A 144179-nucleotide genomic window follows, 5' to 3' on the forward strand; every position below is an offset into this window, starting at 1 on the left:
GGCTCCTGTACCTTCTTCCCAATGGCAGGAATGAAATAAGAGCATGGCCAGGGCAGTGTGGGTACCTAATGATGTTGGCTGCCTTTTTGAGGCAGCGACTCCAGTAGCGACATGTAGCGATGTTGGGGAGGTCAATACCCATGATTGACTGCTGTAATGGACAGTGTTCACCACTTTTTGCAGTCTTCTTTGATCCTGGGCGTTGGATTTGCTGAACCAGGCTGTGATGCAACCAGTCAATATGCTCTCTACACATGGAATAAAAACATGAAATAGAAATGGATCATGCTCAAAATACTCAACTGGACAGGCAGCATCTACGGAAAGAGAGTCAGGGTTATAGAGCATAAAAACTGACCCTTTGCCCTAACTTGCCCATGTCAATCAGAATACCCCATCTAACATAATCCCACCTGCCCGTGTTTGTCCCATATCCCTGTAAACTTTTCATATAACCAAAAATAGTTTCTACCATTGTGCGATAAAAGAGCTTAACTCCAATAGTGAACACTGGGAAGCAAGAAGTAACTTTGAGGAATACCGCTAAATTCTTTTAATCTCTTTTAAAAATGTATTTATATTCTACTATTAACTGTACATATGTGCATTGGTGTCGTATTGTATTTCTTTTAACGGAGGAGAAGCAAATGGAATTTCGTTGCTCAGTTTTGTGCAATGACAATAAACATATTCTATTCTATTCTATTCTATTCTATTCTATTCTATTCTATTCTATTCTATTCTATATCCATGTACCTGTCCTAATGTCTTTTAAAGACAATACTGTTTCAGCTTGAAAACCATTCCTCAGAATGGGGAAAGAAAGAAAAGGCTTGCCTTAATTTGCAAAGAAGGTGAAGCCAGATTTGTATGGGAACAAATTGTATCAATCATCGGATCAATTTGTTCAGACAGACAGGAAATTAACAAAAGCTCTGAGATTAGGGCACTTCTAAATTAAAAAAAAAGACATTATCTATCTATATAATTAAAAGTGTCATCTTGACCACTTCCTGTCGGTGCTGTATATTGTGTTTAGAAAAAATGCTTTAGATATATCGCTATGATTTTTGGCCATCTTACTCACAGTCCTCCTCCGCTGAGCAGGCCCTGAGGACAATAAAACCCCGGATGCCTAGACATGACTCAGTCACTCTGCAAGATCGCGAGGGGGAGGCCACGACTCTCATTCTAAGCTGTGAATCAACTGAACTGTGAGTTTGCAATGTACTTGCAATAACTGATTTGTTAGCCCTAAATGAAAATGAAATTAGTTGTTTGACCTGCCCTGTCCTTGAATCTGCAATGGCAATGGAAATGAAATGAAAATGCAATGAGCTGTTTAGCCTGCCCTGTGCTTGAAAGTGCAATGGCAATGGAAATGAAATGAAAATGCAATGAGCTGTTTGGCCTGCCCCGTGCTTGAAACTGCAATGGCAATGGAAATGAAATGAAAATGCATGAGCTGTTTGGCCTGTCCCGTGCTTGAAATTGAAAATGAAATGGAAAGGGCAAAGAGCTGTTTTGTCTGCCCTATGCTTGAAATTGAAATGGAAATTAATTGAAATGAGTTGTTTGGCCTGCCTGAAAATACTAATTTCGACCCACAAGGCAGAGAAACCAGGCCCTTTTGCCCATAATGCCCGTATTAGCCTAGGAGGGACATTTTGGTCAGGAAAAGTCCAGAAAAAGTGCCTTTCACTGAGATTTCACCGATTTTTATTTTAAAGAGCCCCTTCAGCCCATCAGGCCTGTACTAGCCCAGGAGCCCTTTCGGCCCACCAGTAAGTATTCCCCTGCAAGTATTAAACTTCACCCCAGTATTTTTCTCCCTCCCTCATTGGCTCCCTGTGAGATCCAGGCCAGGATAGACTTTCCTCCTTCATTGATATGATCTGCAGCAAAAGATGAAAATTGCCTAAAATTGATTATCTACCCTCTCCCCCTTCTCTCTCTCACGGTATCACACCTGCATTGAGCAGAATTTCTGGCAGTTTCTGAGCTGCCAGCCCACCAGGCCTGAGTGACTGAGCTACCAGCCCAGCAGGCCTGAGTGACTGAGCTGCCAGCCCACCAGGCCCGAGTGACTGAGCTGCCAGCCCAAGAATCCATTCGGCCCACAATGTCCATACTAGCCCTCTGGAAACCAGTCCCTTCAGCCCACAACACTCATACTAGTGCTCCAGAAAGCCCCTCCCCCAACTGGTCACCAATATTGGAATTGGTGGAGAGGTGGAATATTGCATCGGGGGACCAGCCCTCTCGTGTGAACATGGGATCCCATTTAGTCTAGTAAGTTACAAAATGCTCAGCTGGTAGGGTGTGCAAATGGAGTGAGAAAAACAGGGGTCAATTTGACTGATGGGCGACGACAGTAGAATTGGCCCGGCAGATATCTGACAGAGAAAATAAGTTATTTAAAGTTGTAGAATTCCATAGTGAGTCTAAATGCCTACAACTTGATCAGATGGATGGTGAGTTGCTGTTCCTCAGGTTTACTTTGGGTCTACTACAACAGTACAGGAGGCTGTGCCTCAAACATCAGAGAGGGGGTGGAATGGAAAATTAAAGTGGTAGGCAACTTGGAACACTGTGACATCCCAAACAGAATGCCGATGCTCCACAAAGCAGTCACCTAATATGCATTGGGTTTCGCCAATGCATTTGAAAAAGTGGTGAAACCCTCCCATGCCAACCATCGATCACCCTTTCACACCAGCTCAAGAATCACGAGTCAAGTCAAGAGTGTTTTATTGTCAAATGTCCCAGATAGAACAATCAAATTCTTACTTGCAGCAGCACAACAGAATATATAAACATAGTACACTGTAAACAATATAATAAATGAGAAAAAAGTTCAGTGTGTGTATATACACACACACACAACATATATACCTAAACATACATACTCATACACAAAAAAAACAAACAATAATAGTGCAATAATTAATAACAATAATAGTCTATGTAGTTCAGAGCTTAAAGGAGGTTGTAGTGTTTAATAGCCTAACGGCTGCAGGGATGAAACTGTTCCTGAACCTGGACATTTGAGTTTTCAGTCTCCTGTACCTTCTTCCCAATGGCAAGGGTGAGATGAGTGTGTGGCCAGGACGGTGTGGGTCTTTGACGATGTTGGCTGCCTTTTTGAGGCAGAGACTCCGGTAAATCCCTTTGATGGTGTGGAGGTCAGAACCTGTGATGGACTGGGCAGCGTTCACAACTTTTTCAGTTTTCTTCGCTCCTGGGCATTCAAGTTGCTGAACCAGTGTGGTGGGTCCCAGACAGATCTTCAGAAATATGCACACCCAGGAATTTGAAGCTTTTGACTCTCTCCACCATTGTCCTGTCGGTATAGACAGGTTTGTGGATCCTCATCCTTCCTCTTCCAAAGTCCACAATCAGTTCCTTGGTCTTACTGACATTGAGAACAAGGTTGTTGTGTTGTGATCCCACTTTCGCATCAACTTCCTACATTCTTGAGGAAATTTACAGAGGCCAATTAACCGACAATCTGCATGTTTTTTGGATGTAGCTAGAGCATCCAGAAGAAACCCATGCAGTCACATGCAAACACCACACAGACAGCACCAGTTCCAGATCGATCCTACGTCACTAGCGCTGTGAAGCAGCAGCTCTATCAGCTGCACCATGGTAACACTCTTTAAGGGAAGAGGTAAAAGGACAGGTTAGTTTAGTTTAGTTTATTATCATCACCTACGCTGAGGTACAATGAGAAGCTTTTGTTTGCGTGCTATCCAGTCAAAGAAAAGGTTTATATATGACATAGACACTATTAAAATTAAGCCGTCCACAGTTTACAGATAAAGGATACAACATTTAGTGCAAGTTAAAGTCAGATAAACATAGTTGAAAGGTCTCCAATGAGGTTGCTGTGAATTCAGGACCCCATTCTAGCTGATAAGAAGACTGTTCAGTTCTCTGATTGTAGCTGGGAAGAATCAGTCCTTGAATCTGAAGGTATGCATTTTAAAACTTCTGTACCTTTTGCCTGACGCGAGTGGGAAGAAGAGACTAGTGTGAAATGTGATTATGCTGGTGGCCTTGCCAAGGCAGAATGAAGTGTAGATTAAGTCAATGGAAGGGAGGCTGGTTTTTTGATGATCTGAGCTATGTCCACAATTTCTGCAGATGCATGGGAATGCACCTTACAATGGGGAATGATTGATGGGGAGTCATAAAGGTAAAAAGGTGACCACTGTCCTGGTGACCATCACCGGCTCTAACCTCCCCACCATTGAAGGGATCTATTGTAGTTGCTGCCTCAAAAAGGCAGCCAACATCATCAGAGACCCACACCATCCTGGCCATTGCCGTCGGGAAGAAGGTACAGGAGCCTGAGAACTGTAACGTACAGGATCAGGAACAGCTTCTTCCCTACAGCCATCAGGCTATTAAACACTACAACCTCATGAGCTATGAACTACAATAGACTATTTTTATTATTATTATTACACCATTATTGTTTGTTCTTTTTTCTGTGAATTGTTATATTATTTATTATGATTATATATTCTGTTGTGTTGCAGCAAGTAAGAATTTCATTGTTCTATCTGGGACATATGACAATAAAACACTATTGACTCTTGACTTGATAATGCTGAGAGGAGACAGAAGCTGTCCCGCTGAGTTACTCCAGCATTTTGTGTCTATCTTCAGTGCAAACCAGCATCTGCAGTTCCTTGTTACACACCGTGGAATAAATTGGGGTGCAAGATGAACAATTTTACTCTTGTTCACTCCAGGAGGAAAGGAGGTGGGAGAACAGACGCAGGAAATTAAATGAGACACAATCATGGACTCTATCAATAATGAGGAGGAAGAGGGGATGTTTCAGGAAGACAGGAAATAATTCAGAGGCAGCTGTATGGAAAGCCTCATTATCAGAGTAAATAAGGTGGTGACAAAGGAATTGAAATAATGGAATGAAGTCAAAGCAGGCTGCAGAGCCCGAGGAAGAACGGTTGAGATAGCTGTGGGCTCGTAACGGATGTTTGTGGCAGCATTTCTCCTGAGATGGAGACAGATATCCAGAAATGTAAGAAAGAGTCAGAGAAGGACCAAGTGAAGGGGAGTGATGGGGGAAATTGGCAGTGAAATCTCTGTATCAGCAGAAAAAGCAGCACCAATGTCCTTGTTGAGGTACAGGAAAAATAGTTGAGGGAGTAGTTCATAGGACTGGAATAAAGATTGTTCCACATATCAAACAAATGTATTTGAGCCTGTGTAAATGGCCATGGCTATGCCTTTTATCTGGAGACAGAGAATGGAATTTAGGAGGAAGTTGTTCAATGTCAGACCAAGTTCTTCCAAGTACAACTGAAGGCTTTGATCGAGGGTAACTGGTTGGGTCTCTTTCTAAGAGACCGAGACGCCGGAGGTGACACTGCTGACAAATGCCTTCTGGAGGTGCCGCGAAGAAGCCGAGGCCGATGTCTCACTGACCGGGCCTCATCGGCCGGCAGAGGGGCCTCACGGGCCGGAACATCGCGGGTCAGAGGAAGAGACTCGCGGGCTGGCGGTGGAGACTTGCGGGTCGATAAAGCCCACGGCCATCAGTGCCTGGGTCGACGGATCCCGCGGCTGGGGCCTCGGAGGCGTCCTGAGAGGATCCAGCAGCATTAGTGGAGAGGGCGGTGCGTCGGTCGATTATGGCACCTACCGACGGACGAGGACGGACCACCTGGAAGTGAGGACGCAGCTGCCGGGGGAAGGAACAAAGGAGGACCCAGTGTGGGGGACCACTGTGATGGGGAGGGGAGGGGGGGGGGGGGAGAACAAAGGGGGACCTGGCGCGGGGTGGGGGGAATTTGCAACTTTGTAAACACTCTTTATGGCGGACTATTTGCGTACCTTGGGAAGGCAAGCAAAGAATTTCACTGTGACTTGTCACATTTGCCAATAAAGTATTCAATTCAATTCAATAAGAAAGAAACAGATTTGATGACATAGATGTAAAGGGATTGTACATCCATAAATAGCACCAGGCTATTGGAAATCGTCAGAGTGGCAGAAAACATCTTAGTTAACATGGATATAAATGGGAAGGGCTGGAGTAGGGGAGAAAGGATCGAGATAATGTCAGAAGACATAGGTTTGTTGGAGCAAGAGCAGGTTGAAGCAATGGACCTACCCGGATAATTTGTGCGTATTGGGCAGGAGATAGAATAGTGCTCTGTGGGGAAATTGAGAATGGTAATTGTTCATGAGTGCGGTTTCCATCCTGAGAGAGGTTTGAGAATGTGTCTGGAAACTGATGTTTGGCCTCGACAAGACAGTGGTCAATTCACTGGATCATAACAGCACCATCCTGGTCTCATTTAGTCCCCTAAGGCATAGAGATGTTGACTTTGTCCCCACTATTTATTCTGTTTGAGAACGAGAACCACCACTGCTAAGTCTCCTATATTACAAATAATAGGGAATCTTCTTCTCAGCATTGAAGCAAATGTTGCTTTAAGACATCCACCAATACTATTTTGCTGCATTGAAGCCCCTACCAAATCTGCAACGAGTTATGGAGCACTTTAAATTGTCCAAATTCATGCAGATTCTTCCTTCTGATCAGACTTGGGGTTTCCTGTGCCAGGCTCATGCATTATATAGACTCTAAATGATGAACCAAATTAGCACAGCATGTGCCAACTCAGTTTTGCACACAGATTTATGTTAATACTGTTGACTCAGCAATTTAATTTGGCAAATATCATATACCGATCACAATCTGCAGACATTGCTATGCAGTTGGAATTCTGGGATTTGGATATAACATAGAGTGGGAGCATTGTGTACGAAATCAAACCTGAATTGCAGGAAGAACTTCCACCGTTTGCATCAAAGATCTGCTCTATGACCTGTGGTTTGCATCCTTCACCATTTGTATAAGAGACCACATCTGGTTTGGGTAGGAAAGGATGAGTTAATCAGGGAGTTGCAGAGGGAATGGTCTCTGCGGAAGGCGGAAAAGAGGTGTTAATGGGAAGATGTGACTAGTGGTGGGATCCCTTTGGAGGTGGCAATAATGGAGGATTATGTGTTGCATGCGACGGCTGATGCGGGGGAAAGGTAATGACTAGGCGGAGAGTGAGCAAGAGCTATACTCGTTTTCACCTGGAACACAATGGCCTGTTTCCTGTATCATCGTTACTTTTTTGCATCTCTTTCATTCATTTGTTCAATGTTCTCTATCTCTCAACTTCATTGTCTTCAATCTCTTGTTTCCCTTTCTCCTGACGCTCAGTCTGAAGAAGGGTCTCGGCCCAAAAGGTCACTTATTCATTTTCTCCAGAGATGCCTCCTGGCCTACTGAGTTACTCCAGCTTTTTTGTGTCTATCTTCGGTTTAAACCATCATCTGCAGTTCCTTCCTACACATGTACTTTGTGTTGTTAGCCTGTGATTTTTAAAGTCTGCTATCATAAAGATAGCTTTCCAGCTTCTCACATCATGTGTGAATTTTGATCACAAGAATTTGGGATATTGGTCCATATCAGAAATTGAAGGAAGCATAGAAAATAATTTTCCCACAATAATTTTAGTAGTTCAAAAAGTCCCAAACTATTTTGCCTAAAATAATGTGGCTTGATTGACTTGGTAGTTTTCTTAAAGTCAGCTTAAAATATGCCATACAACAGCTGAAACAAGTCCATCACTGTTAAAATTATTTTTGGAGTAAGAATGTATCAGCAGGTAATGTCAGGAACCACTTAAGCAAGTTGACATTGAGAATAGGAACACAAATGTCCAGTGTAAAACTGCACTCAAGTGGTGAACAAAAAAATTACATACCCATAATCTTGATGAAAGGAACACCACATTTTGTTTCTTGATTAAAGGAAATGACACATACAACAAAGTTTATTAAATATATGTGTGAGAAGGAACTGCAGATGCAGGTTTCAATCGAAGATGGACACAAAAAGCTGGAGCAACTCAGCGGGACAGGCAGCATCCCTGGAGAGAAGGAATGGGTGACGTTTCGGGTCGAGACCCTTCTTCAGACTAGTGAGGGATAAGGGGATCAAGAGACAGAGACGGTGATGTGAGGAGATACAGAAAAATAAATGAAACATATGCAAAAAAGTAACGATGACAAAGGAAACACCATTGCAAGCTGTTTGTATGGTGAAAATGAGAAGCTAGTGTGACTTGGGTGGGGGAGGGATAGGGAGAGAGGGAATGCAGAGACTACCTGAAGTGAGAGAAATCAATATTCATACCACTGGGCTGTGAGCTGCCCAAGCAAAATATGAGATGCTGTTCCTCCAATTTGTGTTTAGCCTCACTCTGACAATGGAGGAGACCGAGGGCAGAAAGGTCTGTGTGGGAATGGGAAGGAGAATTAAATTGGTGTCCAGCAACGGGGAGATCAGGTTGGTTCATGTGGGCTGAGCGAAGGTGTTCCACGAAATATGTCCAGCAAAAGAGCCTCCTGCCTGAGAGCACAAACTGAAAATATGACATTGTTGCTCCTCTTCCAATGTTTCACCTCTCCTGCTTTTCTTTAGGGTGTGGCGCCACCCGCTGGTTAGGCCTTGCTGGGAGAACCCTCGGCAGTCGGGGGCAGGTTCACGTGACTGGGTTTGGCGGGAAGGAGTCGTCACGGGGTCTAGGGGTGTACCCTGGTATTTATAATGAACCCTGGGTTAACCTTCCCCCATTAGCGTGTGCTGATCTCATTACTTATAATGACACGAAACATCACCTATTCCTTCGCTCCATGGATGCTGCCTCACCTGCTGAGTTTCTCTAGCATTTTGGTCTACCTTTGATTTTTCCAGCATCTGCAGATCTTTCTTAAAGAACTGTTATAATAAAGATCTCTTAGTTTCACCAAGCATGGCTTGCTTATTCGCCCGCTATAGGGGAATATTAATACACATGAATTCACTTGTGTTTCTATATTCGTTTATTAACAATTAATAACAGAACAGTTATTATGGACTGTTGGGAGTAATAATGTAACAGCAAAAAGGCCCAGAAATTAAATTATGGGGCCGTGCATTTGAGAATTATGCAGTTTGATTTCAATGTGTTATTCAATGTAAACTAATTCTGCATAAATTGGGCGTTTTTCAGAATTCAACCCACCACTTATCAGATGTTTGGCAAGATAAATATAGTCAAGTCAAGTCAAGTTTATTTGTCACATACACATACGAGATGTGCAGTGAAATTAAAGTGGCAATGCTCGCGGACTTTTGTGCAAAAAGACAAACAAACAAACAAACTATAAACATAATCATAACACACATATACCTTTACATAATAAATAATGGAAGGAAAAACATTCAGTAGAGTTAGTCCCTGGTGAGATAGGCGTTTACAGTCCGAATGGCCTCTGGGAAGAAACTCCTTCTCAACCTCTCTGTTCTCACCGCATGGCAACGGAGGCGTTTGCCTGACCGTAGCAGCTGGAACAGTCCGTTGCAGGGGTGGAAGGGGTCTCTCATGATATTGTTGGCTCTGGAGTTGCACTTCCTGATGTATAGTTCCTGCAGGGGGGCAAGTGAAGTTCCCATAGTGCGTTCGGCCGAACGCACTACTCTCTGCAGAGCCTTCTTGTCCTTGGCAGAGCAATTCCCAAACCAGATGGTAATGTTCCCGGACAAGATGCTTTCCACCGCCGCTGCGTAGAAGCACTGGAGGATCCTCGGAGACACTCTGAATTTCCTCAATTGCCTGAGGTGGTAAAGGCGCTGCTTTGCCTTACTCACAAGTGCTGAGGCGTGTGATGACCATGTCATATCCTCAGAGATGTGGACTCCCAGATATTTAAAACAGTTCACCCTATCCACAGGATCCCCATTTATCCTCAATGGAGTGTACGTCCTCGGACGATGTGCCCTCCTAAAGTCCATGATCAGCTCTTCGTTTTTTTAATGTCAAGAGGAGGCTGTGGTCCTGGCACTCAGAGTGTTAGATCAGGGCCACATCCCCGGTATGTGTCATCTATCTCATCGTTGTCTGAGATCAGGCCCACCACCACAGTGTCATCAGCAAACTTAATTATTGAGTTGGAGCTGAACCTAGCCACACAGTCATGTGTGTACAGGGAGTACAATAGGCGGTTGAGGACGCAACCCTGGGGCGATCCTGTGCTCAGGGTGAGGGACTTCGTGGATTCCCTCCCATCTTGACTACAGAGGACGGTGGCGGTGAGGAAGTCCAGGACCCAGGTACACATTGGGGTGTTCAGCCCCATTCCATTAGCTTCCCGAATGGTCGGTGGGGGCTATCGTGTTGAAGGCTGAAATGGCCTACTCCAGCACCCTCAGTCTATTGTCCCCTTGATCTTGATCAAGTGGGACCAGAGGGTGTGCAAGACCCGAGACCGCATGGTCCGTGGACCTGTTCGGACGGTAGCGAATGTGCAACGGTCCATGTTCCGAGGGAGGAAGGCGCAGATGTGTTTTTCTTCACCAGCCTCTCATGCATTTCAGGACTACCTACACAGCTCTGCCGGAGGGTAGTCTGCAGAGAGGCTGGGGAGTTTTTAGGTACCCGAACGCACAATGGGAGATTTTTTGACACTCCCCACGGACCTGTCCAGGGAGGGGTTGCAGGAGTGTGCACTGAACCAGCTGCGTAGCACATGAAGAGACCCCCACCACCCCAACAACGGACTTTTCCAGATGCTGCGGTCAGGCACCTCCACTGTCACGCAGCAAAAACAGAGAGACTGAGACGGAATTTCTTCCCACAGGCCATCAGGACTGTAAACACTGATCTCACCAGGGCACCCACCATGTCTCTCATACTGCCCATCTCATGCAAGCACACACATAGATACTTATAATGCATACACATACTTATTTATTTATATCCACTTCTACTGCAAATAGTGTTGCCCTTTTTATCGTAAATATTGTAAATATTGTTGTTTCTATTTTTAATTGTAAATACTGGTTTTGATGTTTTGCCCAATCCCGTAAGCATTGCCACGTTCATTTCACTGTATTTCCTGGATGTTTATGTGACAAATAAAGTTCTTGAATAGTGAATGGTAGGGCTCTGGGGAGTGTTGTAGAGCAGAGGGATCTTCTTCTTGCGTATGGCATGCACAGCCTAAACTTGTAGGACAACTTGTTCTATTTGATCTTATTTGATTGTGTATGCCAGGTTGATTGCATTCGTCGAAACAGGGCGGACCACGTGAAGGTTGCAATCTCCCACTCCAGCAGAGGGATCAAGGAGTATATGTGCTTGGTTCTTTGGTGGGATTACAGGTAGATAGGGTGGTCAAAATGGCTTTTGGCACATTGCCCTTCATCAGCCAGAGTATTGAGTATTGAAATTGGGAGGTCATGTTGCAGTTGTATAAGATGTTGGTGAGTCCGCATTTAGAGTATTGTGTTCAGTTCTGGCCACCATGTTATATGACCAGATGTTGCCAAGCTGGAAAGGGTACAGAGAAGATTTAGCTCTCTCTTGAAAGTATCCAGAGAACCTAACTCCACCGCCCTCTGAGGCCGAGAATTCCACAGACTTACAACTGTCTGTGTGAAAAAGTGTTTCCTCGTCTCCGTTCTAAATGACTTACCCCTTATTTTTAAACTGTGGCCCCTGGCTCTGGACTCCCCCAACATCGGGAGAGCTGGATACTTTCAAGAGAGAGCTAGATAGGGCTCTTAAAGATAGCAGAGTCAGGGGATATGGGGAGAAGGCAGGAACGGGGCATTGATTGGGGATGATCAGCCATTATCACACTGAATGGTGGTGCTGGCCCAAGGGCCGAATGGCCTACTCCTGCACCTATTGTCTATTGTATTTGAAACAACGAACTGCAGATGATGGTTAATAGACAAAAGGATACAAAGTGCTGGAGTAATTAATCAGTTTAGGATCTCTGGAGAACATGGATAGGTGACATTGTGACCCTTCCTCAGACTGGTTCAGTCTGCTGAGGTACTCCAGCACTTTGTGGATCTGTTTCACTTTAAACAACGGCCGTTTCCATGCCTGCTGGTGTGCTCCAGTGCGCCATACTTCACCGTTTCACACGGAATTTGTTGCCAGTTCACGTACTGTAAACCCTCACAGGGGCACCCACCATTCTCTCAGGCCGTTGCCACACGACAGCAAGCTCTCGGTCACCGTGGGACTCCCTCCCGTCATCTACGAACGTTCCAAGGTGGAGCATGTCGGTGACTCCGGGGGAGAAGGAGGAGACAAAGCCTCCGTCGACAGCAAAAACTTGCACCAGCTGGTGAGAGGAGAGGGAGCCCCACGGTGAATGAGCACGTTCTGTCGGTGGAGGCAGCTGAAGAAAGCGCGGTCCCACAGTGGCTACAGAGGGTGAACCACTTTGGTGGGACCGACAACCGTGGTCACTGTAGATCACATTGTCAGAGTATAGTATTGAAATTGATACTCATGTTGCAGTTGAGAAAGATAGGCCACTCCTGCGAAAGTCCAATGGATTGACGCCACCATGTAATACCAGATGTTGCATCGGAAAGGGTACAGAGAAGATTTAGGAATAAAGTACCATAGATCTCATTTATGCCCTCTCGGCCGAGAATCCACGTCAGTCCATGTGTGAAAAAGCAGTTCCTCGTCTCCGTCTCTTTACCCCTTCTATTTTAAACAATGGCCCCTGGCTTTGTTTATAAGCTAAACTTTCAAGAGAGAGCTTCTTTATTTTTAATTAAAAAGCGAAACTGGGGAGTATAAAATGAGCAACAATATGCGCAATGAAAGGTCTCTGGGACCATGTGAATTCTATGATCTTTGGTTGAATCAACACTGGTGGTGCTGGCCCAGGGCAATGGTGTTGTGGAAACAACGAACTGAACAAAAGGATATGTGCTGGAGTGGCAAGAGTTTAGAGGAGAACATAGATTTGACAGTGTGACCTCACTGGGAACTTTGCTGACATACTCAGCACTTTGTGCTGTTTCACTTTAAAACTAGACGTTGATGCCACTGGTGTGCTCCAGTGCGCCCTACTTCACCGTTTCACACGGCTGTTGTTGCAGCTCACGTAGTTCCCCCCCACAGGACACACTTTCTTCAGGCCGTTGCCGACGACAGCAAGCTCTCGGTCACCGTGGGACTCCCTCCCGTCATCTACGAACGTTCCAAGGTGGAGCATGTCGGTGACTCCGGGGGAGAAGGAGGAGACAAAGCCTCCGTCGACAGCAAAAACTTGCACCAGCTGGTGAGAGGAGAGGGAGCCCCACGGTGAATGAGCACGTTCTGTCGGTGGAGGCAGCTGAAGAAAGCGCTTTCCCCAGTGGCTACAATGTGAACCACACCGACAACCGTTTCACTGTAGATTGTACCAAAGATACTAGAGTGTAGATAGTTCTGTGAAATCCAATGGATTTTTTCTAATTTTTGTTTCGGAACGCAATAGAAACATAGAAATTTGGTGCAGGAGTAGGCCATTCGGCCCTTCGAGCCTGCACCGCCATTCAATATGATCATGGCTGATCATCCAACTCAGTATCCCGTACCTGCCTATAAATAAATCCCCTTAGCCACATCTAACTTATAGCCAATAACTGGCCTCATTATTAGACTCATTATCTCTGGATCAGAACATCACTTCCGATTTAGGAATAAGACCCCGATCTCATGATGTACAGTCTAAGCCATTCTCCATGATTTTTGCAATTATATTTGCCTTTATTTTTTTTGGCCTATAAGATATAAGGAAGCTAAGCCAATATAGTTGCCTGGTCGACCTGATCCATGTCATGTTTTACTGCAGACCACTGTTCACTCCAACCAGCGTTGGTCCGCGCACAGTCCGCGAGGCGGGCGGGTGGAGCTCGCGGGGCGGCGGTTGGTCTCTGGCGGGTCGGCGCGAGCCATTCTCATGATGCAATTATATTTGAGCTGCCGAGTGGAGACGAGCCGATCCGGAACATAAACCAATAGAGCCGAGGTGGAGACTGAGCCATGAGTTTTACTGAGACGACTGTTCCACCAACCAGCGTTGTGGAGACGAGCCGAGGCGAACGGGTGGATGGTGCTCGCCAGAGCCGAGTGGAGCCGAGCGAGCCGCGAACCGAACCGACTCCACCAGCTGCCGAGTGGAGACGAGCCGAGCCGAACCGAACCGACTCCACCAGAGCCGAGTGGAGACGAGCCGAACCGACTCCACCAGAGCCGAGTGGAGACGAGCCGAGCCGAACCGACTCCACCAGAGCCGAGTGGAGACGAGACGAGCCGAGCCGACGCCAGTCGAATGGAACAGATCCTTCTTTACCCGAGCCGAGCGCAGCAGATGTAGATAGACACAAATACGTTGGAGTACAGCAGAGCCGACTCCACCACCCGACGCAAAATGTGTAGGAAGGAACCGCAGATGCTGGCTTAAACCGAAGTAATTGTTATTTCACTCACTGTGCCTTAATTGGTACCATAAAGTGACCTTGAAGAAGCTGGCGTGGTGGACTCCATCCCCGCCCATGGCGGCTCGCCGGTGTCCCGGGGCGCTAGGCCCGAGTGCGGGAGAGCAGCCTCCGCCTCCGCCTCTGCCGCTGCCGCTGCCGCTGCCCGCCTCTGCTCACCCGGACCCCGCCGCCAGGGAACTATTCGAGGGCTGCCGCAGCGGCGACGTGGCCCGGGTGAAGAGGCTGGTGAAGGCGGACAATGTTAACGCCAGGGACACGGCCGGCCGCAAGTCCAGCCCGCTACATTTTGCTGCAGGTAAAGACAACAACAATCGCGGCCAATAATACATTGCAGAATGTAATATTGCAAGAAAGGGCAGGGTGGTTGGAAGGATTGCTTGGACCTGCTATACCACTATTCTCCCAACAGAATATCGTGATGATGTGTTCGGGTTCAGTAGCACAGTGCAAAGGATCGGTTTAAAGGCTTTGTTTGAAAGGGGTTGTCATTTAATGTGGTTGGTTGTTCGTCGAGATAATATGGTGAGCGAGTTCACTGGACCGATTTGCAGTCTTTACAATATTGCCTGTGTGATATTTCGGGTAGGCTGGAATTGGGTTGCCATCATTTTGTGGCTTGTGGGCTGAAAAGTCGGCAGATTCTCACGAGGAACTGTCAGGACTTACCTTTGTGATTCTGAGTGGAAATCCTACACGAGGGGTCCAACGTGAAATGTCAGAATTTTCACAAAGATCAGACCATTGGAATTAGTGTAAAGTTGTACATTAAAACAGGGAAATGTCTAGTTCACATACGCCAGGGACAGAAATATGCCTGACACAAATATCAATCTCATTTGAGTGGAGATGTATGTTTGTCAAGGTAATGACAGCTGTAAAGACATTATTTTTGTCTGAGTTAATTGTAATCGTTTTTATTGTTACTATTGTGTATTTCTTTTTTTATATTTGTTGCTTTTTGTGCAGTGTGAGACATTCACTGCAATCCCTCATTGGCAGTCTCTTTAAAAGGTTGGGGTGGAGCTTCATCTCCTGAGGCTTTTGCGTATAACATTCAGGGTATTGACATTCAGAAATATTTTAAAGACAATTACATTTGAAGTAAATTTTAACAACAAAGAAACCGACTGGCACACCACTCGTTTGCATTCACTATTATAAGGGGCTGTCTCACTGCGGCGACCTAATCTGCAAGTTCAGAAGAGTTTGCCCTCGACGTACTCGCAGCATGGTCGACACGAGGTCCTAGGAGGTCTTTGTAACTCTCCTTCATGCTTGAGAGCAGTCCCCGCATACTCGAGGCCTCAGCTAGATCGCGGCGTATTTTTCAACATGCTGAAAAATGCCCACAAGTTTAAAAAAAAAAGGTTGCCATGGAAAAAATCGATACTTGTTTGACTCGTAGATTTGGTCGTAGTAGGTCGGCATGTTATTCGAAGGTAGTCGTAGATAGTCTTCAACATAGCCGAAGGGAGATCGAAGGAGGTCGTCTTCACTCTACACTATTCGGTGTCCAATTTTCTCGAAGTTTGTCTTCAATATTGTCGAAGGAGGTCTTTTACATAGTTGAAGGACGTCTTCAATATGACAACACTCCTAAACTTGCCAATGAGGTCGCTGCAGTGGGACCGCCCCTATAGGATACCTTTGCCAGAAATGCTGAGCCTTGGTATGCCCACGAATACCTGGACCACCAGTCTGGGAAACGAGCTATCTTGTGCAGGAAGGAACTGCAGATGCTGGTTTAAATCGAAGATAGACACAAAAAGCTGGAGTAACTCAGCAGGTCAGACTGCATCTCTGGAGAAAAGAAAAGGTGACGTCTTGACCCTAAACGTCATCTATTCCTTCTCTCCAGAGATGCTGTCTGACCCACTGAGTTACTCCAGCTTTTTGTGTCTATCAACGAGCTACCTTATTGAGTCCCATTTAAAAACAATTCAAACTGCACAGTACAAGTGATTGTGTAGTGTGATGAGGACCAGAGGAAATGGGTGTAAGATGAAGGGGAAAACAGTTAATAGGAATCTGAGGGGTAACTTTTTCACACAAAGGGTGGTGGGTTTATTGAACAACTGCCAGAGAAGATAGCTGAGGTAGGGAATGTCCCAACATTTAAGAAACAATTATACAGGTACATATGTAGGACGGGTTTGGAGGGATATGGACCATACTAGGGCAGATAGGACTAGTGTAGCTGGGACATGTTGGCTAGTGTGGGCAGGTTGGGCCAAAGTGCCTGTTTCCACACTGTATCACTCTATGACTATGATGGCACGCAGCCATTGATTTTCCTATTTTTATTTGGTTCGGATTCTTTCATTTCAACATCAAACTGTTACTCTTAGGATTTCTTCCAGCATATTCCCTATCTTACCCCACTCTGGTTTTGGTAGACACTTAAGATTAATTATAGAAACCAGGAACTGCAGATGCAGTTTCCAAAAAATGACTCTGAAGAAGGGTTCTGGTCAGAAACGTCACCTAGCCATGTTCTCCAAGGATGCTGCCTGTTACTCCAACACTTTGTGACTCAATATTAATTCATTTAGTGTGCGGTGGTTTCGTTATAAATGTCATATTTTAGTTATGCCATTATGTATCAAGCCTGTACTGAAAATAAGCAGGGAAATGTTGATAAAATCACAGAGCAGAGTAAGTCTCAAGAAGTTCAGTCTGAAACAAAAAATAATATTTCTAGCTTCTGCCTTAATTCAAACTTGTTAATTAGTCCTAATTCTTCAAAATCTTCCTCTTCAGGTTGTTAGGTTAATTGGTTACTGTAAATTATGCCCAGTGTCAGTGGCTGGTGGAAGAATATTGAGTTGATAATGGGCATGTGTATTAACAGAGGAATAGGATTACACCAAGTATCGGCATATATTCTTGTACTTCCTCACAGCGTAGAAGCTGACCATAAGACACTGCCCAGTCCATTACTGGTTCTGACCTCCCCACCATCGAAGAGATCTATTGAAGTCGCTGCCTCAAAAAGACAGCCAACATCATCAAAGACCCACACCATCCTGGCCAGACACTCATTTCACCATTGGCAAGGTACAGGAGCCTGAAAACTGTAACGTTCAGGTTCAAGAACGGCTTCTTCCCTACAGCCATCAGGCTATTAAACATGACAACAAATAAGCTCTGAACTACAACAGACTATTATTATTGCACTATATTTGTTTATTTATTGAGTATGTGTGCATGTGTATATATACACACTGAACTTTTTTTTGTCTCCTGTTATGTATTATGTTCACATATTCTGTTGTGCTACAGCAAGCAAGAATTTCATTGTCCTATCTGGGACATATGATAATAAAACACTCTAGACTCTTGACTCTCGACCTGACATAGGAGCAGAATTAACCCATTTGGTCCATTGAGTCTGCTCCGCTCTTCAATCATGGCTGATCTATTTTTTTCTTCTTGACCCCACTTTCTTGCTTTCTCCCCGTAGCCTTTGACATCCTTGCTAACCAAGAACATATCAATCTCCACTTTAAAAATACCCTATGACGGCCTCCATCATCGTCAATGGCAACAAATATCATAGATTCACCACCCACTGGCTGAAGAAAAGGTACATCCATCCTTTCATTCTGTGGCTGTGTCCTTTGATCTTAGACTCTCCCATTACTGGAAACATCCTCTCCACATCCACTCTATCTAGGCCTTTCATTAATTTGTAAGTTGCAATGAGATCCTCCCATGTCTTTTTAAACTCTGGGGAATACAGGTCCAGAGCCATCAAATGCTGCACATATGTTAACCCGATCATTTCCGGGATCATTCTCGTAAACCTCGTCTGGACCCCCTCCACGTCCTTCTTCAGATATGGGGCCTAAAACTGCTCCCAATATTCCAAATGTGGTCTAAACAGCACCTTATAAAGTCTCGGCATTAAGTTCTTACTTTTACATTCCAGTCCTTTTGAGATAAATGCTTTTGTTAGCAACCTGCAAATGAATCTTTTGGGAGACCTGCGCCAGCACTTATTGTACTGCAGAATTCTGAATCATCTCGCCATTTAGAAAATCACCTTTGCCATTGTGCATGACTGCACACTTTACTATGCTGTATTCCCTTTGCAACTTCTTTACCCACACTCCAAACCCGTCCCTGCCCTTATACAGACTTAGTAAGTCAGACTTAGTATATCCCGCAGCTCCACTCTTGCTCCTCCTTTATTACCGCCCCCCCCCCCCCCCCAGCCCCCAGCCCTCCTCCGTCGCAACAGGAACAGAGCCCCTAGTCCTCACCTTTCACACTGACAAGACAAAGGAGTTATTGGTGCACTTTAGGAGGACGCAACAGCCCTGTCCCCTGTCTCCATCAAGGGTGTGGATGTGCAGTTTATAACTGAGTACAAGTACCTTTGAGTTTAACTGGACGGTAAACTGGACTGGTCCAGGAATGCTGAGGCCCTGTATAACAAGGGACAGAGCTGTCTGTACTTTCTGAGGCGGCTCCGCTCTTTCAACATCTGCAGTAAGATGCTGTAGATGTTCTATCAATCGGTGGTGGCCAGTGTAATCTTCTTCGCTGTCGTGTGCTGGGCAACAGGTCGAACGCCGCAGATGCCAATAGGATCAACAAGCTCATCAGGAAGGCTGGCTCTGTCCTGGGAGTGGAGTTGGATTCAATGGACGTGATCTTGGAGTCTCACAGTCTTAGAATAAAGGGGAGGTCATTTAAGACTGAGGTGAGAAAAAACGTTTTCACCCAGAGAGTTGTAAATTTATGGAATTCCCTGCCACAGTGGGCAGTGGAGGCCAAGTCACTGGATGGATTTAAGAGAGAGTTAGATAGAGCTCTAGGGGCTAGTGGAGTCAAAGGATATGGGGAGAAGGCAGACATGGGTTATTGATAGGGGACAATCAGCCATGATCACAGTAAATGGCGGTGCTGGCTCGAAGGGCCGAATGACCTCATCCTGTACCTATTTTCTATGTTTCTATGGAGGGGAGGGTGCCCCTCAAACTGCGGAGCATTTTGGACAATACAGCTCGCCCTTTCCATGACACTGGTCAACCTGAGGAGTGCCTTTAGCAAAAGACTGGTTCCTCCAAGATGCAGTGCAGAACGGCACAGGGGATAGTTTTTTTTCCTGTGGCTATCAACCTGTACTACAACTCCTCCCCCTACTATCATGGGGTAGACTGACTCCCATTCCCCATTTCTCCAATCTTTGCGCACCCCCAATCTTGGAATTTCCACTCGTCACTTTAATTTCATGTTTCATCTATCTTGTTGTGTTTTATGACTGTTGGCTTACCAATTTTCCTCCTGGGATAAATAAAGTTCTATTGTATCATTGCAGCCGTTGTATACAGCTTAATCCTCTGACATTTTCGCAACCTCCAATGAGATCGCACCACAAACTACATCTTCCCATCTCCACCCCTTTCTGTAGAGACCGTTCCTCCCGCAACTCCCTAGTTAACTCGTCCATTCCCACCCAAATCACCCCCTCCCCAGGTACTTTCTCTGGCAACCGCAAGAGATGTAACACCTGTCCCTATACCTCCTCCCTCAACTCCATCCTAGGACCCTGACTGTCTTTTCAGGTAATGCAGAGGTTCACATGCACCTCCTTGAACCTCATCTACAGTATCCACTGTTCCAGGTGTGGACTCCTATATATCGGCGTGACCAAGTGCAGGCTCGGCGATCGTTTTGTTGAACACCTCCGCTAAGTTCACACAAACCTACCTGATCTCCCGGTTGCTAAACACTTTAACTCCCCCCTCCCATTCCCATACTGACCTTTCAGTCCTGGGCCTCCTCCATGGTCAGAGTGAGGCCCACACAAATTGGAGGAACTGCATTCATATTTCACTTTGACAGCTTATACCTCAGTGGTATGAATACTGACCTCTAATTTTGTAATCCTTGCTTTCCCTCTCTCTCCATCCCTCCCCCTCCCTGTCTGACTGTCCCCATGATTAAATGTAATCTCTGTATGCTTCTCCTAGCTAACAATGGTCTATTCTACATTTTCCTTGATCTCCATCCCCTTTGATGTCTTGTTTTCACACTTTACACTTCTTTGACTCTGTGTCTCCCTCACCCCGACGCAGTCTGAAGCAGGGTCTTGACTTGAAACGTCATCCATTCATTCTATCCAGAGATGCTGCCTGTTCTGCTGTTACTCCAGCATTTTGTGTTTATCTTCCTGACTACCTGCTCCTACCTGCTCCTCACTTTTCTCCATATTCTCTGTGAACCTGGCAGCAAAGCCATCAGTTCCATCAGCTCATTGAGTCTACATGAATGAGCTGATGAAAAAGACCATTCAGTTCATTAAAAGTCTATATTAGCTCTTGCATTCCTCGCAGCCCCTTTTCCCCACAGCTGCAGTGAAGAATAGTTTACTGCATCCAATAAATAACTGGCAGGCAGCATTGATGTTTGCTATCGATCCTGGAGTTGTCAGACAGCAACACTAACTGTGATCCCACTAGGTTGAGTGCCTTGCATGTCAAAAGGAAATATGAAGAAAATAAGAATAACGATTGATCATCTGTTTGGCTGATCGGAGAACCAGCCTGGAAGTAGTTAGGTTATGCTTGAAAAGCCAGTTCTGCATTTTTTTTAAAATGGTATAAGACCTCAATGAGCCTTTAAGTTTAAAAAAAAGGCTAATATATAACCTTTTTGTAACAAACACAGCAAGTCGAGCCAGCCAAAAACGGGGGGTATGGGCGTAAGGGAGATTATGAAGCAACATTTTAATCTCTGGCCTTTAAGGTTCGGTTTATGATCAAGTGAATGTACTATTTGCTTATTACTGAAAAGTATCAGATGCACATTGAAATTGGTGTTTAAAAAAATTTGTTTACAAAGAATATGTTATAATCATTACATTCTGCACTGAAAAAGATTCACACTCTACAAAATGCACCATGATTTTAATACAAACATTTTAGTGAAGAAAGAGAGCATAATAGACCTAACAGAATTATTTGATTCTTTAAAAAAAAATGTAACTTGACTTGGTTATCCACGAATGAATAGTCAACCACTTTAAACAGTAAAAAGATAAATTTGCTTAACATCCAGGATTTCATTAAAATTACCAGACAGTGACAACCTCTATTAGAAGATAGACACAAAAAGCTGGAGTAACTCGGTGTAACTGGCAGCGTATATGGAGGGAAGGAATAGGGGAGGGGGGGGGGGGGGATATTTATGGTCGAGACCCTTCCTCTGTAGAAGATTAGCTATGGATGGCTGAGCTAAACCAGAGCAGTATTTCAACCCATCCCAAAATGTCCCCTGCGCTCTAGCCAGTCGTGTATGGAAGCGGTGTGGGAAAGAACTGCAGAGGCCGGTTTACACCGGAGGTAGATACAAAAAGCCGGAGTAACTCAGGCAGCATCTCTGGAGAAATGGAATAGGAATTGGAATAATTTATTATCACATGTGACGAGACACGGTGAAATTATTTGCTTGCATACACAATGTATACGAATAGCAGTCACCTACGGCACTGACAAAGTTACAAAGCACGCCACTCTTCCTATTTATTGTCCCCCACGTTTCGGGTCCAGACCCTTCTTCACACTACTGAAATGTCTGGGCCTATTTCCCCGCTGTGCTTCATATTCCCTGTTTAGTTTTTAGTTTTACAGATACAGAGCGGAAACGGGCCTTTCGGCCCACCGAATCCGCACCTACCGCACCGAACAGTGGAGCGATTAACCCTGGAAAGGGTGGGAGATTTTCTCTGAGTTGGACCCAGGAAACTGAAGCAGGCTCACGTAGACTTAATATTTTCTTGAGGTTATTAACGACAGATAAATGGATGGGAAGGGTTTGGAGGGCAATGGGCCACATGCAGGCAAATAGGACCACCCCAAGATGCCAACTTGGACGGCACGGCCAAGCTGGGCCGAAGGACCTGTTTCCGTGTTGTACAACACCATGACTGAGGCCCATCCAGTGGGATTGACATGCTTTGTATTTTTCCTTTCTAAAGATGCAGTGTATTTTGGTGACTATTGCACACTGCAGACCAGAAGCGCCTTCAATACCCAGATTCACACAAAATCTTTTTTTTGTCTCCCGTACTAAGTCCGTTTCCCCCCCCCCCCCCCCCCCACAGGAAATAGAAAAACAAATAGTAAGAGTTTTCCAAAGTAATAGAGAGGAAAGTAAATATTAGTTCCTGAAGGATGCAACTGGCTAATCAATGAGAATTGTGTAAATGGCAGAGACTGAACACATTTTGTTTTTTGCTTTAAATTGCTAAAAGTGCTTAAGTAAAAGTAGGAACACCAAATAGTCCTTATCGAGGAAAATTCCGGGGGAAATTAATTCGGTTAAAAGCTGTTGGGTTCCCTGGACTGGATAGTCTTTACCCAAATCAATTTATTCAAGTTCTGCGAAGAGAGACGTTGAAAGAGTGGGCAGAAACTTCTCATGGAATATAACGTTTCAAGAACTTTCACTAGGTTGGCTCCTGAAGTAAAGGTGTTATCCAGTGGCGAATGATTGGGAGGTTTGGGGGTTTATATTCATTCGAGTTTAAAAACAGAGATGAAACTAAACATCTTGAGTTCTGGCGATGCTCCTGCTTATGGCAAAATCCCAGAATTTGAGATTATTATTCAAATATGCTCATTTAAAATGGAGGTAGAGGAATTGAACATTTTGAATGTTTGGCATTCTCTACTGTGGAGAGATGCGGAGGCAAAGTCATTGAATATATTCAAGACTGTTGGATTATTGGGAACAGGCAGGAAACTGGTGCTGAGGGCTAAATCAGCAGGGATTCTGTTGCTGAAACCTTCCTCTTTTTCTTTCTTGCATTCTATGCCACATGTTTAATCCTTCTTACGTTCTTATGCTATACAACGCAGAATGTTCCATAACAGGGTACATATGCAGGAGGAGCCTTGATAAGGATGAGACCAATAAGATTGAATGCCTGTGCTGATTCATTCATTGCTACTTGGATACTGTATCTGGCCAAAATATCATTCAAGGCTTGGTGACTGGCAGTGCTACCAAACCACTCTTGATTGTTGTTTTCTTGTAGTCTCCACCCAACATCTATCAACCTGCATGAATTTGATTAACTCCACATGATATTAAGAAACGGTTACTATCCCTGATGTCAAACCAACATTTGACCAATCTGGGTGAAAATGCCAAATTATTTGGTGTTGTACCTCAGTCTAAGGGCGATAGATTTGGTGATAAATTATCCCAATTTGAGAATATCATTGCATATGTTTCATGGAGCAATGACTTGAGCTGCTTAATCACAAACCTTCATTTCATCTGAAGGTGAGAAATGGGGATGTATTGTAATAGTTCACTGATAACCACAATTTTTTTGTTGTGTCTTGCAACTGAAAATGAATCAATCCTTATTTGCATGCAGCCAGACTAAGACAATATTCTGGTTAATGTGGGAAATAACATTTGTGCTTAATATTCTTTTAAGTAGAAATGTAGTTAAATGTATATTACAAAATAAAATTAATCAAATGACTGAAGATTATACCATTGAATGGTTATTCGGGAGTAACCTGTGTTTTCTGCAAAACTTATGGTTCTACATCCTTCCCTTTAGGCTTTGGACGGAAGGATGTAGTTGAATTTTTGCTTCAGAATGGTGCTAATGTCCACGCAAGAGACGATGGAGGCCTTATTCCTCTTCATAATGCCTGTTCATTTGGTCATGCAGAAGTTGTCAATATGCTGCTGAGTCATGGTGCTGATTCTAATGCTCGTGATAACTGGGACTACACACCTCTCCATGAAGCTGCCATCAAGGGCAAAATTGACGTTTGCATAGGTAGGCTTTTCTGTAATTTAGTTAAATGCAAATAGCTGCATTGCTTTTCCTCATCTCAAAGTGTGTTCATTATCAGCAATACAGAACAGTTGTAATTATTTTTGACACTTTTTTTAACAATGCTATGATTTTGTAATTCACAATTACAGCATTTTTTAAAAACCTGTATTGCTAGAACCCAATATTAAACTCTATGTATTTGCTTAGCAGTCATCTCTAATTTCATGAAGTGATTTTAATGTCATCTCTTTAGTATTCATCACCGATAGGTTTTGTTTTTTGAATATGTATATATTTTAGCAATTTGTAAAAGTGTGCTTAAAAATATACTTTTTAAAATGATCTTAACTTGGAGATATCTATATATTAATCGTCAATGAATGATTTCAGAATACAGTAGATATTGATTTGAAGCAAGTAAATTTAAGTTCAATGCTGGAATGCAAATATTTGAACGTCCGTACGCTTGCAATGCATCTAACTTTTTGCAGGCTGACAAACAGGCACACCAGTTTTATGAAAAAAAAGTGAAACTACTTCACATTTGATGGTTGGTGGAGGGGGGCTAGTAGTGGCGATTTTTCAGTGTGTAATGAGCTTATTGCACTAGATGTTTCTACTTGCAGAATCAAAGTTAAGGATCGTAAATGTTGGTGGCCAATAACGACTTTGCCGTTATCAAACAGATAGAACAAGATATACAGAATAGTTAACGCGAATGGTCTAGATGTACTTGAGCTGAAGCAAAGATATCGCAGAAAGGAGAGGGGAATAATTGAATGTTTGGGTAACATGAGCAATGGTTTATGGCAACTTAACTGATGGAACTTTGGGGGATGGCCCTTCTAAATTTCAGACTACATCCTGTAATCCTAGACCAACAAAAATATTTACTCTTCACCCTATCTGTTTGGCTTGATATATTTCTGAAAACCTAGAGACATAGTCATACAGCCCGGATAGACCGGAGAGTCCGTGCTGACTATCAGCCATCCATTTGCATGAATCCAATATTAATCTAATTTACTCTTCCCATACTCTCCTACTCCGTGCAGATCTTCCTTCTTGACTACACACCAGGGGCAATTTACAGTGACCAATTAGCCTACCAGCCTGCATGACTTTGAGACTTGGGAGGAAATTGGATAAGGAAATCCAGGCAATCACAGAGAAAACTTCACAAGAACAGGATTGAATCTGCATCTCTTGCAGGGTGCTATAAATTGTACACTGCTACTCTTATTTTGTCCTTGCAATTTGACTCTTGGTCTTTAAGCATTATTTTGGTAACTATATTTCTTTCTTCCAAGGCTATATTTTCTAAAATATGGTCCTCGACACCAAGTTGTCTAACCATGGCCTTATTGTTGTAGCATCTATTAAATTGGACCCCAGTCTTTTGGATATTAAGACAATTTCACTGGCGATTTTGATTATTTTCTGTAACTGGTTGACATCTTAATGATGTGGATCCTGGCCTTGTTCTACATAGTGTGACCAAGAACTGGATGCAATATACCCCATAGCACTGGTGTAGGTGCCGCCAATTTGCACTACAGCTCAGTGCACCTAACCTGACGCGTGCATTAGAGTCATAGAGTGATACAGTGTGGAAACAGGCCCTTCGGCCCACACTGACCAACAATGTCCCAGCTACACCAGTCCCACTGGCCTGCGCTTGATCCATATCCCTCCAGACTTGTCCTATCCATGTACCTTTCTAACTGTTTCTTAATGATGGGATAGTCCCAGCCTCAATTCCCTCCACTGACAGCTTGTTCCATACACCCATCACCCTTTGTATGAAAACGTTACTACTTGAATTCCTGTTATATCTTTTCACCTTCACATTGAACCTTTGCCCACTGGTCCTCGATTCCCCTACTCTGGGCAAAATACTCTGTGCATCTACCGGATCTATTCCTCTCATGATTTTGTATAACTCTATAAGATCTCCCCTCATCCTCCTGTACTCCATGGAATAGAGACCAAGCCTACTCAACCACTCCCTATAGCTCACATCCTCTAGTCCTGGCAACATCCTCGTATATCTTTTCTGAACCCTTTCAAGCTTGACACTATTTTTCCTATAACATGGTGCCCACAACTGAACACAATATTCTAAATGTGGTCTCATCAACGTCTTATACAATTGCAACATGACCTCCCAACTTCTATACTCAATGCTCTGATTAATGAAGGCCAATATGCAAAAAGCCTTTTTGACCACCTTATCTACCTGTGACTCGTCCTTCGAGGAACCATGCACCTGTACTCCTAGATCCCTCTGCTCTACAACACTACGCAGTGGCCTATCATTTACTGTATAGGTCCTGCCCTTGTTCGACATCCCAAAATGCAACTGTATTAAACTGTATTACACTTCTCCGCCCACCTGGCCAATCGCTCCAGATCCTGCTAAAATCATTCACAACCATCTTCACACACACACACACACACACACTCTGTTTTACCTGTTATGTAATGACTTTTAATAAATAGAGCTTAAAAAGAGAAAATATGCTTTCTAATATTGTGTGATTTTAAACACACACTTAAGCAGTATTGAAGAGTTGTCAGTAAGGTATTTGATCACCGTGTCAAAATACTAGTGGTTTATTTTCTTTTTGATACACGCTGTAGGTGATATTTTCTGAGGTACTTTATGCAATTTTGTTTATTTCTTTAAATAAATATTTCTCAGAATTAAAATAGTTGAAAACGATTATCTTTTGAAATGTTAATGTTATGCGTAAATCAATTGCAGAGAGTGCGAATATATCGAGAGCATTTCTGACCCATATTATACCTGCTGTAATCGATATCGTGGACACTTTGGGTTCAATATTAGTGGATTGTACATTTTCCTGCGTTCCATATCAAATATAATGATTTAAAGGGCATAGTGACGAAGCAATACTGAAATTACCAAATCGGCAATCCAGAGACAGAAACTCAAATCTCACTACAGAAACTGTAGATTTTGTATCCAATTATTGAGAGGAGATGGGAGTGAGGGAGCATTGCTCCAAAAACCCAACTAATTTGTCTGACTGTTATTGGTGACTTGTAATATCCTACTACATCAAAGTAACAAAAGGATAAAACTGTATGGATAACTAGGTATTAATTTAGGTGCCATATTCAGACAGGGAAACACCCACTGAATTTGGTTCATCTCTGGGATTGATGCCTAAATGATGGTCTCACTTATTGAATTATACTAGCAAATTGCCAGACTCCATTCTGTTCTTTACAACTGGCAATATCTAGTCTACCAGAGGAGGTGACACAGAAGTATACAGTAGTGTACAGGTAAAAGGGTTTTCAATGTGACTGTATCCCATGTCAATGACATTTCCTCATTACCAGCTGAATCCTGAAGAAGCACCACAAAATACTAACACATGGGCTGTCTCTACATGGGGACTATCAATGTCCTTCACCAAGAATAGTTTGGTAGCACAGCGACTCACATGGGTTCTGTTAGGTTGATTAGTGGCAAGTAAAGAGTGAACTAATGTAAGGGATATTTGCTGATTATTGCTCGATGCAACAAATAAAATAAAGCAGGTCATGCCTGCGTGCACCAAGCACCTGCATATTTAATCCAAAAATTTAATTGTTCCATTCTCTGTACATATGACAATTAAACACTCTTGACCAAGACCTAGATAACATTCCGTCATGTGCTGATAAACAACAAGTGACATTAGTGCCACAAATTTACTGAATGACCTCCAAGTGTGAGTCCCAATTATCTTCCTGTCTAATGTTATGGCATTAATATACCAATGTTCTCTGACAATAGTGTTAGTAGTTGGACCATCCACATAAATACTTTGATAACTCAGAATTTTGGGGGCTTTTTGTTAGTACATTTAATACTTAAATGCTTTCTATCGTGGAGAAGGTGCATGTGAAGATTTGATACTGTATGTGTATTAACTTGGCACCATCCAGAGAAAAGCAGCCCAATTGCTTTTTTCCCTCCATCCTATGTGCATGGTGCGTGCCATCTACAAGGGACATTGCAGTTATTTGGACAGTACCTCCCTAACCCATTGCCTGTACCACCAAGAACAAGTGTATGCAAGATGGGTGTCTCCTGTTTCCCTTCCAAGTAACACACCATCCTGACATCTATATAATTAAAAGTCTAATCTTGACCACTCCCTGTTTTCGCTGTATATTGATTTTAGAAAAAAAAAGCTACCACTTACGGCTGTGATTTTTGGCCATCTTACTCAGAGTCCCCCTCCGCTCATCAGGGTCAGAGGATTTTTCACTGATGAAAAATAAAAGACTTATTAATGTTTAAAAAATGTTGAGATTCTCTCTCCTGTCAATCACGCCCCTTCCGGGGGGAGGGACTATAAAACCAGGAAATGTGGACATGGCTCAGTCTCTGCTAGATGGGGGAGGGTCATGACACCCAGACTGAGCTGTGAATCAACTGAACACACTGAATGTCTACTGAACTGTGAGTGGTTTTTATGGTGGTTTTACCCTGCTTGAAATGGTATGAAACTGCACTTGAATTTGGTGGCCTTGCACCTTGCTTGAAGTGATACCCTGCTTGAAGTGGTACTGCATTTGAATTTGGTGGCCTTGCACCCTGCTTGGAAAGGAATTTCAAGGAATAGCCGTGACTCATCTGCCAGCTCACCTGCTGTGAGTGAGTGAGCTGGCAGCACACCAGGCTTGAGTGACTGAGTTGCCAGCCCAAGAATCCATTTGGCCCACAATGTCCATACTAGCCCTCTGGAAACCAGTTCCTTTAGCCCACAACACCCATATTAGCGCACCATAAAGCCCCCCCACTGGCCACCAATATTGGAATTGGTGGAGAGGTGGAATATTGCGTTGGGGGACCAGCCCTCCCGTGTGAACATGAGACCCAACGGGTCCCACAGTCTAGCTGATTTATATTGCTGATCCTTCGTTGATGCTGAACTACTTTGATGTTTCGCGCCATGCTTCAAAGCAGGGAGGCTGTCGCAATAATTACATCTACACAATTGTATGAGCAAATAAAGCAGATTTGTTGAACAAGATTCCAATCAAGCTAGACGTAATATACAGCCTATCTTGAGAGAAATCGGCAGAGTTGTGAGCCAAATGAATCTCAACAGACATACAACTGAAATTTTGAGGCTTTGTCTTGTTACAATTGAGGAAGTAATGGGCCTGTCCCACTTAGGCGACTTTTTAGGCGACTACAGCATTCGCCACATCGTCGTCACAAGTTTGTGGGTGGTTGCCGGAGAGTCGCCTTCATGGTCGTGAGTAGTTTTCGCATTCTCGGAACTAGTCGCAGATTCATTCTGGTCGGTGCTAATTTTTCAACATGTTGAAAAGTTAGCGACGACCAGAATGAAGCCGCCATGGAGAGTAGCGAGAATTTGCGTGTCATAGGTGCAGTGGTAGTGGGGTGGCAGGAGGTCGTAGGTTCTCGTAGGTTGTCGCTCGTGCTGACTGGTGAATTCCATTGGCTCTTTGGGGGAAAAAAAACTTAAACAGTAGTTTTCAGAACCAAGGATAACCAACCGGTAATGTTAATGTCCGCTGAGCTTCACAGCCGTGTATCTCTGGTTTCTTAAAAGTTGTCTCCACTCCTCCCCACCCCTGACTCCCCGTTCTCCCCCCTCTCCCCTCCTCTTTTAAAGGAGTGACCCTTCCCGTAATCAGTGCTTTCACCGTCTTAATTACAACACCAACCTTCCTGTTCATCGTGGTGTGTGTCTGTATCACATTGCGTTTGCACTGTGTGAATTTCTCTCAGACAGAGCTCCCCCGCCATTCTCTCAGACTTGCCCTGTCTCCCGTCTGCATAACTGGCTGGTGAAGGAAGCGATGTGTGTGTGTGTGTGCGTGTGTGTTCCACTCTGACAGTCGCCAGTATTTCAGGAACCTGCTATGACTTGACAGTTGCCGGCAGTCGCCTGAAAAATTGCCTAAGTAGGACAGGCCCATTATGTCTTCACGTCAGTAGATTAATCTAAACTTCAAGAAATTAAACTTTTAACAGTAAAGTGTTAAGGTTCATTTCTTAAAACAGCCAACTCACAATAGGTTAGGTGCAACCAACACAAGCTTTACTTATGTTTAAGAAGGAACTGCAGATGCTGGAAAATTAAAAGTAGACAAAAATGCTGGAGAAACTCAGCGGGTGAGGCAGCATCTATGGAGTGAAGGAAATAGGCGACGTTTCAGGTTGAGACTCTTCTTCAGACTGATGTGGGGCTGGGGGGGGGGTGAGAGATGGGAAGAAAAAGGAAGAGGCGGAGACAGTGGGCTGTGGGAGAGCTCGGAAGGGGAGTGGAAAAGTGAAAACAGGGACTACCTAAAATTGGAGGTCAATGTTCATACCACTGTGGTGCAAACTACCCAAGTGAAATATGAGGTGCTGCTCCTCCAATTTACATTGGGCCTCACTCTGGCCATGGAAGAGGCCCAGGACAGAAAGGTCTGATTCGGAATGGGAGGGGGTGTTGAAGGGCCGAGCCACCGGGAGATCAGTTTGGTTATTGCGAACCAGAGTGAGGCCCACTGTAAATGAACATTGACTTCTCCAATTTTAGGTAGTCCCTGTTTTCCCTTCTCTCCCCCCCCCCCCCCCCTCCCCATCCCCCACATCAGTCTGAAGAAGGGTCTCGACCCGAAACATCGTCTATTTCCTTCGTTCCATAGATGCTGCCTCACCCGCTGAGTTTCTCCAGCATTTTTGTCTACCCAAGCTTTACTGATCATTAGCCGGCGAGAGTGCCAGAGAGATTTATGCCAGTTGGAAGAGTGGGCTGAAAGATGGCAGATGGAGTTTAATGCTGATAAGTGTGAGGTGCTACATCTTGGCAGGATAAATCAAAATAGGACGTACATGGTAAATGGTAGGGAAGTGAAGAATGCAGGTGAACAGAGGGATCTGGGAATAACTGTGCACAGTTCCCTGAAAGTGGAATCTCATGTAGATAGGGTGGTAAAGAAAGCTTTTGGTGTGCTGGCCTTTATAAATCAGAGCATTGAGTATAGAAGTTGGGATGTAATGTTAAAATTTTACAAGGCATTGATGAGGCCAATTCTGAAGTATGGTGTACAATTTTGGTCGCCAAATTATAGGTAGGATGTCAACAAAATAGAGAGAGTACATTTACTAGAATGTTGCCTGGGTTTCAGCAACTAAGTTACAGAGAAAGGTTGAACAACAAGTTAGGGCTTTATTCTTTGGAGCGCAGAAGGTTAAGGGGGGACTTGATAGAGGTCTTTAAAATGATGAGAGGGATAGACAGAGTTGACGTGGATAAGCTTTTCCCACTGAGTAGGGAAGATTCAAACAAGGGGACATGACTTGAGAATTAAGGGACAGAAGTTTAGGGGTAACATGAGGGGGAACATCTTTACTCAGAGAGTGGTGGCTGTGTGGAATGAGCTTCCAGTGAAGGTGGTGGAGGCAGGTTCGTTTTTATAATTTAAAAATAAATTGGATCGTTATATGGACGGGAAAGGAATGGAGGGTTATGGTCTGAGCGCAGGTATATGGGACTAGGGGAGAATACGTGTTCAGCACGGACTAGAAGGGTCGAGATGGCATGTTTCTGTGCTGTAATTGTTATATGGTTATATATGATACAAAGTCAAGTATACAACAGACTTGGCTTTCCTGATCTACCACTCTAATGAATGAAGACATACAACATATTTTATAGTGTTTTGGAAAATTGTTAGATGTTTATACAGAATACAGCAATGACGTTTAATAGAAATCAATCACATTCAAACTATGCTTGTCACTGATACAATACACTTGTCATCTTGTGGTTCTATCAATCACAAACTGTTGATCACATTCTAAACAACATCATTTACAGAAGCTACCACCTTCTCAGGAAATACATCCTGTCCCACCATTGTCAATGGTATTTTACTTGGGCATAACAGAAAGCAGCTTGAATGCAGGCCTCCAATTTCCTGATTCCCACATCTTTGTAACTTCAGCTTATTCAGAACCCAAAGAAAGTCAAATTACTCATTACTTAATAAAATATCTTGCATTATAATTTATAATATAACTAGGATTATCTCATTCCTATTATCATTTTAATGATAACACTACAGTCCTTGGTTGGTATACAGTGAAGGCTTCAGGCATTTCAGTACATAGATTAATACAACAATCAGCAGTGCAATAGATCCATAGTGAATTATCATTCCCCATATTCCGCCAAACATGTTAAATGGCCACAATTCTCCATCTTTATTGAAGTCGTGCTTCTCTTGCTCTACCTCCGTAATCTTCTTCATTTCTCTGGTGATATGTGCTGCTAAATCTGTAATGTTGGAGGATTCATCGAGAATGTAAGTGCAGCATTTGCGTCCTATAATAGCACAAGTCCCTCCTATTATCCTATAGGGCAAAGTGCAACCATTTCAGCCATCATGGATGAGGGCCTTTTGCTTGTAGGTAAAGGCGTCCACAGTTTCATTAACCAATTTCTCCAATCCAGAGGTCATATTAATCAATTCCCCTGATAGACTGGCTGTCCCATAAAGTGGAAAAGCATTCATCCAGAATCGCTCTGACTCCAATATACTTAGCACTCATCAGGATATACAATTCAGTTAGATGCTACACAGTTCACATGTGAGGGACAACAAAGGTCAAATAACAGCATCCCCTTCAGTTGTAGGTTGGCCTGATCAACCTTTCCCAGTTCTTCTCATCCCCAGGTGCATACCAGGTAACTATGGGTATGCCCAGAATCCACATACAAAATACGTCTCATTTATTGGACACAGTGGCCACTAGCACTAACCTTGGTGCAGGTGCTTCTTTTGTCACCATAACAGGTAGCATTAACTGCTCTGGGAGCAATCCACTAATTTAAGCTGTGGTATTTCCCAAACCCTGGTCACATTTACCTTCCATCCTGGCTTAAAAGAGGCCGTATATCATTCATCCTTCATATATGGGTCCTTGAGTTTGCCATTCTGAAGGAATTAATTGCTGTTTTATTGCTAAAACAATGTAAGGTCAGAATCTCTGTAAGGTTAAGGGGTATTGTTAGGGGTATTTCACATCCACCATTATATGGGATAAAGTGCTTTGCAAATTGCCATCTGCAATAAAAAATAGTTTGTTTTCTAAAATAAAAAGTGCTGCTCATAAGTTGTTTGGGGTTTGTGATACCCATTTCTCCAATTTTGATCTGCCTATTTACCTGGCACCATATTTTGGGATCTGTGATGTCCAGTAACGATGCAGTCAGTAGAAGGCAAGCCTAACAATGAAGAATTATCTCTAATCAGCAAACCAGGAAGTAAAACCCCACGTTATAATTCATTTTTGACTGTCTTACAGAAATCAAAATATAGATTGGGACATACACATGGGATTAACATAGAAAATAAGTGCAGGAGTAGGCCAATTGGCCCTTCGAGCTTGTACCGCCATTCATTGTGATCATGTTGATCATCCACAATCAGTAACCTGTGCCTGCCTTCTCCCCATATCCCTTGATTCTGCTAGCCCCAAGAGCTCTATCTAGCTCTCTTTTAAATTAATTCAGTGAATTGGCCTCTACTGCCTTCTGTGGCAGAGAATTCCACAAATTCACAACTCTCTGGGTGACATTTTTTTTCTTTCTCATCTCAATTTTAAATACCCTTCCCATTATTCTTAGACTGGGGCCTCTGGTTCTGGACTCCCCCAACATTGGGAAATTTTTTCCTGCATCCAGCTTGTCCAGTCCTTTTATAATTTTCTAATTTCCTGTAAGATTCCCTCTCATTCTTCTAAATTCCAGTGAATACAAGCCCATTCTTTCCAACCTTTCCTTATATTCCCGCCATCCCGGGGATTAACCTCGTGAACCTACGCTGCACTGCCTCAATAGCAAGGATGCCCTTCCTCAAATTAGGAGACCAAAACTGCACATAATACTCCAGATGTGGTCTCACCAGGGCCCTGTACAACTGCAGAAGGACCTCTTTACTCCGATACTAAAATCATCTTGTTATGAAGGCCAACATGCCATTAGTTTTCTTCACAGTTGCTGTACCTGCATGTTTACTTTCAGTGACTGGTGTACAAGAACACCCAGGTCTCGTTGCACTTCCCTTTTTCCTAATCTGACACCATTGAAATAATAATCTGCCTCCTTGTTCGTGCCGCCAAAATGGATAATCTCACATTTATCTACATTATACTGCATCCGCCATGCATCTGCCCACTCACTCAACCTGTCCAAGTCACCCTGCAACCTCCTAGCATCCTCTTTGCAGTTCACACTGCCACCCAGTTATGTGTTATCTGCAAATTTGCTAGTGTTACTTTTAATCCCATCATCTATTAATATATATTGTAAATAGTTGCAGCCCCAGCACCGAGCCTTGCGGCACTCCACTCGCCACTGCCTGCCATTCTGACAGGGACTCGTTTATTCCTACCCTGTTTCTTGTCTGCCAACCAATTCTCTATCCATGTCAATATAGATTAAGGTACAAGCTGAAATATAACCGGACACTTTCAAAAGCTAAAACTTGAATAGAAGCTTTAGCATAGAGTAGAAGAATAACTGTTCACATTAAGTTCAGTAATAATTATGATGGATATCATCAACATCTTGTCTCCATCTCATTCAGCAAGTGTTAGCTTTTTCAGCAGTCTTTGCATTAGGAATAGTGTAAACTAGACTAAGTGCGACCGTTGGGACCCAGGTTCACACGGGAGGGCTGGTCTCCCCACGCAATATTCCACCTCTCCACCAATTCCAATGTTGGGGGCCAGTGGAGGAGGGGGGGGGGGGGGGGGACTTTCTGGAGCACTAGCATGGATGTTGTGATTAAGCACAGTGAGTGCAGGGCGAACAATCCATTTCAACTGAAGTCGAGTCGGTCCATTTCAAGTCGAGTCGGTCCATTTCAAGTCGAGTCGGTCCATTTCAAGGCGAGTCGAGCAACACCAACGTCAAGCTTAGAATCACAGTTGTGGACTCTCCCTCGCGATCTTCCAGAGTGACTGACTCGCGTCCAGGCATCCGGGGTTTTATAGTCCTGCCCCCCTGGAAGGGGCGTTACCTTCATCATGGTGATTGACAGGTGAGAGGATCAACCAGCTGATCTCTGGATTTTTAAAATATTCATAACTTTTTTTTAAATTCGATCGGAAAAATCCTCAGGGCCCCCTCAGCGGAGAAGGACTGTGAGTAAGATAGCCAAAAATCATAGTGATAATGGGTAGCGTTTTTTCTAAAATCGACATACAGCGCAGATAGGAAGTGGTCAAAATGATACTTTTAGTTATATAGATACTCAGTATATTAATTGATTTCTTATTAATTGCTTCTGTGTAAACTATGCGTATGCTGCTGCCAGACGTTGCCATTAGTTTTGCATAGTAAGGGTGAATACTGCTGTTTTTGCATTAATTACAGCAGTAAATTCTGCGCGTAGGTAAATAATCGTCAATTTTAGCTGGTGTTGCTTGAAGCCAAAACCAATCCAATTCATTACCACTAATTTTCACAATTTTTATCAGTTATTTCAACTTGAAGGTTAAGTCAGATCCCAGTATTACTCTGAACAGGAGCCACATCCCCAAAACGTCACTGTCCATAGTATCTGGAGATGCTACCTGGTCCGCTGAATTACTCCAGCACATTGTCTCTTTTTCCCAACATTATACATAAGTAGTTCTAAACTATTATGCGTAGGGTTTCAGTTGAGAAGAAATTCTCCCTCTCTCCCCATGGTAATAAAAATATAATAATTTGAAGAGAATACAATTACTGGAAGTAGAATAAATATTTTGTGGTGGGTTGGGCTGTTCTGTTCAAGTCTTGATTTGTATTTAACTTGCTTCCAGCATTTCCAGGTCCATATAACCATATAACAATTACAGCACGGAAACAGGTCATCTCAGCCCATCTAGTCTGTGCCGAACACTTACACTCACCTAGTCCCATCTACCTGTACTCGGATTATAACCCTCCATTCCTTTCCCGTCCACTGTGGACTGTTTATTCCCAAACAGTCCACAGGTCTGTTTGGGAATAAATGGCATGCAAAATAATTCTAATTGTTTTGTTCAAAATGCTGTTAAATTCAATATTTAAAATAAAATGTTTGTATTTTTATATATTTGGGAGTGATGTATCTAGAGTATAGTTGTATTAATAAGGCTGGAAATGGGTTTTTTAAACACAAGGGTGTAATACACAATACCTGGATTTTAATGAGATGTTCATGTAACTGGGTTTCAGGACTTCAGGGAAGAAAGGTAAGCATGCGGTAAGTTACATTTCTTTACATCGTTTGGCTTAATGCTTTTCATAATTTTAATGTCTGGCTACATTGAAAAAACATGACCACTGCAAATCTGAACCTGAGGATTTGCTGATCTCAGGGGCTTCCCAGTGTATTTTTGGGTTGGGCTATTCTAGTCTACCAGATTCAGTGGTCCATTGAGGCCATTTGAGGGTTTAAATTCGACTCCAGACTGTCTGGGACAGTCATGCGAGTTCTCAATCCAAAGGCGATGGGACCAGGGAAATGGAGAACGTAGCCAACAACTCGGGTAGTCCAAAATAGGATTGGAGATGATCAATACAGTGGCACATCCAATGGAGCTGCTGTCTTACAGCTCTGGCAGCCCAGCTCCATTCTGATCTCTGGTGCTGTTAATGTGGAGTTTGCATGTGTTTCCATTGAGTGCTGTGGTCAATTCCCAGATGCTAACGATGTGAGTGGGTGGATCCTTTAAATAGGATGGGAACAATAGATTAAATCATTCCCCTCATAGCTTCCGCCTTTGTCCTCTGGTTCTTGATTCCCCTACCCTGGGTAAAAATAAACTGTACATCTACATTATCTATTCCCCTCATGATCTTATACACCTCCATAACGATCACCCCTCATCCTCCTGCACTCCGAGCCTGCCCAAACTCACCTATAGCTCTTGTCCTGGCAACATCCTTGTAAATCGTCTCTGCACTCTGATGGGCTGAATGGCATCCTGAATAATTTAAAAAAAAAGTAAGTTTCAGGAAGTATATGGAATCACTTGCTAGTTAAATTATGAAATTAGTTTTAAAGTGAATCCAAAACAAAGCTGCTAGCAGCTTTTAAAGGATCCTACAGGTATATCATCGCTAATAGATCAAAACGCTACCAATAACTTCTGAATGCCTGGAAGTGTACAATTAGTAAAAATAAAAACTCGACTATGACCAGTTTTGTGGATGGTCTATCAATTAGTGCAATATGTTTAGCCCAACCTGAAATTCTTTGAAAATGTAATTTGATCAGACAATTCCTCTAATTCTAAAGCTGATTCGTGCTTTTTGGTTATTAATGCCTTTCTTTTGTTTTTATTTTTTTCTCTCTGTTCTCCACTGGCACAGACCATCCTGCCTACCCATACCAATCATTGTCCCTCTCCTCTCTCCGATCTCCCTAGCTCTATCAATGCAGCCAACAGCTATTAGCATGAGTTGAAATTATGAATGTTTTTTTCAGTTTTGCACTTCATACTTGACACAGCTGTCGTCAATATTTCTCATGGAAGAAACCATCCATTTACATATAGCAACCAAAACAGATAATTTGATTCATCTTGTCTTTGACAGTATAACAATGTTACCCTTCACCCATATCTATTTCTTATTTTCTCATAAATTTATCTATCATAAGTACTTCTTTGTTATTCATAATAGCTTATGTTGATTTGATGGTGTAGTTTGAATTCATCGTTCAAATTTTTTTTTTTGCAGTTTGAAAGCATCTTTTTTTTAAATTGTAGAGATGCACCATGACTGTTAACTAGAAAAGGCATTATCAAACAAATCAACATTTTGTCATGACAGATTTGAATTATTTTCCCATTTTTTGATAACATAAAATTAGTAAAATCAAGCATGAGGCTAATGGATCCTTGTAATGGTTCACTCACATTTTTTAGATGAGCAATCTAGTTTTTGGCTCCAGTTCAACAGCAGTTTTGTTGAACTGGGATTCCATCTAAAATCACTTGTGAGATATTATTTTCAGAGTAATTATGGATAAGGAATAAATTATTCTTTCAACAACTATTCCATGATTTTAATATCTGGGTGGATTTTTCATTGCTGTTTTGAACCTGATGTAATCCTGTGGCAATATGAAATGAGTAAAACATTAGTTTATTTTGAGGAGCAGCTGTCTATTTATGTATTTCAGTTCTGACATATAATTTGATAATGCCCATCTCACAGTTGCCTTTAGCTGTGTGTGTTTGCAGGCATAAGAGATATGCACAGCTTTTTGCATGTTTTATTCCTCAGTGAATAGACCTTAACACCCATGGTTATACTGTGATGTATGTTGTCTCAATGCCAAACCTATACTGTTTGTGTACTGAATCCAGGAGGAGTGTGTCCATAAATTCCCAACCAAAACTGGAGATTATTAATTTGATGGTAAAAATTGTAAACTGATTGCCTGAAATAATCTTGAGTAAGCAGAAAAAGAGGGCGGTTAAAAGTTGAAACATTTTTCAGTTGAGGTTATCGATATACATTAGCTTCTAAGTTTGAATCAGTACCATCAGATGTATTGGAAAATAGTAATTAAGGTAAGGCTCTAAATTTTAAATTATATTTGCATCTATACTTGGTGTAATGCCGATGTATTAATTGGTGCTTTGGTGGATTTCAGCTTTGGACGTAGGAAATGTTTGTTTTATCATGACGGTAATATAAATGTATTGACAGTCTGATCTGAACTGGTTAAAATAAGTAGCTTTATCTGCTAATTAAAAATTCCTGGAGAAATGGTCAGAGCATTAGAAAAGAGTATTTTCCAAAAAATAGAGAAATGGAGTCAGACCTACAAATACAGATTTGAAATCTGAAGAGGCCAATATTATTTATTTTCACGTGTGATGCTTTGTACTAACATAGTACAGGTTTATTCCTGAGACACTGAGCACATCTGCAATACCATCACCAGGGTCAACATTGAAAACCACCTATCAAAATATTTCCTGCATGCCTTTGTTGTCGGGGGCATTTGCAATAAACTTTGAAATGCTGTATCAGCCCCTTTTTATTTTTAAAATGATGTAGCTTATTACTGTGCAATAAATTTTCTACTTAACATGTGTCCAATTTTCATGATTTTATTACAGTTTTACTCCAAAATGGTGCTAATCTTCATATCCGTAATACCGATGGAAGAACTGCATTAGATCTAGCAGACTCATCTGCTAAAACACTATTGACAGGTCAGTTAATTTTAGATCTATTTCATCGATTCGTTGCAGAATGTGAACCGAAGTGGGGGGAAAAGATGAAGTATTCCAGTATGCTAAGTGAAATTATGTGGTCATTCTTTTGGTAAGTTGCTCTTGCATGTCTTCTGGTGGGTATTTGAAGTCTAACTTTAGTAGGGTCCAGCCTGCATCATAGATATTGAAATAGAAAATAAAAGGGCAATATGCAGATCACATTTATTTTTGCAATGCTATTTGGAACGGTAAATGTGAAATGGACTGCTACCTGTTTCAGTTGATCTGGGATATGTAGAAACATGGAGAAATATTAGATATTGCAAGTTTTCATGATTTGAATTGGATCTTAAAACATTTACCGGGTTACACTAATTTTTACAGGTGAATACAAAAAAGATGAACTACTAGAGACTGCAAGGTATGGACATATTGCTTTCTATTTCTTAATTTTGAGAATAGGCCAGATTTTGGTTTGTTTTTCATTCCCTATGTTCTTGGAAAGGAAGTGTCAAATGTATATTCGACTATGATTAGATTGGATTTCGAGTATTTGCCCAATTCTGGACCATGCCACAAAGGTTTGGAATAATTGTAGGAAAGATGCAGTGCGACTGTGCTGCTCTTAAATTGAAAGTGATGCATTGATTGAGCGACTGGAAGCCTTCCAGAATAGTCATCTGTTTAAATGCAATTTGTATTCTACCTCACAAAGCATGACATCATACATGCAACCATAGATACACAAAATGTAATAACCTTAATATGTGAGAAGTTTCAAGTTTGCAGCAATTAACCAGTGAATTACATTACCTTCATGAACAACAAAAGTGCAATTGAATTGTATAGGTGAATTAGTGAAATTAGTCAGACATATGCATAACTGTAATTGTAAGATAGTATTTTTACTTTGGAATTAGCGCCTTTTAAGAGCACAACTTCAACTAGACTAAGTAAATACTGTAAATGTTACAGAATAGGATAATATATAAAAGAAAGCAAGGAGTGGACAGTTAAATTAATATTTCTTGTGATTGCAGGCCAGTGCATATTGTAATTGAATTATGTAATTTAAATAAGTTAGTGGATTATAGGGGGAAAGTTCTGTGGGGTATGTGGCATAGTAATTAGCTGTAATTATTATAAAACCTGTTCAATAAAATATGTTGGATGATATGTCCAATTTTGTGGTAAATCAATTATGCATTATCCTATGCTGGAGGGCATCCCGAAATCTTGTTTGCTGACCACCTAAATGAGGCAAATATGAAACAACTTGTGGGCATTGTTTCTAAAGAAATATTTTAGCAAAAGGTCTGTTTAGGCAAAATCCTCAGTGCTTCCAGCTTCTTCGTGCGTATGGCGTGAACAGCCTACAGTTGTAGGACAACTTGTTCTATTTGATTGTGCAAGCCAGGTTGATTGCATTCGTCGAAACAGGGACCACGTGAATCTCCCACCCCAGTGCTGCCATAAAATTATAGTTGATTATGCTTTTAGATGATGTTAAACATCTAGTCATGACACTATTTTAACATATTTTAAATGCTTTTTCTTCTGTATATTTTGGTCTTTCATCAATATTTCTACAATTAAAAGTAATGATTAGTAACTGTTTTAATAACTTTAACTTGTTCAATAAATTTTAATCTATGTCAGGTTCTCGTAAATCTAAAAGTATGAATCTGATATACCTTTTACAATATAAAAACATTATTTTGCTATGTATACATTTTAATTAGAGCAACACCTTGATTTCTGTTTGCATGAAAAACATTACTTTCCAATAGTGATGCTATGTTTTATTTTACCACAAGGTGTCATTGTAGCACCACAACATGGATGAACAAGGGAATGTTTTAAATTGCATATTTCTGTTAATTGTAAGGTCTTTGTTTTCACTAGAATAAAACAATGTACAGGATGCAGGAGTCCAAACAAGCTGACAAATTCTAGGCACTGAAATACAAATAATCGATATTTCAGGGCAGTTAAATGAAAGTAAACTAGTTATAATTTCCAAATCTATAATTATAAAACTTGTGGTTTTACTAAATTCCATTCACTTGCGCCGCATAGTGAATTGTGCAATTTTAAAATTTGTTTATAGGAATGGAAATGAAGAAAAGTTGATGTCCCTACTTACACCATTGAATGTAAACTGCCATGCTAGTGATGGCCGAAAGGTAAACATATTATTACTGTGAACCAAATGTACGTTAAGTTCTTGAATGTTTATTTCTTAATGAGCCTTTGATAGTGAAATGTTTTTGTGAAATTGATCACTATAGGTAAAGAGACTGTGTTAAGTGATAAGTTTTGGGACAGAAAGGTGTCTGTTAAGCAGTGCCCATCTTGTTTTAAATGGAAGACGGGAAATTATGCCAGCCCCTTTTTTTGGAAGGATATTAGTAGCTATAATGTAATTTGTACGGGTATGAGTCGATATAATGCCATTTGATTGCAGCAAAGTACATGTGTGAGAGGGAGACAAGTGAATCCAATGCAGAACCTTTTTAGAAGGAACATTAGGCATTTAAAGTTATGTAAGAAGAAAGTGCTGATGCTGGTTTAAACCGAAGATAAACACAAAAAGCTGGAGTAACTCAGCGGGACAGGCAGCATCTCTGGGGAGAAGGAATGGGTGTCCCTTCGGATCGATACCCTTCAGACTGGTTAGGGATAAGGGAAACGAGAGATACAGACGGTGATGTAGAGAGATAAAGAACAATGAATGAAAGATATGCAAAAAGGTAACAATAATAATAATAAATTTTATTTATGGGCGCCTTTCAAGAGTCTCAAGGACACCTTACAAATATTTAGCAAGTAGAGGAAAAACATGTCAGCGGAATGAAATAAATAGTAGAGACATGACTAGTACACAAATTAAAGACCGAATTCAATTCAATACACAATATGAGGCAATTCAAGCACAGATGAAAAGGGAGGGGGACGTGGGGCTAAGGATAGGCAGAGGTGAAGAGATGGGTCTTGAGGCGGGACTGGAAGATGGAATTGTGGATCAGTTGGGGGAGGGAGTTCCAGAGCCTGGGAGCTGCCCTGGAGAAGGCTCTGTCCCAAAACTGCGGAGGTTGGATTTGTGGATGGCGAGGAGACCGGCTGATGTGGATCTGAGGGACCGTGAGAGCCTGGGAGCTGCCCTGGAGAAGGCTCTGTCCCCAAAACTGCAGAGGTTGGACTTGTGGATGGAGAGGAGACCGGCTGATGTGGGTCTGAGGGACCGTGAGGGTTGGTAGGGGGAGAGGAGGTCAGTGAGATATGGGGGGGGGCGGATGGTGGAGGGCTTTGTAGGTGAGGACCAGGATATTGTCGGTGATCTGGTGTGAGATGGGAAGCCAGTGAAGTTGTTTGAGGACTGGAGTGATGTGATGCCAGGATTTGGTGTGGGTGATGAGTCGGGCGGCTGCGTTCTGGACCAGTTGGAGTCGGTTGATGTAAGATAAACATTTTGTAGCAAAGATCCTATAGCAAGCAAGATAGATCTAGAAGACCCTGGCTCGTATAGAGCCATCGCACTGTTAAATACTGATCAGAAAATATTAGCAAAGACCCTAGCGAGGAGATTGGGTAAATATGTTAGTAAATTAATAAATGCATATTAAACGGGGTTTATACCCAAGAGATATTCATTTAATAATTTGAGACGTTTGCTTAATATAATGCTTTCGCATAAAATTGAAGAAGAAGACTTATCAATTATTTCATTGGATGCAGAAAAAGCATTTGACCAAGTGAAATGGGATTACCTCTTCAAAGTATTGCAAAAATTTCAATTGGGAGAGAACTTTATCTCATGGGTAAAATTATTATATGACGACTGCTAGAATACTGACCAAGAATATATTATCTTCAAAATTTCAACTATCCAGTGGCAATAGACTGGGATGTGCACTATCGCCCCTGCTATTTGCCCTTGTGATAGAGCCCTTAGCAGAAAGTATAAGAACGCATCCGAATATTCATGGTTATAATACCAAACACTCAAACAATAAAATATCATTATATGCAGATGACATATTATTATACATTACAAAACCGCAAATTGATTATTTTTGGAACAATGGAAGGCAGCCCTGAACTAACTGTTTCAAAAGAATCTATTTAATTACGGGTTAATAACGGGGAAAAAATGTATACTTAAATTCTGGAAAAACGCCCCTATACCAACAATAAATATGTGGATTTCAAATATGTTCGAAACGTTACACCTGGAAGATATGAGACTCCTTCTTGCAGGCAAATCAGACCACTACCAAAAGACGTGGTCTGCATTTATCGACTTACTACAAGTATAAGGTGCAACAGTACTCTGAAAATAAATGGTTCAGGATCTGGTAAGGGGGGATGAAAAATACGGTTGGTGTATCCCTTTCTGCTCTGTCTTCTTAATAGAGCTTTTGTTTCTTTTTCTCTTTTTTCTTTACTACGGCCTATTTCTTAACCTTTTTCTCTAACTCTTCGCGTAATGGGTCTTTTTTCTTGATCACTTTTTCACACAATCACGACACTTTCTTTACTTTTTTTTCTCTTTTTAAAGCTTAAAAATGAAGTGGTACAAGAAGTGTAATGTTATATTTGGCTTATATTAATGTAATGTACTTTACTTCTAATAAATACATTTATTTTAAAAAAAAACGCAAATCAGCATACCAAACATATTAAATTTGATAGAGGAATTTGGTTATTTTTCAGGATATAGAATAAATTGGAATAAAAGCGAAATTATGACGATAAAACCCCAAGAGCCGACTCACCTTTTAAAATTCCCCATTAGAATTGCAACAGAAAAATTTAAATATCTGGGTATTCAAATTACCAGAAAATATAAATCGTTATTTAACACAAACTATATGCCTTTACTAACTAAATTAATTGATTGTTGATTAAATTTTGGAAAACACTTCCGATGTCTTTAATAGGCAGAATAAATGCTATAAAAATGATCTTTCTACCACAAATCTTGTATTTATTTCAATCAATACCAATATACTTACCTAAAAAAATCTTTTAAAAACTCGACTCTGATATCACAAATTTTATATGGGACTATAAATTACATAGAATTCAAAGAAGACACCTGTGCAAACCTAAAGAATTCAGTGGACTGACACTCCCCAATTTTTTGTACTATTATTTGGTAGTGAATATCAAAAATGTAATTCACTGGTTGGACAAGTCTGCCCAACAAGTAGACTGGATAACAATGGAGATGTTCTCCTTTTAACATAGGAGCGATCCTTCTCTCCCCGATAAAACGGAATAATACAATATACAAGAAAAATCCAATTATTCATAGTACAATACGAATTTGGAACCAAATAAAATTAACTGTCAAATTAAGAAATTTATCGCTTCTTTCACCAATAGTTAATAATCCGTCGTTTATCCATCTATTATTGATAAAAACCCATGGGGAAAGAATTGGAATTAAAACGATTGGAGACATGTATGAAATGGGAAATCTTTTGTCATTTCAACAATTACAATTAATTGGTGTTTAATACAACCTGAAAAGTAATCAATATTTTAAATACCTTCAAATCCGAGATTACTTGAAAAAACACACACAAGAATATCAAACCTTAACTTCAGATCTATTAGATGAAGGAATGAACAGAAAGACGGAAGCAATTAATTTAATATCATATGTGTATAACATCATCATTCTAAGTATAGAAATACCATCGACAGAGACAATTAGAAGGGATTGGGAACAAGAATTATCTATAAAAATTTCGAAAGACAAATGGGAAAAATACTTACCATATGTACATAACTTAATTCAATTAAAAAATGTACATAGATTATATTACTCTAAAACTAAACTGAATAAAATGTTTCCAAATGTTTCCCCTATCTGTGATAAATGCTTATCTCAAGATGCTACTATAGTACACTCTTTTGTCTCTTGCATAAAACTTCATAAATTTTGGAATGAAATCTTTGGAATTTTCACAAAATTATTTAAAATAAATTGAACCCCAATACAGAATTGATTATTTTCAGATCAACGGAAGATGGCTATAAGCTGACTTTGTTCCAAAAATGTCTCCTTAATTATGGCTTAATAACGGGAAAGAAATTTATACTTAAATTCTTGAAAAATGCACCCACACCACCGCTCAAAGTATGGATTTCAAATATGACTGAAATGTTACAGCTCGAGGATAAGAGATTCGTTCTATCAGGCAAATCAGACCAACTCTTAAAGATTTGGTCTCCCTTTATCGACTTATTACAAGCATATGGTGCAACACAACCTTAGAAATTAACTGTTTCAGAACCGGGTGAGGGGTGTGTAAAGACACGAAGCAGGTATATCCCTTTTAATTGTTCTCTATCCCTTTTTTAAATCTTGTTTCATCTCTCTATGTTTTCTCTCGGGCTTTATGGGCTCTTTTTTCAACCCCATAGTTCCTAGTCCACTTTTCCACGAACTATCAATATCACTACTTTATTCAATATCTCTTTCTCTCTTTTTCTTGCTACTGTTACTCTTTTTAATTTACTACTAAATTACAAACAAGAAGTTGTACATGAAATGTATTATGCTATTCATGTTTTATATTATTGTACATTGCTTCTAATAAAAATATTTATATTAAAAAAAAAAGATCTCTCGACGAAAAAGAGATAATACGGTCATGGGCAGATTCTTGGGTAAAGTTTTGGCCGCATTTCCGTAACCGGCTTCCGTCTCCGCACCAAAGATCCCATAGAGGAGCAAAGATACTAGTGCGGAGACGGAAGCCGGTTACGGAAACATCCTCGTAAAAATAAAAGTTCTTTGGTAAAAATCTTCTCATTTTCAGAATTATAATTTATTAACACAAATTGTTCCCCCGCAACGTTGATTACACTGCGGGTCGAGTTACTGAAATGAATGAAAAAAAGGTCTACGTTCTGCTCCGTTGCGTACTACACGTCAGCCCATTGCATTTAGAAGGAGTGGCCTATCTTGCTCTGCTATTGGATCTTTGGTTTGTATGGTGAAAACGAAAAGCTAGTGCAAATTGGGTGGGGGAGGGATAGAGAGAGAAGAAATGCCGGGGTTACCTGAAGTGAGAGAAAGCCCAAGCGTAATATGAGATGCTGTTCCACCAATTTGTGTTTGCAATGGAGGAGACTGAGGACAGAAAGGTCTGTGTAAAAATGGGAAGGAGAATTAATGTGTCCAGCAACCGGGCGATTATGTTGTTCAGGCGGGCTGAGCAAAGGTGTTCTGTGAAACGATTATCCAATCTGCGTTTGGTCTCGCCCATGTATAAGAGTCCACATCATGTTTCATACCTGACCAGCATTTCCCTATACTATTTATATCAGAATTGAAGTTATACTCAGCTTGAATGTGGAATATTTGCAAGAACTTAAGCTGCAGCATGCCACAAAATAATCTTTTGTGGATTGTTGCATGCAACAATATCCAAATCTGATTCTGCATGCACTGACAGATTTGCAGGTGTTGTTACTAAGATGCATTGCATATTTGTTGGATCACTGAATATGTCCAGTAGTCCAACTATGATGGATGTACAGATCTTCAGCCAGCAGTTCTGAATATGTATGCAGACAGCTTATTTATTCCTTCTGGTCATGAAATACAGAAGTGTGAGCTGGGCTGGAGGTTGGATACTGGGGAAGGTGAACACACGTGCTCCTGCAATACACCACTGAGTTCCTGATTTTAAGGGCCAGATGCAGTTTAAATCTGGTCCCTCAGCTTTTATGCAAGCTATGGCTGGCATGAGTAAGGTTCCCGACCAAATATCTCCAATACCATTCTCAAAAGGCATTAAAAAAAACAAAAAAAACTAGGGTCTTTGACTGGTGTGCTGTCCAAAAGCCATCAGAGAATTTGGGTATAGGGGCTCGGGATCTGCTGCCAGACATTTCCATTGCTTGTAACTTGCTCTGCCTGGAGATGATTCATCGCCGTAAAAGGTTAGTGTGAAAATGGGAAAAGTGCAGGAAACGGTCTGTTGGGAAAAGGCAACTCAACATAACTCAAAACTATATTTCTGCAATAATTAACAGAATGTGGATGCAGGCTGTTCCTGGGTTGCGAATGCCAGACTTAGACTCCTGTACAGATGAGCTCCAGGAATATTATGATATTCAAAAGTCTGTGTATGCATATGTTCATTCATTCGTTTATACTAATGCAGAACTAATTTCCTCTCTCCACTTGTCAATCCGTTGTTCATTCTTATCAGTCATTTGTGCTTTTGCTACCATTCATTACAATAATGAGATATGATTACCATCAGACGATTTTTGTGTATTTTTGGACTTGCGGACAAAGTCGACTGTAAAATTTGAACCAATTAATTACCCAGGAATAACCTTTTTGTGTATTTCATTGTTCCCTAAGATTTTAATGCAGTCTAAGAGGCTTGAATCAAATTATATTACACTTTGCACATGGCTGGGAAACCTGTAGGAATGTAGCTATTCAAGACTAAAGACTTTTTTCTTTCTCTCTCCAGTCCACACCACTGCATTTAGCAGCAGGATATAACCGTGTTAACATCGTACAGCTGTTACTTCAACATGGTGCAGATGTTCATGCTAAGGATAAAGGGTAATAATTTTGATGTACACGGTGCAGGCAGATGGGAAGGGGAGGATTGGGTATGATGGGAGAAACTATAGCAGCGAGAGATGTCTGTCAACATCATGCTAAACCCATTCGGTCACACCTGCACATTGCCTGCTTGTTGGCTTTGTAAATGTTCCCCTTGTGTGAATGGGTGATTGTTGGTCAGTGCAGACTCGGTTGGCTGACACACTGTATCTTTAAACTAAACTAATCCATATATAATCTAACCAGTGTTTTGTTTTAACTATAACACCTTGCGTGGGATCTGGTCTTCTAGCTAAAATGACAACATCTTGTTAGCCTTTTTTTTAATTTATTTTTTATTTTTTATTTATTCTGTTGATGAAATGTATGGGCATTGATCATTTTCATCACTACCCCCCTTCCTCGCACGCAAGTCTTTGGTTCATAATTTAAAAAAAAAACATATTTGTATTTCAAGTGGACATAATTTCACTTTTACCTGCATCACAATTTTCTGCTCAATGTATTAACCTCTACTTTATTGCTTCTGTCTGTAGCACTGTCGGGAAGCCTATTTTGAGCAAATTTTGACAAGCTAGGACACACTCCACCTATCATTTATAATCTTGATTTGTGGAAAATCCAGCCCAACCTTTTAGAATTTATGATAACCTTCAAATTTGACTATGCTAACATCCCCGTTCCCTAGCTCCTCTGTCTTGGCCTTTTTCCGTTTCAGGTCAATAAATTGTTTCTATTCCATAAGTGTTAACTTCCTTTCTAAGTTGTTTTATCACATACACCGTAAGCACCTCTTTAAATTTGTCCGGTGTAACCTATAACTTCCTATGCTGCACTCCCTCAATAGCAAGAATGTCCTTCCTCAAATTTGGAGACCAAACCTGCACACAATACTCCAGGTGTGGTCTCGCCAGGTACAACTGCAGAAGGACCTCTTTGCTCCTATACTCAACTCCTCATGTTATGAAGGCCAACATGCCATTAGCTTTCTTAACTGCCAGCTGTACCTGCATGCTTACCTTCAGTGACAGTGATGAAGAATGGCATCTAGATCTTGTTGTACATGAGGAGTTTCAGTATAGGAGCACCATTCAGATAATCTGCAGTTGTACTGGCCACCACAGTGGATAACCTCACAGGTTTGTCCACATTAAACTTGAGGAAGGACATTCACCTACTTGTCCAAGTCATAGGAAGCATTATCATTATCCTCCTCACAGTTAAAGAGGTTGCCACCCAGCTTTGTGATAAAACAACAAGAAAGGATGTTAACTTGTGGAATCCCTTCAGTTAATGTATACCTGAAATAGAAAAAGGCCAGACACCGAGCTAGGGACGGGGACTCCACATAGTCAAATTTCTAAAGGGGACCCCTTATTCTCTAAAGGTTGTTTCCTGTCTTTCCACAAATCAAGATTATCCATGTCAGTACCCTACCCCCAATACCATGTGCTCTAATTTTGCCCACTAATTCCCTATGTGGGCCTTATCAAAGGTTTTCTGAAAGTCCAGGTACACTACATCAACTGGCTCTCCCTTGCCCATTTTTCTAGTGACATCCTCAAAAAATTCCGGAAGATTAGTCAAGCATGATTTCCCCTTTGTAAATCCATGCTGACTCGGACAGATCATGTTACTGCTATCATGAAGGCATAGAAGGAAGTAATTTCAGTCCATTGGCTCTATGCTAGCTCACATAGCTTCTGTACAATTGTCCACCAGTGTATGTGAGGTTTTGAAGGAATCAGGAGGAGGTTGGTAGGCATGTAAAAAATGTTCCATTTCTGTAGAATAAGGAAAAGGTAAATGGGATTGCTCTCAGACCAGAAGTGCCACATTACCGAGAGGGAAGAGTTGCATTTTGTTTCATTCAGACAAAGAAGCCAAATTGCAAATAAATCCTGAGGTCTTGTACAGTACAACATGAGAACAGGACCTTTGGCCCACAATGTCTGCAAACATGATGCACATAATTCATATCCTTCCATTCTCTGCATATGCCTATCCAGACATCTCATAAATCCCATGCAATTGTACATTGCAGTTTAAACCTGGTTTTAATATTTCACATTCAAATGTAAAACATTTTTTTCCTTTATTTTTAGAGATTTAGTACCTCTTCACAATGCTTGTTCCTATGGTCATTATGAAGTTACAGAGCTTTTAATTAAGGTTAGTATTTAAAGTGAATATTTAATATTTGACACTCAGAATGTGAATACCATGTGGATATTTTTGTGATTTAGGAAAATATGACAGAATGAAACTTCCAAAGTTGCTGAAGCTGAGTTCAGTATCAGCTTGAAACTTAAACTCAATTTTAGTTTTTAACTATAAATCTTGACAGCTTCAGATTGAATGGTCTTCATTTTTTTTTTAAAGTGTATATTTTTATAGTGTAAATCATTAATCAAAGTACCAAATTTAAAAAGATGCAACACCTTATTCTGCTTTTCTTCTTCTATAATGATGAATATGCATCCAGCTGGGGGTTCAATTGCAGATCTTGCCTCCCCCACGACTTGCGTAAGGGTTGCGTTCCGTTAACCCTTATGTAAGACAGAATTTGCGCATGGGAATTGCCTTAACACTAGGTAGAAACAAACCAGCAGATGCTGGATAATACACAAAAGGACACAAAGTGCTGGAGTAACTCAACAGGTTAGGCAGCATCTCTTGAGAACGTGAATAGTTGACGTTTTGTTTCTGAATCCTTCTTTAGTCTGATTCAGTCTGCTACGTTACTCTAACACTTTGTGTAATTTCACCTACAACTATATGTCGATGCTGCAGGTGTGCACCAGCGAGCCCTTCTTCAGCAGCTAACCAGTTGACGTGGCTGTTGCGGCTCGCGTTGTAGCCCCGGTTGATAATGCTTTCTTCAGGCCGCCACCATCGACGGCACGTGGGGCTCCCTCCCTCTCACCAGCTGCGCTTCTTCCTGTCAGCCATTGCTTTGTCCACTTCACCACAACTCCTCTACCACCACTGCCGCATCGTCCTCTCATCATGAGATCTGGGACTGTTTTGAAATTGGAACAGTTCAATTGAAACCAGAACAATTGATGTATTCTTTAACCATTTATTACATTTAATTTGCCTTATTTTTGAATGTTATAACTTTGCAGCATGGTGCCTATGTGAATGCCATGGACCTCTGGCAGTTTACTCCTTTGCACGAAGCTGCCTCCAAGAACAGAGTAGAAGTATGTTCCCTGCTGCTGAGCTACGGTGCTGATCCAACGTTGCTGAACTGTCATTCTAAGAGTGCCATTGATTTAGCTCCTACACCCCAACTAAAAGAACGCTTAGCTTGTAAGTTATTTTTTTCATTTGTACTGAAATGCTCGGGAGTATTAGTCCTCTGCAAAAATGAGCATATTTTCTAATATATTTTATATGTTGCCTTCATGGTAAGATTGTCCAGTCCCTTTTCTCATCGACTGTATAATACCTAATTTCTGTATACACATTTGTTAGGTTTCTATAATGTTTACTTGATCCACTGGTTTCTCTTGAGCTGTTTGGTATTTTGCAACCATCGGAAACAAAGTAGAAAGTTTTAAATCTGATAAATCAAATGTGTATATGTATGTATATACGTATATGTATGTGTATGTATTTATGTATATGTGTGTATATATATGTGTGTATATATCTGTATATTTGTGTGTATATATGTGTGTATGTGTAAATAAAAGGAAAATTATATATATACACATGTGTATATATATAATTTTCCTTTTATTTATTCATTCTCATCTTTTCTTTTTTTAAATTTTAACCTTTCGAAATAAAAGATATAATTCATTCATTCATATATAAACATGCTATGATCTGATCAGTGTCCTGCTAGCATGTTACCAGTGTTAAAATAGCAGTGCATTTTATTGTGCTATTGATATTGAAATAACTGGCCTTTAATTTATTCTTTCTATCTGAATAGCAAGAATACAGTTTTGAAACATGGGATTTCAGGAATATTATGTGATTTAATCTTAATATTTGTACATATCAATTTGTGTTCACACTTCTAGATGAGTTCAAAGGGCATTCATTGCTGCAGGCTGCAAAAGAAGCAGATGTTGCCTGTGTGAAAAAACATCTTTCCTTGGAGAACGTGAATTTCAAGCAACTCCAAACTCATGAAACTGCACTGGTGAGAATTGAAATCTGTATACTGGTTCTCTGGTTTCCTCTGCCCTAATTTATTTATTTCAGTTAAAATGAAATCATAACGTATTTTGGATTCAACCAATATTATACAATATTATATAAAAATATACAGAATACAAAAATATACAAAAACATTATTGTGACTAAGGAGGAACTCAAATTAACTCAGTAGCTCTGCTGGTGAGGGATGGAATTCAGTACCTTGCGAAGGAAGACATAGGGACTGATGAGGTAGAGTCACTGTGGATTGAGTTGAGGAATTGTAAAGGCAAGAAGACACTAATTGGTGTTATCTACAGACCCCCAAATAGTAGCCCGGATGTTGTGTGTAAGTTGCAGCAGGAGTTAAAACTGGCATGTAACAAAGGTAATGCCACTGTGATGATGGGGGATTTCAATATGCAGGTAGACAGGGAAAATCAGGTTGGTTCAGGACCCCAAGAAAGAAGGTTTGTAGAGTGCCTCCGTGATGGATTCTTAGAGCAGCTTGTAGGAGCCAACCAGAGAAAAGGCAATTCTGGATTAAGTGTTGTCTAATGAACCAGATTTGATAAGAGAACTCGAGGTAAAGGAACCGCTTGGAGGTAGTGATCATAATATGATTAGTTTTAGTCTGCAATTTGAGGAGGAGAAGGTTAAAGCAGAAGTGTCAGTGATGCAGTTGAACAAAGGGGAATATGAAGGCATGAGAGAGGAGCTGGCCAAGGTAGACTGGAAAGTGATCCTAGCAGGAATGACGGTGGAACAACAATGGCAGGAATTTCTGGGCATAATCCGGGAGACGTAGGATCATTTCATTCCAAAAAGGAAGAAAGATTCTAAGGGGAGTAGGAGGCAACCGTGGCTGACAAGAGAAGTTAGGGATAGAATAAAACTAAAAGAAAAGATGTATAACACAGCAAAGAGTAGCCGGAAGCCAGAGGATTGGGAAACTTTCATAGGACAACGGAAGGAAACAAAACAGGCAATACGGGCTGAAAAGATGAAGTACGAAGGGAAGCTGGCCAGGAATATAAAGAAGGACAGTAAAAGCTTCTTTAGATATGTTACGGGAAAAAGAGTAGCACCAAAGTCAAATGTGGGTCCCTTGAAGGCAGACACGGGTGAAATTATTATGGGTAGCGAGGAATTGGCAGAAGATTTGAACAGGTACTTTGGATCTGTGATCACTAAGGAAGACACAAGCAATCTCCCAGATGTACTGGAGGACAGAAGATCTAAGGGGGCAGAGGAACTGAAATAAATTTTCATTAGGCGAGAAATAGTATTGGGTAGGCTAATGGGACTGAAGGATGATAAATCCCCTGGGCATGATGGTCTGCATCCCAGGGTCCTCAGGGAGGTGGCTCTAGAAATAGTGGACGCATTATTGATCATTTTTCAATGTTCAATAGATTCAGGATCAGTTCCTGTGGATTGGAGGATAGCTAATGTTATCCTACTTTTCAAGAAAGGAGCGAGAGAGAAAATGGGGAATTACAGACCAGTTAGCCTGACTTCAGTGGTGGGAAAGATGCTGGAGTCAATTATTAAAGAGTAATAATGGGGCATTTGGATAGCAGGAATAGGATTAGTCCAAGTCAACATGGATTTATGAAAGGGAAATCATGCTTAACTAATCTTCTGGAATTCTTTGAGGATGTGACAAGTAAAATGGATGAAGGGGAGCCAGTGGATGTAGTGTATCTATACTTTCAGAAAGCCTTAGACAAGGTCTCGCACGGGAGACTGGTGACTAAAATTAGAGCACATGGTATTGGGGATAGGGTGTTGACATGGATAGAAAATTGGTTGGCAGACAGGAAGCAAAGAGTAGGAGTGAATGGGTCCTTTTCAGAATGGCAGGCAGTGGCGAGTGGAGTGCCGCAAGGATCGGTGCTGGGGCCGCAACTGTTTACCATATATATTAATGATTTGGAAGCGGGAATAAGGAGCAACACTAGCAAGTTTGCAGATGACACAAAGCTGGGTGGCAGTGTGAACTGTGAAGAGGATGTTAGGAGGTTGCACGGTGACCTGGACAGGTTGAGTGAGTGGGCAGGTGCGTGGCAGATGCAGTATAATAAAGATAAATGTGACGTTATCCACTTTGGCGGCAAAAACAAAGGGGCAGATTATTATCTCAATGGGGTTAGGTTAGGCAAGGGGAAGATTCAGCAAGACCTGGGTGTCCTTGTACACCGGTCACTGAAAGTTGGCGTGCAGGTACAGCATGCAGAGAAGAAAGCTAATGGAATGTTGGCCTTCATAACAAGAGGACAGTATAGGAGTAAAGAGGTTCTTCTGCAGTTGTATAGGGTTCTGTTAAGACCGCATCTGGAGTATTGTGTCCCGTTTTGGTCTCCTAATTTGAGGATGGACATCCTTGTGATTGAGGCAGTGCAGCATAGGTTCACGAAATTGATCCCTGGGATGGCGGGACCGTCATATGAGGAAAGATTGAAAAGACTAGGCTTGTATTCACTGGAGTTTAGAAGGATGGGGGGATATCTGATAGAAACATATAAAATTATAAATGCAGGAAAAATTATAAATGCAGGAAAAATGTTCCCAATGTTGGGCGAGTCCAGAACCAGGGGCCACAGTCTTAGAATAAAGGGGAGGCCAAACCTTTTCACCCAGTTGTGAATTTGTGGAATTCCCTGCCACAGAGGGCAATGGAGGCCAAATCACTAGATGGATATAAGAGAGAGTTAGATAGAGCTCTAGGGGCTAGTGGAATCAAGGGATATGGGGAGAAGGCAGGCATGGGTTATTGATTGGGGACGATCAGCCATTATCACAATGAATGGCGGTTCTTGCTCGAAGGGCCGAATGGCCGCCTCCTGCACCTATTTTCTATGTTTCTAAATATATTAAGCTATTCAGGATATTTAAAAAGCATAAAAATCTTAACCTTTAGTCTTTAGGGCTATTGAGCAAATGTGACCGTAATCATAGCTGGTTAGCAAAGCCATGCATGCTAAGAGGGAAATATTTTTATTGAAGTAAGCCAAGATGCTCATAATTTTGTTCAAAAATTAAACCTTTGTTGAAGCCACTTTTAATTCAATTAATGATTTAATTAAATTATGGGGGGGGGGGGATGGAACCCCTTGCTTTCAAACTGATGTAAAATTATATAATGCCACCTTTTAATCATAACCTTGTGACCCATTAAAAAAATTAAGACATTACTTCTGCACTATCCTAGCTTGATTTTTATGCTATTTGAAACTAAAAGTTTTATTAAACGTTATTTATCTTGGTTGAATTATTATTTAGAAATGGAGTTTAACAGTTTTTTAATTTTTATTTGGTTTGACATCCGCAGTTATTGTAGGAAAGTTGTTTGTAATAATTTTGTGGATACCAACGTGCTTCATGTGTACTCTAAAAATCGAATAAATCTACAAATGTAGCTTTCTTCATTTGTCCATATCTTGACTAGGTGGTTTGAATATACAAATATTCTATGTAATGGAATCTTTTAACCTTATAGCATTTTGCTGCTGCATCTCCATATCCAAAACGAAAACAGGTGGCTGAGCTACTATTAAGAAAAGGAGCTAATGTTGATGAAAAGACAAAAGAGTAAGATGATTTGGAAAGTTTTACGTTGACATTTTTACATGTTGTAAGATTTGTATGTATGTATTTACATGTTCTTCAACGTATCTCTAAACTATTATTTTAGCCTCATGACACCCCTCCATGTGGCATCAGAAAAGGCCCATAATGATATAATTGAAATACTCATCAAAAATGATGCAAAGGTATGTACCTTTTCTATACCATAAGTTTTGTGTATAATATAATTATGATTTATCATATGACTTTTGTAATGTTTATGTCATTCACATGATGCATAAGCAGGTTGGGGTTCTGAAATTTGTACCACTTGGTCTAAGCAGACTTTGTTGAAAGTGAGTTCTGTGAATCATCGTATAACATTCGACGGAGCCCGTGGCTGGGGCCTGGGTCGGGCACCACTGAGGCATCTTGGGAGGACCCGTCAGTGATAGTGGAGAGGTCGGTGCGGCGGTCGATGATGGTGCCGACCGACGGACGAGGACGGACCACCAGGAAGTGTGGACGCAGCTGCCGAGGGATGGAACAAAGGAGGACCCGGCGTGGGGGGACCGCCGTGAGGGAGGGGGAAGAGCAACGGCGATCCAGCGTGAGGGAGGGGGAGGGAAGGTTGCAGAACAAAGGGGGACGCCGTGGATACTTTGAAAAGCGCCCTTTATGTGGGGACTATTTGCACACCTTGGGAATGCAAGCAAAGAATTTCACTGTTACTTGTCACATGTGACAATAAAGTATTCATGCATTCATTATGATTAATAGGTGAATGCCCTGGACAGTCTTGGTCAGACACCTTTACACAGGGCTGCTCGCTGTGGCCATCATCACACATGTCGCTTTTTGCTGGCTTCTGGATCTGATTCATTAATAATATCTCTTCACGGTTTCACTGCATCACAGATGGGTAATGAAAGTGTGCAGCAGATTTTACAAGGTAGAAACATTTAGTTCATGGGTTCTGTTCTGTGTTCCAATCTTTCAATGCCATTGCCTGTCTGTTTTGTCAAATATCCTGATAGTTGGTTCCCTGCCTTCAGAAAAAGGGACTCCCTTATCTGTAGTTGTTCGTGGCAATCTGATTAATGTCAGCAGTATTATCTTTTTTTTAATGTATTAGGGATGGGTGGTGGGAGCAATGTAGACAAGATCAGTGGCAAGACCAAAAACTTCATCTGTCCAAATACTTCTTCTATACCTATTTCCCACCAATCACAATTTCCTCTCTTAACACAGAAAAACGTGCTCATGCTTCAGTCATTCAGCCCCATTATCTTGAAGAGACTTTATGATCCTCCTGATTTGCGACTTCCCTCTGCCTTCCCCTCTGAAAATGACCAAATCCTTATCCAGAGTTCCTGCACTTTCGAATGTTCAGAGCTCCCTTTATCAACCTCACAGGCTAAACCCGACATTATTTTTATGTCATCTGTAACTTTCCGCTTTGTTCACTCAGATGTGAACAGCTAACTCGCTACCCATCATCATTCCCTTTCCCCAGCCCAGCATCATCACTGCTACCAATTATTATTTTTATCTGCCTCCACATGTTTCATAATACAGATTGTTCAATAGTACAGAGTTGAAGCAAAGCCAATGGGCAGTGTTTTGAACAGAGCCTGTGCTTATTTTTAGAAATGTTTTATACCATTTTGTCCTTTCTTCCCAAATAGGTGCCATGGTTGGAAATTGTGCTTCTGATAGACAGCTATTGGAAGCATCCAAAAGTGGAGACTTGGATGTTGTCAAGGTAATTTTTGTTTTGCCCCCAGTAATTCAGCCCTTTTTGTTGTTGCTAGCACAATAAACGTTTTGAACCTGTGAAACCTAGCTATTAGGTCACATATGAATCTCATTTTGATGCTTTAAATGTTATTAAAATCAACGAGGAGGAAAAAACTCCCAGGTCATGGTCGTACAGCATGGAAATAGTCCCTTCAGCCCAAATTGCCCATGCTGATCAAGATTCCCCATCTACAGTGATCCCCATCTGCCTGCATTTGGCCCATATCCCTCTGAACCTTTCCTATCCATGTTCCTGTCCCAATGTCATTGAAATGTTGGTATAGTATCTGCCTCTTCTTCCTCTTCTTTCAACTCATTTCATGTATCCATTTCCTGTGTGGAAAAAGATTCCCCATTGGTTCCTACTAAATCGTTCCCCTTATACCTTCTTCTTCTTGCGTATGGCGTGCACAGCCTAAAGTTGCAGGATAACTTGTTCTATTTGATCTTACTTGATTGTGCACGCCAGGTTGATTGCATTCGTCGAAACAGGGCGGACCACGTGAAGGTTGGAATCTCCCACCCCCCCCCTTATACCTAAAACCTATGATCTCTGATTCTTGATTCGGGGTAGATGCACACATTATTTTACTCTATTCCCCTCATAATCTTGTAGACCTCTTAGATCATCCTACATCCTCCTGCGCTCCAAGGAATATAGTCCTAACCTGCCCAACCTCTGCCTGTAACTCGGGCCATAAAGTCCTGATAACATTCTCATAAAACATCTGAAGGAGGGATCTCACCCCGAAACGTCACCTATTCCTTTTCTCCAGAGATGTTGTCTGACCCGCTGAGTTACCCCAGCTTTTTGTGTCAACCTTTGGTTTAAACCAGCATCTGCAGTTCCTTCCTACACATCTCGCTGCATTCTTTCCAGTTTAACAACTTCTTGTCTGTAGCAGGATGACCAAAACTGAACACAATATCCTAAAAGTGGCATCGCCAATGTATTGTACAATTGTGAAATAACATCCTAACTTCCATAGTTAAGGGGTGAAGATGTTATGTTTAGGATAATGTAGTCTGTTGTTAAAAAAGATGTTGAGGTTATTGTCCATACGTATCGGGGTTCAATCTAAATCTTTCAATGTCATCCCCAGAGCAAAGAGTGGGAAGATGCATGGCAGATGCAGTATAATGTGGATAAATGGGACTTTGGTGGCAAGAACAGGAAGGCAGATTATTATCTGAATTAGATTAGGAGAAGGGGAGGTGCAACGGGACCTGGGTGTGCTTGCGCGTCAGTCACTGAAAGTAAGCATGCAGGTCCAGCAGACAGTGAAGAAAGCTAATCTTCACATGAAGTAAGACTGGATAGACTCGGCTTGCACTTGCTCGAATTTAGAAGATTGAGGGAGGGGTTGGGCAGGCAGATGCATGAGGATTGTTCCCGATGTTGGGGAAGTCCAGAACAAGGGGTCATAGTTTAAGGATAAAGGGGAATTAGTTTAGGACTGAGATGAGAAAAACATTTTTTACACGGAGAATGGTGAATCTCTGGAATTCTCTGCCACAGAATGTAGTTGAGGCCAGTTCATTGGCTATATTTAAGAGGGAGTTAGATGTGGCCCTTGTGGCTAAAGGGTTCGGGGGTATGGAGAGAAAGCAGGTACAGGATACTGAGTTGGATGATCAGCCATGATCATGTTGATCATATTGAATGGTCGAATGGACTACTCCTGCACCTATTTTCTATGTTTCTTATGGCATGTTGGCCTTCATAGCGAAAGGATTTGAGTTTAGGAGCAAGGAGGTCCTGCTGCAGTTGTACAGGGCCCTGTTGAGACTGCACCTGAAATATTGTGTGCAATTGTGGTCTCCTAATACGAGGAAGAACATCATTACTATTGAGGGAGTGCAGCATAGGTTCACCAGGTTAATTTCCGGGATGGTGGGACTCGCATATGATGAAACAATGGTCGACTGGGCTTGTATACTCTGGAATTTAGAAGGATGAGAAGGGATCTTATAGAAACATATAAAATCCCTAAAGGATTGGGCAGGCTACATGCAGGAAAATTGTTCCTGATGTTAGGGGAGTCCAGAACCAGGGGTCACAGTTTAAGAATAAGGGGTAGGCCATTTAGGATTGAGATGAGGAAAAACTTCTTCACCCAGAGAGTTGTGAATCTGTGGAATTCTCTGCCACAGAAAGCAGTGGAGGCCAATTCACTGGATGTTTTCAAGAGAGAGTTAGATTTAACAGAATCAAGGGATATGGGGAGAAAGCAGGAACGGGGTACTGATTTTAGATGATCAGCCATGATCATATTGAATGTTGGCTCGAAGGGCCGAATGGCTTACCTCTGCACCTATTTATCTATGTCTACGTTTCTATGAAAGTAGTCAAGTTGTTTGATAAATAGTTTAAACTTCATTGAGGTAATGTGGCAGATCGGGAATGTTGATTATCTAATCAAAAATGTTTCAAAAACAAAGATTTTTTTTTCCCCAAATGACGCAGCTGAAGTGTCAAAAAGTCATAAAGCATGGAGGAAAAAAAGACCATTGAAGCAAATAATATTATATCAAATCAACTTGATTCATTTTCAGACGAGATTGAACAACAGTTTAGAAAGACTGTAGGGTGGGATTGAGATGTGTAAGCATAGCACAAGGTTCTTGGGATCAAATGCCCCTGGAAGTGTTCTTCCAATTGGTGTCGCAACTACATTTCCAGCTTCTAGGCTTTGTAGAGTGTTGGTTGCGGATTCTTGCCCTTTGCAAGTCCTTGGGGAATCAAAACTGTTTGCATGAATAAAGATACTTTTCATTTCAGAAAATATGCACTCATCAGAATGTAAACTGCAGAGATGTAGAAGGCCGCCAGTCTACCCCACTCCACTTTGCAGCTGGTTACAACCGTGTATCTATCGTGGAATATTTGTTAGAAAATGGTGCTGACGTTCATGCCAAAGACAAAGGGTAATATTTAATTTCTGTGGCTCTCCATTTTATTGGAAATGGTTTCCTAAACAATCGACAATAAATGCATAATTTAATTAGTTTGTCATAAAAGTTGACAGAAAATTTATCAGTTGAAATGTGAAATTGTGATTGTAATTGCTCGAGGGACCAGCTTTAATATTTTTGTAATACCAAATCGTTTCTCCTTATATGTAAGAAGGAACTGCAGATCCTGGTTTAAACTGAAGATAGAAACAAAAAGCTGGAGTAGGACAGGCAGCATCTCTGGAAAGAAGGAATGGGTGACGTTTCAGGTCGAGACCCTTCTTCATACTGGTCCAGTCTGAATAAGGATTTCGACCCGAAACATCATCCATTCCTTCTCTCCAGCGATGCTGCCTGTCCAATTTCTCCTCACACTTCTCTTAGTTAATCTAGCAGGATGTTTTGTTTAACTTCAAAAGGAGTGATCGATCATTTTCAATTTCTGATACAAAGATTACATGTATCGGGGGGGACACTCGGCCAGCTGTATTGTGAATTCACAATGTTCACAATTACCTTTTTGTTAAACTTTACTTGTTTGAAATTGCTCAATGTATTTGGACGTTTTGATGAGAATTATATTAATTCCTTAAAATTCTAGACCTCTGTTTCTCATTTCACTATTTTGTCCTTTTTATCTCTTTCAGAGGTTTGGTTCCATTGCACAATGCATGCTCGTATGGACATTATGAAGTGGCAGAGCTGCTGATTAAACATGGTGCAGTGGTTAACGTAGCTGATTTGTGGAAGTTTACTCCTTTACATGAAGCTGCTGCCAAGGGAAAATATGAAATTTGTAAACTTCTGTTAATAGTAAGTTAGTCTATTCAAATGGCTTGAATTTCCCTGTAGAAATATTACTTGAGACTTTATTAAATCTGGCAAGTTTTGTCATTTGAATAGTTAAATGTGGAAATCAGGACATATCTGTCTGAAATCTTCTTGGAACTGGGCTATGACGATATCTTGCTGAAATGTGGGATTTAGATTAGTGGCTGGCTGTTCTCAACTAAAAATACATTTACATTGAAGAGACATTCCTTTGGGTTTTATTTAGTATTGGAGATTTTAGGTTGGTTTCTTTGTATTTTATCTTGCTTTTCACAGATTTGTATACAATTGAGTTACAAGTTGTGTCTAAGTAATAACTCTTTAGTTGGTCACAAAATGATATTCAGCTGGTTGTCCAATTTGCACATTCCCCTTTCAGGTTACTGTATTGTTTCAGATTTGAAAATTCCAATTCTCAGAGCAAAACTCGTAAGGCTGGATCTTGCAAAGGTTGACAGCAGTTCTTGGCCAAATTGCAGGCATTTGGTCATCCATCAGTATTAGACAGATGCAGACTTCTGCAGGAGTGTGGAAATCTCTATATCCAGCAGTGATTTCCTGACTGCACTCTGACATTGGATTGCATGCCAGTCCACTCATTTGAAAGAAAAATAAATAGCTATAAGAGAGCAGGATCAGCATGTGGTAACCTTCAGTTTTTGAACAGATACTGTAATGTTCCTGTGGGGTTTTGTTTTTAACATGTTGAACAGTAATTTGATTTGATTATTTTTCCTGGGGCATGGTTTTGCCAGCTGTCAATTTATACTTGGGCCTTTTTGTAGCAGGGCTTGTTCTTCCCCATCATATGACATTCAGTCCGATCATTTAGCATCAGGGCCACACCCGACAACAAGTTGACATCTGAGAACAGCAAAAGTTAAGCTCGTGATTGAGTGAAAGGGAAGATGAGTGTTGACATTTTGTTGCTGTCAGCATAACACCAAAGGCATGTTTGTTTGTGGTTCTGTACATAAACTTGAAATTCAACTGCATTGTTCAAAAACAAAACTCAAGTAATTTTTAGTTGTACAGCACAGAAAGTAGTCCTTTTGCTTCCACATCTATGCTGATTGACACTAACTCCATTTGCCTGCAGTAGGTCTGTATTGTTCCAGGACTTACCCATTTATTTACCTATATAAATGTCTCATAAATATAGTGATTCCTCAGGCAGTGGGACCAGACTTTTAACATCTCATTCAAAATATAGTAACCCTAAAGTGCCTGTCCCACTGCGGGGACCTAATTTGCGAGTTTAGAAGAGTTTGCGCTCGACTCAAACTCGTAGCATGGTTTACACGTGGTCTTAGGAGGTCACTGTAACTCTCCTTCATGCTCGAGGGAAGTTCCCACATACTTGCAGCCTCAGTTTGGTCAAGGAAAACTTTTCAGCATGCTGAAAAATTTTCCGCGAGTAAAAATTGGTCGGCATGGTACTTTTGAACTCGTAGTGCAGTGGAGTGGTGTCGCTATGTCGTTATAGGCAGTCGAGGTAGCCATAGGCATCTCCTTTGCTGACCGGGCATTTTAATTGGCTCATTGGATTTTTCAGAACCAAGGAAAACTGATCGGTAATGTTAAATGCCTGCTAAGCTTTAATAAAATTTGGCTGGCTTCTTAAAAATGTCTTCACTTATTTTCCCCCTCCCCCTTTTCTCCACCTTTTCTCCCCCGCGCTCTCTAAAGGACTTACCGTACGTACACTGTGCCAGTCGCCTTTTCCCTTCCTGTTCATCGCGGGTGTGAATTTCAGGCAGCGCTCGCGGCTTCCCTGGCCCCCCACCTTTGCGATGTGTTTGTGCGTGTGTGCGGTCAGTCGATCCAGCTCACGGTTTCATCACTGACGGTCGATCCAGCTCGAGGTTTTTCAGGCGAGTGCCCTCGAGCTTGAAGGTCGAAGACAGTTGTTGAAAAGTCGCGTTAGTGGGACAGGCCCTTAACCCTTTTTTGGGGATTTCATTGTAGTAGTGTGGTGAGAAAATCAATGAGGAAACAAAAAAGCAAATTAAAATAGTGTGATTTGTGTGAGTCATAGAGTGATACAGTGTGGAAACAGGCCCAACTTGCCCACACTGACCAACATGTCCCAGCTACATTAGTCCCACCTGCCCATGATTGGTCCATATTCCTTCAAACCAATCCTATCCATGTACCTGTCTAACTGTTTCTTAAACGTCCCTGCCTCAATTACCTCATCTGGCAGCTTATTCCATACACCCACCATCCTTTGTGTGAAAAAGTTACCCCTCAGGTATAATCTATTCCCATTCACCTTAAATCTATGTTCTCTGTTCCTCGATTCACCTACTTTGGGCAAGAGTCTCTGTGCATCTACCCGATCTATTCCTCGCATGATTTTATACACCTCTATAAGATCACCCCTCATCCCCCTGCACTCCAAGGAGTCCTAGCCTACCCAACCTCTCCCTACAGCTCAGACCATCTAGTCCTGGGGTCCAACTGATAGTTGTATATTTATGCAAATGAAGTGAATAATATTGGCAAATGTATTCATTATTTATTCAAACTAAATTCTAGCATGGCGCTGATCCAACCAAGAAGAACCGGGATGGAAATACAGCATTAGATCTAATAAAGGATGGAGACATTGACATACAAGACCTCCTGAGTGGCGATGCTGCCTTACTTGATGCTGCAAAGAAGGGGTGCATGGCCAGGGTGAAGAAATTATGCATAATAGAGAATGTTAACTGCAGAGATACCCAGGGAAGACATTCAACACCCTTGCATTTAGCAGGTCTGATTTTGTTAAATCTATATTTTATTTTATGCATATAGTATGCATATAGTATATTGCATGTATTTTTAACCGTCTTGAACTCGGAATATGCAAAATATCTGGGTATTTAAATTTGAAGAACAATGCACATTAGACTTTTTTCCTTTAAAGTTACTTTTAAGCTTCTCATTGTCACCATATTGATCCTGTTAGATTTTTTAATACCAGAATACAGGATGCTAGGTAATCTATTTTAGACGACCTGACAAAAGTTTTGAAAATTAAGCCATCAGTTTTTGATATTGTTAGTCAATAATTTCTACTAAGATCACCTTCTGGCAATAGTCTGTACTTTGGCCATTTAAAGAGAAATCAAGAACAAACCAGGATGGAGTCTCAAATCGAATTAAGTGTAATATAAATCATTGATAAATCCAGTGAGAAATGTATTGGGAAAAAAACCCAGATTCATGAGGCAGGGAATATGTAGCTCAATGCACTCGGGAGTGATTAAGTCCATAACAAAGGTACACCTCTACAATAGGCAATAAATGCAGGAGTAGGCTATTTGGCCCTTCGAGCCAGCACCGCCATTCATGTGATCATGGCTGATCATCCCCAATCAATAACCCGTGCCTGCCTTCTCCCCATATCCCTTGATTCCACTAGCCCCTAGAGCTCTATCTAACTCTCTTAAATCCATCCAGTGATTTGGCCTCCACTGACCTCTGTGGCAGGGAATTCCATAAATTCACAATTCTCTGGGTGAAAACGTTTTTTCTCATCTCAGTCTTAAATGGCCTCCCCTTTATACTAAGACTGTGGCCCCTGGTTCTGGACTCGCCCAACATAGGGAACATTTTTCCTGCATCTAGCTTGTCCAGTCCTTTTATATTTTTATATGTTTCTATAAGATCCCCTCTCATCCTTCTAAACTCCAGTGAATACAAGCCTAGTCTTTTCAATCTTTCCTCATATGACAGTCCCGTCATCCCAGGGATCAATCTTGTGAACCTTCGCTGCACTGCCTCAATCACAAGGATGTCCTTCCTCAAATTAGGAGACCAAAACTGTACACAATACTGCAGATGTGGTCTTACCAGAACCCTATACAACTGCAGAAGAACCTCTTTACTCCTATGCTGAAATCTTCTTGTGATGAAGGCCAACATTCCATTAGCTTTCTTCACTGCGTGCTGTGCCTGCACGGCAACTTTCAGTGACTGGTGCACAAGGACACCCAGGTACTGCTGTATCTCCCCCTTACCTTACCTAACCTCTGATGGCTTTGCAGAAGTTGTAAACCATTTGATAACTTGGGATAATTTGACTTGAAGACCGAAGGCTTGGACTTCACCTGGGAAAGGATGCATATTTTCCGGTTGGGGAACACTTGTATTGTCTTGGCATGCACTCTACACATTAACAATGGCAGTCTGCAATGGCAGTGGCATACTCAATTAGATCAGCTGCAGTGTCCTTGAATATGGTGCAGTTCACCGACTCAAAGCAGTCACGAAAGATCTCATCTATTTCCTCAGACCAGCACTGTACAACTTTCTGATAAGCAAGAAATTAGAAGCACAGCCAGATAGTCACATTTTCCAAAATGCGGCCAGAGGATGGAGTGGTAAGCATCTTTTGATGGTTGTGTAACAATGGTCAAGGGAGCTTGGGCCTCCGGTCGAATAGTAAACGTGTTTAATGTATTGTAGTACACTCTTGAGGTTGGCTGGGTTAAAGTTCCTGACTATTGGGAACAAGGCCTTGGCTTCATTTCAAGGCTCTTGTAGCAGTGTTGTACAGTTATCCATTTACGAGCAATTTTAAGTGCCTAACCCAAGCATAGGAATCTGTTAACTTTAACATATCAAGAGGAAACTGATTATCCATTTAAGCGAATATTGTTCAGCCTCGATGCTCGACTCATGATGGCAACTCCTGAAGCTGTTAATAATCAAGGTTGAAATATGGCCAAAGTTCAAAACCCCACAATTTTCTCTAACTTATTTACCATTGTAATCACATCTTGAGGTTCTGGCAACAGTTGAATATTCAACTTTACATCTTAATCTTCCAAATTTAAATTGTTTTTAATCATTCCCAGGCATCTACTTATCGGTTATGAAATGGAATCAAAGCAGAATTTTAACCATGGCCAATTTACAGAATACATAATAGCAGTGAGAAACATGCTGCATATTTTTCCATCCATTGGAGTAAATAATTTAAAACTGCACAAGTCTAGTCTACAAGTGTTGAGGTTCCCATGTTCAGTGGATTGTCTACACATAGATTGGAGATTTATACATTGTACAAATTGAAGTGATAATTTTCTATTTAATAATTGTACAAAGCAGTTAACCATTGACGTTGCAAGATTTTATCTTTTACTTCAATGCCATGTTTGTACTGTGAGCTTCAGAATGTGTCTGTGCCCTAGTAATATTACCTATTCTATTTGTTTCCAAATATATTTACCGTTAGTTGACAACCATATCTTCAGCAGCTAAGATCCTAAGTGCTTGTAATCCCTCTAAATCTTTCTGTCTCCTTCTTCAAGTTTCTCCTTGGACTCCACTTTATGATCAAGCTTTAGTCACTGACTCCAATATTCCCTGATGTTTAATAATTCCTTAAAATATCTTCAGATATTGTGCTCCGTTCAGAGTGCTGAGTAAATAGGATTGCCATTGTAGTTGGAATATACAACAGTGGTATATTCAAATGAGCCAAGCACAAACTGCTGGGGGAACTGAGCAGGTCAGGCAGCATCTGTGGAAGGAATGGACAGATGATGTTTTAATCAGGCCCCCAGTTCAGACTGAAGTATCCTGACCCTAAAATCTCATCTGTCCATTCCCTCCACATATACTGCCTGACGGACTGAGATCCTGCAGAAGGGTTCCAACCCAAAACGTCACCTATCCATGTTTTCCAGGGATGTTGCCTAACCCGCTGAACTATTCCTGCACTTTGTCCTTCCCTGCAGCAGGATTGCTCAAGATTCCAGTATCTGCAGCTTCTTGTGTCTCTAGATTCTAATGAACTAGCCTAGACCAGAGGGCTCTTACTGCCATTTGTCATTTTTGACCTCGAAAAATTAAAGTTTAAGACTATTTTCTGGAATGGGCCAATGGTAAATTCTGAAATGAATGTATGGTATGTTATTTTAACACATCCCCCCCCCCCCCCCCCCACTCGACCCTGAAGATCCAAGTTTTGTGCATAATCCTATATTCAGTTTAAAAATTGATTGTACCAATCAACACTGAGGAATATTTGAAAAAATGTCTATAATTTTGTTTGAAGCTGTTCAACTTGCTATTTCAAATACCAGTATTCGGCAGTGTGGTGACTTTATCTTTTGGTTATAACTTGTGATTATGTTTTAACAGCTGGTTATAACAATTTAGAAGTTGCAGAATATCTGCTGCAGCATGGTGCAGATGTGAATGCTCAGGATAAAGGTGGATTGATACCTTTACATAATGCTGCTTCATATGGGGTAAGATGGAATATAGTGCTGTATAAATCCATTTGCGCTTTTGATAACAGGAAATGTTTCTGTCAATTGCTTCTGAAGGAGCTAAATATATCTACTGTTGTAGATGTAATGTTACTTCAAGATAGATGGTCAGAATCTCCCTCCCTTTCTGATTTTTATCTATATTATTTTGATTAAGCTTCTCTAAACATGGTTAAGAATTGTGATTTGTTAATCTCTGGATTCTAATATATACCCTGACACAAGATCATCATGTATTTACCTGTCCCTGATTTATTTATTGGGACTACCTTATTTTCTAGGATGGTTTATGGGCAAGAAACCTAACTAAAACAAACTCATTACTATGTTTGCAGGTGACAGTAAAATTGGTAGAGTGGTGATAACTAAGATTGTTGTCTTAGTATATGTCTATGGATCAACTGGAAAGTTAGTGGTGACAGGTGGAATTTTATCCCAAGTGTGAGGTAATGCAGTTTGGAAAGAAATTTCTGGTAGGCAGGGATATGTTGACAGATTCCAGATATCAACTGTCTGACAATGGACCAAAATTCAAGTTTTAAACAGTTGCCTAGCCAGAGCTTTATGGGGAAATTGGTGTTTCCCATTGGACTCTGTATGGAATCCACTAGAGCAGTCAGGGAAAATGATGTCATGGTCCACTTAAGCACCAATTATTAACTTTGGCAAAACATAATTGTGTCCATTGGAAATGGTGGTGGCTGGCAGATGAGCTGCTCCAATAATTCTTAAAGAGATATTCAATTGAACAAACCTATCATTGAAATCGCATGGGGCTAAAGGCGAGCTTAGATCGCGTGGCACGCCCAAGGAGAGGTCGCCGACTGGATAGAAAATTGGCTTCATGCAAGGAAGCAGAGGATGGAAGGGTTGTTTTGCGAAGTGGATGTCTGTGCCTCGGGATTCACTGTAGGCCCCATCACTGTTTGTGATCAATATTAATGATTTGGACGTACAAGAAATGATTACTAGGTTTGCAGATGACACTAAAGTAGGTGGTATTATAGATTGCAAAGATGGTTGTTAAAGATTAGAGCAGGATCTTGTTCGGTTGGGCAGGTGGACTGAGGATCCATTTGCCTGCCAGTGATAATATCGTCCAAATGCAGTACTTGTTACAGCTCAGTAATTTATGCGTGTATTTTTGTTCCAGCATGTGGATGTTGCAGCATTATTGATAAGATATAATGCATGTGTAAATGCAACAGACAAATGGGCTTTCACTCCCCTTCATGAAGCAGCCCAGAAAGGGAGGACACAATTATGCACCCTATTGCTTGCTCATGGAGCTGACCCCACTATGAGAAACCAGGAAGGACAAACTCCATTAGATCTCATCACTGTAGGTATTCTACTGAAATAAAATGATCCAATCTGATCCATTTTAGAATTGTGACATTTATTAAGTTTAAAATTGACATTAATTTTTTTTAATTAATTTGCATTATAACTTTTTGCACTTTAAATCAGATTACGTACGTACATTCTTGCATTTTAATGGAAGACTGAAACTTTGTGAATGTGTTAATACAAGAATGGATTGCAAGATTTATTTTACCCAACCTTAATTATGTAACATGTTTCTGGGGAAGAGACAAAAAATTTATTATACAAAACTTTATCAATAGTTTACTAGTATTAAACTGATTTATAGTACAGGTTGAAGACCAATTTTGTGGCATCCTCTGTTCCAAAGCCTTTTTGGATTATCTGTTTTTTTGGACCACCAGACGTCAAGTGATAATGATATGACAATACACCACTAGCCCATTAATGACACCCCTCCTGTTTTTCTAAAGCACTATAGAGTGCCAGAAACGTAAATACAACAAATATAAAATGTATTTCAGAGGGAACTGCAGATGCTGGAGAATCGAAGGTTACACAAAAAAGCTGGAGAAACTCAGCGGGTGCAGCAGCATCTATGGAGCGAAGGAAATAGGGCAACGTTTCGGGCCAAAACCCTTCTTCAGACTGATCGGGGGTGGGGGTGGGTGGGGACAAGAAAGGGAAAAGGAGGAGTAGTACCCGAAGGCTGGGGGATGGGAGGAGACAGCAGGGGGGCTGAGGAAGGGGAGGAGACAGCAAGGAAATGGTGAGCTGTAATAACAGCCGTGTCACCGGTGAAGCAGGGTTCGCTGGTGCAGACCAGCAGCATCAACGCTTAGTTTTAAAGTGAAACAACACAAAGTGCTGGAGTAACTCAGCTGACTAAATCGGTCTGAGGAAGGGTCCCAATGTCACCTATCCATGTTCTCCAGAGATGCTGACCTGCTGAATTACTCTAGCACTTTGTGTCCTTTCAGTGGGTGAAGAAGGGCTTGCTGGTGCCTTGTGAGTCGGGAGAGGGGTTCGAAGCAGGTGTTCTAAATGGCTGGGGAGACAGGAGAGGGACATGACCAGAGAGAGCTCTTGCCACTCGCAAAGCCATTTGTGGCTGCTCACGGAATTTCCATTAAACTGGTAATTTTGTCCAGATTATAGGGGTGGGTGGATCATCAGTTGCTGGAAAATCAGTGTTCAACCTGTAGTTATTGTTTTCTCTTGAGCAAATATTTTAAAAGCAGTTGCTGGTGTAACCTTTAAACAAGAAATAAACTTCAATTTTTAAAAAAAGGATATCTTAATTTGTTGTAACAAAATATTGATAGAAATATGGTCAATTCCTGAAGGATATATTTTCTGGATGTCAAAATAGTTATCTTCTGTGCTTATGTTTACAATAGTGACTGTCAGGTCAATAAGGTGTACTGTGTCTTTTAATAAAATTAAAACCTGAAATTTTCATTTTGGGAAAGTTTGTATTTTAATTGAATAATGTTCTGAGGAAATATTTTTTTTTTTAAATACAAATAACAATCTTCTTATACAGGCAGACGATGTCCGAGCTTTGCTGATGGCTGCAATGCCTCCTTCTGTATTGCCATCTTGCTACAAGCCCCATGCTATTATCAATGCTTCACAAGCAGCAGGACAAACAGCCGCGTCTCTGCCTTCTATTCCATCAAATACAGGAAATCCATCTGCTGCATGTAATCTAGACAATCTATCAAGTGGCTTCTGTGAGCTGGCTTCCAGTGGTAGCATGTGTGGTGCAGAAGAAATCAGTAACTTAGAGAAAAAAGAAAGTAAGGGATTTTTTATTGTTATAGAGCTGTGTTAATAATGAATAAATCCTTGTGACACCCTGGTTATTTTTCCGAGGAACAGGTGCATAAGTAACGGTAAAAGCTTCTTTAAACTGACAGTTGTGTGCAGGCAATATCCCTAGCTTGTCTTATCTAAAACATAAATACATTTTTTAATTTCCTCTAACCCTATCCAGATTTTAAAACAATTGTTTAGCAATCTATGATTTTAAAACACTTTTGAGCAGTTTGCTTGCAGTATAGATTATTTATTAACGAGTTTTGTAAAATAAATTACCATATCTGGCCTGAAAATATTTTTGGAACTGGTTGAAATGCAAAATGATAGGCATCTTTTGAAAGGAAAATCACAAATTTAAACAATACGGAACCTCCGTTATTCAGTTAAAACAAAATAAATGTATTCAATTTTTCCATCAAAATGGTTCTCTCCTGGATCTAGAAATTTAACTCTTAAACTACACATCTTTATATTTGAGTAAAGATCGTGTCAATTGAAAATGAGCAAATACTTTGTAATGGAGATGTAAGAAATGATATGCTTTAAATACAAATTGACTGTCCAAAGATGACAACACATATAATGTCTTTGAAGATATTAATTCAATAGTTTACTCATTATTGGATTTTTTTTTTCCATTAAAGTTCCTGGAATACACATGACTATTAATCAGTTTTTGAGGAATTTGGGCCTGGAACATCTGTGTGATATTTTTGAAAAAGAACAGGTATGTTTACAGATTTGTGTATGTTCTCAGTAATTGCTTCATTGTTTGTCGTTGAAGACCTAGTAATCGTCTTTATCTGAATCTAATGCCAAACTGGCATTTTTTTGTGTCTTCCTTGAGAATATAGGTATGTTAAATAAGTGCGGGAGGATTACGGGTGTGCAGATCAACCATAAAGTTTAAGAAGTATAGGGCTGTGACCAGTGGAGGTCTGCAGGGATCTGTGCAGGGGCCTCTGCTGTTTGTGATACGTATACATATACTTGTAGATGAGTAAATTTGCTGACTGAACCAAAATTGGAAGGGGCTGCAGATAGTGAGGAATGCTGTAAGAAAATACAGCGAGATATAGACAAGTTGCAGAAATTAGCAGAGAAATGGCAGTTGGCGTTTAATCCAAATAAGGATTAGGTGATGCATTTTCATAAGTTGAATTTAAGGAGCGAGTATACAGTTAATAGCTAGACCATCAATAGCATTGATGTTCGGAGTGATCTCTCAGTCCAAGTTCATAACTTGCTGAAGGTAGCAGCACATAGTTTAGTTTAGCTTTGTTTATAGTCACGTGTACTGAGGTACAGTGAAAAGCTTCTTGTTGCGTGCTGTCCAGTCAGCGGAAGGACTATACATGATTACAATCAAGCCACCCGTAGTCATTTATAGTTTGCATGGTGTCTCACTCTGGCATTGGAGGAGGCTGAGGGCAGGTAGGTCGGCATGGGAAGCGGAGATACATTGTTAGCAACTGGGAGCTCCAGTTTGTTTGGCAAACAGAGCGCAAGTTTAGTCTACACTTGCTTTCACCCATATAGAGTAGCTCATATCGGGAGAACCTATTACATTTTGATGATCTTCTAACCAGGAAAAATGAAATCTTCAACTTATTTGCAGTGTTAGGTTTGCAAATTCCAATCAGTTTGATAATCTTCATTGCATTTAGTTGATTTAGGATTATACTACTTTAATAGCTTTGCCTTTTAATACTGTTTGTGGATAACTGATTTCAAAATCTTCTCCAGATCACACTGGATGTATTGGTTGAAATGGGTCATAAAGAACTAAAAGAAATTGGAATAAATGCTTACGGACATCGACATAAAATCATCAAAGGTGTTGAACGTCTTTTAGCCGTACAGCAAGGTGAAGCATTTGCTTGTATTCAATCTATTAGTACTTGGTCATTAATAATGTCCAAAGAAGTCACTTAGTTAATACTTTAGTACTTCAGAATGACAATTGTTTGTAGAACTAAAGTTGCATTGCATTGTGCTGCATTTTTGCAACAAATGCTAAATAAGATAATGGGAAATCAGAAACTTGCTCTAAACCTTTACAAGGTCTGTTATTTTTCTTTGTCCATGACTGATTTATTACATAGAAACAGAAAATAGATGCGGGAGCCGGCCATTCGACCCTTCGAGCCAGCACCACCATTCAATATGATCATGGCTGATCATCCAAAATCTAGTACCCCATTCTGGCTTTTTCCCCATATCCTTTGATTCCCTTAGCCCTAAGAGCTAAATCTAACTCTCTTGAAAACATCCAGTGAATTGGACTCCACTGCCTTCTGTGGCAGAGAATTCTACAGATTCAAACTTCTCTAGGTGAAAAAGTTTTTCCTCATCTCAGCCTAAATGGCCACCTCATATTCATAGACTGACCCCTGGTTCTGGACTCCCCAACATCGGGAACATTTTTTCTACATCTCTCCTGTCCAATCCTCTAAGAATTTTATGTTTCTATAAGATCCCCTCAGCCTTCTAAATTCCAGCGAATACAATTTAGAAGGATATGTCTAGGAAGGAACTGCAGGTGCTGGTTTAAACCGAAGATAGTCACAAAAAGCTGGAGTAACTTAGCGGGACAGGCAGCATCGCTGGAAAGAAGGAATGGGTGACGTTCAAGTCTGAAGAAGGGTCTTGGCTTTATTGTGGAATCAAACCTTAATGGCATTTGATTCCTGCTTCAGTTCTTCGTAAATGTTCTTCTACACAGTCTGACACTTTGAAACCAGTTTGGGCGAGCCCCTGTTAAATATTATGCAGACCCAGCTCTCCTTCAGGCCCCACATATCATTCCTCTCCACTTTCTTCCCACTTCACCAGTTTTTGACCCTTGCCCAAATCTCAAGCCGTCTGATCCCCCTGCCACAGTACCATTCATGTCTTAATCTGATCTCTTCCCACAAACCCACTCAGTAAGCTGCTGACATAATTCATCACCGTCATCACCTTCGCAATGCCCCGCAGTGGAGTAACTGGTTCTCATCCTGATACCTCAACCTCACAGCCACACTCTGTCTTGTGCTATTTCCACTGGAGCACCCAAAAGAAGGGTTTCCTTGTGCATCAGCCCTTATTAGCTGGTGATTTCTCCAGTGGCAATTTTGGATATCTTTCAATTTCTAAGCAGTGCCCTTGTCCTTTGTTTAGGCTTTGCAGGCTTGCCTTTTGCTATAATCATGTTTAATTATGATGCACTGCTAATGTGCAAATAAACTGAAATGATTCAATACTTTGGACTAAGTGTGATAACTGCAACAAAGTACAAAAAAATAAGATAGTTTGAGTTGAGTAATACTAAGTTAAGAATGGACTGTAATGCTAAAAGAAATACGATTTGGAGACAGTACATAAAGCGATAAAAGTAATTGATTCATTTTCTTTAAAATGTAGGCATCAACCCATATCTAACTTTAAACAATTCCAACAGTGGTACAATTCTGATTGATTTGTTACCGGTGGATAAGGAGTTCCAATCTGTGGAGGAAGAGGTGCCAATTTTACTTTATGTGGTACTTAAAATATGCAGTATACTTAATCTGCAATGCCTTTCTCTGGTAATTTAATAATTTATGAACATGTTATAGATGCAAAGTACCGTGAGAGAACATCGGGATGGCGGCCATTCCGGAGGAGTCTTCAATAAATACAATTTCTTGAAGGTCTGCTTTATCAATTTTGATTTTCTCTCAGTATTATGTGTTATTTATTGAAAGAAGTAACTCAACAAAAAATGATTTCAGATTCAAAGGGTGTGCAATAAAAGACTTTGGGAGAGATATACACATCGAAGAAAAGAAGTATCTGAAGAAAATCACAGCCATTCAAATGAAAGAATGTTGTTTCATGGTAAGTAAGTTGGTACTGGAAGCCTGTATTGTTTTTGTTTACTGAGCAGTTCTTCCTCCTTGTAGTTTACTTCCGGAACACATCTACTTCTTACTAGTCCTTCTCCTCTATCTGAAAATCAACAGATATATTCTTAAATATGTGTCTTTGTACAATACAGCACCCAAAAATGTGACAAATGGGGTTATATTTCAAATTCCTTCAATAAAGTTGACAAACCCTTCAAGACTAACATAGTATCAGCAACAAATTTAAGAAAAGATAGCATATTGATGGCAAGTTTCTGAAAATGGCATCAGAATACACAAATACATTTTGTGTAACAGTTGTCGCGTGGTGTCCATCAGTGACCTGGTTGGCCCAGTCAGTGCATGTATTTCTTATTCCTTTCTATGTTTATGAATATCGCAAGGAACAATAAAATTGCAAATACCGTTTCCACTTCATCCACATGATCATGTAGTAGAATACTGCATCCTTCTGAGTGTGACACCACAATGCGTGTTACACATCATACACACAAACGTACGTTGCAGCGGACACTGAAAGATTTGGTGTCCCAGAAAACAAACGTTACATTATTAACGATCCTGTTTAGTTCGCATTTTCACCAATGCAATCTAAACGGGATATTACCTTGTGGATTTGAGCTATATCGATGGCCGATGATTCATCAGATGATTTGATTTGAGCTGATTATTTTTGTATGTAAAATGTCTCCGTAACGGTCGTTGCGGAGCTACCCGAAGTTGACACGAAGGAATGAGGTTAGCAACTTGGGTCCATATGACAGGTAAATAAGAGACAGTGTGTTGCCAACTTGAAAATTGCCTCAGTTTCTTAGTTTTGATGACTGATTTATGTAAAAAATGTTTTTTTATTAATTTTAATAAGTCGGACAATATATCGTATACGGTCGTTGCGTTTTTGACACCACAATGTTTTTGATATATTAAATTGGAAAATAAGTAAAAATAATTAACTTGCCCAAAGATCACTACTACCATTGGATACTTCGTTGGGTGTTCGAAAAGCTTTAGAGGTTTGGAGACTCTGTGATTTAACTTATGGAGGTACCGCCCCCGATAACAGTCGTTGTGACAATGGACACCAAGCACAATGACCGTTACGGGATCTTTACTGTACTGTACTAACTTTATGTTACTGTATTTTTCTCCTGGTATTGATGAAGATATTTCCCTAGATCATTATCAAAATGTATATGTATGAGGGGCCATATGAAGTTTATAAATTAAATATTCATGACTAAATATGGCAGAGTTTTTAATGTCACACTTTTGGTGGGAAAACGAAGAAAATTTGTCTTTTAGGAAAAAGGTTTTTGACTTTCGGTCTTGAAGTTATCTAATTTATATCTGCTATTTATAAGGTTTCTCATGATAGGTAGATTTTTGTTACGAACAGTGCATTGGTGTAAAAAAGTGAATATTTAATCTTGTTCGTCAAAACTCGCCAGTATTGTAAAAAAGACACTTATGGAAATATTTGAGACTCCGGATTTTATCTCCGCGGTGTTGGCCTTGACTTTTGCAAGGAAATATTGGCAGATCCCAACATAGTTGTTGACATCTGTCCACTTAATGGTTTCTGTGCAAACCTTGGTGTTCCACAGTTGTGTCTACTTGGTTTTTCAACTGTGCCCCAATGTTAGAGGTTTGCATGGGAGCTTAAAATTGTGGCGAGTCTCCACTAATTTAGGGAATCCTTTCCACCAGGGTTGCCTCTGATGGAGGGACGGATTCTCTAATCATGCTAAGTAAGAGCAACAGGGTATATGTTGTAGATGGTTATGCATGCAACCATATATGTAACTACCTCATTAGCATATTGACCCTCCCACATTCTATAGTATAACTGTAGTCTCTGCATGTTCCCTCCCTGTTAGGTTCCAGTACGTGTGTAGACCAGATGTGGTTAGTACTGGAACGTGTGTTATTAGTGTTTAAATAAAGATCTAGCTAAAGGACTATGGACAACGTCTAGCTTCCTTTACATGGTGTCAGCCAGTGTAAATCTGCGCCTCTGTTTATCGGGTTTTTTTTATTCATTTGTCTTGTAAGTGTGTGCAAGGATGGCTTCGTCGTGTCGCAAGCCTTCCCCGTTAGTTTTCGATGCTGACATAGCGGAGCGATGGGAGACGTTTGTTATGGACTACAACCATTATGTGAACATCGCTCACCACAATGACTCTCCTGCTCTCAGAGCATCTTTGCTGCTGAATCTCGCTGGTCCGGATGCCATGAGGAGGGCTCGGCACTTTGACTACCGTCCAGCAGTCCTGGACGCAGCTGGCCAGGTTGTCGAGCAAGCGGAGTCTCCTGACGACCCAATCTGTCTCCTGAGAAAATTCACTGAAATCTGTGACCTGCCTTCAAATCGTATCTTGGAAAGAACACGTTTGTTCTCCCGCAGGCAGCAGCCTGGGGAGCCGGTGGAATGTTTCATTGCAGACCTCCGCCACCTGTCGCAGCGATGTCGTTTTGGTGAGTTACGTGACGAGCTCACGCGGGACATTCTAGTTAATGGAATGCTTGATCAAAAGCTGCGAACTGATTTAATGCGGAAACCTGATCTCACTCTAAATGAAGCTGTGCATGCCTGCAGGCTAGCTGAGGTCGTTGCTCCGGCCAGTGGAGAGAGAGGTTCTGGGAACAGCACCGTCGCTGTGGCTACTGTGTTCGTGCCACGAAGGGCACCCAGTAATTCCAGACCTCAGTTTCGCCCCCAGTTTGTCCCCCGCCCCCAGGGTGCCAGAAAGTGCTCTAATTGTGGATATGGTCACTTGCCACAGGCTGTTTGTCCTGCGATCGGAAAAGCCTGTAACTTTTGCAGAAAGCTTAACCATTTCTCGTCCATGTGCCGTTCCCGTGGGAACGTGGCTCAGCCACCTCGCCAGGTGCTGAATAATCTCCAAAGGATCGACAATGTCCTTGATTCTCAGTCTGAGGAGGATTCCGCCCTCGAGTCTGACTCCAGCATTTCGATGGGGGATGCTAGTGTTTACGCTCTGCTGCACAACCAAACTCGCCTCCCCGATCCATCGGTGCTAGTCACTGTCAATAACAAGACCTTCACAGCGAAATTGGACACTGGTGCAAAAGTTTCTGTTATCTCAACAAAGCTCTTCAACAAGATAAGGAATAATGAGCAACTGTCTGCTGATCGATCGGTACTGCGAGCTTATGGTGGGGAGGAGCTGACTCCTGTGGGGAGGGTAACTTTCCACTGCAAGCTGCAAAAGACATCTCGTGATTTATCGTTTTTTGTTTTGGACTGTGATTGTGTGCCTCTGCTAAGTAATCAGGCATGCCAGGATCTGGGCCTGGTTGCGTTTGACAGTACTGTTCATGAGGTGAGGGTGCAGTTAGACCCCGTGTCTGAATACCCTGATCTTTTCGATGACAAGCTGGGGAAGCTGCCTCTCGTATACAAAATTGCCATTGACTCATCTGTCACCCCAGTGTGCCGTCCGTCTCATAGGGTTTCATTTGCAATGAAGGACAAGGTTAAAGCTATGCTCGACAAGATGGTGAACCTGGGGGTCCTGGAAGCTGTTAGCGAGCCCACCAGCTGGGTGTCCACCATGGTCGCAACCATGAAGAAGGGCAAGAATGAGATTAGAGTCTGCATCAACCCGAAGGATCTGAATACTGCCATCAAGAGACCACACTACCCTATGCGGACTGTTGAGGATGTAGCTGCCCAGGTGGGCCAGGCCACCGTGTTTTCTGTTCTTGATGCCAGAAGCTCCTTCTGGCAGATTCCTCTGCACAGCAAGTCGTCCGACCTCACCACTTTCGCCACGCCTTTTGGGAGGTACAAGTTCCTCAGAATGCCTTTCGGGATTAGCTCCGCCAGCGAAGTCTTCCAGCGCTCCATGGAGCAGTTGTTTGCCGGGCTCCCATGTGCCATCATTGTAGATGACATCCTTGTGTACGGCCGGGATGTCGAGGAGCATGACCGTAATCTCCGCCGGGTACTCGACCGTGCTCGTCAGATAAACCTCAAGCTGAATCCCTCCAAGTGCCGGTTCCGTCTGTCTGAGGTCTCCTACGTCGGACACATTTTCACCTCTCGGGGTCTGAAGCCCGACCCTGCCAAGACCACTGCTATTTCAGAGTTTCCTGCACCGGTTGATGTTGCAGGTCTGCAAAGGTTTCTCGGGATGGTGAATTATTTGGGCAAGTTCGTCCCGCGCCTCAGTGAACTAAGTGCGCCGCTGCGCCTTCTGACCAAGAAGGACGTTGCCTGGTCATGGAGCCCACAACACCAACTGTCTTTTGACGCTTTAAAAAAGCAGCTGATTGACACTCCTGTACTGCGATTCTTTGACCTCAAGTTGCCAATTGTCGTGACCTGTGATGCTTCCCGTTTTGGCCTCGGTGCTGCCTGCATGCAGCTCTGCGAAGGTGATTCTCTGCTGCCTGTCTCGTTTGCTTCTCGCACAATGACCGACACGGAGCAGAGGTATGCTCAAATCGAGAAGGAGCTCCTGGCTGTGGTGTTTGCCTGTTCGAAGTTTAGAGATTTTCTTTACGGTGTGCGGTTCACAGTTGAAACGGACCACCAGCCGTTGGTTACTATACTTAATAAGCCCATTCATGCTGCCCCGGCCCGATTGCAGCGGATGATGTTACAGCTGCAACGTTTTGAATTCGACATAGTGTACAAGAAGGGCACGGAAATGCATGTTGCTGATGCCCTGTCGCGGGCGCCTTTGTCCTCCTGTGTACAGCATCCATATGAACAGTCTGATCTGCATGTCCTCAACGTTAATTTTGTCCCGTCCAAGCAGTTACAGACACTGATTGAGCACACCGCTGCTGACTCTGATTTGCAGCAGCTGTCGGCTGTTATTCTGCGTGGTTGGCCCTGCAAGCCACACTCCCTGCCTGCTGCCGTGAGGCCGTTCTTCCTTGTTCGGGACGAGCTTGTACTTTGTGATGGAATCATTATTAAGGGCCACAAAGTGGTTATTCCTGCCTCGTTGTATGATGCCTACTATACTGCTGCCCACTCCGGGCACCCGGGTGCCGACGCCACCGTTGCCCATGCCCAGGGGCAATACTATTGGCCTGCTATGGCCAAGTACATCAAGGCTCGGGTTGCTGCGTGTGCTGCTTGCAACTCCATGGCCCCTCACCATCAACGACAACCCCTGCTACAACAGCCGGCACCTGAAATGCCCTGGTCTTCGCTGGCCGCCGATATTTTTGAGTGGCGTGGGAAGAACTATCTGGTACTTGTCGACTCATATTCATCGTGGTTTGATGTGGACCTTCTTCCCACCATTACCTCGGAGATGGTCATCAGTAAGCTGCGCCGCCACTTTGCCACGTTTGGATCTCCAGTGAAGCTACAAACTGACAACGGCCGGCAGTTCACTAGTGCTGAGTTTGCTGCCTTTGCGACCAAGTGGAACTTTGCCCATTACACAAGCAGCCCGGAATTCCCTCAGAGCAACGGGCTGGCAGAACGTGCTGTGCGCAGTGCTAAGACTTTGTTGGAACAGTCTCGCTTGTCTAATTGTGATTTCTACCAAGGACTTTTGAATTTACGTAATATTTCTCGCGATGGAGTTTTAGGTTCTCCTGCACAACGGCTCATGTCTCGCGTCCTCCGTCCTCCTATGCCCATTTCCCAACAATCCCTGACTCCTGTGGTTCGTTCCCCTGAGGCGGTCCACCGCCGCATCTCTCATCGCCATGAGATCCAGCGTCGGTCTCATGACAAGTCTTGTCGTCCTCTACCTCCCCTCTCCGCGGGCCAGGTGGTTCGCATGCAGACTTCTACTGGTTTTTCTAAACTTGCAACTGTTGTAGGGCTGGCTGACTCCCCTCGCTCCTATTTGGTGGATTACGAGGGCACTGTCTATCGTCGCAGTCGCCAGCATTTGCGTGCTGTCCGTGAGCCTCCTCCACCGGTCTCTTTCCCGTCATCGTCCACTCCCATACCTGTTCCTCCTCCTCGGGCTATCCCATGTGCCCCTGCTGTCATTCCAGCGCCTACCCTACCTCCTCCTGTGAAACCTGATATCGGCTCTCCTGTTCTTTCCCCAAGGTCCTCTCCTGTCGGTTCATCTCTTCTGTCCTCCCCTCCTCGTTCGGTTTTGGCCTCGCCGGTCTCTAGTCCCCGGCCTGCATTGCTGCCTATTCCGTCCCCCCGATCTTCGCTGCCTTTGCCTTTGGGAGAGGGGAGTGAGGGTGGTGTACGGACCCGCTCGGGCAGAGTTGTGCGGGCCCCTGATCGGTATGGTGATTATGCTTAGTTTAAGATGTTCTCTGACTATTATTGTTATTATGTGCAGGTCTGTATAATTGCCTGCTGCTGCTATTTATCTTACGGGAAGGGATGTAGATGGTTATGCATGCAACCATATATGTAACTACCTCATTAGCATATTGACCCTCCCACATTCTATAGTATAACTGTAGTCTCTGCATGTTCCCTCCCTGTTAGGTTCCAGTACGTGTGTAGACCAGATGTGGTTAGTACTGGAACGTGTGTTATTAGTGTTTAAATAAAGATCTAGCTAAAGGACTATGGACAACGTTTCATAGTACTCGGAATCACGGGGAGATGCAGCATGGAATAGGCCCTTCAGCTGACTATCCACGCCATACATAAACTACTGATTTACATTAATTATCTATTAATTCCTTGTATTGCATTTAAATTTGTTTTTAGTTCTATTTAGTTCTTTTAGCTCATAGTAGATATATTTAAGAAATATTTTGACAGTTGGTTAAGACAGAGGTGTGAATTATCTATCTGCTGTTTGTTTTTGTTTTTTTGCCCCAAACTTGTCGACGGGGCTAACTCTGGCCTTCCCACAGGATGGAATTTACTCCGACATTTGTTATGGATAATTTGTTCTCTTCCAACATTGCAAATCTCACTTTACCAATTGGTGCATGTGACAATAAATGTAAACTTGAAACTTGAAATTGCCTTTGAACTTATTGTTAACACACGTTATTGACAATGAATATATATTTGTATTTTTTTGTATTTAAATGATAATTGTTTCGATGGTTTCATTGGGCGTTGGAAGGCACCCATGAAGAGCTGATGCAGAATATAATATATGGAATTTATTTTCATTTCCATGATATTTAAAGTGTATTTTTTCCTCTCCAGGTTCTCCCTTTGTAAATGCCATTATTCACAAGGGTTTTGATGAAAGGCATGCTTACATTGGAGGGATGTTTGGAGCTGGTATTTATTTTGCTGAAAATTCATCCAAAAGTAACCAGTATGTGTATGGAATTGGTGGTGGCACAGGTTGTCCAACACATAAAGATAGGTCCTGTTACATTTGTCATAGGTAAGTTCTATTATATGTATGTTTCTTCATAACGGAAATGTTCTTATTGTGTTTAAATAGGCTTTCAATTAGTAATCTGACCTTTCATAGCTTTCATGCATAAATGTTTGAACAAGACATGATTTGTAACCAATACTTACAAATAAATGGTGTAAAATAAATGCCGCCAAGTCAGTTATACAAAATAGATGGTGCTATATCAGTAACACCCAAGGTGATCATGCCTATTAGGGTAGTGATTGCATTTGGACAAGGGTATGTTGTGCAGTCATCTGCTTGTGGAGGGATTAGAAATAACTTGGCTGTTGATACTTTTGCAAAATAATTTTTCTAATGTCATGCTTTCCGAAATGCAGCTTTTGAAATATTGTGCCTATCGCTTAAGCACTGAGAATCGTGAAGTGTGGTCTATGACTTAACTGGCCTCAGTATCAAAAATATTAACACTTTTAATTGGTTTAAGAGTCGTGAAGTTATAGGGTATTTTCTCTATTTCTGGCTGCTTTCTACTGGCAATGTTAATTTTCACTATTTCTCTTCAACAGGCAAATGGTGTTCTGTCGTGTTACGTTGGGAAAATCATTTTTGCAGTTCAGTGCAATAAAAATGGCTCATGCACCACCTGGTCACCATTCTGTCACTGGTCGCCCTAGTGTAAATGGATTAGCATTGGCAGAATATGTTATTTATAGAGGTGAACAGGTATATTAAAGAAATATTCCTTCACTGCAATTTTGCAACTGGTACACAAATACTTTTTACAGTGTTCATTCAATAAATGTTTTATTTGAGAATAGGATTTAAAGAAGGGAAACACAGCTGATTCAAACATTCACCTACCACTAAGAAATGAAAATTAATCCTAATGTCACAACAAATACAACAATATCCCATTATCGTAACTATGTTTGACGGGAATCAGCCTATTGTGTAACATCCTGTACTGAATATGAATTCCACCAGCTTGACTGTGTGGTCATTAAATAATCTGAATCTGAATTTGGCACAGATCCCAAGTATGATACCACATTTTTTTTGTTTGCTTTTTGAACTTTGAGATTTTGTTAAATGTGCATCTGTAAATGAGGCCAAAACTACTATACAGTTGACACCAAGGGAAAGTGGCTTCTGAAACTTCAGTAAAATTAGGATAGATTCCTCCAAACTGATGCATATTCCCTCCTTGCCATAACAATTTTGCAAACTAATGTCTGAAGAAGGGTCTTGACCCAAAACATCACCCATTCCTTCTATCCAGAGACGCTGCCTGTCCCACTGAGTTACTCCAGCATTTTGTGTCTATCTTCAATGTAAACCAGCATCTGCAGTTCCTTCCTAGACAGTTTTTAACATGTTTTATTTGAATTACAAATTGATAACTTGCTTTACTGCACTTTGCAGAATGGTTTTATTTGAATTCTGGATCCTTTTGTTAATGTATCTATTAAATTTTGTAGAGTTTATTTAATGAGAGTTTCAAAACATTGAGAAAAATACTTTTAATAATAGTTAAAACTATGGGACACCTTAAACTTTTTTTCTCTTTCTTACCAGGCTTACCCAGAATATTTGATAACCTACCAAATTATGAAGCCAGAAAACTCAACTGATTGATGGACAAATGGGGTTTGGTACATGTACAGTAAGCCACAAAATACGTCCAATGCACTCCAACTTGTGTATTTGTTTTCTATGTGTAAATGTTACATTTTTAAAACCAAAAAAACACATTTTAATTGTGAAATCCGTGGCTTTGATACTGTACAAAATAACTTTATGGATTTACCTACCCATATTTTAGCACTTTAATAGAGCCATCCCAAAATAATTTGTCTTTGTTCTTGGAGAAGTTGTGTAGTTATTTGAACAAAATTGTATTGATGCATTTGATTGGTTTTGTACTTCAAAGTGATCCATCCTGATATTCCTTGAAGTCTATAAAAAAATTACATATCAATCATCATAATCTTCATCACATTTAATGTTGCCATGCGTTTTCATTGTAAAAACAATTGTAAATAAGAATGTTTTTTGTATTGCTTTGATATCTTATTTACACTGCTTGCATCACATGCATGTGCTGTTCTCGCAATGCAAGGAAGGACAGCCTACCTTTACAACCTGGTCTACTGAAGATCTCACCATGCCAGGAAGCATCAGAATTAAAAGTCCAAAAACTATGCAAGGTTTGGTATAAGCAGTATATCATTGTTGGCTGCACTTATTCAAAATGGCTTGCTGAAGTAAAGTCCCATGGTGGATTAATGTGTATGTATCGTATATTTTTATGTTTGCATAGCATGTAAAATAATCCCGTAGTCTTTGTGGTGCTTTTGCAAGGATTTGTAACTTGCAATGCATTTTAAGTAATATTTCTAAGACTTTTATAGAATTATTGTATTGCAAGTGAAACCTACTCATTTAAAATTTCCATCTAATAAAGACTAAAATACATTACATTTCATTTCAATTATATGGTTTTAGGTTTCCTGCACAACGGCTCATGTCTCGGTCCTCCTATGCCCCATTTCCCAACATTACTCCTGTGGTTCGTTCCCCTAAGGCGGTCCACCGCCGCATCTCTCATCGCCATGAGACCCAGCGTCGGTCTCATGACAAGTCTTGTCGTCCTCTACCTCCCCTCTCCGCGGTGCCAGGTGGTTCGCGTGCAGACTTCTACTGGTTTTTCTAAACTTGCAACTGTTGTAGGGCTGGCTGACTCCCCTCGCTCCTATTTGGTGGATTACGAGGGCACTGTATATCGTCTCAGTCGCCAGCATTTGCGTGCTGTCCGTGAGCCTCCTCCACCAGTCTCTTTCCCGTCCACATCCTCTCCTTTACCTGTTCCTCCTCCTCGGGCTATCCCATGTGCCCCTGCTGTCATTCCCGCGCCTACCCTACCTCCTCCTGTGAAACCTTATATCGGCTCTCCTGTTCTTTCCCCAAGGTCCTCTCCTGTCGGTTCATCTCTTCTGTCCTCCCCTCCTCGTTCGGTTTTGGCCTCGCCGGTCTCTAGTCCCCGGCCTGCATTGCTGCCTATTCCGTCCCCCCGATCTTCGCTGCCTTTGCCTTTGGGAGAGGGGAGTGAGGGTGGTGTACGGACCCGCTCGGGCAGAGTTGTGCGGGCCCCTGATCGGTATGGTGATTATGCTTAGTTTAAGATGTTCTCTGACTATTATTGTTATTATGTGCAGGTCTGTATAATTGCCTGCTGCTGCTATTTATCTTACGGGAAGGGATGTAGATGGTTATGCATGCAACCATATATGTAACTACCTCATTAGCATATTGACCCTCCCACATTCTATAGTATAACTGTAGTCTCTGCATGTTCCCTCCCTGTTAGGTTCCAGTACGTGTGTAGACCAGATGTGGTTAGTACTGGAACGTGTGTTATTAGTGTTTAAATAAAGATCTAGCTAAAGGACTATGGACAACGTCTAGCTTCCTTTACATATGTGACTGCACTTTTGTGGTTCATAGTACTCGGAATCACGGGGAGATGCAGCATGGAATAGGCCCTTCAGCTGACTATCCACGCCATACATAAACTACTGATTTACATTAATTATCTATTAATTCCTTGTATTGCATTTAAATTTGTTTTTAGTTCTATTTAGTTCTTTTAGCTCATAGTAGATATATTTAAGAAATATTTTGACAGTTGGTTAAGACAGAGGTGTGAATTATCTATCTGCTGTTTGTTTTTGTTTTTTTGCCCCAAACTTGTCGACGGGGCTAACTCTGGCCTTCCCACAGGATGGAATTTACTCCGACATTTGTTATGGATAATTTGTTCTCTTCCAACATTGCAAATCTCACTTTACCAATTGGTGCATGTGACAATAAATGTAAACTTGAAACTTGAAATTGCCTTTGAACTTATTGTTAACACACAAGTTATTGACAATTAATATATATTTGTATTTTTTTGTATTTAAATGATAATTGTTTCGATGGTTTCATTGGGCGTTGGAAGGCACCCATGAAGAGCTGATGCAGAATATAATATATGGAATTTATTTTCATTTCCATGATATTTAAAGTGTATTTTTTCCTCTCCAGGTTCTCCCTTTGTAAATGCCATTATTCACAAGGGTTTTGATGAAAGGCATGCTTACATTGGAGGGATGTTTGGAGCTGGTATTTATTTTGCTGAAAATTCATCCAAAAGTAACCAGTATGTGTATGGAATTGGTGGTGGCACAGGTTGTCCAACACATAAAGATAGGTCCTGTTACATTTGTCATAGGTAAGTTCTATTACATGTATGTTTCTTCATAACGAAATGTTCTTATTGTGTTTAAATAGGCTTTCAATTAGTAATCTGACCTTTCATAGCTTTCATGCATAAATGTTTGAACAAGACATGATTTGTAACCAATACTTACAAATAAATGGTGTAAAATAAATGCCGCCAAGTCAGTTATACAAAATAGATGGTGCTATATCAGTAACACCCAAGGTGGTCATGCCTATTAGGGTAGAGATTGCATTTGGACAAGGGTATGTTGTGCAGTCATCTGCTTGTGGAGGGATTAGAAATAACTTGGCTGTTGATACTTTTGCAAAATAATTTTTCTAATGTCATGCTTTCCGAAATGCAGCTTTTGAAATATTGTGCCTATCGCTTAAGCACTGAGAATCGTGAAGTGTGGTCTATGACTTAACTGACCTCGGTATCAAAAATATTAACACTTTTAATTGGTTTAGGAGTCGTGAAGCTATAGGGTATTTTCTCTATTTCTGGCTGCTTTCTACTGGCAATTTAAATTTTCACTATTTCTCTTCAACAGGCAAATGGTGTTCTGTCGTGTTACGTTGGGCAAATCATTTTTGCAGTTCAGTGCAATAAAAATGGCTCATGCACCACCTGGTCACCATTCTGTCACTGGTCGCCCTAGTGTAAATGGATTAGCATTGGCAGAATATGTTATTTATAGAGGTGAACAGGTATATTAAAGAAATATTCCTTCACTGCAATTTTGCAACTGGTACACAAATACTTTTTACAGTGTTCATTCAATAAATGTTTTATTTGAGAATAGGATTTAAAGAAGGGAAGCACAGCTGATTCAAACATTCACCTACCACTAAGAAATGAAAATTATTCCTAATGTCACAACAAATACAACAATATCCCATTATCGTAACTATGTTTGACGGGAATCAGCCTATTGTGTAACATCCTGTACTGAATATGAATTCCACCAGCTTGACTGTGTGGTCATTAAATAATCTGAATCTGAATTTGGCACAGATCCCAAGTATGATACCACATTTTTTTTGTTTGCTTTTTGAACTTTGAGATTTTGTTAAATGTGCATCTGTAAATGAAGCCAAAACTACTATACAGTTGACACCAAGGGAAAGTGGCTTCTGAAACTTCAGTAAAATTAGGATAGATTCCTCCAAACTGATGCATATTCCCTCCTTGCCATAACAATTTTGCAAACTAATGTCTGAAGAAGGGTCTTGACCCAAAACATCACCCATTCCTTCTATCCAGAGATGCTGCCTGTCCCACTGAGTTACTCCAGCATTTTGTGTCTATCTTCAATGTAAACCAGCATCTGCAGTTCCTTCCTAGACAGTTTTTAACATGTTTTATTTGAATTACAAATTGATAACTTCCTTTACTGCACTTTGCAGAATGGTTTTATTTGAATTCTGGATCCTTTTGTTTATGTATCTATTAAATTTTGTAGAGTTTATTTAATGAGAGTTTCAAAACATTGAGAAAAATACTTTTAATAATAGTTAAAACTATGGGACACCTTAAACTTTTTTTCTCTTTCTTACCAGGCTTACCCAGAATATTTGATAACCTACCAAATTATGAAGCCAGAAAACTCAACTGATTGATGGACAAATGGGGTTTGGTACATGTACAGTAAGCCACAAAATACGTCCAATGCACTCCAACTTGTGTATTTGTTTTCTATGTGTAAATGTTACATTTTTAAAACCAAAAAAACACATTTTAATTGTGAAATCCGTGGCTTTGATACTGTACAAAATAACTTTATGGATTTACCTACCCATATTTTAGCACTTTAATAGAGCCATCCCAAAATAATTTGTCTTTGTTCTTGGAGAAGTTGTGTAGTTATTTGAACAAAATTGTATTGATGCATTTGATTGGTTTTGTACTTCAAAGTGATCCATCCTGATATTCCTTGAAGTCTATAAAAAAATTACATATCAATCATCATAATCTTCATCACATTTAATGTCGCCATGCGTTTTCATTGTAAAAACAATTGTAAATAAGAATGTTTTTTGTATTGCTTTGATATCTTATTTACACTGCTTGCATCACATGCATGTGCTGTTCTCGCAATGCAAGGAAGGACAGCCTACCTTTACAACCTGGTCTACTGAAGATCTCACCATGCCAGGAAGCATCAGAATTAAAAGTCCAAAAACTATGCAAGGTTTGGTATAAGCAGTATATCATTGTTGGCTGCACTTATTCAAAATGGCTTGCTGAAGTAAAGTCCCATGGTGGATTAATGTGTATGTATCGTATATTTTTATGTTTGCATAGCATGTAAAATAATCCTGTAGTCTTTGTGGTGCTTTTACAAGGATTTGTAACTTGCAATGCATTTTAAGTAATATTTCTAAGACTTTTATAGAATTATTGTATTGCAAGTGAAACCTACTCATAAAAAATTTCCATCTAATAAAGACTAAAATACATTACATTTCATTTCAATTATATGGTTCTATTATTGCAGCTATACAATGGCTCTTTACTATTATTGCAGTTATACAATGGCGAGACATACAAAAATTCTTTGGTCTGCAGTCTTCTATGTCGTGCTAAGCACTAAATCCAAATACTTCTTTAAATGTCAGGAATATTTGCTTCCACAATCTCACGCAGTGTCTGCCAGATTTTTCCTTGATTTTTTTTTAAGTCTGAGATTCTCCCCCTAATGGGCCTGTCCCACTTATGTAACTTTTTCGGCGACTGCCAGCACCCGTCATAGGTCGTTGCAGGTCGCCGAAAATGTTCAACATGGTGAAAATCGAGCGGCGACCAGAAAGACTGTTTGGGCGACTGAGGAGACTACTCACGATCATACAGGCGACACCCCGGCCCAAAGAGCAGTACCTTGTTCTGGTCGTCGCTGGATTTTCAACATGTTGAAATTTTTCGGCGACCTGCAACAACCTATGACGGGTGCCGGCAGTCGCCGAAAAAGTCAGGTAATTGGGACAGGCCCATTACTTACCTTAAAGCAATGCTTTCTGTTCTTGGACCTCTGTCCTGGGGAAAGGTTTTTCACAATCCATTCTTATTTTTAATGTTGCAAGAATCTGAAAGCCATAGAGCACTGGATCTCAAGGACTTTAAATTTCCATGTTTTTCCCTTTATCCCTTTCTGTACTAAGGCCTCCTTGAATATATTTGTCTGATGTTCAAATCAGTTTTCCTGTATTTCTATTGTTGCCACAAACTTATATCCTCAGAATAAAAATGCCTTTTAATATTACTGACCCCAACACGAGCTATATTTTACCATATCCAATGATCATTGGTTGTTGTGAATGTACTACTGGCTTTGTCTGACATGAACCCCTGACTCTCTTTAGTTTGGAGATGGAACATTGAAACTGGCTCTTTGGCCCACCAAGTCTTTGGTCCACACTGACCATCGATCACCTGTTCACCGTAGTTCTACTTATCCCACACTTCCATTCCCCACACACCAGAGGCCAATTAACCTACAAACCCACATATCATTAATATGTGGGAGGAAACCGGAGCTCCTGAAGGAAACCACCACAGTCGCAGAGAGTACATGCAAACTCCGTAAGGACAGCACCCAGTCATGATCAAACTGTCACTGTCACTGCAAGGCAGCAACTCTACAAGCTGTGCCACTGTGCTGCCCTTTAACAAAGAACTTGTTTCCACCATGTCACCTTGAGCATGGTGTCAAACTGTCACGGTTCTCAAACAAAAAGGACCATATCTTGGTTAGAAGTTGCTGATTATATTATGAAAGATAATTATTGTGTCATGATGATTTAGAGTGCAGGAGGCTATTCGGCTCATTGTACCTGAGTCAGGCAAAGAGCTCACCAGTATTTCAGCCCAAACTCTTAATCTTGCGTGTCCTAGTATTTCAAGCACAGTATACCCTCATTTTAACAGACTTCTCTATAATGGATTTTGGTTATAGCGGATGGTCCAACCAATGACTGCCTGCGCCGCTAGCAGTGCTGTCTGCCCACGCTACGTCTTAGCCCCTCACCACACTGGCCTGCTGCTGACACCAAAGTCTCCCCAGGTGTCACCTGCCACCTCTATCCCGCCTGAGCCTCCATTTTGTCCGTTCCCATGCTGCCACTGCCGCAACACCCCCCTGCGCCTGTTGCCGCCACTTCCACCCCTTACCTGCATTGGGCCGCAACCAATGTCACCGATCCTCACCTCTCCCCCGGCTGCCAGCAAGACAGGGCCATCAGCTGACCTGCATGCCAGGCCCAGTTCCACAATAACAGTCTGAAGAAGGGCCCCGAACCGCAGTTTCGCCTCTCCATGTTCTCCTGAGATGCAGCCTGACCATCGGCAATAATGGACACCATTCCCACCCCCCCCACACGGTCAATTATAATGCTTGCTTACTGTACATATCTTAAGTACTTTGTGATTAATGTTTTTTGCCTCCATTATCATTTTGGGCAATGAGTTACAGGATTCCATCATCATCTAGGTGAGGGGAGAAAGAAACTAATAAAATATCCCAAGAGTTGTCAACGTCAAGGTCCTGAGCGTGCATATCTCTGAATATCTGCTTGGATCCAGCACATTAATGCCGTCTGTTTTTCAATGCCTCTACGTTCTTAGTCAAATGAGACTTGGTATGTAAACATACTCTTGAACCTCTGCACATGTACAGTGGAAAGCAATTTGACTGGTTACATCTCTGCCTGGTTCAGCATCTCAAATGTCCAGGAATGAAGGAGATGACAAAAAGTGGTGAATACTGGTCATCCCAGCATCGAAGGGACCTATAGTATCAACCAGCATCTGCAGCTCTTTGTTTCCGTATATGGTATAATGTTGGAGCACGTGACACTGACAAATAGCAACCCCAGTAGCCATAAGCCAACACATGACTTCATCCTAATGCTCATAGTACCATGCTTTGAAAGGTGAGCAACACTACAAAAGTGAACATTTTCAAAGAACATACATTTAAGTGTGTGAAATGTTTATAACTCTGTGAGACAGATTACTCTTTGAGGCAGATTACTATCTAAATGGTGTCAAGTTGGGAAAAGTGGAAGTACAACGGGATCTGGGGGTCCTTGTACATCAGTCTATGAAAGTAAGCATGCAGGTATAGCAGGCAGTGAAGAAAGCGAATGGCATGTTGACCTTTATAACATGAGGAATCGAATAGGTAAGTAAGTTTATTGGCCAAGTATTCACATACAAGGAATTTGCCTTGGTGCTCCACCCAACAAGTAACAAGATGACATACAATGACAAATACGAATGACTCGGAAAACACTAAACAATAATAATAAAACATTAATGATAAAACACCATTGATCAAGCATGTGAACCAACAAAATACCAGATCAAAAGGAGGCTACAGATTTTTGGCTGTTGAGTAGAGCAACTAATCGTGGATAAAAACTGTTTATGTGGCTGTGGCAGCTTTGACAGTCCGATGTCGCCTTCCAGAGGGAAGTGATTAAAAGAGTTTGTGGCCAGGGTGAGAGGGGTCAGAGATGATCTTGCCCGCTCGCTTCCTGGCCCTTGCAGTGTACAGTTCATCAATGGGGGGAAGATTGCAGCCAATAACCTCTGCTGATCGGACGATTCGCTGCAGCCTCCAGGTGTGGTGCTTGGTGGCTGAGCCAATCCAGACCATGATGGAGAAGGTGAGAACAGACTCTACGATGGCCGTGTAGAATTGGACCATCATTGCCTGTGGCAGATTGTGCTTCCTCAGCTGCCGCAGGAAGTACATCCTCTGTTGCGCCTTTTTGACTGTGGAGTCGATTGTCGCCCCCCACATAATGTCCTTGGAGATGATGGTTCCCAGAAACTTAAAAGACTCCACAGATGTGACTGTGATGTGATTATAGGAGCAAAGAGGTCCTTCTGCAGTTGTACAGAACCCTAGTGAGACCACACCTGGAATATTGTGTGCCGTTTTGGTCCCCTAATTTGAGGAAGGACATTCTTGCTATTGGGGGAGTGCAGCGTGTGTTTACAAGGTTAATTCCCGGGATGGCGGGACTGTCATATGCTGGGAGAATGGAGCAGCTGGGCTTGTACATTCTGAAGTTTAGAAGGATGAGAGGATATCTCATTGAAACATATACGTTTGTTAAGGGTTTGGACACGCAACATGTTTCCGATGTTGGGGGAGTCCAGAACTAGGGGCCACAGTTTAAGAATAAGGAGTGAGCCATTTAGAACGGAGACGATGAAGCACTTTTTCTCACAGAGAGTGGTGAGTCTGTGGAATTCTCTGCCTAAGAGGGCAGTGGAGGCAGGTTATATGGATGCTTTCAAGAGAGAGCTAGATAGTGCTCTTAAAAATAGCGGAGTCAGGGGATATGGGGAGAAGGCATGAATGGGGTACTGATTGGGGATGATCAGCCATGATCACATTGAATGGCGATGCTGGCTCGAAGGGCCTCCTGCACTTATTGTCTATTGTCTATTGAGACCTCGGTGCAGGAATGTTTTGTACCTGTCATAGATTTGGCCCTAAGCACATCTCTGACAAATCCAAGTTTCTACTTTGATAGTTGCACCTACCTTAGAAGAACAAGCACTTTCACCTAACCTCCGAAATAGAATCTTCCTTCTAGTCTCTTGGTCATCCCCGATCCTCTATCCTCCCCAGATTGTGCTGTACAAGAGTCCAGCTCATTCTGAGAAAACACGTTCTGGTGTTGGAATGAAGAGATGGTTCAAGCATCATTGCCATCCACTGGCCTTCAGTTGGGTTGACTTGATTGTCCAACAACTATTTTTCAATATGTAGGAAAGAACTGCAGATGCAGGTTTAAACCAAACACATATAAAAGGTTGGAGTAACTCAGTGAGTCACTGGAGAAAAGGAATAGGTAACGTTTCAGGTCAAGACCCTTCTTCAGACAGTGGGTCAGGGGAAACATAGAAATTAGGTGCAGGAGTAGGCTATTCAGCCCTTCGAGCCTGCACCGCCATTCAATATGATCATGGCTGATCATCCAACTCAGTATCCCGTACCTGCCTTCTCTCCATACCCTCTGATCTCTTTAGCCACAAGGGCCACATCTAACTCCCTCTTAAATATAGCCAATGAACTGGCCTCAACTACCCTCTGTGGCAGAGAGTTCCAGAGATTCGCCACTCTCTGTGTGAAAAAGGTTTTCTCATCTCGGTTTTAAAGGATTTCCCCCTTATCCTTAAGCTGTGACCCCTTGTCCTGGACTTCCCCAACATCAGGAACAATCTTCCTGCATCTAGCCTGTCCAACCCCTTAAGAATTTTGTAAGTTTCTATAAGATCCACTCTCAATCTCCTAAATTCTAGAGAGTATAAACCAAGTCTATCCAGTCTTTCTTCATAAGACAGTCCTGACATCCCAGGAATCAGTCTGGTGAACCTTATCCGCACACCCTCTATGGCAATAATGTCCTTCCTCAGATTTGGAGACCAAAACTGTTCGCAATACTCCAGGTGTGGTCTCACTAAGACCCTGTACAACTGCAGTAGAACCTCCCTGCTCCTATACTCAAATCCTTTTGCTATGAAAGCTAACATACCATTCGTTTTCTTCACTGCCTGCTGCACCTGCATGCCTACTTTCAATGACTGGTGTACCATGACACCCAGGTCTCGCTGCATCTCCCCTTTTCCTAATCGGCCACCATTTAGATAATAGTCTGCTTTCCTGTTTTTGCCACCAAAATGGATAACCTCACATTTATCCACATTATACTGTATCTGCCAAACATTTGCCCACTCACCCAGCCTATCCAAGTCACCTTGCAGTCTCCTAGCATCCTCCTCACAGCTAATACTGCCCCCCCAGCTTAGTGTCATCCGCAAACTTGGAGATATTTCCTTCAATTCCCTCATCCAGGTCATTAATATAAATTGTAAATAGCTGGGGTCCCAGCACTGAGCCTTGTGGTACCCCACTAGTCACTGCCCGCCATTGTGAAAAGGACCCGTTTACTCCTACTCTTTGCTTCCTGTCTGACAGCCAGTTCTCTATCCACATCAATACTGAACCCCCAATGCCGTATGCTTTAAGTTTGTATACTAATCTCTTATGTGGGACCTTATCGAAAGCCTTCTGGAAGTCCAGATACACCACATCCACTGGTTCTCCCCAATCCACGCTGCTAGTAACATCCTTGAAAAATTCTATAAGATTCGTCAGACATGATTTACCTTTCGTAAATCCATGCTGACTTATTCCAATGATTTCACCACTTTCCAAATGTGCTGCTATCCCATCTTTAATAACTGACTCTAGCAGTTTCCCCACTACCGATGTTAGACTAACTGGTCTGTAATTCCCCGTTTACTCTCTCCCTCCCTTCGTAAAAAGTGGGGTTACATTTGCTACTCGCCAATCCTCAGGAACTACTCCAGAATCTAAAGAGATTTGAAAGATTATTACTAATGCATCCACTATTTCTGGAGCTACTTCCTTAAGTACTCTCGGATGCAGCCTATCTGGCCCTGGGGATTTATCGGCCTTTAATCCATTCAATTTACCCAACACCACTTCCCGACTAACCTGGATTTCACTCAATTCCCCTGCTATTTCCGGCAGATTATTTATGTCTTCCTTAGTGAAGAAGGAACCAGAGTAGTTATTCAATTGGTCCGCCATATCCTTGTTCCCCATGATCAACTCGCCTGTTTCTGACTGCAAGGGACCTACATTTGTTTTAACTAATCTCTTTTCACATATCTATAAAAACTTTTGCAGTCAGTTTTTATGTTCTCTGCCAGTTTTCTTTCATAATCTATTTTTCCTTTCCTAATTAAGCCCTTCGTCCTCCTCTGCTGGTCTCTGAATTTCTCCCAGTCCTCTGGTATGCTGCTTTTTCTGGCTAATTTGTACGCATCATCCTTCGCTTTGATACTATCCCTGATTTCCCTTGTTATCCATGGATGCACTACCATCCCTGATTTATTCTTTTGCCAAACTGGGATGAACAATTTTTGTAGTTCATCCATGCAGTCTTTAAATGTCTTCCATTGCATATCCACCGTCAACCCTTTTAGAATTAATTGCCAGTCAATCTTAGCCAATTCACGTCTCATACCCTCAAAGTTACCTTTCTTTAAGTTCAGAACCATTGTTTCTGAATTAACAATGTCACTCTCCATCCTAATGAAGAACTCAACCATACTATGGTCACTCTTGCCCAAGGGGGCACGTACAACAAGACTGCTAACTAACCCTTCCTCATTACTCAATACCCAGTCTAAAATATCCTGCTCTCTCGTTGGTTCCTCTACATGTTGATTTAGATAACTATCCCCGCATACATTCGAAGAAATCCTTTTCCTCAGCACCCTGCCAATTTGATTCACCCAATCTATATGTAGATTGAAATCACCCATTATAACTGTTTTGCCTTTGTCGCACACATTTCTAATTTCCTGTTTGATACCATCTCCAACTTCACTACTACTGTTAGGTGGCCTGTACACAACACCCACCAGCGTTTTCTGCCCCTTAGTGTTTTGTAGCTCTACCCATACCGATTCCACATCCTCCAAACTAATGTCCTTCCTTTCCATTGCGTTAATCTCCTCTCTAACCAGCAACGCTACCCCACCTCCTTTTCCTTTCTCTCTATCCCTCCTGAATATTGAATATCCCTGGATGTTCAACTCCCAGCCTTGGTCACCTTGGAGCCAAGTCTCCGTAATCCCAACTATATCATAATCATTAATGGCTATCTGCACGTTCAACTCATCCACCTTATTACGAATACTCCTTGCATTGAGACACAAAGCTTTCAGGCTTGTTTTTACAACACTCTTACCCCATATACAATTTTGTTGAAAAGTGGCCCTTTTTGATTTTTGCCCTGGTTTTGTCTGCCTACCACTTTTACTTTTCACCTTGCTACCAATTGCTTCTACCCTCATTTTACACCCCCCCTTCCTCTCTGCTCTTGTCCCCACCCCCCTGCCACATTAGTTTAAATCCTCTCCGACAGCACTAGCAAACACTCCCCCAAGGACATTGGGTCCATTCCAGCCCAGGTGCAGACTGTCCTGTTTGTACTGGTCCCACCTCCCCCAGAACTGGTTCCAATGCCCTAAAAATTTGAATGGTGCACTCCCACTTGCACCATTTTTCAAGCCACGTATTCATCTGCAACATCCTCCTATTTCTACTCTGACTGGCCCGTGGTACTGGTAGTAATCCAGAGATTATTACCTTTGAGGTCCTACTTTTAAGTTTATCTCCTAACTCCCTAAATTCATCTTGTAGGACCTCACCCCTTTTTTTACCTATATTGTTGGTGCCAATATGCACCACGACAAATGGCTGTTCACCCTCCCCCTCCAGAATGTTCTGCAGCCGTTCAGTGACATCCCTGACCCTTGCACCAGGGAGGCAACATACCATCCTGGAGTCTCGTTTGCGGCCGCAGAAATGCCTATCTATTCCCCTGACAATTGAATCCCCTATTACTATTGCCCTTCCACTCTTTTTCCCCCCCTCATGTGCCGCAGAGCCACCCATGGTGCCATGAACTTGGCTGCTGCTGCATTCCCCTGATGAGTCATCTCCCTCAACAGTAGCCAAAATGGTATACCTGTTTAGGAGGGAGATGACCGCAGGGGGCACAAAAGATATAGACGAGAGATATAGAGTTACCAATTCAGGGGTCAAGGATGTGACTAACCCTGGGGTGTTTGCTGTCGTTTGGGGCTGGGGCTTCCGATTCGTCTCTGTCAGTTCGGCTGCCACAGTCTCCAGTTCAGGCCCTGACTTCATCTTTGTTCCATCCGCTACGTCTTTTTCGGTGTTGCGGGGGGTGTGAATAACCCTGCGGGGGGGGGAGGGGGGGAGGGACGGCGGAGTTTGAATAACCCGGGAGGGATTGTGAAGAACCCGGCGGGGAGGGGTCGGATGCGTGACGTCACTCGGAGCGCGTGGAAGATTATGTGTGTGAGGTGGTTCCAAGCCGAGCCAATGGAACGTCAGCAGTGAAAACTGGTTGTTTTAAATTCTTTTGATGTTTTTAAACTTTTTCAGTAATGTAGAGAAATAAAGCATAAAATGTTCAGTGAAGGTAATCTCTGCCTAGAGGGAAAAAATGTGAATCAGAATATGTAAAACTGTTATCGTTCCCGCGTAGTGTTATTGCGAATATGTAAAGACACACACAAATTCACGTACAAGATGAGAGTTTTAGAGTTATACTGGACTAAGTGGGACCTGTTGGGTCCCATTCTCACACAGGAGGCCTGGTCCCCCAACGCAATATTCCACCTCTCCATCAATTCCAATATTTCACCACTCCGCATAGCCCCCAACTGCGCAGATGCAGCTGACGGATTAATGTTGTGATGCCCCTGATACCCCCTCCACCTCTTGCCCACCTCCACTCCGCCCATTGCCCCCCCCCCCCCCCAACATCCACTCTTAACGGCCCTCCAGCGGCACAGCCATTCCCTCCCATTGGGTTCCCATTGTTAGCAATGTTACAAAATTTTGAGATTTAAAAAATCAAGTCTGCAATTTATCCCATCAGATAAAGCATAACAATAAGTTTAATTTGACACCAAATTCACTTTCATATCTCAAGTATTAAAAAAGTTATGACCATTTTCATACTCGGAAATTAGCATCTTGTTCCCTATTGATTTTCAATGGACATTACAAAAAAGCTGTGATCTTGGATAGTCAAACGCCCATTTCTTAAGGAAAGATTAACATTTTTAAATAGCCTAAGTGTCCAAAGATTATTCACAAATAATTCACAATATAACATGATTTTTATATCTAATTTACATTAATTTATAGGCCAAATGGAAGGAATTTAGTGTTCAATTGCTGTAAATAAATGCCCATTTAAATCGGCTTTCTAGTGGGTTCATGTGGAACGCGCTGGTTTAGAACGTTGACATAGCGCTGGATTAGTGCCCTCAAATGCCGAGAAAAATACTGCGGGATATAAAAAGCCCAAAATGAGCTACTCGCTATAGATAACTTGATATATAGGGTTATATATATGCCCCATTTAATGTAAAAATAAGGTACATACCTTTAATTGTTTGCTTTATAAAACCCTGGGGCTGCGAGAGGTTGCGGAATCAGACAGTAATTTTAAAACTATTAGAACTATATTATCGAGGCCTATAAAACTAATAATACCTTTTGCGACCGGGTCTTGCAGCGATTTTTCATTAATGATTTACTAGGCTGAACATGTGCGATTAGTACAGCCTAGTAAAAATCGCGTTTTAAACCCGCCCCCTCCAAACAGCGCCAAAATCGCCGACATGGCTGAGGGCAGATTCCTAATGACGATTCAGGTAGGTTTTGTAACATACCTACATTGTGATGTAGAACACACAGTTATTATTGTGCAGGTGCAGCCGACAGGCAGGGCAAGCGGAAAAGGGATTTATTAAAGTTTAATATGTGAATAACTTAAAATATAACAACAATTTAAATGTCAAAGAGGAGATTTATTCAGTCCATTCTTTCTTGTTGCGTCTCTTGTTGAGTTCTGCAGCCAGGGGAGGGGGTTGGCTTCAGGCGGGGGCTGTCGGGGCCGGTGGGGGAGTGGGGAGTGTCCTGCAGTCGGAGAGGGGGACGGCTTCAGGCTGGTGGCAGTTTACAACTAGTATGGGTGTTGTGGGCCGAGTGGATTCTGGGGCTAGTCCTACAGCTGGGGACGGGGAGGCATCAAGTGTGGGCCAGAGGGAGCATTCTGTAGTCGGGGGAGTGGGACGGCTTCAGGCAGGGGCTGGTGGGGGAGGGGGGGGAGCACTGCTGCTCTCACTCCTGACTTCCGCAGGATCTTGTGTTTTCAGCAAACGGGCAGGCTCCGCGCTCTGGGCCTTCTCCACGCACCAGGCGGCTTCTAGACTCACAGTTCACTGACTCACGGCTTCTAGACTCACAGTTCACTGACTCACGGCTTCTGGACTCACAGTTCACTCACTCACAGCTTCTGGACTCACAGTTCACTCACTCACGGCTTCTGGACTCACAGTTCACTCACTCACGGCTTCTGGACTCACAGTTCACTCACTCACGGCTTCTGGACTCACAGTTCACTCACTCACGGCTTCTGGACTCACAGTTCACTCACTCACAGCTTCTGGACTCACAGTTCACTCACTCACGGCTTCTGGACTCACAGTTCACTCACTCACGGCTTCTGGACTCACAGTTCACTCACTCACGGCTTCTAGACTCACAGTTCACTCACTCACGGCTTCTAGACTCACAGTTCACTGACTCACGGCATTCGGACTCACAGTTCACTCACTCACGGCTTCTGGAGTCACAGTTCACTCACACGGCTCCTGGACTCGACTCTCACTCCGGGTTTCCAGGCTGTCTGACTCATGGCCAACTTCTGGACTCATGCCCCGTCTCCGGGGCTTTATTCTCCTCGCCCCGGTGAGTGACAGCGGGTGCTGGAAGGGGCATTACCTTCATGGTGACTGACAGGCGAGAAGACCAATCTGCTGATCTCACTATTTTTAAACCTTCATAACTTTTCGTTGTCTCTGTACTGTACACTGCACAATGACAATAACGTTTGAATCTGAATCTGAATCTTTTGTAATATTCCACCGATCGGAACAAAACTTGGTGCGCTTGCAGCAGAGGAGAACGGTGAGTAGGTGGATAAAAAATTCCTAGTGATATAGGGTACCGTTTTTGTGCAAATTTAAAAGCAATGCAAATCAGAAGAGGACAAGATGAGAGATTTAGTGATAGTATAGATGATATGATAGATATCTTCTACTTCCAAAAAATAATCAATGGATTTTTTGTCAAAAACTTAAAAAATATTATTAATTGTATTTTGTAAAAATGAAATTGAATTATTTACAATATGTGAGTAGACACCTTAGACCCACATCTTTTGAATTATAAATCAAACACTAGTTAAGTGACTGCCTGAAACTAGATCTTAAGGGTTTTAAACTTAATTTTTCACTTTGATTCTGGTAGTCTCTGGATTTTACCAGTTTACCAAGGATTACAAGTGCCATGGAGTTTACCTGGACAGTAAACTGGACTGGTCCAGGAACGCTGAGGCCCTGTACAAGAAGGGACAGAGCCGTCTGTATTTTCTGAGGAGGCTCCGTTCTATCAACATCTGCAATAAGATGCTGCAGATGTTCTACCAATCGGTGGTGGCCAGTGCCATCTTCTTCACTGCCGTGTCCTGGGGCAACAGGCCAAAGGCTGCGGACACCAACAGAATCAATCTCATCAGGAAGGCAAACTCTGTCCTGGGGGTGGAGTTGGGTTCCATGGAGGTGGTCTTGGAGGGGAGGATGCTCCTCAAACCGCGGAGTTTCCGGGACAATACAGCTCACCCCCTCAATGTCACACTGGTCAACCTGAGCCTTTAGCAACAGACTGGTTCCACCAAGATGCAGCACAGAACGTCACAGGAGATCCTTTTTCCCTGTGGCTATCAAACTGTATACACACCTCCTCCTTCTGTCGTCTCCTCCCAGTCCCCCACCACCCCGCCCCCCCCCAATCTTTGCACATCGCCAATCCTGAACGTTTCACTCGTTACTTTAATTTCATGTTTCATGTATCTTATTGTGTTTTATGACTGTTGGCAGACCAATTTCATTATATGAATGGGATAAATAAAATTATATCATATTGCATTGTATTCCGTTACATCTAAACCAATAATAAAATCTGTCAGAAATATTAAAATTCCTGTTTAACAAGGAACTGCAGATGCTGGAAAACGAAGGTAGACAAAAATGCTGGAGAAACTAAACAGGTGAGGCAGCATCTATGGAGTGAATGAAATAGGCAACGTTTCGGGTCTGAAGAAGGGTTTCATAGAAAACATAGAAAATAGGTGCTGGAGGAAGCCATTCGGCCCTTCAAGCCACACAGCAACCCGAATAGACCCGAAACGTTGCCTATTTCCTTCGCTCCGTAGGTGCTGCCTCACCCGCTGAGTTTCTGCAACATTTTTGTCTATATTAGAATTCCTGTTACTTCTACTTTTTCACAGTTAACCAAATGGGACCAGCAAACAATCAATAACCATAAAACTGAGCTGTTGATTGGGAAGGGGGTGGGGATCAGGAAGAGAAATTGGAAAGGTTTTTTGAAAAGGAAAATTGGTTATGATGTGCAACTTTGAAATTAAATCTATAGTTTTTTATAATTGACCTACTTTAAAAAGTTTAACCAGATTAATATAAATTACAATGATACAATGATACAATTTATTTGTTGTCATTTGAACCTCATTGAGGTTCAAACGAAATTTGGTTTCTGCAGTCATACACACAAGAAAAAGACCCAAGACACAACACAATTTACACAAACATCCATCACAGTGAATCTCTTCCTCACTGTGATGGAAGGCAAAGTCTTATCTCCCCCCTGCACTCCTCATTCTCCTCCCGATGTCAGAGTCAAAGCCCCTGGCGGGCGATGGTAAGTGTCCCGCGACCCTTAAAGCCGCGCCAGGCGATGCAAGGTCTTGGTGTTGGAGCCGCCGGCGGGCGCTAGCAAGTCCTGTGGCCATTTAAAGCCGCGCTGGGCGATGTAAGGCCCTGCTCCATGTCATCCTCAACCCCGCAACTCGGGCGGGAGAAGTGGCCGTTGCGGAAACCCCGAAAAGCAGTCTCCCAGCAGGGACCCATGGGCTCCCGGTGTTACTGTCCACCAGACCTGCGGTTGGAGCCTCCGAATCTCCGGGGTCGTCGGGTCGCAGCAGCGAGCCACCACCGCTCCTTCCGCTCCAAACTCGTCCAGCTCCACGATGGTAAGTAGGTCCACAGCTCCGCGACTGGAGCCCCAGGTTGTTCCGCTTGGAGGCCGCTCCACGGTGCTAGGCCCCAACGACAACGGAGACCCGACAGAGAAAAGGTCGGGTTCTCCGTGCAGGGGAAAGATTTTAAAAGCTTCCCCCGCCCCCACACACATACCCAGAATAAAAAAAAAACATTTTAAACTACATTCAAACGAGACAAAAAAATAAAAAACGACAGACGGGCTGCAGAGGCCGCTGCGACGTGAGTCGCGCCGCACACCCAACGGTTAATCCTGTCAAATTAAATCCTGAACTGCCAAGATTAATTAGAAGAAATTAATAATTTGAATTGGGATTTGGTCAGACCTCTGTTGATTCAACAGATAATGAATTGAGAGATGAAGGGATGTTTACATATAGATAACAAGAATAGTGAAAGCACTATAATATCCCCAGTGAGGAATACTGAAGCACCGCTCTGCCATCCTGCAATGAAAGGCAGAAATAAAATCCAAATGGGTTTAGTGGGGGAAATGCAAAGCACCCGTGGGAAGCTTTCGATATGAAAATGTTCAAAGCTGCTGCTAAATATACAGGAGGCTGGAGTCACATCTGCACTTCACCAACTTGACGAAATTAATATTTACTAAGTCGGTTCACACACATTGTAAACTATTTGTTTACATCCATTCTGCCAATATCGTTTCCTGGCTACCGAGCCAGGATAATACCCTGCCTTTCAATGTTATGGGGTGTAGTCTGAAGCAGGCGCAGAAACGGAATATCTAGTCAGGGGAGCAATTGAGGGAGAATGCAATAGTTGAGAGCAAGACCTGTCAAAAACCTGGAGGTATGATTTAATAAATGACAATTATGTTGCATTTCATTTAGATTTATATATACAGTCCGCAGGTTCAGAATTGAGCATAACATTAAAATTGAACGTGGATATTCATGGATAGTATGCATATGCATACTAATGAGACCCCATACGGCACGCCAAAGGAGATGATGACGGAGCGAGGCCAAACGCAAATTGGAGGAACAGCACGTCATATTTTGCTTGGGAAGTTTACAACCCAGCAGCATGAATATTGATTTCTCTAACTACAAGTAACTCTCTCTCCATCCTTGCCCCGCCAAATTAGTTGTACTAGGCTCAGTCATCTTGTTGAGTCTCATTGTCTGTAACTCGTTTTCATCTAGCCCACAGCTAACAATGACCTGTTTCCTTTATCATCGTTACGTTTTTGCCTATCTTTCATGTATTTGTTCTATATCTCTCTGTATCTCTGGTTTCCCTTTCCCCTGACTCTCAGTCTAAAGAAGCGTCTCGACCCAAAACGCCACCTATTCCCTCTCTCCAGAGAAGCTGTCTGACCCACTGTGCTTTACTCCAGCATTTTGTGTCTATCTTCAGAGATGAATACCGGTTGGGTGGATGAGGAAACAGGCAGGGTAATTGGCGCTACTTTGGCACATGTTAAGGATGGAACCAAACAAATCACATTCTCCTTTTGATCATATTGCATCACAGATTAATATTGACGATGGAGAGTATCATTAAAATGGCGAGTGGTCAGACTATCTGCCGTGCAAGGAGCAAGATCACCCTACAGACACGTGTGATCTGCAATAAATCTTTTCCAACAAGAACCCCCTCATTTCACACTTCCCCAACGTTCATTCTTTAACTGTCTTGATTTATGTGTTGCCCGGATGCATTACTGGAGGTAATTACATGGAGGAGAGCGTGTAAAGAACGTTCAACCCTTCACTGGGTCAACATCTAGAAAGACTGATCAAGTTATGCTTTGTGTAGATATGCTCAGCCTCAAAAAAAGTAAGAAAGTGCCATTTTTCTTTATTACTGATTTTGTGAACTGTTTAATAATAATAATAATAATAATAAGTTTATTTATATAGCACATTTATAGTCAATTGTCATTGACCCCAAAGTGCTTTACATAATTTAAAAATCAGTTCCATACAAAGCATAAAGATGGGTTAACAAAATAATAAAATGCATAAACAGGACACAACATGTAACATAAACATCCACCACAGCATTCATCACTGTGGTGGAAGGCACAAAACATTTGGCCGTCCTCCTCCATTTCCCCCCCCCCCCTGTGGACAAGACCAGAGTCCAGAGTCCAGTCCAGGATCGGTCTTTCCTCACCGGAGACCGCGGCTTCAAGATTGTGTAGGCCGCAGGCCGGCGGTTGAGGTTTAAAGGCCCCGCCGCAGCCAGAAGCACCATAGACTGCAGGGCCGGCGGTCGAAGCTCCCCTCCAGGGGTGATGGTAAGTCCATGCCGGGCCCGTGGTAGAAGTTATCCGCGGGCCGGCAATGGCGGCTTCTTCTTCCCCCGGGTCCCCCACGAGGGATCCCGGGCTGTAGACGCCGCAGCAGCTGGAACTCTGCAGACCGCGGTTTCAGGCTGCGACTTCAGGTTGCCGGCTGCCCCGGGCCAGTGAAACGGAGCACTCCCCTCCAGCGAGCCCCAGCGAGGGCTCACCCGCTCCACGCCGAGTCCACCCTGCGCCCGCCGCTGAAGCCCCGGGGCACGTCTCCGGGAAAGACCTCGCCGATCCTTGATGGTAGGCCACGGGGGAGGCGACCTGGAAAAAGTCGCCTCTCCATGGAGGAGGCGACCGAAGCGGTTTCCCCCTTACACCACCCACACCACACCCCACACAATACACAAAAAACCCACTAAATACATACTTTAAAACATACTAAAAATAAAAAATAAAATTGAAAGGCTGACGCGCTGCTGCCATGGCTGCCGCCAGAACAGCGCCCCCTTACCCTTAAGTTCATAAGTTCATAGTTCATAAGTGATTGGAGCAGAATTAGGCCATTCGGCCCATCAAGTCTACTCCGCCATTCAATCATAGCTAATCTATCTTTCTCTCTTAACCCCATTCTCCTGGCTTCTATGACACCGGTATTATTCTATGCACTGCTGAACATCTTGCCTCATTGTTCATTACAGTGGGGCTCTAATTCCTCCCTTTACCCACTCATCATGGGCCAAACTTCATCAGCTCTGTTCCCAGATTATGCATTACTTCTGCTTTATGGCGGTGCTGGCTCGAAGGGCCGAATGGCCTACTCCTGAACCTATTGTATATTGTCTACTTCTGGAGCTCCTAAAGTTTGAACTCCTGAATTCTGCCTCCTGGGCAACACCATAACATCATATCTGCTACTGAAATCTCCATGTGTAAGAAGGAGCAGCAGATGCTGATTTACATCGAAGAATAGACACAAAAAGCTGGAGTAACTCAACGGGACAGGCAGCATCTCTGGAGAGAAGGAATGGTTGACATTTCAGGTGGAGACCCTTCTTCAGTCCAAGAGTCAGGGGAGAGGGAGGCTAGAGATATGGAAGGGTAAGGTGTGAAAATGACAGATCAAAGCAGACAAAGCAGCAAGGAAATGTTGAATGGTTCATCGTTAGCTGAGGGCAAGGTGACAATGAGACATACAATCAGTAAAATTAATAAGGGCAGTGAAACTAGTTGGAGAACTAGGGTGGGGGAGGGACGGAGAGAGAGGTAAAGCACGGGTTACTTGAAGTTCGATAAATCAATATATGTACCACTGGGTTATAAACGGCCCAAGCGAAATAAGATATGCTGTTCCCCCAATTCTCTAACAGTGGAGGAGGTCCAGGCCAGAAAGGTCAGTGTGGGAATGGGAGATGGAGTTAAAGTGTTTAGCAACCGGGAGATCGCATAGGCTTAGGCAGACTCTTTCATGTTTTGGCCGCCCATATCCGTGACCACTTCAGTGCTCTTCGAGCCAATCTCCCCTCCTCCAGCTTCTGTTCTTTAACTTGTTATGCCCCTGTCCCACGTAGGAAACCTGAACGGAAACCTCGGGAGACTTTGCGCCCCACCCAAGGTTTCCATGCGGTTCCCGGAGGTTACAGCTGGTTGCTGGAGGTTGCAGGTAGTGGAAGCAGGTAGGGAGACTGACAAAAACCTCCGGGAACCTCTGGGAACCGCACGGAAACCTTGGGTGGGGCGCAAAGTCTCCAGAGGTTTCCATTCAGGTTTCCTAAGTGGGACAGGGGCATTACACACACCCTATTACCTGCATCCTCTTCTATACTGAATCATGCTTGTTCATCTTGTTCACCAAGTCTAAAATTCCTACCCTGTACGTTGACCATTTTCTTGAAAATATCTCACGATGGTTTTCGCCGCCTTTATCCGGCCTGTTGACGGTGCCTTTAGTCACAAAGGCCTCACACTATAACATCCAACCCCTCCTCTTCTTTGTAGGAAGGAACTGCAGATGCTGGTTTAAACCAAAATTACACACAAAATGCTGGAGTAGCTCAGGCAGCATCTGTGGAGAGAAGGAATGTGTGACATTTCCGGTTGAGTCTGTTCTTCAGACTGAGAGTCAGTGGAAAGGGAAACAAGAGATATTGTTACATTTGCCATGCCTCCAGACACTTGAGACTCTTTCCACACTCCTCCCCCCTGAGCTTGGGTGGGGCGCAAAGTCTCCAGAGGTTTCCGTTCAGGTTTCCTAAGTGGGACAGGGGCATTACACACACCCTATTACCTGCATCCTCTTCTATACTGAATCATGCTTGTTCATCTTGTTCACCAAGTCTAAAATTCCTACCCTGTACGTTGACCATTTTCTTGAAAATATCTCACGATGGTTTTCGCCGCCTTTATCCGGCCTGTTGACGGTGCCTTTAGTCACAAAGGCCTCACACTATAACATCCAACCCCTCCTCTTCTTTGTAGGAAGGAACTGCAGATGCTGGTTTAAACCAAAATTACACACAAAATGCTGGAGTAGCTCAGGCAGCATCTGTGGAGAGAAGGAATGTGTGACATTTCCGGTTGAGTCTGTTCTTCAGACTGAGAGTCAGTGGAAAGGGAAACAAGAGATATTGTTACATTTGCCATGCCTCCAGACACTTGAGACTCTTTCCACACTCCTCCCCCCTGAGCTATTAGGAGTTACACCTGCATTTAATCTGCTCCCCGAATCTATCACTTAGTATAGATACCTGAGATCATCACCAATTGGGTGCTGGCTAATCTGTTCTGCATTCTGTTGGTTCAATAGCAGTTCTGAGTTCTGTCGGTTCCAGGTCTATATCTTTCGATTCCCTTTGCTTTTGAGTTTTCTTTAGTGCTTCTCAGTGAGCTTGCATTCAAGTAGTTCCCATTTCTGAGCCTGCTGATTGATATAGACAATGATGTAGAGAGATATAGAACAAATGAATGAAAGATATGCAAAAAGGTAACATTGTTAGCTGTAGCGAGGTGAGAATGGAAGGGGAGGGTTACTTGAAGTTAGAGAAGTAAAATATGAGGTGCTGTTCCTCCAATTTGTATTTAGCCTCACTCTGACAATGGAGGAGGCCCAGGACAAAAAGGTTTGTGTTGAAATGGGAAGGGGAATTAATATGTTTAACAACAAAGTCTGTCATTGGACCCAATAATGGGTCTGGCTGTGGAGGACATGTTGAGGTGATCTCTCGCTTGTCTCTGAACTCCCTGTTTCAGTGTGGAGGCCTGAAGCTCTTAGAGTCATAGTGATACAGTGTGGAAACAGGAACTTCGGCCCATCTTGCCCACTCTGGCCAACATGTTCTAGCCACACTGTCCCACCTGTCGCAATAGTCCCACCTGCCTGCATTTGGTCCATATCCCACCAAACCTGTCCTATCCATGTACCTGTCTGTTTCTTAAACTTTGGGATGGTCCCTGCCTCAACTACATCCTCTGGCAGCTTGTTCCATATACCCACCCACCACCCTTTGTGTGAAAATGTTTGTGTGAAAATAGATTCCTGTTAAATCTTTCCCCCTTCACCTTAAACCTATGTCCTCTGGTCCTTGATTCCCCTACTCTGGGCACGAGACTGTGCATCTACCCGATCTATTTCTCTTATGATTTTATACACCACTATAAGATCATCGCTCATCCTCCTGCGCTCCAAGGGATAGAGACCCAGCCTACTCATCATCTCCCTATAGCTCACACCCTCTAGTCCTGGCAACATCCTCATAAATCTTCTCTGGACCCTTTCAGCTTGTCCAGAGGCATAGATGATTTTGTTTAATACCTCCTCTGTTGGGGTCAAATTATTTTCTTCTCTGATGCATCCATTGTCAGACATTTTCTAATGCAATGCAGAATTTCAATTTTTAATTATGATTTCGAGATATTGAAAAACGTGCAAATGCTTTTAACTGCATAAATGTAAAATGACTTACAAATTGGTGCAGTAAAGTCAGAAATGTTTGGCCTGATGACTACTTTTGTCCCTGAGCCTATACTTAAGACTAGGCCAGTTTTGACATGGATGCATTTCAGATAATTAGATTAAATGCAGAGGCAGGTAGTGTTGGGGAAGCAAGGAGGCTGCAGAAGGACTTGGACAGGTTGGGAGAGTGGGCAATGAGGTGGTAAACGGAATACGGCGTAACAAAGTGGATGGCCATGCACTTTGGCAGAAGGAATAAAGACATTGACTGCTTTCTAAATGGGGTGAGGATTCAGAAATTGGAGGTGCATAGGGACTTGTGTGAGCTGATGCAGGATTCCCAAAAGGTTAATTTGCAAGTACAAATGTAGAATCAAAGAACTGCAGATGCCGGCTTATACCAAAGACAGACAAAGTGCTGGAGTAACTCAGCGGGTCAGGCAGCATATTTGGAGATAGGTGGGTGATTTTTTCCAGATCGGGGCCCTTCTTCAGATTGAAAGTAGGGATGAGAGGGAGGTGTAGGCTGGAGGTGAGAAAAGACCAGGACCAATCAGCGCCAGACACAAATGACCTTGGGTTGCCTGGTAGGCCCATTGTTGGCTAGGGAAGGTGAGATCTCAAGAGGGAAACAATATGTTGCAGTTGATGAGGCTAGAGGAAGTACATGTGAACCTCTGTCTAACTTGTAAGGACTCGGGGTCCCTGCAATAGATGAGGTAAGAAGAGGTACAGCTCCCCTTCCCATTCCCAAACATTCCCACTGCCAACCTTCAACTTTCCTTCCCATTCCCATATTGTGCCAACCATTTAAACACTCCTTCCTCCCCATTCCCACACTGACTTTCTGTCCTGGGCCACTACCATTGCCAGGCTGAAGCCACACACATATTGGAGGAACAGGACCTCATATTTCGCTTGGGCAGCTTACACCCCAGCGGTACGAATATTGACTTCTCTAACTTCAAGTGACCCTTGCTTTCCTTCTCTCTCCATCTCTTCCCCATCCTAGTTCTCAATCCAACGACATGAACATTGAATTCTCTGCTTTTAAGTAACTTCACCACATATTCCCCTCCACTCCACCCTCACTCCTTGCCCCCCTTCCTCTTCCCCAGTAATTTTTTACCATTCCACAGTTCGTGACACCTTCAGATCACAACTTCACCACCTGCCATGCGACGCCCTCCCTGAGGTCATTTGTAGTTGGCCCTATTTGGTCCTGGTCTTTTCTTGGCTTGAGCTCCTCACCTGCCCTCCCCCACCCCCCCCCCCCCCCCCCCCCCCTCCCCTGACCCCAACCCCCTACTTTCAGTCTGAAGAAGGGCCCCACCCGAAACACCACCATCTTTCTTCTGACTCCAGCACTTTGTGTCGATCTTGGGTTAATTTGCAGGTTGAGTTAGCAATAAGGAAGACAAATGCAATTTTAGCATTCATTTCGAGGGGACTAGTATGAAAGCAAGGATGTAATGTTGATGCTTTATCAGGCACTGGTGAGGCCACATTTGGAAGAGTGTGAACAGTTTTGTGCCTCGTATCTGAAGAAGTTGCCATTAGAGAGGGTGCAGACGAGGTTTGCAAGAATAATCCCCGGGATGATTTGGTTAACATGTGAGGAGTGTTTGGTAGCTCTGGGCTTGTGCTCGCTGGAGTTTAATAGGAAGAGAGGGTGATCACAGTGAAGCCTACCCGATAATGAAAGGCCTAGATAGAGTGGACGAGGAAATACTTTTTATAGTAATTTGAGAGTCTAAAACTAGAGGGCACATCTTCAACATAAAAGGAAGTACCTTCAAAATGGAGATGAGGAGAAATATCTTGAGCCAGAGGGTGGTGAATCTATGGAATTCTTTGCCACAGGCCTAGACATTGGGTATTTGTAAGTCAGAGATTGATAGGTTCTTGATTAATAAGCACGGCAAAGGTTCTGAGGAGAAGACAAGTGAACGGTGGCACAGCGATAGAGTTGCTGCCTTCCAGTGAATGCAGCGCAGGAGACCCGGGTTCGATCCCGATTACAGGTGCTGCCTGTACGGAGTTTGCACGTTCTCCCCGTGACCTGTTGGGTTTTCTCCGAGATCTTCGGTTTCCTCCCACACTCGAAAGCCATACAGGTCTGTAGGTTAATTGGCTTGGTAAATGTAAAAATTGTCCTTAGTGGGTGTAGGATAGTGTTAATGTGCGGAGATCGCTGGTCGGCGCGGACTCAGTGGGCCAAAGGACCTGTTTCCTTGCTGTATCTCTAAACTAAACTAAATGGGGTTGAGAGGGTAAAATAGATAAGCCATGATTGAATGGTGGAGTAGACTCAATAGGTTGAATGGCCTAATTGTGCTCCAGTTTCTTATGGTCTCGTGGACAAGATCACATAACATTTCAGTTGCAAAAGCATCATTATGACTATGGAGTGCCCTGAAATATCCAGAGGAAATAAAAGTAATATAGTAATAGTATTAGTTACATTGGTCTCTTGAGCTTGTGGAAAGTTGTCACTGACATCATTTCGTCAGAAACATACAGCTTGAGGAACAGGTGTCAGGGGTAATGGGGGGGGGAGGCAGGCGAATGGGGTTAGGAGGGAGAGATAGATCAGCCATGATTGAATGGTGGAGCAGACTTGATGGGCTGAATGGCCTAATTTAGCTCCTATCACTTATGACTCAGAATCAAGCAACATCACAGCGTCACAACATTGACCTGCTGAGTTCCTCCAGCAGTTTGTTGTTTTTTGCTCCAGATTACAGCATCTACAGTCCCTTGCGCCTCCATTATTCCCCCACAGGTATAAACACGTTCTTACCCAGGCCCAAAGATACCCAGGCCATCCATATGCAAATACTGAGAATCATTTCCAGCCTGAAGCGGAACAAAACCCACCGATGCAGCGGCTAATCACATGGGCTACTGCCGTTGATAACGGATCACTCAGTGGATCGCAGCTGCACTTCGTAGATAACTGTTTACTTGCCATCATCAGCATTTGTGGTTGCCATTTATATTCATGAATCTTTTACATGAGACCAGTTTTCCTTTTAAGCAGACAATAACTGTCCTCTCTCACTGGGTAATTGTCCCAGTTTTATTATCCTTCAATCATATTCACTGTGTGTTACAGAATATAAAATAACAGCAAGTGGCTATCACTGGACAATGGCTGTTCACAATTGTCTGCAGCACTTCAGTCCTCATCAAAATAATTTCCCACATTATAGTGGTCAGCACAATAAAAGCTTTTTGTATCCCGGGAGTATATAAACCAGACATTCCCACTATTTGCTTCTGTATGTTGGTATTATCCCTCAGGTTTCTTTGTACTGATGCAGTTTGCAGTTTTGATATTGGCTCATGTAAGAAAGAACTGCAGATGGTGGTTTAAATCTAAAGTAAACACAAAATGTTGGAGTAATTCAGAGGGTGAGGCAGCATCTCTGGAGAGAAGGAATGGGCGAGATCCTTCTGACTGATATTCATATTTGATATTGAAATTTGATACTGGCTCAATATTTGATATTGACTCAATCCACAACCAGCTCACTGTCCTGGCATCCTCAAATAACATAAATTAACTTGTGATTGTTCACTTGAAAACAAATATAAATATGAGATTATAATGAATAACCTGTGCTTTCATTGTTTGAGTCATTGACTTGCATGATTCTGTTCGTTGACTTGCATTCCGGGTCTTCACAAAAATACTCTAGAAAGTCTCGACCCGAAACATCACCTTTTCTTTTCTCCAGGGATGTTGTCTGACTCGTTGAGTTACTCCAACATTTTGTGGCTATCTTTGGTTTAAACCTGCATCTGCAGTTCCTTTCCACACAATCTATATTACTAAAACTAAGATCTTGACCGCTTTCGACTTTCTGTTTCAAGATTTCCAAGAGAACGCCGCCACTTACGGCCGTCATTTTTGGCCACCTCACTCAGAGTCCCCCTCCGCCGGATTGGACCAGAGGATTTTTCCCATCGATGGAAAATCAGAGAGTTATTAATGTTTTTAAAAATGTTGTCATTCTCTCAGCTGCCCCCGCTGGCGGCAAGGGGGAGAAACTATAAAACCCGGAAGTGTCGTGCCTCACTCAGTCTCTGTGAGACGGAGGAAGTGAGAGGGTCATGGCCCTCTGAGCTGCGAATAACACTGAACGCACGTCTACTCTATGGTGAGTCCCCTCGATGTGGTTTTCAAAAAATGTGTTTGTTGCCTGCAAAGTGTTTGCCAAATTGGCTTGACTTTTAAAAACTCTTCAGAAAATGTGTTAGGTGCTTGCAAAGTGTTTGCCCAATTGGCTTGGCTTTTAAAGAGCTTTCTGAAAATGTGTTTGTTGGCTTGCAAAGTGTTTGCCCAATTGGCTTGGTTTTTTGAAGCCTTTTCAGAAAATGTGTTTGTTGGCTTGCAAAGTGTTTGCCCAATTAGCTTGGCGTTTTAAAAAGGGCTTTCAGAAAATGTATTTGTTGGCTTGCAAAGTGTTTGCCCAATTGGCTTGGCGTTTTAAAAAGGGCTTTCAGAAAATGTGTTTGTTGGCTTGCAAAGTGTTTGCCCAATTTGCTTGGCTTTTTAAAGGGCTTTCAACAGTTTTAAAATGCATAAAGCATGAATAACCATTTTATTAGATCAGGACTGTTTAATTGTAAAATTGGTGCTCATTTTGTGACTTCCACTTAGTGGCAAGATTGCGCCAATGACATAATTTCTGGTTAGCGGCAAGATGGCACTGAGTGCGTCATTTACGGTTTGTGGCAAGATGGCGCTGACTGCAGAAGGCACAGAGTGAAGACGTCGTTGAATAATTCAAAAGAGCTTACTGCTCTGTCTCTGGTGAGTGTGTTTGTTGGATGTTGTTTAAAGCACATTTTTGCTTCAGCAGCAGCCTCGACAGGAGGCTTTAAACATTTGAATAATTCAATTTACCCACTGTATGTTCACCACGTTCTGAAGTTATTTTGGCATTTTAATATTGGTTGAGTGTGTCTGTGTGTGTGTCTGTGTGTGTGTGTACATGGGGGTTGCACGTAAGGTCTCTGGGTGAAAGGGCTTGACGAACGGAACCGCTCAATCCATCTGGAGGACATCGCAACTTCCAGTATATGCTGTTAATACACGAAACGCGTACTTTCCTACCTATTAAAAAACGCCAAAATGGTGAATTTTTGCACTGTAAATAATTGTGGAAGTCGGGGTAACCGTGAGAGACATCTATCCTACTTTAGAATTCCAAAAGTGAAGAGAAATTAAGGTAAAGAGTAGCGAGAGCTGAAGGGACAACAACAGCTAAAGTGCTTGTTGAGCATTCGCCATGCAGATATCGAGATAGAAAATATTGGGAATTATCGCTCTTGCTCACTGCATTTCATCAAGGCATTATTTGTGTTTTTTTCTTGATTCCTTTGGTATCTAAAAAGTTTCAGAAGTTATAAATCTGGCTGTAAAATTTTAAAATCGCCCATGATTCTGAAGTGGGTTTTTATATGCAAAATGAAAACACTTCTTAAGTTAAATTTATCATTTAGAAAATCTCCAGACTTACGAGTGGTATGTGGAAAAGTAAGTTTTCTATCATTATGGTATTGAGATATATATTTTGGCAAATAATAAAATGTCCTGACAGCTTAAACACCCACTCCCTTTCAATAGGATATTGTCAACTTGCTGAGGTCAATTATGTCCAATTAACAGGTAACAATTATGCCATTCCTCAGCTTGCATCTGAGTAAAATGTAATTCAAAACCCACGTACGGTTTGCGATTTTTTAAGGATACTGCCAGCCCATCAGTTGTGAGTGACTGAACTGCCAGCCCACCAGCCGTGAGTGACTGCACTGCCAACCCACCAGCCGTGAGTAAGTGAACTGCCAGCCCACCAGCTGTAAGTGACTGAACTGCCAGCCCAATAATCCATTTGGTCCATCCTCTCCCCCTTCTCCCCATTCAGTCCATCCTCTCCCCCTTCTCTCTCACAGAGTCTGTCACCTGTTTTGGGCAGAATTTCTGGCAGTTTCTCAGCTGTCAGCCTGCCAGGCCTCAGTGACTGAGCTGCCTGGCCTGTGACTGAGCTGCTGGCCCAAGAAACCATTCGGCCCACAATGTCCATACTAGCTCTCTGGAAATCAGTCCCTTCGGTCCACAACACCCATACTAGCACAACAGAAAGCACCCCCCCCCCCCACCCCACTGGCCTGCAATATTGGAATTGGTGGAGAGGTGGAATATCGCTTTGGGTGACCAGCCCTCCCGTGTGATGCTGGGACCCAACGGGTCCCATTTAGTCTAGTACTCCTTATCAATTTGAATTGAATAGTTTTCCATTATAACTAAGTTAATGTTTACATTCTGTTGTTATGAATTGTGCATGTAATAAGGAAAAAACACAAAGTACTTTACAAAATTATTTTGTATCCTTGAAATCGTAGCTGCTGTAATGTGAACCTGTGGAGACGAGAACACTTTGTGAGTGTCTGGAATCTTTTAACAATAAGTAGGCAGGTGAGCATCAGCCAAAATCAAACAACGAGCCTACTTTTTGAAAACAAATTACATAATCAATTGGGTAGATCACGTTGATTTTTAGTCAGCATTTCTATCATGGATTTTCTAACCTGGTTTGGATAAGTTTTGCAGTAGAACTACTTTGTCTTTAAATGTTTTATTTTGCTCTAAAAACTCTTTGTTATTCAACCTAATGCCATAATGCCATTGGGCGACAGGTGGCACAATGGGCTAAGTGTTCGGCTGGCGACCGGAAGGTAGCCAGTTCGAATCCCGCTTGGAGTGCATACTGTCGTTGTGTCCTTGGGCAAGACACTTCACCCACCTTTGCCTGCATGTGAATGTGTGTGAATGTGTGTGAGTGATTGGTGGTGGTCGGAGGGGCCGTAGGCGCAGATTAGCAGCCACGCTTCCGTCAGTCTGCCCCAGGGCAGCTGTGGCTACAGAAGTAGCTCACCACCACCGAGTGTGACTGAGGAGTGAATGAATAATGCGATGTAAAGCGCCTTGAGAATCTAGAAAGGTGCTATATAAATCCCATCCGTTATTATTATTATTATATAGAAATGCAGACATAAAAACATAGAAAATAGGTGCAGGCGTAGGCCATTCGGCCCTTCGAACCAGCACCGCCATTCAATATGATCATGGCTGATCATCCAGATCATAACCAGTTCCTGCTTTCTCCCCATATCCCTTGATTCCGTTAGCCTTAAGAGCCCTATCCAACTCTCTCTTGAATACATCCAGTCATAACATGATAAAACTGACAACCAAATGAGAGAAAGGGAAATGTAATAGAAAAGGCACAAGGAGCAAACCAGTGTAGTGTGGTTACCTAGTACTACTGAATATTAATTTATTCCATTATTGATTATTGTGTGTTTTTTTGAATGTTTTGTGTTAATAGGCCTGTAATGCTGCCGCAAGTAAGAATGCCATTGTCCCATTGCAGGTACATATGTCAATGAAACTCTTGACTCTTAACTCCAATCTTAATTAGAACCCTTAAATGGTGATAGGTTTGGTAGAATATTGGAATATTCTTTGTGGGAAGGAACTGCAGATGCTGGTTTAAACCGGAGGTAGTCACAAAAAGCTGGAGTAACTCAGCAGTACACTCAGCATCTCCTTCTTCAGACTGAGAGTCAGGAGAAAGGGAAACAAGAGATATAGATGGTGATGTAGAGAAATATCGAACAAATGAATGAAAGATATTCTTGCTATTGAGGGAGTGCAGCGGAGGTTCACAGGGTTAATTCCCAGGATGGCTGGACTGGCATATGATGAAAGAATGGATTGACTGGGCTTATATTCACTGGAATTTAGAAGGATTAGAGGGGACTTATAGAAACATATACAATTCATAAGGGATTGGACAGGCTAGATGCAGGAAAAATGTTCCAGATGTTGGGGTAGTCCAGAACCAGGGGTCACAGTTTCAGAATATGGGGTAGGCCTTTTAGGACTGAGATGATGGAAAAACCTTTTTCACCCAGACGGTTGTGAATCTGTGGAATTCTCTGCCACAGAAGGCAGTGGAGGCCAATTCACTGGATGTTTTCGAGAAGTTAGATTTAGCTCTTAGGGCTAAAGGAATCAAGGGATATGGTGGAAAAGCAGAAACAGGGAACTGATTTTTGATGATCAGCCATCTTCCTTGTGTCCGGCCATCTTCTATATCACGTCTTTCCAGTCGGTCAGTGACGGTTGACGGTCGGTGGTTGCAGAATTGGCTACTTCAGTCGGTCACTGTGGTACAGTTTCTGTCGTCAGCATTGCCTGAGATGCGCCATGTGGAGCCACATGTAGTGAACAATCCAACGCTTGGTGAATTCTGCTTCACAATGATAGGAAGAGCCGACATCGAAGGATCAAAAAGCGACGCATCAGCCATGATCATATTGAATCATATGGGGCAAATGGCCTACTCCTGCACCTATTTTCTATGTTTCTATGATATGCAAAAAGTAACGATGATTAAGGAGACAGAGCATTGTTAGCTGCGTGCTCGGGTGAAAAAGCGTACAGACAATGAGTCTCGAATCAATGAGGCTATGCTTTATTGTTTTGTGCTGTGTCATTTTATGATATTAACAAAGAGTAATGCTGATGGGATGTAAAGTAAGAGTGTTGTGGAGACAGAGTGTGTGGCTTAGACGTGCCCATCCACATAATGTGAGGAGGAGAAATACTTGTAGAGATTTCATGACAAAGTATATGGAGCAAAGTGAATAAAGACAAACAGCATCCTATTATAGAATGTTGTTGATTAGTGAAATAGGCAGACAGGATGAAGCAAATGAACACTGAGTTATAGGGCAATCATTTCAATAGCGAGGTTGATAGAGGTAATGCGAGTTAAAAGGTGCAATTTTAAGGGAGTGCAGCAAGAGGGAGACTTTGGGGTGAAATTATACAACTTTATTATAGTATATAGACATTAGACAATAGACATTAGGTACAGAAGCAGGCCATTTGGCCCTTCGAGCGAGCACTGCCATTCAATGTGATTCATACAAACAGATTTTAAAAAAGCTGTGGGAAAAGTTATCTTCTGGATTTTATTAATACATGACAAAAATAACAAGTTTATGCTCAATAGAGATGCACGGAACTGTAGATTCAGGATTCTTTGATTAAAACACGAAGTAGTAGAGTAATCGAGCAGGTCCAGCAACATAGGTTCATAAGACCTAGGAGCAGCATTAGGTCATTCGGCCTAAAATTTAATCGAGTCTCAGCTATAAAATAGATCAGCTATTCAACAATAGCTGATCTATTTTTCCCCCTCAACCCCATTCTCCTGCCTTTTCTTGTAACCTGTGACATCTTGGAGTGAATGGATAGATGGTGTTTCAAGTCAGGATTGTTCTTCATACTGCTTGGAGTAGGGGAGGGAAATGTAGAAAATATAATGCAGAGGGAGAAGGGAGAGATGGTGCATGGAGTATAGATGCTTTAGATCCTGGGTGGGCTCGAACTAGGAGGCCGGGGAATGGAGTGAGAAGCCACAAGGTGTAGGATGATGCTAAACCTTTGTAGTTCTCCAGCTGAGCTTCAGTTAGAGAATAGTATTTGATTCTGAACCCAAATCATTAAGGAAGATGATAAGCTTGAAACAGAGTGCAGAAACAATTACTGGAATGATACCAGGACAAAGAGACTGGTTATCAGAGCTGCGAAAATCAATATGAAATTTAATAGAGATGCTCAGAACTAATTCCAATAGTGTAAATGACCATTTATATTGATAGAACCACTAATAACCAGAGGAATATGGATTTAAGGTAAAGGCCCAAAACTCTGAGGATTTTATTTAAAGGCAGTTTGTTGTTATGATCTACAATGCATTGTTTGACAGGGCAGTGGCCGCAGAATTATTGGTAGTATTCAGGGAATAAAATGAATGGAGTTTTGAAGCAAGCTTGTTGATGAAGTTGCAGAGTAGTTACAATGAACTATCCACTAATCCACTCGCCCAACCTGCGAACAACATGCCCCATCTACACTAGTCCTACCTACCTGCGTTTGGCCCATATCCCTCCAAACCTTTCCTGCCCGTGTACCAATCCATGTACCTGTCCAAATGCTCCTTACATGTTGTGATAGTATACAGAACACAGAATGAACTAAGATAGATTTTTAAAAGTTTAACAGAAAAAAAAAACAATTGCGTAAAACGTTAATTTTTAAATTTGTTTTTGGCTTTAAAATTCCTGCCCGAGAGTCTTTTGTTTTCATAACACAACTTGGGCATCTGTTATTTTAAGATTTCTATTATCAGCTCTTTCAGATCTAGCCTATAAACATTTGTGCTTCTTTATCCCACTCATCCTTTAAGATGCTCCTTTACAGCAGCTTCCAACCACATCTAACGACATTTAGCCTTGGTGTCCACTCCTGCCTGATTATGCTCCCATGAAGCAGGTGGAGTGCTTTGATTTATTGCACTGAAAGCCAGCAGAAATGTTGATTATCAGTTATTCGCACAGCACACAGTGGAAAAACATACTTACGTAGGAACTTATTACACTTCTCTTTCTTTAGTGATTGTAATAGGCAATTCTTGTGCAAAACAGCAATGTGATGGAAATCACAAAGAGGCAAATGGGGTGAGAGACAATTTTCACAAAGCCATCAACAATTCTTTCTCAAACGTGCAGTAATTTGCAAGGCGTAACTTTGTTCTTCTTCGCTGAAACCATGTGTACCATAACACGTCATCATAAAATAATTTGTAAACTATTTTGTAATGAAAGTATATTTGTATATGTTCACACTTTAAGAATAAGGGGTAAGCCATTTAGAACGGAGATGAGGAACTTTTTCACACAGTTGTGAACCTGTGGAATTCTCTGCCTCGGAGGGCGGTGGAGGCAGCCATGATCACATTGAATGAAAAGTAAAAGACTTATTAGTGTTTAAAAAATCTTGAGATTCTCTCTCCTGTCAATCTGCCATGAAGGCCATGCCCCTTCCGGTGGGAGGGGGGGGGGAGGGACTATAAAACCCAGAAGTGTGGGCGTGGCTCAGTCTGTCTGCAAGATGGCGAGGGAGAGGTCACGACTCTCTGTCTGAGCTGGGAAACTATAGAACACTGTGAGTATGCAATGTACTTGAATAAATTATTTGCTAGCCCAAAATGAAAATGAAATGAGTTGTTTGGCCTGCCCTGTGCTTGAAACTGCAATGGCAATGGAAATGAAGTGAAAATGCAATAAGCTATTTGGCTTGAGCCTGCCATGTGCTTGAAACTACAATGGCAATGGAAATGTAGTGAAAATGCAATGAGCTGTTTGGCTTGAGCCTGCCCTGTGCTTGATAATGCAATGGCAATGGAAATGGAGTGAAATTGCAATCAGCTGTTTAGCTTGAGCCTGCCCTGTGCTTGAAAGTGCAATGGCAATGGCAATGGAGTGAAAATGCAATGAGTTGTTTGGTTTAGCCTGCCCTGTGCTTGAAACTGCAATGGCAATGGAAATGAAGTGAAAATGCAATAAGCTATTTGGCTTGAGCCTGCCATGTGCTTGAAACTACAATGGCAATGGAAATGTAGTGAAAATGCAATGAGCTGTTTGGCTTGAGCCTGCCCTGTGCTTGATAATGCAATGGCATTGGAAATGGAGTGAAATTGCAATCAGCTGTTTAGCTTGAGCCTGCCCTGTGCTTGAAAGTGCAATGGCAATGGCAATGAAGTGAAAATGCAATGAGTTGTTTGGTTTGGCCTGCCCTGTGCTTGAAACTGCAATGGCAATGGAAGTTAAATGAAATGCAATGAGGTATTTGGCCTGCCCTGTGCTTGAAACTGCAATGCAATTGGAAATGAAATGAAATTAGTTGTTTGGCCTGCCTGAAACCACTCATTTCGGCCCACACGGCCCCTATTAGCTGAGAAACTGGTCCCTTGTGCCCAAAATGCCCGTATTAGCCCAGGAGGAGCATTTTGGCCCAAAAGGCCAGTGCCAGGCCAGGAAAAGTCCAGAAAATTGCCTTTCACTGAGATTTCACTCTTTTTTTTAAGCCCCTTCAGCCCATCAGGCATGTACTAGCCCAGGAGTCCCTTCGGCCCATCAGTAAGTATTCCCCTTACAAGTATTAAACCTCACCCCAGTATTTTTTCCCTCCCTTCATTGGCTCCCTGTGAGATCTAGGCCGGGATAGACTTTCCTCCTTCATTGCTGTGATCTGCAGAAAAAGATGAAAAAGTCTAAAATTGATTTTCCACCCACCCCCTTCTCTCTCAGAGTCCCTCACCTGTTTTGGGCAGAATTTCTGGCAGTTTCTGAGCTGCCAGCCCACCAGGCCTGAGTGACTGAGCTGCCAGCCCACCAGGCCTGAGTGACTGAGCTGCCAGCCCAAGAATCCATTTGGCCCACAATGTCCATACTAGCCCTCGGGAAACCAGTCCATTTGACCCACAACACCCATACTAGTCCTCCAGACCCCCCCGGTTAGCAATATTGGAATTGGTGGATAGGTGGAATATTGCATTGGGGACCAGCCCTCCCGTGTGAACATGGGACCCAACAGGTCCCACTTAGTCTAGTATTACCTATCTGCCAACATTTTGGGTTTCATGCACATCAACCTACTCCACAAGACCATCTGTAGTCCATTCATTTGAAATCTCCTTCCATTTAGAAGATGATCTGCATTTGAATCCTCCCTTTGAATTGCAAGACCTCACTTTTTCTTGCATTAAGCTCCACTTGCTAAGCTTTTGCCCACAAAGTGCTGGAGTAACTTAACAGGTCAAGCAATGGCACTGGTTCCCACCCAAAATGCCATCTATCCATGCTCTTCAGAGATGCTGCCTAGCCTGCTGAGTTACCTCCAAAGAAGTACAGGCATGTAGGTTAATTGGCTTGGTAAATGTAAAAATAGTTCCTAGTGTGTGTAGGATAGTGTTAAGTAAGTATGTAAGTAAGTAAGTTTATTGCCCAAGTATTCACATACAAGGAATTTGCCTTGGTGCTCCACCCACAAGTAGCAACATGACATACAGTGACAGTTACGAATGACTCAGAAAACACTAAACATTAATAATAATAAAACATTAATGATAAAACACCATTGATCAAGCATGTGAACCAACAAAATACCAGATCAAAGGGAAGGCTACAGATTTTGGGCTGTTGAGTAGAGCAACTACTCGTGGATAAAAAACTGATTTTATGTCTGGCTGTGGCAGCTTTGACAGTCCGGAGTCGCCTTCCAGAGGGAAGTGATTCAAAGAGTTTGTGGCCAGGGTGAGAGGGGTCAGAGATGATCTTGCCCACTCGCTTCCGGGCCCTTGCAGTGTACAGTTCATCAATGGAGGGAAGGTTGCAGCCAATAATCTTCTCTGCTGATCGGACGATTCGCTGCAGCCTCCAGGTGTCGTGCTTGGTGGCTGAGCCAAACCAGACCATGATGGAGAAGGTGAGAACGGACTCTACGATGGCCGTGTAGAATTGGACCGTGTGCGGGGATCACTGGTCGGCGCGGACCCGGTGGGACAAAGGACCTATTTCCGCACAGTGTCTCTAAACTCGAAACTCGAAACTAAACTCTAAAAACCTCAGCTCTTTCTGTAATTTTTTTTTTTTTGTAAATCAGCATTTGCAGTTCCTTGTATCTAATTTTTTTCCCAATCACTCAACTAATCTTTTTGCAAAGTCCAAATATCCTCATCGTAGCTCTTCTGTCAACAAACTAAATTGAATTTATGACAGTGAAGAGTCAAGTTATTGCTTTGCTTGGATGAAGAAATGACATCTAAATGGATAGAGGAGCAAAGAGATCTGGGAACAGAGAAATATAAATCACTCTAAGAAGCAGCAGAATGAACAGGGCCACAGAAGATGCAAACAACGTACTATAGTTTAAGAAAGAACTGTCGGGTTGGAGGCAGGTGACTAGTAGGGTGCCTCAGGGATCTGTGTTGGGTCCTTTGTTGTTTGCCATGTACATCAACGATCTGGATGAAGGGGTGGTAAATTGGATTAGTAAGTATGCAGATGATACCAAGAAAGGGGGCGTTGTGGATAATGAAGAGGATTTCCAAAGTCTACAGAGAGATTTATGCCAGTTGGAATAGTGGGCTGAAAGATGGCAGATGGAGTTTAATTCTGATAAACGTGAGGTGCTCCATGTTACCAAAAAAAGAATTACTGAAGATATATTCATGGCTCATTACAGAAGACAGAGGGTATTACCATCAATAAAGATTGGAGGAGTTTGCTTTCTATTCCCTGGTCAATGTATTTGATTATGAATGTGTCCAATAAGATAGACGAGGAGAGACTGTTTCCATGTTACAGAATCTAGAAAATGGCAGAATAAATATGGGATGGTTACTAATGGATCCAATAAAATATTTAGCGGAAATTACTAGAAGGGTCTCGACCCGAAAAGTCACCCGTTCCTTCTCTCCAGAGATGCTGCCTGTTCCGCTGAGTTACTCCAGCTTTTTGTGTTTACCTTCGATGAGAATAGATTGGTGTTTTATTCAAAGAATGTAGTGATGCTATATTGATGCTATATTGATGATATTGTGATGCAATATTGATGATATATTGATGATATATTGATGATATTATTGATGATATTATTGATGATATTATTGATGATATAGTGATGATATAGTGATGATATAGTGATGATATATTGATGATATATTGATGATATATTGATATATTGATGATATATTGATGATTATATGTGATAATATATTGATAATATATTGATAATATATTGATTATATTTGATATAGTGATATATTGATGATATAGTGATGATATAGTGATGATATAGTGATGATATATTGATGATATATTGATGATATATTGATGATATTATTGATGATATTATTGATGACATTATTGATGATATTATTGATGATATAGTGATGATATAGTGATGATATTATTGATGATATAGTGATAATATATTGATGATATTATTGATAGTATATTGATGATATAGTGATGATATAGTGATGATATTATTGATGATATAGTGATGATATATTGATGATATAGTGATGATATATTGATGATATAGTGATAATATATATCAAGTTTCGATCCATAATGAAGGAAAAAGGAATAGTACCAAATAATGGAAAGCTATGAGCTGGCAGGAGACTAATGCGGATCAGAAACACTAACATAGACCCAATGGCGAGAATGACCTTTCTCCATGCTGTTACTCTACTATTTGACAGAACACTGCCTTATTTGGGCAAAATAACCAGCTCTATTACTTTGAAAGATAAATATTTAGTTTAGTTTAGTTCAGACATACAGCCCCTTCGGCCCACTGAGTCCACACCGACCAGCGATCCCTGCACATTAGCACTACCCTACACACACTTGGGATAATTTTACATATATATCAAGCCAATCATCCTACGAACCTGTACGTCTTTGGAGTTTGGGATGAAACTGAAGATCTCTGAGAAAATCCATGCAGGTCACGGGGAGAACGTACGAATCTTACAGACAGCACCTGTAGCCGGGATCGACCTCTGGTCTCTGGTGCTGTAAGGCAGCAACTCTACCACTATGTCACCGTGCAGCCCTAATTGGGTTCAGTTTTTTAAAAAGGTTGTTTTCTGATTGTGCCATAAATCTACTACTAAAATGATTACAAAACCGTTGTAACACTTTTACTGAGGTTTTGTATTACATCTCAATTTGATTCTTCAAGTTACGTTGAGTTCATTGTCGTATGCACATATACAATGAAGCACTAATACAATGAGAATCTTGTTTGCAGCAGCATCACTGACACACAAACTAACACAAACACACAAAAGCATAGATTATACGTAAATTACACATAACATTTTTTTAGGACCATCAAATGAAAGAAAAACACTGCAATAGAAAAAGATAAGACATTGATGCAAAATTAGCAAAATAACAAATCGATGGTGGTGAAGAGGTTGTCGGCAGTGTTCCATGGTCGAGGTATGATTAGGGGTGTACATGCTGGTTCAAGGGCTTGATAATTGCAGGAAGGAAACTGTTCTAAAACCAGGTTTGGTGTGACCTCTGTCTTCTGTACTTCCTGCTTGATATTTTAGTGAATTAATATCCATTTTGAAAGATAGCATTTTTATCATTGCTCTGGATGAAAATAGTAATAGGTTCACCTGGCGTCTGAAATGTGTATGTAAGGATGTACAGAATAACATAATATCAGCTCACACCACGTTTGGGGAATTCAAATTATTTCCTTCAAAGGAGCTGTTTTCCCATGTGGCGGATAGGGAGGACAGCGCCACCTAGCGGTTGGGTTTAGTGCCACAGTGGACAATGCATCATTCAATGTGTAGCTACTCCAGCGTCTGCAGTTCCTTCTTAAACAAAATTCATTGTGTAGGAATGGATTGCAGATGCTGGTTTACACCGAAGATAGACACAAAATACTGGAGTAACTCAGCGGGACAGGCAGCATCTCTGGAGAGACGTTTCTGGTGGAGACACTTCTTCAGACCAAGAGATATGGAAGGGTAAGGTGTGAAAATAACTGATCAAGGCAGACGGTGATCTAGGATATGTAGATCAAGTATCATTGTTAGTGATAGGGAAGGTGACAATAAGGCATACAATCAGTAACATGAATCAGGAGGGCAGTGAAACTAATTGGAGAATTAGGGTGGGGGAGGGAGTGAGAGAGAACGAAAGCAAGGGTTACTTGAAGCTCGAGATGTCAATGTTCATACCGCTGGGGTGTAAGCTGCCCAAATGAAATGCGATGTGCTGTTCCTCCAATTTGCGCTGGGCCTCACTCTGACAATGGAGGAGGCCCAGGACAGAAAGGTCAGTGTGGGAATGGGAGGGGGAGTTAAAGTGTTTAGCAACTGGGAGATCAGGTAGGTTTAGGCAGACTGAGACGAGGTGTTCAGCGAAATGATCGTCGAGCCTGCGCTTTGTCTTGTCAATATACAAGAGTCCACACCTGGAACAGCGGATACAGTAGATGAGGTTGGAGGAGGTGCAAGTGAACCTCTGCCTCACCTGAAATGACTGTCAGGGTCCCTGGACAGAGTCGAGGGCGGAGGTAAAGGGACAGGTGTTGCATCTCCTGCGGTTGCAAGGGAAGTACCTGGGGAGGGTGTGTTTTGGGTGGGAAGGGATGGGTTAGCCAGCGAGTTGCAGAGGGAACGGTCTCTGCGGAAAGCAGAAAGGAGTGGAGATGGGAAGATGTGGCTAGTGGTGGGCTCCCGCGGCAAAAATGTCAAGGATTATGTGCTGTATGTGATGGCTGATGGGGTGGAAGGTGAGGACACTGTCTCGGTTGCGGCTGGGGGGAGGGGGAGCAAAAGCGAAGCTACAGGATACCGAGGGGATCCTAGTGAGGGCCTCATCTATGATGGAAGAGGGAACCGTCCATTCCCTAAAGAATGGGGACATCTCAGATGTCCTGGTCTGGAAATCGTTCATTTACTGTTTTTAATCCGACTGATGCCACGACCACTGACCAATATTACCTCACCTTGGTTCAAAAATAAAAATTGTATCATAATTACTGTAACCAATAATTTTACAACATGGTTTTTATCCAATTAAAATGAAACATTTGTCCCAATGTGCTGCAGTAACTCAGCAGGTCAGAGCATCTCTGGAGAACATGGATTGGTAAAGACACCTATCCATGTAGCAATGTTACAACATTTTGAGATTTTAAAAATCAAGTCTGCAATTTATCCCATCAGATAAAGCACAAAAAGAAGTTTAATTTGACACCTAATTCACTTTCATATCTTCAGTATTAAAAAAGGTATGGCCATTTTCATACTCGGAAATTAGCATCTTGTTCCCTATTGATTTTCCAGTGACTTAACACAAAAGCTGTGATCGAGGACAGTCTAAAGCCCGTAACTTTATTAGAAATTAAGAGAACTGAAAGAAATTTTCAGTTATTATAGATTGAAGCATTCTGAAACAAATATTAAACAATCTTACTTGGATGACCTGAAATTAAAGCACATAATTAGTTAGTTACCCAATTGTAGCTAATTCCAAAATTCAATTACTAGATCTAAACATCTTTCCATTTCTTAAGGAAAGATTAACCTTTTTAAATAGCCTAAGTGTCCAAAGAACATTCACACAATAATTCATAATAAAACATAATTTTTAAATTAAAGTTAAGAGCATAAAGTATTAAAGTGATTTCAATAAAGTTCCTGAAATATATATTCCAATCAAAAATAAGCTTGCGAAACTCAGCGAGTCAGACAGCATCTCTGGGGAAAAGGAATAGGTGACGTTTCTGGTCGAGCCTCTTCTTCAGGCTGAGAGTCAGGGGAAATGGAAACGGGAGATATAGACGGTGATGTGGAGAATAAAAGAACAAATGAGTAAACAATATGCAAAAACGTAATGATGATAAAGGAGATAGATCAGTGTTAGCTGTGGGCTGGGTGAGAACGAGTTACACACAATAAGACTCAACAAGACAACTTTGTAGCTGGTACGACTTGGGTGGGGGAGGGGTGGAGAGAGCGGGGATTTGCAAGTTTTATTTGAAGTTAGCAAAAACAATATTCATACAAACTTTTTTTGCATATCTTTCATTCATTTATTCTATATCTCTATATATCACCGCTATATCTTGTTTCCCTTCCCCGTAAGTCTCAGTCTGAAGAAGGGTCTCGAACCGAAACGTCACCAATTCCTTTTCTCCAGTGATGCTGTCTGACCCGCTGAGTTACTCCAGCTTTTAGTGTCTATCCAGTTTAAACCAGCATCTGCAGTTCCTTTCTGCACACAAATATGCTTGCGCTTATTTTGCCGGTCACTCTCAGACATCCATTATTCATCTCTGCATGATGTAAGATTCCTTCCTCTTGTGAGATCAGTGCTCTAATTGATCATATCATAAGGCAAATACAATGTTAGCATTTACTACATATCAAGAGGACTGGAATACAAAAACAGATGTATTGCTAAGGTGCTGATCGGGCCACATTTGGAGTACGGTGAGTAAATGTTGGCACCATATCTGAGGAAGGATGTGCTGGCTCTGGAGAAGGTCCAGAGGAGGTTTACAAGAATGATTCCAGGAATGAGTGGGTTAGCATATGATGAGCGTTTGACAACACTGGGCCTCTACTCGCTGAAGTTTAGAAGGATAAAGGGGGATCTTATAGAAACTTACAGAATAATGGAAGGCTTGAATGGAGTGGATGTGGAAAGGATGTTTCCACTGGTGGGAGAGTCTAGGACCAGAGGTCATAGCCTCAGAATTAAAGAGCGCTCTTTTAGAAAGCAGGTGAGGAGGAGCTTCTTTAGTCAGAGGGTCGTTCATCTGTGGAACTCATTGCCACAGAGGGCTGTGGAGTCCACGTCGGTGGTTATTTTTAAGGCAGAGATAGACAAATTCTTGATTAGAATGGGTGTCAATGGTTATGGGGAAAAGGCAGGAAAATGGGATTAGGAGGCAGAGAACAGCCATGATTGAATGGCGGCGAGGACTCGATGGGCCGAATGGCCATATTCTACTCCTATGTTTTGTGAAATTGTGAACTGTGTTCTTTGTTATAGTTTTGTCCTGATCAACTGTGTGGCTGATGGACCTCTCAGTTTGGAGTCTGCAATCGGATGCTGCTTGAAAGACATTCAGAGGAAATATTCCCACCTCCTGGTGCCACAGACCTTTAATGCAATGATGAATTAGCTGACAAAGGAATGTGGCAGTCAGCAAGTGTAGGACTGCACACATTCACCCATTCATTCGTAATAAAGCAGGTTCATCGAACATTTACTTTGAAGTGCGAGTATTTAGTTCCTCTGAAGCTATAAAAACATCAGCTTTGCCAACTTTAGTCTGAGGCAATGAAGATTAATGCTAACTGCAAATACAAAGTCTGTAGTAAATCAACGACACATTCCACTTCTCTGTCACTATTCCATATATTTGTCCTTTTTTAACAGATATCTTGTCTGTGAAACTTATATTTCATTTTATTGATTTAAAAGTAATTCATGGGTCACAAATATAAGCTAGATAGGTTCAAACTTATTTCCAAATGTGTTTTGTGGGGTTGAAGGGGAGTATGTAATGAAGCTTGTCTCCACAATATCTGTGTCAGGGCTATATCATAAAAGAGAAATGCAACCAATGTGTACGTTGCCAAAGATAGACACAAAATGCTGGAGTAACTCAGCGGGTCAGGCAGCATCTCTTGAGAAAAGAGGGATCTTCTTCAGACTCGACCTAAAACGTCATAAGGTAGATAGGGTGGTAAAGAAAGCTTTTGGTGTGCTGGCCTTTATAAATCAGAGCATTGAGTATAGAAGTTGGGATGTAATGTTAAAATTGCACAAGGCATTGGTGAGGCCAATTCTGGAGTATGGTGTACAATTTTGGTCACCAAATTATAGGAAGGATGTCAACAAAAGAGAGAGAGTACCGAGGAGATTTACTAGAATGTTGACTGGGTTTCAGCAGCTAGGTTACAGAGAAAGGTTGAACAAGTTAGGTCTTTATTCTTTGGAGCGCAGAAGGTTAAGGGGGGACTTGATAGATTAAAATGATGAGAGGGATAGGCAGAGTTGACGTGGATAAGCTTTTCCCATTTAGAGTAGGGAAGATTCAAACAAGAGGACATGACTTGAGAATTAAGGGACAGACGTTTAGGGGTAACATGAGGGGGAACTTCTTTACTCAGAGAGTGGTAGCTGTGTGGAATGAGCTTCCTGTGGAAGTGGTGGAGGCAGGTTCGATTTTATCATTTAAAAATAAATTGGATAGGTATATGGACGGGAAAGGAATGGAGGGTTATGGTCTGAGTGCAGGTAGATGGGACTGGGGAAAATAAGTGTTCGGCGCGGACTTGAAGGGCTGAGATGGCCTATTTCTGTGCTGTAATTGTTATATGGTTTATGGACATCTATTCCTTTGTTCCAGAGATACTGCCTGATCTGCCGAGCCCCCCAATATTTTGTGACCATCCTCACAGTAAATCAGCATCTGCAGTTCCTTCCTACACATTCAAGTCAAGTCAATTCAAGTGAGTTTATTGTCATGTGTCCCTGTATAGGACAATGAAATTCTTGCTTTGCTTAAGCACACAGAAAATAGTAGGCATTGACTACAGAACAGATCAATGTGTCCATATACCATGATATAAATATATACACACATGAATAAATAAACTGATAAAGTGCAAATAGCAGAAAGTGGTTATTAATAATCAGAGTTTTGTCTGAGTCAGGTTTAATAGCCTGATGGCTGTGGGGAAGTAGCTATTCCTGAACCTGGTCGTTGCAGTCTTCAGGCTCCTGTACCTTCTACCTGAAGGTAGCAGGGAGATGAGTGTGTGGCCAGGATAGTGTGGATCTTTGATGATACTGCCAGCCTTTTTGAGGCAGCGACTGCGATAAATCCCCTCGATGGAAGGAAGGTCAGAGCCGATGATGGACTGGGCAGTGTTTTACTACTTTTTGTAGCCTTTTCCTCTCCAGGGCGCTCAAATTGCCGAACCAAGCCACGATGCAACCGGTCAGTATGCTCTCGACTGTAGAAGTTAGAGAGTCTTCCTTGAAAAACCGACTCTCTGTAATCTTCTCAGGAAGTAGAGGCGCTGATGAGCTTTTTTGATAATTGCGTTAGTTTTCTCGGACCAGGAAAGATCTTCAGAGATGTTCACGCCCAGGAATTTGAAGTTCTTGACCTTTTCAGCCATCGACCTGTTGATATAAATGGGGCTGTGGGTCCCCCTCCTACTCCTTCCAAAGTCCACAATCAGTTCCTTGGTTTTGCTGGTGTTGAGGGCCAGGTTATTGCGCTGGCACCATATGGACAGTTGCTCGATCTCTCTTCTGTATTCTGACTCATCCACATCAGTGATACGCTCCACAACAGTGGTGTTGTCGGCGAACTTGATGATGGAGTTCGCACTGTGACTGGCTACGCAGTCATGAGTATAGAGTGAGTACAGCAGGGGGCTGAGCACGCAGCCTTGAGGTGCTCCCGTGGTGATTGTTATCGAGGCTGACACATTTCCACCAATACGAACAGACTGTGGTCTGTGGATGAGGAAGTTGAGGATTCAGTTGCAGAGGGATGCGCAGAGACCCAGTTCTGCGAGTTTGGTAACCAGTTTGGAGGGGATGATTGTGTTGAATGCCGAGCTGTAATCGATGAATAACAGCCTGACATATGAGTTTTTGTTGTCCAAGTGGTCCAGTGCGGAGTGGAGGGCCAGCGAGATCGCATCCACCGTTGATCTGTTGTGGCGGTACGCGAACTGCAGTGGGTCCAGGTTTTTGTCAAGGTAGTAGTTGATTTGCTCCATGATCAACCTCTCAAAGCACTTCATCACCACCGGCGTTAGTGCCACATTTATGGTATCGAAGTTCGCTGTGGTCTTTATGAATGCAATCCAAGCTAATCCTACTGCATGCCCGGCATCATTCTCTGCCTTACATTATTTTAACACTTTCTTTTAAAAGATGCAGTAGTTTCAGCTGGAGCCCCCTGTGTGTGAAAGCAGTTCATGCTTCAATAACATTGCACAGTGCTTATCTTACTGTTATGGTCGGCTTTGATTAGGGATAAGTCAATATCAGTTTAGATTCTGCATTAGGAGTGAGAGGCAGTAGGACAGATTACCAGTATATGGTAACATGGGGCAAGACTGGTGGGACCAGATGAGGGTGGGTTTGGGGGAGGGTGGTGGGTAGAAGGGCCCAGTGTTGGGGGAAGGGGATGGGAAAAGTAAATAATGGAGAAGAAAACTAGATGGATAGGTGAGTGTGTGTGAGAGAACATTGGTGAGTGTTGAGCTTCAAAGGTCATCTTGAGCTTCTGTTACATGTCATTTTATGTGTACCTTCCTGCTCCAACTCCATTCTGTTCGCCGTCAGTCTGCCGTGATGCTAAATGTGAATTGGAAGAACAACATCTCACCTTCCGCCTGGATCGTTTACAAACCACTGGTATGAAATATAAATGTTCCAATCTCATGTAACTCACACTCCTCCAAGTTTTCCACCCAGGAAAACTCATCTGACCATCTATCTTTGTTCACCTCCTCTGCCTCTTCCCTATTCTCACCTGGTACCCACTGTCCATCATCCCATCCCTTCGTCTGGCTCTTTTGATGACATACTTGTCCCTGTCTCATCCTCCTCCCCCACTCCCCCAGATGTACAAAGTCATAGACAATAGACAATAGGTGCAGGAGTAGGACATTTGGCCCTTCGAGCCAGCACCGCCATTCATTGTGCTCATGGCTGATCATCTACAATCAGTACACCGTTCCCGCCTTCTCCTCATATCCCCTGACTCCGTTATCTTTAAGAGCCCTATGTAGCTCTCTCTTGAAAGTATCCAGAGAACCGGCCTCCACCGCTCTCAACTCTCAGTGTGAAAAGGTGTTTCCTCATCTCTGTTCTAAATGGCTTACTCCTTATTCTTAAACTGTGGCCCCTAGTTCTGGACTCCCCCAACATCGGGAAAATGTTTCCTGCCTCTAGCGGGTCCAAACCCTTCATTATCTTATGTTTCAATAAGATCCCCTCCCATCCATCTAAATACAGAGTATACAGCCCAGCCGCTCCATTCTCTCAGCATATGACAGTCCCGCCATCCCGGGAATTAACCTTGTGAATCAACGCTGCACTCCCTCAATAGCAAGAATGTCCTTCCTCAAATTTGGAGACTAAAACTGCACATAATATGCCAGGTGTGGTCTCACTAGGGCCCTGAACAACTACAGAAGGACCTCTTTGCTCCTATACTCAACTCCTCTTGTTATGAAGGCCAACATGCCATTCGCTTTCTTCACTGCCGGCTGTACCTGCATGCTTACTTTCATTGACTGATGAACAAGGACCCCCCAGATCCCGTTGTACTTCCCCTTTTCCCAACTCATTGAGTGATACAGTGTGGAAACAGGCCCTTCGGTCTAACTTGCCCAAACGGCCAACATGTCCCAGCTACACTAACCCCAAATATTTGCAGTCTGATTTGTTTTCATGGTAGATTTGTAGTTGTTATCAATATAAGATGCGGTGCTGAAAGTTTTCATTGACGGTCAGCAGTATACAGTCCTGCACCATTGTCCAGGCTTGGAGAATTAGCTGGTTCATGTCACAGTGTCCAAGATAACCATCAAAATATCTAGGAGAAGGGTCTGAATGTCTGAAGAAGGGTCCCGACCCGAAACGTCACCCATTCCTTCTCTCCAGAGATAACTTGCCGTCTCAGTATCAGAGTTCCAGAAATGTTTAGTAAGTTTGCAGACAACATTGGTGGACAGTGAAGAAGGCTGTCAAAGAATACAATAGGATATATGTCAGTTTGAGGTATGGCTGAAGCAATATCAGGTGGACTTTAATCTGGGCAAAGAATGTGGTGCTACAAATCAAATTGATGAGCCCTCCACTGTCAGAGTGAGGCCAATGCAAATTAGAGGAACATCACTTCATATTTCACTTGGGCAGCTTACACCCCAGCGGTATGAACATTGATTTCTCTAACTTCAAGTAACCCATGCTTCCCTTCTCTCTCCATTCGTCCACCATCCTAATCACTGTACTGGTTTCACCGAATGTAGACACAAAAAACTGGAGTAACTCAGCGGGACAGGCAGCATCTGTGGAGAGAAGGAATGGGCAACATTTCGGGTTGAAACCCTTCTTCAGTCGTCTACTATGTTTCATTGTCTGTAACTGGTTTTCACCTAGCCCATAGCTAACAATGGCTTGTCTCCATTATCATTGTTACTTTTTTGCATATCTTTCATTCATTTGTTCTATATCTCTCTATATCACCGTCTATAACTCTCATTCCCCTTTCCCCTGACTCTCAGTCTGATGAAGTTATGGTTCCTGCTGATCCCCCTGCTGAGTACGAGGATGGCATGTCCATTTATGTTTAAGTGCCTTCACTTATGCATTAATATCATTTGTGTTACCTATTGAGTTCCCTGTTGAAGTGTTAATGTTAGTCTCTATCTTTGCTCAGTCTTGCATTTTTTCGTGCTGAGTCTCGTGCTGAGCCAGATGAGTCTGAAGAACAGGTCCTGACATGAAACGTCACCCATTCCTTCTCCCCGGAGATGCTGCATGTCCTGCTGAGTTACTCCAGCGTTTTGTGCTAACTGGAGGACATCTGACAGTGGCGGCAGCAAGATGGAGGTGCCCGCGGGCAGAGCGGACAATCCTTCACCATCCTCTGCCCACACCGACTCCATGACCTGCCGAACTCTCCTGGAATGGAGCAGCATCGGAGCGGCTGAGATCGGTCAGGGGTCCAGCAGACAGAGGCCCGAATCCCAGAGTTGCATCAGGGGCCATTGAGAACAAAGGAGGGGGACCGTGAGGTAAGGGGGACCAGGCACAGGGGGAGTGGGGGGAGACGTCAAGAACTAAGGGGGGAGGGAACCATTGGGGCAAAAAAAGGGGTACTGTAACTTTGGCAGTGCCCTTTATGTTGCAACACTTTGTATACCTTGATATGCAAAACAAAGCATCTCAGTGTGACTGGTCACATGTGACAATGAAGGTATCTACCCTAATCTAATCTAATCAAATCTGTACACTTGTTGTTTAGGATTTCCCTATGACGAGCCTTGCAGCGCTGTAGGTGGCTGCTATTTGTATACATTGGGTACACTGCAAATAATCTCACTGTGCCCAGTCACACAGGACAATAAAGTATTGCATTCCATTCTTGTTTATCAGTAAAAGCCGTTTTGAATTTAACTTACTACTGACTCCTGTGTCCACATTGCACTTGGGTTCACTGGTCTCTCAATAACGTTATAACATACTGTAGATTAGGTAGTCAGTCACACCCTCTGTCTCAGGGTGGAAATGTCATATAGAAAGGCTGTGGATATGCAGGGAATGGAGGTATAGGATTTACAGAGCTTGTAGATAAGTGATAGTCTTTGTATCATGTTCAGCACACACATTGTGGGCTGAAGGGCCTGTTCTTGTGCTGTACTGTTTTACATCCTATATACTTTTATGACTAACAAATTAGCTTTCTCCAGAATGGAAATACAAATTAATCGATATACATTATAATCCTTCTTGAGGCACTTTGGTTGGCATTTAATAAGCTGATAACAGTTTGGAGAAAGTCATTTCACAATGCTGAATGAGAACGATAATGTAACTCTCACAACATAAAAGATGTAAGGGTCCAAGTATAATGAGCCTTAACTTATAAATGCAGATACTAATATAATTCTAACCCAGCTAAATGTTTTGCCTATTAAAGCATGGGAGACGATGCACTTTCTGCTTCAGGCTGGAATATGACCACATTTATAAAGAAAAGACATAGAGTGATATAGTGTCTTTGATGACTGCAAGCAGAGTAAGCTTATAAAACGTCACCTATTCCTTTTCTCCAGAGATGCTGTCTGACCCTCTGAGTTACCTCAGCTCTTTGTGTCCATCTTCGGTTTGAACCAGCATCTGCAGTTCCTGCCCACATAGAAAAGTGTTCTTTGGTGGATGAAGGGTATTTGATCTCTGTGTGATCCCTGTTTTAGGAAAATTGCAGCTTCCCGTCAACAGGAAAAACACCGTGCGTCAAACGTCATCACGTCGCGTCATGCCTCGTCACCGCCCCATAACGCCGTGAATTTTTCAGTGACCTGGTACGTCAGTCAATGATGCCGGCAGTTGCCGAAAAAAATCTCTAAGTGGGACAGACCCTTTACTCTTATTCAAAGGACAGCAGAAGCAGAGTTTTTGAACATTTTTAAGACAGAGAAAGCAAGGGAGTGAAACCCTGACCCTGACCCTGACCCTGACCCTGACCCTGACCCTGACCCTAACCCTAACCCTAAAGGGCCTGTCCCACTGCGGCAACCTAATTCGCGACTGTAGAAGAGTTTGCTCTCGACTAATACTCATGGTCGATATGAGGTCCTCGGAAGTCTTTGTAATTCCCCTTCATGCTCAAGAATAGTCTCCGCGTACTCGAGGCCTCAGCTAGGTTGCGGCATTTTTTTCAACATGCTGAAAAATGCCCGCGAGTAATAAAAGGTCGCCATGAAAAAATAGATTTTTTTTACTCGTAGGTTTAGTCAAGGTAGGTCGTAGTAGGTCGTAATGTTATCATAGGTAATCAAAGGCAATCAAAGGTAATCAAGGGTATTTGAAGGTAAAGCTCGTTGAGAAAAAGAATGTAAGTAAACCGACCGGTAATGTTAAATGCCCGCTAAACTTTATTAAACATTGTCTGGCTTCTTAAAGGTTTCTCCTCCCCCCCCCTTTTCGCACTCGCCGCATGCAGTCGCATGCTGGTGGGACCGGCCCTGTACAGGGATCACTCGACCACCGTGCGACCCCCGCACGGCCCCCGCTTCCAGTTTGGTCGCGCTTGCCGCATGCAGTTGCATGCTCGTGGGACAGGCCCTTTACTGACCCATCTGACTGGGTTTCCACCATGGTGGTCGCGACAAAGAAAAACAAGGAGGAGATATATATTTGCATAAACCCCAGAGATCTTAACACTGCCATCAAACGCCCACATTACCCACTACGAACAATGGAGGAAGTTGCTGCTCAGATAGGCAACGCATCAGTATTCTCCATTCCAGATACCAAAAGCTCATTTTGGCAGATTCCACTGGACCCAGACTCATCCAATCTCACTACGTACGGCAGCCCCTTTGGTCGATACAAATTTCTGAGAATGCCCTTTGGCATCAACTCCGTCAGCGAAGTTTTCCATCGCACAATCGAACAATTGTTTGCCGAGTACCCATGCGCCATCATTGCGGGAGAGGGGAGTTCAGTCTACACTCACTGAATCCATCCCTGGTGATGGGATCTGGAAGCGGACCAATACATCTATAAATAAAACGGACCGACAAACATCTTTTCATTTGCACAATTGACTTTATTGTATTAAATTTAACATATTAATGTTTAACATCCATGCATTGAAGGAAGAATATTTTACAGCCTCAGCCCTAACCGGGCATCACCCACATGACAGCATACGTCAGCGTGTATGTCGTGCAACTTGACGGTTTTATGGGTGTCAGTCACTGATGCTCCGCAGTCACCCAAATGTCGCCCAAGTGGGACAGGCCCATACCTTTCTAAAACAGATTTGCTCATCCCTTTGAGTGAAACGGAAGACTGAACTTCCCTCCTCTCCAGCCTATTTCTCTTGCAAGGCAACCACAGCACAGCTACAGTCTGCCAGTGATTATGTATTTGAAGGGCTGATGTTGCCATCAGTTGGCAAATTGATGAACAGTGCATTCAATTGAGCCATGTCCTATTGGGTATTTCTAATCTTTGGTCAAATTTAGTTTAGTTCAGAGATACAGTGCGGAAACATAGAAACATGGAAAATAGGTGCATGAGTAGGCCATTCGGCCCTTCGAGCCTGCACCGCCATTCAATATGATCATGGCTGATCGTCCAAATCAGTATCCTGTACCTGCCTTCTCTCCATACCCCATGATACCTTTAGCCACAAGGGCCACATATAACTCCCTCTTAAATATAGCCAGTGAACTGGCCTCAACTACCTTCTGTGACAGAGAATTCCAGAGATTCACCACTCTCTGTGTGAAACAGGTCCTTTGACCCATTGAGTCCATGCCGACCAGCAATTTCCCCGTACATTAGCATTATCCTATATACTAGGGACAAATGACCATTTTTACTGAAGCCAATTAACCTACAAAAGTGTACGTCTGGAGTGTGGGAGGAAATCGGAGATTCCGGAGAAAACCCATGCAGTCACAGTGAGAATGTGTAAATTCCGTATAGGTAGCAACCATAGTCAGTATTGAACCCGGGTCTCTGGCGCTGTGAGGCAGCAACTCTACCGCTGTGCCACCGTACCAACCCATGACTGGTGTGTGGATGATCTGAGTATGCCTTGGAGAGCCTACTTAGAAGTGTTGTCAGCCCACATAACCCTTGTTCACTGACTTATCTGACTGGTCTGAAGAAGGGTCTGTACCCGAAACGTCACCTCTTCCTTTTCACCAGAGATGTTGCCTGTCCCCCTGAGTAACTCTGGTTTTTTGTGTCTATCTGCACTGACCTACAATGTCTATCAGTTAAGCTCAGTTATGAAACCTCATTCTTGTTTGAAATCACTCCCTAACACCACTCCTCAATCTCTCTGTTATTGCCTCTCACCCTCTGACAACCAGAGTTTAAAGCCCCTCTATTGTTCGATCACTCGTGGATTTCATCTCTTCATCAAGAACAGATACATTCAATCGTTGATAGACAAGAATGCTGGAGAAACTCAGCGGCATCTATGGGCCTCACTCTGGACATGGAAGAGGCACAGGACAGAAAGGTCGGATTGGGAATGGGAGGGGGAAGTTAAAGTTCTGAGCCACCTTGAGATCAGGTTGGTTATTGTGAACCGAGCGGAGGTGTTGGGCGAAACGATCGCCAAGCCTACGCTTGGTCTCACCGATGTAGAGCAGCTGACACCTAGAGCAGCGGATGCAATAGATGAGGTTGGAGGAGGTGCAGGTGAACCTCTGCCGCACCTGCTTGGGTCCTTGGATGGAGTCAAGGAGGGATCTTTCTGTCCTGGGCCTCCTCCATGGTCAGAGTGAGGCCCACCATAAATTGGAGGAGCAGTACCTCATATTTTGCTTGGGTAGTTTACACCCCAGCGGTATGAACATTAACTTCTCCAATTTCAGGTAGTCCCTGCTTTCTCCCTCCTTCCCCTTCCATTCGCAGCTCTCCCACAGCCCACTGTCTCAGCTTCTTCCTTTCTTCTTCCCCCCCCCCCCCCCCCCACCTCCACATCAGTCTGAAGAACGGTCTTGTCCCGAAACGTCGCCTATTTCCTTCGCTCCATAGAAGCTGCCTCACCCGCTGATATTTTGTCTGCATTCAATCGTTGAGGCACTTTGCCCTGGAATTTGTACTTGACAACTTTCCATTTCCCTACTTCACTTTCCTCCCATTGTTTGCGCTGTAAATCTGCATTTGCCTGGTTATCTCCTTCATGTAACATTTGCATGTTCACGTTTTGTGGACTCTCTTTGGAGGTTTTACAAGTTTAAAAGCTGTATAAACCTCGTAGTTAATGTAATTAACTATGTAGGAAGGAACGGCAGATGCCGATTTAAACTGAAGACAGACCAAAAAGCTGGAGTAACCCAGTGGGTCAGACAGCATCTCTGGAGAAAAGGAATATGTGGCGTTTTGGGTCGAGACCCTTCTTCCGAAGAATTCCGTTTCTCCAGAGATGCTGTCTGACCCGCTGATTTACTTCAGCTTTTTGTGTCTATATTCAATGTAATTAATTGCTTTTGTATTGAATGTTTAACTGAACAGTGTTAATTTAGAGGAACAATGATAATATAACATGCATACTTAAAATGAAATATGGAGCAAGTGCAAATGACAGTCAGTGTTTCAATGCTGTCAATTTCATTCATGGTACCTTGGCATGGCGATAGTTCAGAGATGCATTTCCTTTCAAAAGAAATCAAATGAACAAATGTTGCACAATAATATGGGCAGAGAGTCATAAAATATTGGCAAAGGCATTCAGGACATAATGGGGGAAAACCTTTTTAATTTTGTGACTTCAGCAACCAATCCCTTCTATCTGAAATGCACATTTGAAATTTAGGAATCTGTTGCAATATGAATTTTCCAAGAATTGAAATCAATTATTAGGGTATTGAAATCAATTGTCAGCTAGATAGGGCTCTTAAAAATAGCGGAGTCAGGGGATATGGGGAGAAGGCTGGAACTGGGTACTGATTGGGGATGATCAGCCATGATCACATTGAATGGCGGTTCTATAACATAAAATGGCCTACTCCTGTCTATTGTCTATTGTCTACGATGTATATTACGCACTTGTCGAGGAGTCCTTTAGTTTGGGTGCAACATCAGAATGTAGCTTTTAATACTATGATTTCCAGTTATTATTAATTCACTAAATCCAGTAATTCATGACATAAAAAATAGACATTTTTTTGACGTTCAAAATAAGGATAGATCAGTCAGATTTACTGTAGGTCTTTGGGGAATACATAACAGCTAAATATCAATGTTTTTTGCATTACTAACTGTTTGACGGGCTGTCTTATTATATATCAGTCTTCAACTGCAACCATCCTATAATAAGAAGCTGCCTTCCTGTTTTTCCTTTGATCGATAGGTTTTCTGCTTTGGAAGGTGATGTTGACATATAATGCTATTTATCATGATATATGTGCTAAACTAGGATGCTTCAATAATATTGGCTCTATATATATTTCTCCAAATTCACATTTCCGTGCTCAAAGCTGATCAGAAATGCTCGCATCATTATCCAAACATAGAAACATAATAAATAGATGCAGGAGGAGGCCATTCAGCCCTTCGAGCGAGCACCGCCATTCATTGCGATCATGGCTGATCATCCCCAATCAATAACCCGTGCCTGCCTTCTCCACATATCCCTTGATTCCACTAGCCCCTCGAGCTCTATCTAACTCTCTCTTAAATTCATCCAGTTATTTGGCCTTCACGGCCCTCTGTGGCAGGGAATTCCACAATTTCACAACTCTCTGGGTGAAAACGGTTTTTCTCACCTCAGTCTTAAATTGCCTCCCCTTTTATTCTAAGACTGTGGCCCCTGGTTCTGGACTCACCCAACATTGGGAACATTTTTCCTGCATCTAGCTTGTCCAGTCCTTTTGTAATTTTATATGTTTCTATAACATAAAACCACTCGGGTTGGAAGGAACAGCAGATGCTGGTTTATACCGAAGATAGACACAACATTCTGGACTACCTCAGCGGGACAGGCAGCATCTCTGGAGGTGGAGCTTCAGGTCGAGACCCTTCTTCAGACTGAGAGTCACGGGAGAAGGAGTCTACAGATACAGAAGGGTAAGGTGTGAAAACGACAGATCAAAGCAGATGATTGTAAGGAAATGGAGAATGCTTCATTGTTATCACTAGCAATTGATAAAACAGACACGAGAAGTGGCTCATTTGGTAGCAATTTCACTGCTGCTTCACAAAATTATATGTTCACAACCTTCTTCAGAAAACTGAAATCCTCAGCTAAGATCAAGCTGTGACATCTTTCAAAAATGACTTTAAACTGAAGCATGGATGATTCCCCCAGATGGACGTGGAAGATTGCAATCCACAATCTTCAGAAGATCAGGGGAGTCATTTTGGTGGAAGGAACTGCAGATGCTGGTTAACACCGAAGATTGTTAGTTGTTTAAGTTGAGACATCGGATGGAAGCTGCATACCAAATCTCGTTGCACCTATGTGCAATGACAATAAAATATATTATTATTATTATATTATTAGTAGGCCATTCGGCCCTTCGAGTCAGCACCGCCATTCAAAATGATCATGGCTGATCATCCCCAATCAGTACCCCGTTCCTGCCTTCTCCCCATATCTCCTGACTCCGCTATTTTATAAGAGCCCTATCTAGCTCTATCTTGAAAGCATCCAGAGAACCTGCCTCCCACCGCCCTCTCAGGCAGGTTCAAAATGGGGCAGCACAATGGAATAGGGCTAAAATAGTAATAAACACCCAGACTGCCTTGAAAATTAAAAAATGTGATATTCTCAAAATCAGAACTTTAATATTATTGTATTAGATGCTGTAAGTCCATAACAGATAGGTAAATAAATTACAATTTCTGGCAATAGACCATGTCTTTATGGAGAAGAACAGTGAAGTAAGCGAATGGCATGTTGGCCTTTATAGGTCCTTCTGCAGTTGTACAGGGCCCTAGTGAGACCACACCTGGAATATTGTGTGCAGTTTGGTCACCTAATTTGAGGAAGGACATTCTTGCTATTGAGGGAGTGCAGCATAGGTTTACACGGTTAATTCCCGGGATGGCGGGACCGTCATATGCTGAGAGAATGGAGCAGCTGGGCTTGCACACTCTGGAGTTTAGAAGGATGAGAGGTTATCTCATTGAAACATATAAGATTGTTAAGGGCTTGGACACACTTGAGGCAGGAAACATGTTCCCGATGTTGGGGAGTCCAGAACCAGGGGCCACAATTTAAGAATAATGAGTAAGCCATTTAGAACGGAAATGAGGAAACACTTTTTCTCACAGAGAGTAGTGAGTCCTTGGAATTCTCTGCCTCAGAGGGTGGTGGAGGCAGGTTCTCTGGATGCTTTCAAGAGAGAGCATAGGGCTCTTAAAAATAGCGGAGTCAGGAGATATGGGGAGAAGGCAGGAACGGGGTACTGATTGGGGTTGATCAGCCATGATCACATTGAGTGGCGGTGCTGGCTCGAAGGGCCGAATGGCCTACTAATAATATAATAATAATAATATCTTTTATTGTCATTGCACATAGGTGCAACGAGATTTGGTGTGCAGCTTCCATCCAATGTCACGACTTAAACAACTAATAAAATTTAGATACCCCGAGAAACATGATTTATAAAAAAGAACAGTAAAACAGTCTAAAGTGCAAATATGTCTGTGCCGGGTCGATGTCCGACATGACCATCCGAGGGAGAGAGTTCGTGGGGGTGGGGGGCACTCAGCAGGGCGAGTTCAGAGCAGCTATTGCTCTGGAGATTAAGCTGTTCCTGAGTCTGGAGGTGCGGGCGTAGAAGGTCTTGTAACATCTGCCGGAAGGTAGAGGTTCGAACAGCCTATTACAAGGGTGTGAGGAGTCTTTGTGGATGCACCTATTGTCTATTGTCTATTGTCTATTGTTGCTAGTTGGTACACTGGCATATCATAATCAGTAGCATCATCATACTCCTCAGATTGTAACCAATAAGCAACTCTGTACACCTTGTTTTTCCTCAACTTTTCAATTTTGGCATTGTAAACTACAAATGTTTGCTCTTCAAACCACGCATGACATGACTTTCTGCCCACTACTTACCCATTAAGAATGTCCCGTAGATTCCATTTCTTAAGAAAAGGATATATTTTTAAAATAGCCTAATGCCCCTGTCCCACTTAGGAAACCTGTACGGAAACCTCTGGAGACTTTGCGCCCCACCCAAGGTTTCCATTTGGTTCCCGGAGGTTTTTGTCAGTCTCTCTAATGGTCGAAAGTGGTTTCTGCTTCTTCTATGTTCCGGCGATTATTTCAAAAAATTCAAAACCGGCCGCGACTAAAAATAGGTTGCCGTTTCAAAAATCGGTAATTTTTTAGTCGAAGCCGGCTGCGATGCCAGTTGAAGGTGGTTGCCGGAGGTTGCAGGTGGTTGCCGGAGGTTGCAGGTAGTGGAAGGTAAGACGCCCTTTGTTTTGTCCTGTTATTACGATCCGTCACGTTGAATGCATTGAGTGTGTTCAAAGTCCCTTTTAATTTAATCCAACTGTTAAATTGTCCAGCGATTTTTTTTTTAAACAAACAGGAACGGAAGGGCCAAAGTCATGCACACGGCCTGTGGCAGATCTGCAACGCCGCTGAAGGTAGGTTTTGTAACATCGCTACAAAATGCTGGAGTTACTCAGCAGGACGGGCAGCATCTCTAGAGAGATGGAATGGGTGACGTTTCAGGTCGAGAACCTTCTTCAGATTCAGTATATTGGTATATTAAATTGAATTGACAAACACAGCATGGAAACAGGCTCTGAGTCCACTGATGCCACTGAGTCCATAACAACCATCAATCACCTCTTCACATTGGTCCTACAAGCATGTTATCTCACTTTTGCTTCCAATTCCTACACACTACTAGGCAATGTAGCAGCCAATTAACCTACAAAACACACTTTGGGATGTGGGAGGAAACCAAAGCACTTGGTGGTCATAGGAAGAACATGCAAACTCCACAGACACAGCATCCAAGCTCAGGATTGACTCTAACTGCTGCTCCACTGTTTCATCTATTACCTTACTGGCCTGAAAGTATAAATCAAGGAATATGTGATGTATATGGAAAAACAGACAAGAATGCTTTATTTGATTAGAATAGCAGGGGACCAAAACGTATCTTTAAGGGGCTGTCCCACTTGGGCGACCTAATTGGCGAGTTTGGAAGAGTTTGAAGATATGACATGTTGAAGACCTCCTACGACTATGTTGAAGACCTCCTTCGACCTCCTTCGACTATGTTGAAGACTAGCTACGACAAGCCACGATTAGCTACGACTAACTTCGGGAAAATTGGACACCGAATAGTGGAGAGTGTAGCCGACCTCCTTCGATCTCCTTCGACTATGATGAAGACTACCTACGACTATCTTCGACTACCCTCGATTACCTACGACTAACATGCCGACCTATTACGACCTACTACGACTAAACCTACGAGTAAAAAAAGTATCGATTTTTTTCCATGGCAACCTTTTTTTAATCGCGGGCATTTTTTTAACATTTTGATAAAAGCGCCGCGACCTAGCTGAGGCCTCGAGTATGCGGGGACCACTCTCGAGCATGAAGGAGAGTTATGAAGACCTCCTACGACCTCGTGTCGACCGTGTTGCGAGTATGAGTCGAGAGCAAACTCGCCAGAACTCGCGGATTAGGTCGCCCAAGTGGGACAGGCCCTTTATAATCACCCTGATATATGGTATACTTGATTAAAACCACTGGCATAAATAAACATTGGCCCACAGGATGTGTAGGAAGGAAATGCAGGTGCTGGTTTAAACCAAAGAGAGCGACAAAAAGCTGGAATAACTTAGCGGGACAGGCAGAATCTCCAAGGAGCATTCCTTTTCTCCAGAGATGCTGCCTGACCTGCTGAGTTTTTCCAGCTTTTTGTCTCTATCTTCGGCCCACACAGATACCTTATGCTGCCACTGTAATTAGATAATGGCATTTGATGGCCAAACCAGTAATCGCCTCAGCTTGGTTTGGTAAAACTGGTGAAATTTGATCCAGAGGAAACATATAAAAGGATCGATTACTGTTTAGTGTGTGAATAATTCCCATCTCACAGCAACAGAAGCATCAAAGCCATTTAGTATACTTTGCACTCTTGCTGATTTAAAC

The 144179-nt window shown here is 42.3% G+C and overlaps 2 protein-coding genes across 6 annotated transcripts; both read left to right on the forward strand.

Annotated features, from left to right (window-relative positions):
* Positions 1-14068: 14068 nt before the first annotated feature.
* On the forward strand, positions 14069-84420 carry LOC129703893 (poly [ADP-ribose] polymerase tankyrase-2-like). 4 transcript variants are annotated; one of them, XM_055646583.1, is made up of 27 exons: positions 14069-14678; positions 23973-24197; positions 39361-39456; positions 39844-39880; positions 41570-41645; positions 47970-48064; positions 50173-50239; positions 51196-51382; positions 52105-52226; positions 55725-55816; positions 55920-55998; positions 56573-56744; positions 57481-57557; positions 60375-60520; positions 61195-61360; positions 63920-64139; positions 67520-67629; positions 68804-68992; positions 70523-70778; positions 71445-71527; positions 72547-72667; positions 74206-74303; positions 74400-74474; positions 74556-74661; positions 81823-82009; positions 82555-82703; positions 83564-84420. In XM_055646583.1, exons 1-27 carry the CDS (start codon positions 14438-14440, stop codon positions 83617-83619), a joined length of 3528 nt encoding a protein of 1175 aa, XP_055502558.1. In that variant the 5' UTR covers positions 14069-14437; the 3' UTR covers positions 83620-84420. The 4 variants fall into 4 exon arrangements, with proteins under 4 accessions (XP_055502558.1, XP_055502557.1, XP_055502559.1 ...); XM_055646582.1 differs by having other exon boundaries at positions 14070-14678; positions 82555-82711; positions 83564-84419; XM_055646585.1 differs by having other exon boundaries at positions 14071-14352; positions 82555-82711; positions 83564-84418.
* A 1089-nt stretch (positions 84421-85509) lies between these two features.
* Positions 85510-88730, forward strand: LOC129703894 (poly [ADP-ribose] polymerase tankyrase-2-like). Of its 2 annotated transcripts, none has more exons than XM_055646588.1 (3): positions 85510-86261; positions 86806-86954; positions 87815-88730. In XM_055646588.1, exons 1-3 carry the CDS (start codon positions 86140-86142, stop codon positions 87868-87870), a joined length of 327 nt encoding a protein of 108 aa, XP_055502563.1. In that variant the 5' UTR covers positions 85510-86139; the 3' UTR covers positions 87871-88730. The 2 variants fall into 2 exon arrangements, with proteins under 2 accessions (XP_055502563.1, XP_055502562.1); XM_055646587.1 differs by having other exon boundaries at positions 85608-86261; positions 86806-86962.
* Positions 88731-144179: the final 55449 nt, after the last annotated feature.

The sequence above is a fragment of the Leucoraja erinacea genome, chromosome 15 (assembly GCF_028641065.1).
Source record: "Leucoraja erinacea ecotype New England chromosome 15, Leri_hhj_1, whole genome shotgun sequence".
NCBI classification, from domain to species: Eukaryota; Metazoa; Chordata; class Chondrichthyes; order Rajiformes; family Rajidae; genus Leucoraja; species Leucoraja erinaceus.

Excerpts from the sequence above, each read along its gene's own strand:
- LOC129703894 (XM_055646587.1), top strand. The coding sequence starts at position 86,140 with ATGTTTGGAGCTGGTATTTATTTTGCTGAAAATTCATCCAAAAGTAAC. Across the intron at positions 86,262-86,805 it reads TCCTGTTACATTTGTCATAG|GCAAATGGTGTTCTGTCGTG; the intron begins GTAAGTTCTATT and ends TCTCTTCAACAG. Across the intron at positions 86,963-87,814 it reads TTATTTATAGAGGTGAACAG|GCTTACCCAGAATATTTGAT; the intron begins GTATATTAAAGA and ends CTTTCTTACCAG.
- LOC129703893 (XM_055646582.1), top strand. The coding sequence starts at position 14,438 with ATGGCGGCTCGCCGGTGTCCCGGGGCGCTAGGCCCGAGTGCGGGAGAG. Across the intron at positions 39,457-39,843 it reads TGCTAAAACACTATTGACAG|GTGAATACAAAAAAGATGAA; the intron begins GTCAGTTAATTT and ends TAATTTTTACAG. Across the intron at positions 67,630-68,803 it reads ATAATGCTGCTTCATATGGG|CATGTGGATGTTGCAGCATT; the intron begins GTAAGATGGAAT and ends TTTTTGTTCCAG.